The sequence below is a fragment of the Lithobates pipiens genome, unplaced genomic scaffold (assembly GCF_037356315.1).
Source record: "Lithobates pipiens isolate NorthernLeopardFrog02 unplaced genomic scaffold, aLitPip1_a1.2 Scaffold_10, whole genome shotgun sequence".
Lineage (NCBI taxonomy): Eukaryota > Metazoa > Chordata > Amphibia > Anura > Ranidae > Lithobates > Lithobates pipiens.
This window is the reverse complement of record NW_027507686.1, coordinates 35,122,892-35,266,087: the sequence shown is the minus strand read 5'-3', so window position 1 is coordinate 35,266,087 and position 143,196 is coordinate 35,122,892. Positions and strand designations below refer to the sequence as shown.

General features: G+C 46.6%; 7 protein-coding genes and 1 long non-coding RNA gene across 10 annotated transcripts; 3 read left to right on the top strand and 5 right to left on the bottom strand.

The window, feature by feature from the left end:
• The first annotated feature begins 1,458 nt into the window (after window positions 1-1,458).
• Window positions 1,459-17,261, top strand: MATCAP1 (microtubule associated tyrosine carboxypeptidase 1). The gene is made up of 7 exons (XM_077453947.1): window positions 1,459-1,618; window positions 6,864-7,408; window positions 10,499-10,642; window positions 11,022-11,154; window positions 12,016-12,321; window positions 12,638-12,735; window positions 13,754-17,261. Exons 2-7 carry the CDS (start codon window positions 6,887-6,889, stop codon window positions 13,916-13,918), a joined length of 1,368 nt encoding a protein of 455 aa, XP_077310073.1. The 5' UTR covers window positions 1,459-1,618; window positions 6,864-6,886; the 3' UTR covers window positions 13,919-17,261.
• On the bottom strand, window positions 17,243-23,993 carry LOC143930069 (uncharacterized). The gene is made up of 2 exons (XR_013262703.1): window positions 23,577-23,993; window positions 17,243-17,679 (listed from the first exon to the last, which is right to left on the bottom strand). It is a non-coding gene; the product is annotated as an uncharacterized LOC143930069 (long non-coding RNA).
• Window positions 23,994-24,210: 217 nt separating this feature from the next.
• Window positions 24,211-37,256, bottom strand: CIAPIN1 (cytokine induced apoptosis inhibitor 1). Its single transcript, XM_077453960.1, has 9 exons — window positions 37,151-37,256; window positions 34,777-34,940; window positions 34,525-34,677; window positions 33,975-34,051; window positions 32,755-32,914; window positions 31,949-32,022; window positions 31,148-31,269; window positions 30,740-30,818; window positions 24,211-24,381 (listed from the first exon to the last, which is right to left on the bottom strand). The coding sequence occupies exons 2-9, from the start codon at window positions 34,937-34,939 to the stop codon at window positions 24,268-24,270; spliced, it is 942 nt and encodes a 313-aa protein (XP_077310086.1). The 5' UTR covers window position 34,940; window positions 37,151-37,256; the 3' UTR covers window positions 24,211-24,267.
• On the top strand, window positions 37,234-46,554 carry COQ9 (coenzyme Q9). Its single transcript, XM_077453973.1, has 9 exons — window positions 37,234-37,363; window positions 38,179-38,311; window positions 38,410-38,545; window positions 38,627-38,769; window positions 42,226-42,310; window positions 43,912-44,016; window positions 44,097-44,252; window positions 44,472-44,525; window positions 46,349-46,554. Exons 1-9 carry the CDS (start codon window positions 37,291-37,293, stop codon window positions 46,382-46,384), a joined length of 921 nt encoding a protein of 306 aa, XP_077310099.1. The 5' UTR covers window positions 37,234-37,290; the 3' UTR covers window positions 46,385-46,554.
• Window positions 46,555-57,284: 10,730 nt separating this feature from the next.
• On the bottom strand, window positions 57,285-74,065 carry UTP6 (UTP6 small subunit processome component). The gene is made up of 19 exons (XM_077453934.1): window positions 73,905-74,065; window positions 73,398-73,482; window positions 73,261-73,302; window positions 72,875-72,967; window positions 72,730-72,777; window positions 72,586-72,649; window positions 72,387-72,505; window positions 72,142-72,219; window positions 71,533-71,614; window positions 71,186-71,267; window positions 69,697-69,878; window positions 69,531-69,610; window positions 69,117-69,194; window positions 68,323-68,502; window positions 68,134-68,214; window positions 67,931-68,034; window positions 65,456-65,522; window positions 65,294-65,366; window positions 57,285-57,556 (listed from the first exon to the last, which is right to left on the bottom strand). Exons 1-19 carry the CDS (start codon window positions 73,994-73,996, stop codon window positions 57,399-57,401), a joined length of 1,788 nt encoding a protein of 595 aa, XP_077310060.1. The 5' UTR covers window positions 73,997-74,065; the 3' UTR covers window positions 57,285-57,398.
• Window positions 74,066-74,117: 52 nt separating this feature from the next.
• POLR2C (RNA polymerase II subunit C) lies at window positions 74,118-81,196 on the top strand. The gene is made up of 9 exons (XM_077453940.1): window positions 74,118-74,284; window positions 74,684-74,733; window positions 75,505-75,573; window positions 77,830-77,882; window positions 78,215-78,343; window positions 78,893-78,944; window positions 79,970-80,138; window positions 80,688-80,762; window positions 80,983-81,196. Exons 1-9 carry the CDS (start codon window positions 74,199-74,201, stop codon window positions 81,125-81,127), a joined length of 828 nt encoding a protein of 275 aa, XP_077310066.1. The 5' UTR covers window positions 74,118-74,198; the 3' UTR covers window positions 81,128-81,196.
• A 6,207-nt stretch (window positions 81,197-87,403) lies between these two features.
• Window positions 87,404-110,831, bottom strand: DOK4 (docking protein 4). The gene is made up of 8 exons (XM_077453929.1): window positions 110,665-110,831; window positions 104,715-104,822; window positions 104,052-104,166; window positions 102,855-102,974; window positions 101,477-101,666; window positions 98,238-98,376; window positions 96,932-97,055; window positions 87,404-87,689 (listed from the first exon to the last, which is right to left on the bottom strand). The coding sequence occupies exons 1-8, from the start codon at window positions 110,728-110,730 to the stop codon at window positions 87,610-87,612; spliced, it is 942 nt and encodes a 313-aa protein (XP_077310055.1). The 5' UTR covers window positions 110,731-110,831; the 3' UTR covers window positions 87,404-87,609.
• Window positions 110,832-115,366: 4,535 nt separating this feature from the next.
• CCDC102A (coiled-coil domain containing 102A) lies at window positions 115,367-131,358 on the bottom strand. 3 transcript variants are annotated; one of them, XM_077453912.1, is made up of 9 exons: window positions 131,269-131,358; window positions 125,490-126,366; window positions 124,655-124,815; window positions 122,888-122,996; window positions 122,400-122,516; window positions 122,108-122,317; window positions 118,069-118,239; window positions 117,580-117,683; window positions 115,367-116,796 (listed from the first exon to the last, which is right to left on the bottom strand). In XM_077453912.1, the coding sequence occupies exons 2-9, from the start codon at window positions 126,036-126,038 to the stop codon at window positions 116,673-116,675; spliced, it is 1,545 nt and encodes a 514-aa protein (XP_077310038.1). In that variant the 5' UTR covers window positions 126,039-126,366; window positions 131,269-131,358; the 3' UTR covers window positions 115,367-116,672. The 3 variants fall into 3 exon arrangements, with proteins under 3 accessions (XP_077310038.1, XP_077310043.1, XP_077310048.1); XM_077453917.1 differs by having other exon boundaries at window positions 131,165-131,303; XM_077453922.1 differs by lacking the exon at window positions 131,269-131,358 and adding an exon at window positions 128,383-128,405.
• Between the last annotated feature and the right edge of the window lie 11,838 nt (window positions 131,359-143,196).

The window sequence follows — 143,196 nt, the reverse complement described above, 5'->3', positions numbered from 1 at the left end:
GCAGGGTGACACCTTAACCATTGGACGGAAAGTCCCAGACATTGCACCCGTCCCTAAATAACCCAGCATGATCCAAAATATTTCTTCTTTTATGGTTTTCTGTCTTATCCTGTAATTAAAGCTTGAGAGATTCCCTGACAGCTGGAAGATGTCTGCACCGCATAGGCTCAAAGATAATGACAGCTTGGCCCTTCTCTCAGAATGAAGCTGATATAAGAACAGAATTGATAGGGGTTACCTGCCCTAAAGAGAGCAGCCAGAGAGAGGAAGAGGATCATGGAGAGTAGCTGCTATAAGAGCAGAATATATACAGAATACATGCACTAAAAAGCATGGCCCACTAGGGGGAGGAAGATGCCCTCAAAATGGAGCAGATATCAGAATAGAATAGATACAGGATACCTACACTAAAGGGAGCAGCCACTAGGGGGAGGAAGAGGATCCCAGAATAATGGTCATGGATGAGTGGGGTTGGACTTAGAGTAGCACTACCCCCATTATAAAAGTAAGTATTTGTGCCCAGTGTTGGCTCACTCAATGGGAAATGCTACATTTAAACATTAACAATAATAAGTTTCAAACAGAAGACAGAACACTATTCATCAGTATACTCAATAAATAAGCATGAATATACAGCCAGATTTTATGTATATAGAAATAAGGCACATATTGGAGGGGGGTTTTGACAAATGAGATATTGCACAAAATACAAAATCTCGAGGACAAGACAGCTCGGGGAGAAGACATCTCGGAGAGAAGACATTTAGGGGAGAAGACATCTCGGAGAGAAGACATTTAGGGGAGAAGACATCTCGGAGAGAAGACATTTAGGGGAGAAGACAGCTCAGGGAAAAGACAGCTCGAGGAGAAGACCTCTCGGGGAGAAGACATTTAGGGGAGAAGACAGCTCGGGGAGAAGACACCTTGGGGCTTCTTTTTTAATAAAGGACTTTTTTTTTTACTGCTTTTTGGGGTGAAAGGGTAGGGGTACGATGTACCCGATATCCATTCCCATAGGGGCCCCCTTGTTAAAGTGAAATACTGTATTTTGAAATCTGTCAATTTTAAAAGCTTGCTGTTCTGTCAGATTAGCAAACCTGTCAGATCTGCAGGCTTAACGCTGCTTTTAAAATTCAACATCAAAACACGGACTTCTAAATACTGTTTTGCACTATATAAGCTTAGTTTACTGTTGAAAATAAGTGTGGAATGCAAGACTTGGGTGGGTGTAAAAAGATGTCCACTGTCGAAACACTGGCTGAGTGCGGGGTGCACCAAGATGGCCATGATGAAACGTCACTTCCGGTACAATCTGACAAAACACTTACAAAGGAAGAGAGCGGATAGGAAGGGCGGAAAAGGCTTTGCCGCCATCTTGGAAAAGGTGATTCGGCCACACCCCAGAGCCTAGACAAGATATACAGTGTCTGGATGTATATCCAGCCCTCATTATATCTGACATCACCGCCACGCCCCTCCGGGTGTCTCGTACTGTCAGTCACATGGTATGAGGGGCGGGGATATGATATGTTCCGCCCTTCTATTCTTTTCTCCTCAGAACTGGGCGAGTCACGTGATGTCACACCCCGGGGAGACCGAACCGGATAATCACCTCAGGGTGAGTGTCATCCACGTCCTCCGGTCACGTCTGTCCGTGTATTATATTCATCTGTCATCCCCGTCCTTCGGTCATGTCTGCTCGTGTATTATATTCATCGGTCATGTCTGTCCGTGTATTCTATCTAATCTCCATCAAGTGCCCCAGGCCTGTCATCTCTGTCCGGTGTCCACCCCCCTCCCTCGGGTCCTGTCATCTCCATCCTCCAGTGTCCCGGGTCCTGTCATCTCCGTCCTCTGTTATCCCGGGTCCTGTCATCTCCGTCCTCCGGTGTGTCCCAGGTCCTGTCATCTCCATCCTCTGGTGCCCCGGGTCCTGTCATCTCCGTCCTCTGTTATCCAGGGTCCTGTTATCTCCGTCCTCTGTTATCCCGGGTCCTGTCATCTCCGTCCTCTGTTATCCAGGGTCCTGTTATCTCCGTCCTCTGTTATCCCGGGTCCTGTCATCTCCGTCCTCTGGTGTCCCGGGTCCTGTCATCTCCATCCTCTGGTGTCCCGGGTCCTGTCATCTCCGTTATCCGGGGTCCTGTCATCTCCGTCCTCCGTTATCCCGGGTCCTGTCATCTCCGTCCTCCGTTATCCCGGGTCCTGTCATCTCCGTCCTCTGGTGTCCCGGGTCCTGTCATCTCCATCCTCTGGTGTCCCGGGTCCTGTCATCTCCGTCCTCCGTTATCCCGGGTCCTGTCATCTCCGTCCTCCGTTATCCCGGGTCCTGTCATCTCCGTCCTCCGTTATCCCGGGTCCTGTCATCTCCGTCCTCCGTTATCCCGGGTCCTGTCATCTCCGTCCTCCGTTATCCCGGGTCCTGTCATCTCCGTCCTCCGTTATCCCGGGTCCTGTCATCTCCGTGCTCCGGTGTGTCCCGGGTCCCGTCATCTCCGGTGTCCTGGGTCCTGTCATCTCCGTCCTCCGTTATCCGGGGTCCTGTCATCTCCGTCCTCCGTTATCCGGGGTCCTGTCATCTCCGTCCTCCGTTATCCCAGGTCCTGTCATCTCTGTGCTCCGGTGTGTCCCGGGTCCCGTCATCTCCGGTGTCCTGGGTCCTGTCATCTCCATCCTCTGGTGTCCCGGGTCCTGTCATCTCCATCTTCCGGTGTCTCTGGTCATCTCCATTCTATCATGTGCCTGGTCCTGTCATCCCCATCCTCTGGTGGGCATTAAAGCAGAGTTCTGCCTGGGAAAAATAAAAATTAAAAGTCAGCAGCTACAAATACTGCAGCTGCTGACTTTTATTATGAGGACACTTACCTGTCCAGGGCGCGGCCATGTCAGCACCCAAAGCCGTCCCGTCCCTCGGCTCCAGCCTGAGTGGTCCCCGCCGTCTCCCCGGACCTGGGTTTCTCCCAGAGGTGGGGGAGGGGGCAGACATTGCGTAGTTCGGCGCACAGAGTGTGGGAATCTTTCCCCGGAAGTGGGAGGAGATACTTGGATCTGACAGGGATCATCCGCTCCTCACTGGAAGGTGACACCGGAGGGGGGAGGAATCCGACCCGCGGAAGTTCCATTTCTGGGGGGAACTCCGCCTTAATATTGAAAATATGACTGACCATGCCAAAGATCTGTCTTTTATTTAGGGATGGTGATGATAAGAAGTCATTTATTATCTCATAGTTGTTTAGCTCATTTTTAAATCCTAATGATAACAGAAATACCCAAATGGCCCTGATCAAACGTTCCCATCCCCCGCAGTGTCTGGCCTTGGTACAGACACACAAGGTGGCACACACAGCTTACATGGGCAATTAAAGGTGAATCTCCCACAGCTGTGACTTTTTAAATCACAATTAGTGTCAGTGTATAAATTGTCAATTTAGTTTGTTAGCTCCCAGGTGGATGCACTAAGCAGGCTAGGCACTGAGCCATGGGGAGCAGAAAAGAACTGTCAAAAGACCTGCGGAACAAGGTAATGGAACTTTATTAAGGGGGGAAATTATAAAAAAAAAAAAAAAAAAAAAAAAGATATTCAAAGCCTTGAATGTGCCAGTCAGTACTGTTCAATCACTTAAAAAGAAGTGGAAAATTGGGATTTCTTGATACCAAGCCAAGGTCAGGTAGACCAAAAAAGGACTGCCAGAGGAAGTGTTCGGGATTCAAAGAAAAACCCACAGGTGTTGTCGGTCATATTGTAACCGGGCTTTTTTGTGACATTGGCGCAGTAAAGGCTTCTTTCTGGCAACTCGACCATGTAACTCACCTTTGTTCAAGTATCGCCACATTGTGCTTCTTAAAAACAACCACACCGTCTTTTTCCGGAGCAGTCTGTATTCTCCTGGAGTCACCTGGGGGCTTTTCTTTGTATCCCGAACAATTCTTCTGGCAGTTGTGGCTGAAATCTTTCTTGGTCTACCTGACCTTGGCTTGGGATCAAGAGATCCCTGAACTTCTCACTTCTTAATAAGTGATTAAAAGTGCTGACTGGCATATTCAAGGCTTTGGATATCTTTTTATATTCTTTTCCGTCTTTATAAAGTTTCCATTACCTTGTTACACAGGTCTTTTGACAGTTTTTCTTTTGCTCACCATGGCTCAGTGCATCTACATGAGAGCTAGCAAACTCCTATTTATACACAGATGCTAAGGTCCGGTTCTGACTTTGGAGCACTTGTTGCATCAGAAGTCGGACCCCATTCTGTGCAATAGAACCGTTCTAATTGGTGCGACTTGAGTCTCTCTGACTACTTTTGGTCCTCCTTGCATTGACTTCTGTTAAAGAAGTCACATGCAAGTCATGCTGAAGTCGCTCTGGGGGGGCGACTTCAAAGCGCAGCGTGAACCCAGGCTTATCGCAATTTAAAAAGCCACAGATGTGGGAAATTAATCTTTAACCGCTTCCCGACCAGCTGCAGCAGTTATACAGCGGCAGGTTGGCACCCCTGCACGAGCCGTCATAGCTATACGTCGGCTCGCGGGGGTTGGGATAGCGGGTGCACAGTGGGGGTGCCGATGCTCATGGCCGACGGTCATGATGACCTTGCTCACGATGACCTTGCTCACGAGCGATCGTGAGCAGGAGACACAGAACAGGGACGAGTGAGAGTAAACACACACTTCCCTTTTCTGAGAGGAGTGACAGATCATGCGTTCCTATTAGCTAGGAACCACGATCCGTCACTTCCTCTAGTCAGTCCCCTCCCCTTACAGTTAGAATCACTTCCCAGGGAACAGTTAACCCCTTGATCTCCCCCTAGTGTTAACCCCTTCACTGCCAGTGACATTTTTACAGTAATCAGTGCATTTTTATAGCACTGATCGCTGTAGAAATGGCAATGGTCCAAAAAATGTGTCAAAATTGTCCGATTATGTGTCCGCCATAATGGCGCAGTCAAGATAAAAATTGCAGATCGCCACCATTACTAGTAAAAAATAATAAAAATGCTATAAATCTATCCCCTATTTTGTAGATGCTATAACTTTTGCACAAACCAATCAATAACCGCTTATTGCGATTTTTTTTTTTTTTTTTTACCAAAAATATGTAGAAAAATATATATCGACCTAAACTAAGGAAAAAAATAGCTTTTTTAGAAAAAAATGGGGATATTTATTATAGTACAAAGTTCAAAATATTGTGTGGTTTGTTTTTCTTCAAAATTGTCACTTTTTTTGTTTATAGCGCAAAAAATAAAAAACGCAGAGGCGATCAAATACCACCAAAAAAAAGCACAATTTGTGGGAAAAAAAGGACGCCAATTCTGTTTGGGTACAACATCGCACGACCGCGCAATTGTCATTTAAAGCAACGCAGTGCCGAATCTCGAAAAGTGCTCTGGTCAGGAAGGGGGTAAAATCTTACGGGGCTGAAGTGGTTAATTGCTACTTTAACCCGTGTGTGTCACCTTGTGTGTCTGTATCAAGGCCAGGCGTTTCGGGGGTGGAAACTTTTCATCAGGGCCATTTGGGTGATTTCTATTATTAGGATTTAACCGCTTTCACCCCCTTCCTGCCCGGGCCAATTTTCAGCTTTCCGTGCTCTGACACTTTGAATGACAATTGCGTAGTCATACAACACTGTACTCATAGAACAATTTTATTTTGAGACAGATAGAGCTTTCTTTTGGTGATATGTAATCACTGTTTTTTTTTCTTTTTTGCTAAACAAATGAAAAAAAGACAGTACATTTTGAAAAAAAAAAGTTTGCTTTGATTCTGTTAAAAAAAAATTTGTAAGTAAGTTTTCTCTTTCACTAATGAGCACTAATAGGCTGTACTGACGGGCACTAATATGCAGCACTGATGTGCACTGATAGGCAGGGCTGATGTGCACTGATTGGCATCACTGGTGGGCATCGCTGATGGGTCTGCACCGATACTCACTGCACTTATTATCAGTGCAGACCCCCCCTGTCAGGAGAGCCGTTTATTGTCTCTTCTGACGCAAGGTTGGGCCCCCAAGCTGAGAATGATAACATGCAGTGTGCACAGCGTGCTGTGGCAACAATTGCCGTATTTCTATTTGCGCTGAATATTCGGTGTGGCTTAAAGAGATGTGGTCACACAGTGTCTACATTGACTTGCATAGTATTGAATGAGAGAGGGCTAAATAGGGCATGTGCAGCACACTATCCGTAGAGGTACTTTGGAGGGGCCAGGGCCCAACATAGCCGTTGGGGCATCTTTTCAGGGGTTATTAGTAGGCGACTTAATTGTGACCTCTGAACTCTATATCATTTAGTGTTTTATTGTGTACATGGAGTGTTGTGTATGTTATATTATGTACATGGGTTGTAGTGTATATTGGGTATTATATTATGTATAGGGGGTGTTGTGTATAGGAGGTGTCCTATTGGGTATTATATTGTGTACATGAGGTGTTCTGTATATTAGGTATTATATTGTGTAAATGGAGTGTTGTGTATAGGGGGTGTTATGTTGTGTACATGAGGTGTGTTGTGTGTAAGGGTGTTATGTTGTGTATATTGGTTGATATGTTGTATATATTGGGCATTATATTGTGTAAATGGAGTGTTGTGTATAGGGGGCGTTATATTGTGTACATGAGGTGTGTTGTGTAGGGGATGTTGTGAATAAGGGGTATTCTATTGTGTATACAAGATATTATATTGTGCACACAGGACATCAGACATCACATTCTGACACTCCGGTGCTACAGTGGCTGAAATACAAACTGTCTGTATTGTGCTCTGCTGGTCAGATTCTCAGTTTGGTGTGTTGTGGAGATTACCTCCAGTCTTTGTACCTCCCCTCTGTTTCGTTGTGTGTGACGTTCTCTCTCTGTCTTTCCTCAGGTTTGGTTCTCCCTGTAATCAGAATGGTTCTGGATTCCGGTCACCAGTCTTGTAGCAGAGGGATGTCATCTACCTCCGTACGCGGTTCTGCCGCCAAACCTAAGAGAACGTCTCCGCAGAGCAATGGCCTGTCCTCCCCGGCCTCTAATCCCAGCTTCTCACGTACCACTGTAAATCGGACTAGAACTCTGGTGGTGGAGCCCCCTGCCTCCAGGAGGTTGTCGGGATGCTCCTTGTACATGTCGACGTGTAGCTGGATGCGTCGAAGTGAGAGCACCTGCACCATTAACAGTAGTGGCAGTCCTCGTGGCAGATTACGAAGCTCGGGGTCTCTACCTTCTATCAGCAGAGCCACCACCGCAAATCGCACCCTAAAGAAGAGTTCGTGCCTCCTGGTCGCTCTTCGACCAACAAATGTGGAACAGGAAAAGGACAAATTCTTTCTCTCCAATTATACCCACAATCCCCAGTTCCAGTACGAGGAGCCAGTGCCGGTCACTGTGCTGGAGAAGTATAGCGAGGCATCTGACCAATTTCTTGTGCAGGTTGGAATGGAACGTCTCCCGGCTGTTTTACCAGATCACAGGCTGTAACCAAGACCTGTATATGTAGAACCGAATACAGAATGACCAGTCATTGCTACTAGGCTTGTAGATCTCTGATCGCAGAATGACAAACCATTGTTAGTGATCTTATAGATCCCGAGTTACAGACTGACCAATTATTTCTACCAGACTTGTAGATCGCTGACCACAGTATGACCAATCATTGTTACATGGTGTGGAGAAAGGGATTCCCTGCTGACCTTTTCTGTGTTTTTTCACTCAATTGCCAAAATCTCGAGGGGTTGGGAACTCATTAAGGGGCAAGGCTTGTTTCTCAGGACCTTGTTTTGGGGGCCTCTGGGAGGTCTAAGCTCTTGTACACACAGTCGGACATTCCGACCACAAAATCCGTAGGATTTTTTCCGATGGATTTTGTCCGAAACTGGTGTTGCATACACACGGTCGGACAAAGTTGTCGGAAAATCCGATCGTCCGGAACATGATGACGTTCATTCTTTACAACGGGACTACGTTCAGGCTAGTAGCCAATAGCTTTGGTCTCGTAATTTGATCTGAGCATGTGTGGCACTTTGTCCGATCGGAATTCTCTACAAACGATCGGACAAAGTTCTATCGGATCATGTTGTCGGAAAATTTTATATCCAGCTTTCAAACTTTGTTGGTCGGACATTCCGACGGAAAAAGTCAGATGGAGCCCACACATGGTTGGATTATCCGACAACACGGTCCGATCTGACATTTTCCGTCAGAATTTCTGACCATGTGTACAAGGGCTAAGAGGTATTCTTTACCCTGACTGACAGACCAGAGCCTGTCCTGAGGTAGGGCTCTCTCTCTACGCAGAGGCCGTGACTCCCATTACCCTGACAATTCAGGTCAGCCTTTGCTGCGAGTACTGCTGTCTATTCTGTCATGTAACGCTGGGAATTGCTGGGACTTGTAGTTCATCTATTACTAGATATTACTAAGAGCTGTGGGAGCTTTTACTCCTATTTTTTTGCTGTGAGTTACTACAAGATTGACTGGTCCCTGGTATTGCTGGGAGTCCTCATTCTCCTGGCGGGGGATCCCCCTGGAACCACAATTGTGTGATCCCTAAATGACCATTCATTCTTACTGGGTTTGTAGATCTGTAATCCCAGAATCAACAACCAGTCTCCCCAGTCTTGTAAATCCTTATTTCCAGAATGGCCAGCCAGTGTCATTAAACTTGTAGATCCCTAATCACAGATTGACCAATCAACGTCAGTGTCTTTATAGATCCTCTGTTCATAGAATGACCAACCAATGTCAGTGTCCTTGTAGAGCTCCAATTTTAGAAAGGCCAACCAATGTCATTAAGCTTGTAGACTCCTAATCACAGACTGGCCAACCAATGTCAGTATCCTTGTAGATCCCTAATCACAGAATAACTAATCAATACCAGTGGGCTGGTAGATCCCCAATTACAGATTGACCAACCAATGCCAGTGTCCTTGTAGATCCCTGATTATAGAATGACCAACTATTGACAGCTGTTTTGGGTGCCAAATCACAAAAATCAGGGAACTGGAGAAAGTGTAGAGAAGAGCAACCAAACTGATGAGAGGCATGGAGGAGCTCAGCTATGAGGAAAGATTAGAGGAACTGAATCTATTCTCTCTTGAGTATGGGAGATCGGGGGGATCAACATGTACAAATGCATAAGTGGTCCATACTTGGGGTTGAGTTTTTTTTTCACTTTAAGGTCATAACAGAGTACAAGCGGCCACTAAGTCTGGAGGAAAAGAGGTTTAATTTCCAAACATGGACAGGCTTCTTCACAGTAAGAGCAGTGAAAATTTGGAGTAGACTCCCTGCAGAGGTGGTTCTGGCCAGCTCAGTAGATTGCTTTAAAGTGGGGTACCCCCTAAAAAAAAATATTAAAAGTCAGCAGCTACAAATACTGCAGCTGCTGGCTTTTAATAATCGGACACTTACCTGCCCAAGGGTCCAGCGATGCGGGGGAACGAAGCCCCCCCCCCCTCGCTCCCCGCTCTGCTCGCGGCGCCGTCATGCATACTGTGGGCACCCGGCTGTGGCTTCACAGCCGGGCACCCACTGCGCATGCGCGACACATGACAGGCCCCAGGTGAATGTGCGGCGTGAGGGGAAGTGATGTCACCAGCCCGGGCAATGAAGAAGGCAGATTACGAGGGACCCCCTAGCAACCGGTATTTAGAGGTGAGTAAACATTTTTTTTTTGCCAATTTTTATTTTTTTATTTTTTTTACGAATTTTAAAGCGGAGGTCCACCCTAAAATGGACCTCCGCTCATCGGAATCCCCCCCCCCCCCTCCGGTGCCACAATTGGCACCTTTCAGGGGGGAGGGGGGTGCAGTTACCTGGATAATCCAGGTAACTGCACCCACTTCCGGGATAGCTGTCTGCGGAAAGGGGCGTAAATTACGCCCCTTTCCGCAACTGCCCGCCCCTTTGCGCAAGTGCCCCGCTGCCTGCTGGGAAACACACAATTCCCAGAGGCAGCGGGGACCGTCCGGATTGCGCCGCGCGGCTCGCGCATGCGCAGTAGGGAACCGGGAAATGAAGCCGAAAGGCTCCATTTCCTGATTCCCATACCCAAGATGGCGGCGGCAGGACCCGACAGACGACCTAGCGATTGGCTTCAGGTGCCGACATCGCGGGCGCGCTGGACAGGTAAGTGTCACTATTTTAAAAGTCAGCAGCTGCAGTATTTGTAGCTGCTGGCTTTTAAAAAAAAAAAAAAACGCGGAGTCCCGGTGGACTCCCGCTTTAAGCAGCTTTTATTTTTTTGGTGGCAACACCACTTTAAGAAAGGCCTAGATTAATTCCTAAATGTACATAATATAACTGGGTACTGAGTGACATTTATAGTCCTATGGAATAGTGTATATGGAGGTTTTGTGTGTTTGTTTTTCCTTCTGTTGATTTAACTGGATAGACTTGTGTCTTTTTTCAACCAGATTAACTATGTAGCTATAATCACAGGCTTGTAGATCCCTATATACATGACTATCTTATGAGGAAGAAAATGTCTTTCTGTTGACTGGTATGGCTCTGTCTGTGCAGGCTCTGCGGATCCTCAATGCCGTCATCAGTAAATATGGAAACTATGAGAACTTTGAGTCAATAACTGGAGGAAAATTACTCAGCAAGAGTCAGATCTGGTCCTGCTGTCGCCGTTACATGCAGAAAGAGGGCTGCAGCGGGGAGGTGAGACTGAGTGGGTTACACATGTACAGTATGGAGGGTGCAGAGTGACAGGAGGAGGGAAGTATATAGAAGGGGGAGGATGCTTTGGTAGAGGGATAGATTTAGGAAGAGAGTGCAATAATAGGGGGGTTGGGGTAGGAGGAGGGTGCCCTCAGGTGGGAGGATGTAGGAGTAGGGTTCAGTCTGGGAAAATTTGGTGTTGCCCATCTGTCTCTCTCCTCTCACATATTGCGTGCATTCTCTTTCGCTTTCCTCACACGTATGTTGTGCTGTCTGTCTTTCTCTTTCTCACACATATTGGGTGCTGTCTGTCTCTCTCTGGGGTTTCGGTGAAACATTGGAAGGTTTCCATGCTGTCTCTTTATCTGGTGCTCTCCAGGTGGTGGTCCAGCTTACAGAAGACCTCCTTTCTCAGGCAGTCATGACGACTGAGAATAGCCGACCCACATTAACCATCAACTTACTAGCTGCTCGGCAATATTGGCTGGAGGGAGTGCTCCGTCATGAGATAGGTGTGTGCAAATGGAACCATCCCAGTTGGCATGTTGGGGTGGTGTTCCCACTGTGCATCGTAATGGAGTTGGGTTGAAGTGTTCTCTCATGATAGAAGGAGGTGCCAGCCATGTATCAGGATGAGTGAAAATGTCAGTCTATATATGGGCTGGATATCACGGTGGAGTGGGGTGCTGGTCTGCACGTGGGATGGAGTGGGGTGCTGGTCTGCACGTGGGATGGAGTGGGGTGCTGGTCTGCACGTGGGATGGAGTGGGGTGCTGGTCTGCACGTGGGGTGGAGTGGGGTTCTGGTCTGCACATGGGATAAGATTGGGTGCTGACCTGCACATGGAATGGGATGGAGGGAGGTGCTGGTCTACACATGGCATGGGGTGGAGTTGGGTGCTGGCGTGAACATGGGGTGGAGTGGGGTGCTGGAGTGAACATGGGCTGGAGTGGGGTGCTGGCCTGCACATGGCATGGGGTGGAGTGGGGTGCTGGCCTGCACATGGCATGGGGTGCTGGCCTGCACATGGCATGGGGTGCTGGCCTGCACATGGCATGGTATGGGATGGAGTGGGGTTCTGGCCTGCACATGGCATGGCATGGAGTGGGGTGCCGGCCTGCACATGGCATGGGATGGAGTGAGATGCCGGCCTGCACATGGCATGGAGTGGGGTGCTGGTCTGCACATGGCATGGGGTGCTGGCCTGCACATGGCAATGGGTGGGGTGCTGGCCTGCACATGGCATGGAGTGGGGTGCTGGTCTGTGTATCGTGATTTTGGATTTTCATATCTGGGTGGAGTAAGGTAGCAATGTAATGTCCGATGATGACGGTCCATCTAATGATGCAGTTTTTCTCACCCTGGTACTGCAGGCACACATTACTTGCGTGGGGTGAATGATGCCCAGCAGCCCTGGCACGGTTCAGAAGGACGAAAACAGTTTGGACTGAAGCCCGCGAACCCTACGGAGGAAGGCTTAGCCAGTTTGCACAGTGTCCTCTTCCGAAAACACCCATATCTGTGGCGTGGCGCCTTGCTTTATTACACTGTCAGCCGTGCCGCCACCTGCAGCTTCTCCGAACTCTTCCAGGACTTACAGCAGTTTGTAGAAAATCCGGCTGTACGGTGGGAGTACTGTGTGCGAGCCAAACGAGGACAGAGAGACACCGCCCAACCAGGCAAGAGATCAGAGAACGGGAACCAGCTATTGGCTGACCACCAATACTGTTCTGCTAGTTGTATTGATCCACTAAGTTAATTAATCAGTTTGTGAGGTCCTGAATTCTATACTGTCATAAATATACTCATAGCAGCCAATCAGATGCCATATGAGTAGTGAATTTTTGATTGGTTGCCATGGGGAGAGTATATATGTATCATACAAGGTAGAGTGAAGTCAGATCTGTGAGCTTTTATATGGGGACTTTTTATAGACCTGTATGGAGATCCACAGCTTGGCACTAACTAACCATTGTGGCATTATTGTGTTTCCAGGCTGCTTCAGTAAGGACCAGGTCTATTTAGATGGGATTATCCGCATACTGCGGCACAGACGATCCATCGACTTCCGTCTGCTGACCTCCCTGGGGAAGGTAAGAGGGATCTGCAGTCCCAAGGTAGGGAAGACACATTTCACAATTTAGTTTCCTGTCAGGATTGGGACGTCTGTGGGCTAACATTACCCCCACTAATAGACTTGTCTTGGATGAAGGACCACAGTGGGTAAAAAGGACATGCATGTCTATTATCTAACATCTATAATCCATAAATGACCACCTGACATTATGACTGGAAAGCCCTGTGGGGAGCACAGTATAGATTGACCAATTTAAAATCTGAATTTCTAAGCCCTTTGCCTTGTCTTCCTACCTGCTCTTCCTTTTTCTGCTTCTCTACCACATGATCTTCCAAGGTACCTCTAGCTCCCAAGTTGATTAATTGATTGATTATTTCTATTTACAATCACAAATATCCAGGCTATGTACCAGTTAGGCCCCTTTCACACGGGTGGACCAATTGGGTCCGCCTGTTGGGTTTTTTAGGTGGACACTATCAGGTCATCCATTGCTCTCTATGGAGCAGCAAATACGGTGACACCCACCAACATCTGATCCTATCCAATAAAAACGGATGGGGGGCTCTGTTCCCCATCCATCTGGTGGATTGGACCAGGTGACAGTCAGATGAAAATAGACAGGTGGTCTGTTTTACGTCTGACCGCCCATAGAGCAAAGCGGACTCTGTCCATATCCTCTCTGCATCAGAGGAGCGGACATGGACCTATCATCCGCCTGCTCAGTGGGGATCAGCGGAAAGATTCCTCGCTGAGCAGGCAGATCCGCTGGCCAGAGCCAGTGTGAAAGAGCCCTTACACTTATTGGGTCAAGACATCTGTTCAGCATGTCTTTCTTTGCATGAACATAGGCAAGACATATCAAGGACCTCCTGCTATGTGTGAACTGTAATCCTTTGTGTTTGCATTTCCGTTTTATGTCTTTATTGTACCATCTGTTACAGGTTTCCCGGTTTTCCCTGTTTTTCTGCATAGACATGACCTGTTTGACATAAAGATTTAAAAAAAAATAATAATAACTGGGTTTTTATCTGCAGGTTTCTTTTGAAGATGCTGAGGGGCTGCAGAGATTCGCTGAGCTGGACAATGCTTGTCTGCCACACTTCATGCAGGACATGGAGAGGTATCACCAGCAGCTTCACCACATCATGGAAACCAACCAGTTCAGTGATGAAGAGCTGCAGATGCTGCTGCCAGAGTGACAGAGCCTGGCATTGGCTTGATTCGGCATAGTTCTGAGCTGTGTAGACCACTTGGGGCTCTATGAACTACTGCCAGATCTTTGTAGAACGTTTTATCAACTCTCACCAGTGTCTTAACACTTTTTTACCTTTTTATGCATGCATGGTTTTTTTATGAGTGATGAAATCAAGAAGACACACCAGTTATTATTATGTCTGCTTCATTTACTCTAATGCCGTGTACACACAATCAGATTTTCCGACAGGAAATGTCGGATGTGAGCTTGTTGGCGGTAAGGCGGTATGCTCCGTCGAACATGTGTTGTCAGACTTTCCCCCACCAAATGTTGGCTAGCATGTTCTCAAATTTTCCACCAACAAATGTGTGTTGTCGGACTTTCCGATAGTGTGGACACAAGTCCGTTGGACAAAAGTCCAAAGTACAAACACGCATGCTTGGAATCAAGGATGAGACGGAAGTGCTTGTAAAACTAGAATTCATAATGGAGATATCACGTAGGTCTTGTACGTGACTACGTTCGTAATTGTTGGCCAACATTTCTGTGACCGTATGTATGCAAGACAAGTTGGAGCCAACACCCTTCGAACAAAATTCCGTGCTTTTGTTGTCGGAAAGTCTGATTGTGTGTACAAGGCATTAGAATTATCTGGGCAGCAGATCAGCCCTGCCACAATGGACCTCAGTACTGGCGGCGGGCTCTGTCCCTAGTTAGGTTTATTTATTTCTTGTATTTATAGAGTACACAGATCTGTCTCACATGTCCGGCCTCCAAGAAGCTCACAAATCGATTACTCTACTAGGATGTCTCTGGCCTGGGAGGATACCACACACTGATATGGGGCCCATGCCTTCTAATGAACACAGCTTGGCCCACTGAGATGCTACAGATTATCATTATGGATCCCGCTGATAGTTTCCAGCTTTGATCGCTTGCCAATTGATTTAATCATCACTGTTGGCTGGTCTTTACCATGAGCTTTGTTCGCTGTCCAGAACAGGCTGACAGATGTCTAAACACGTGTGTGGTATAAACTGTATTGTGTGTATACCAGGCGAGAGAATGATCAGATCAGCAGACTGACAACCTGCCGCTGATCTGTTACAAGGAATGGAGAAGACCAGTGATTGTGTCTTACCTGTGAGTGACGCATGAGATGCGTTCTATTGTATTCAACTGACCTCTGTGAGCTACAGACTGAACCCCGACCTCATCCTTTATCCCTCATCACTGGTACTTTGTATGTCATCTGAACCCTGACCTTGTCCTTCATCACTGGTATATTATATGTCCTCTGACCTCTATGTCTAAGCGTTAGACTAAACCCTGACCTCGCCCTCATCACTAGTATATTGTATGTCGTCTGACCCCTATGTGTTACAGTCTGAACCCTAACCCTGGCCTTGATCACTGATATAATGTACGCCATCTGACCCCTGTGTCTTCCCCACTGAACCCTGACCTCAGCCTTCATCACTGGAATGTTGTATGTCAGCTGTTCTCTCTGTTACAAACTGAACAATGATCTTGGCCTTCATCACTGGTCAATGGTACGTCAACTGAACCCAATGTAATATAGCATACAGGTAGCGCTGCACACTGTATTCAACTCCAGTGTACAGTAAATCAAAGTCGGCTTCAGCTCAAACTCCTCCCATCAGTCACGCCCCCTAACATGAATACAGTATGCGGCGGTACCATGCTGTATTATTTTTTACTTGGAACGAGATGTGCTCTATCTCTGTCAGCACCTGAATACAGAGCGTGTAAACCTGGGAGACCGATACTGTAGGCTTGGAGTGACACCGATCTGTTATGGTATCTGACCTTTATGTGTTATAGACTAAACCCGGACTTCGCCCTTCATCACTAGTACATTGTACATCATCTGAACCCTATGTGTATATTTTACAGACTGAACCCTGACCTCTGCCTTCATGACTGCTACCTTGTACAGAGCCCTGACATTGACTTTCATCATTTATAATTGCTACCTTTTACCTCTTCTGACCCCTATGTGCATGTGTTACAGACTGAACCCTGACCTCGACCTTCATCACTGGTATATTGTATGTTATCTGGCCCCTGTGTGTTACAGACTGAACCTTGACCTTCATCACTGGTACATTGTACATTATTAGCCCCTTATATGTTATAGACTGAACCCTGACCTCACTCTCCATCACTCATAACTAGTACATTGTACATCTTCTGACCCCCTGAGTGTTGAAGACTAAACCCTGACCTCGTCCTCCATCACTGGTATATTGTACATCATCTGACCCCTATGGGTTACATGCTGAACCCTTACCTGTCTCCTGAGCTTGGCCTTCATCACTGGTAAATTGTATGTCATATGACCCCTATGTGCACATGTTACAGACTGAACCCTGACCTTGGCCTCCATCATTAGTATATTATACTTAATCTGACTCCTTTATGTTATATACTGAACCATGACCTGTTTCGTGACCTTGGTCTTCATCACCCATCACTGGTAAATTTTATGTCCTCTGACCCCTGTGTGCATGTGTTACAGACTGAACCCTGACCTCGATCTTCATCACTAGTATATTGTATGTCTTCTGACCCCTGTGTGTTAGACTGAACCCTGACCTTGGCCTTCATCACTCATCACTGGTACATTGTACATCATTAGACCCCTATATATTATAGACTGAACCCTGACCTCGGCCTTCATCACTAGTATATTGTATGTCTTCTGAACCCTGACCTCGGTCTTCATCACTAGTATATTTTATGTCTTCTGACCCCTGTGTGTTACAGACTGAACCCTGACCTTGGCCTTCATCACTGGTACATTGTACATCATTAAACCCCTATATATTATAGACTGAACCCTTATCTCAGCCTTCATCACTAGTTCATTGTACATCTTCTGACCCCTGTGTGTTACAGACTGAACCCTAACCTTGGCCTTCATCACTGGTACATTGTGCATCATTAGACCCTTATATGTTATAGACTGAACCCTTCTCTCAGCCTTCATCACTAGTACATTGTACATCTCCTGACCCCTGTGTGTTACAGACTGAACCCTGACCTTGTCCTCCATCACTGGTATATTGTACATCATCTGCCCCCTATGTGCAGGTTACAGACTGAACCCTGACCTCGTCCTCCATCACTGGTACACTGTACATCATCTGACCCCTGTGTGTTACATGCTGAACCCTGACCTCAGTTTTTATCACTCGTCATTGGTCTATTGTATGTCATGTGACAACTGAGTGTTATAGACTGAACCCTGAACTCAGCCTTCATCACTCATCCTGCTGACATTTCTTTGTCGGGTCAATAAAAGGATTTCTGAATAAACTTTATTTACATTGTCTTATCTTTAACTTTAGTTCAGGAGTCCTGCTTCTGTCTCTCTTGTTCATTGCCTTCTTCCTTTGTGTCATCACATGGTGTCATCTCTGCTTCACTCACTGTCTGCTGTGGGGGGATTTCTCTCACGGTAATCTCTGGTCGTAGCTTCAGCATGTGTTCAGCTCCTACACCCGTTACCAGTGCGAGATCTTCCACTCTGCGGAAGCTGCGAATTTTACGCCGATGTGCTGTGATGCTTTGCGCCAAGGCTCGTGTGACACCCGGTAGAGTCATTAGTTCCTCCTCTGTGGCTAGGTTGATGTCCAGGAGACTTTCTGGAGCTAAAGATGGTTTAGCTGAGGGCTGCCGTCTATGGTTTCCTGTTCTGCAGCTGACAGTGGCACCCATGCCTGGATGGTGACACGGAATCTATATGGGGGATTACCAGAGAGAAAATACTGTAGTGAGCACTGATATTTTCCCTTCCACACTCTATTGTCAGACATACAGTGCCTTGAAAAAGTATTCATACCCCTTGACATTTTCCACATTTTGTCATATTGCAACCAAAAAGGGAAATGTATTTTATGTGATAGACCAACACAAAGTGGCACATAATTGTGAAGCAGAAGGAAACCGATAAAATAATGGTTTTCAAAAAGTAAATATGTGAAAAGTGTGGTGTGCATTTGTATTCAGCAGCCCTAAATCAATACTTTGTAGAACCACCTTTCACTGCAATTACAACTGTAGGTCTTTTTGTCTCTACCATCTTTGCACATCTAGACAGTGACATGTTTACCCATTCTTCTTTGCAAAATAGCTCAAGCTCTGTCAGATTGGATGGAGAGCATCTGAACAGCAATTTTCAAGTCTTGCCACAGATTGTCAATTGGATTTAGGTCTATACTTTGACTGGGTCATTCTAATACATGAATATGCTTTGATCTAAACCATTCCATTGTAGCGCTGGCTGTATGTAGGGTCGTTGTCCTACTGGAGGGTGAACCTCCGCTCCAGTCTCAAGTCTTTTGGAGACTCTAACAGGTTTTCTTCTAAGATTGCCCTGTATTTAGCTCCATCCATCTTCCCATCAACTCTGACCAGCTTCCCTGCCCCTGCTGAAGAAAAGCATCCCCACAACATGATGCTGCCACCACCATGTTTCACAGTGGGGATGGTGTGTTCAGGGTGATGTGCATCTTTCGTTTTCCGGCACCCATAGTTTTTTGCTTTTGGGCTCAAAAGTTAAATTTTGGTCTCTCTGACCAGAGCACCTTCTTCCACATGTTTGCTGTGGCTTCTTGCAAACGGGTCTTTTTATGGCTTTCTTCTTGCCACTCTTCTGTAAAGGCCAGATTTGTGGAGTGCACGACTAATAGTTGTCCTGTGGACAGGTTCTCCCACATGAGCTGTGAATCTCTGCAGCTCCTCCAGAGTTGCCATGGACTTCTTGGCTGCATCTCTGATTAATGCTCTTTTTGCCAGGGCTGTCAGTTTAGATGGACGGCCATGTCTTGGTAGGTTTGCGGTTGTGCCATACTCTTTCCATTTTCAGATGATGGATTGAACAGAGCTCCGTGAGATCTTCAAAGCTTGGGAAATTTATTTTATAACCTAACCCTGCTTTACACTTCTCCACAACTTTATCCCTGACCTGTCTGGTGTGTTCCTTGGCTTTCATGATGCTGTTTGTTCTCTAACAAACCTCTAAGGGCTTCACAGATCAGCTGTATTTATACTGTGATAAAATTACACACGTGGACTCTATTTACTAATTAGGTGACTTCTGAAGGCAATTGGTTCAGATAGATTTTAGTTAGGAGTATCAGAGTAAAGGGGGCTGAATACAAATGCATGGCACAATTTTCACATATTTATTTGTAAAAATTTTGAAATCCATTTACCATTTTTCTTCCATTTCACAATTGTGTGCCACTTTGTGTTGGTCTATCACATAAAATCCCAATAAAATACATTTCTGTTTTTGGTTGTAACATGACAAAATGTGGAAAATTTCAAGGGGTTGAATACTTTTTCAATGCACTGTACATGTAACGACAAGAATGTTTGAAGGAATTGTTTTATCAAAAAAATCAACCATCATCCATCATCATTCAATCATTGAGCACTGAATAGATGTCAATTTAATTCAAAGGATTGAGCTTGATAATGAATCAGGACAGGAAACCCAGAGTCATTTCTCATCCATTGAGGAACACAGGAAGCCACTCGCCTTCAGGTAATACCGCAGCCTACAGGCAAGTAATGCACTGAGGTCAGCTCTGGATAACCTCTCCTACTACCAGCATGCCTCAGTTATTTGCTACTAGTGCCCTATGTAGATGAACATATTTTTTCTGCTTTTTTTTTTTTTTTTCTACAAAATTTTTTCCTTCAATCAAGATTTTTCTTTTCTTTGCCGCAATCCGAACCCGCCGCATTAAAGCTGGTCTCCTCAATTGCAGCTTGACTTTTGGAGGACTGGGTCCTGTGCCACTCCACTGGACATTGTGGGGCTTGAGCCATTGGCATTGGCCTCAGAGCTTGCCTGTATCTGAAGTTTTGCTCAGCGAGAAGCCTGATCAAGCAGAGAGCTAGGAGCTACCTAATTTACTTGATCACTGGGCACCTTAGAAAGCTTTGCTTTCCACTAAGGATGGGGATCACTGATGTCATCTGCTGGGTTGAGTGTCACGTTCCCATGCTCCTTTCTGCCATTCAGCGTTGAAGATGCATCTCCCCACTTCTGCTCCTGCTTTGCAAGAGCTCCAATCTTTGGACAGTCTTGCCGCAACAGGTGCTCTTGTTCTAATAAAGCACATGGAGAAGATGTCCCCCCCCCCCAAGCATTTATTATCCTTGCATCCAGCAACCACCATGCTGGGGGAGGATGCACCTATCTTTAAAAGACTCAACCAATAAGCAGTTAAAAACCCTCATTGGAGTTTTCTAATTTGCAGGCCTTGCTCTTTATTCCATAATAGCTGTGACCTTGCTTTGCCAAACCAGGGCTGACTCCGCAAAGAGCACTGCAGTTGATCCTGTTATAGAATGTTTAGAACAAGTGGTTGTAAAGGTAATTTTTTTTTTAACCTTAATGGATTCTCTGGACTAAGGTAAACATTTTTTTTCAAAAACTGCTCCCCGCACACTTACCCGAGCCCAATATTGATCCAGCATTGTCTGTCTGCAGTAGCTCTACTCCCCCTCCCTCTCTTCTCACAGGGGAGTCAGCAGCAGGAGAGCCATTGGTTCCTGCTGCTGTCTGTCAAAGCCTGTGAGGAGGGAGTGGGGGGCAGGGCTGAGCTATGCTGCATGTGTCAATGGATGCACATAGCCCAGCTCAGGATTGAGCCCACTCTAGTGCCCCCATAGCAAGCAGTTTGCTTCGGGGCACTGGTATAAGAGAAGGAGCCAAGAGCACTGGCGGGGACACTAGAAGAGAAAGTTCAAGGCTGCTCTGTGCAAAGCCATTGCACAGAGCATGCAAGTATAAGGTTTTTTTTTTTTTAAGCCTTTACTATCACTTTAAGCTATAGTTGTGATGGATTGCTGGACTTTTCCTGTAGGTGTCTCTAGTCTCATCTCCTACATAGATCTCATGCAAGGGACATTTTGCTGAAAGTGTTCGGACTATGGAACCCGAATTTAAACAATCATATGATCTTCATGGCCCTCAAAGGGATTACACCTCTTCGGATCTACTCTGGATGCTACTGGTGGCAAGATCCCCCATCCTTCTCGGCAGAAGCTGCCTAAGCCACAGCCTGGTAAAGTTCATTCATTACTGGTGTTTAAGAAAAGTCCCTTGGCTTCACCACTACCGCAACATCCACACCCAAACCCACCAAACTTGGCTCCCAGCCCACTCACATGGCCGGGGCTCCAGGTCCACCAAATCTTTCCCTTCATTAAGGTGCACCACAACTTTCCAAAGTAGGGTGACATTTTTTTAAACCTCTGTGGACTATTTACATCTCAGATGCTTGAGTGCAGAAAGAGGTTTTCACCTTATCAGTTCAGGAGCCATGAACCATTGTGTTGGAAGATCATTTGATCTGGATTTAATTGGACAATGCCACAGCAGTGGCGTATATCAAGATTCAGACTTGTTCTTTACATCCTAGGTAGGCAGACTTTCCCAGACAGCAGAGTTTGGACCCAGGTGGGAGTACACGATTCGTTTTGTACGAATCGAAAATTCTTACATTCAGAAGCATCCGAAATACGAATTTCTATGCTTCCTGAATTGTATACGAAATTTCGTTGACGAATTTCAGATCCAAATTCCGTTACGACGGAAATGTGACTGGTGTTTTGTTGACCAATCAGAGGTTTTCTTCTGCTGAGTGAAAGTTGGTAAAATTACCTTCTTTTAATATGGGAGTGGGAGACTGGTACTGGTAGTCGATGGGAGATTCAGAATCGGACAAAATAAGAATGTTCGTTAATATCGTTTTATTATTGTCATAATAATTACAATTATTCGTTATGATGAAGTTAAAAACCCAGGAAGTCAGCACAGCACAGGGATGGTGGGAGCCCCTCATAATGAGCACAGCACAGGGATGGTGGGAGCCCCTCATAATGAGCACAGCACAGGGATGGTGGGAGACCCTCATAATGAGTCGACTGCCATATGGAGACAGGTATTTTTTTGCTTTTTCAATTCATCATAACAAACGTTCGTAATTGTTACGAAAAGTTAACGAACCTAATGAAAATTTCGGATGAATCCAAATTGAATTTCGGACACGAATTACGAATTAACGGCTAATACGAAACAAAACAAATTTATTGACGGTGCACATGTCTACTGTATGTAGACCTACAGAGCTCCATATTCAACAAAAAAAAACTGGACAGGTGATGTTAGAAGCTAGGAAGTTGCTTCTTGTAAGACCTATCACCATGCAAGGAACAGAAGATTATTTGTGGGATGAATCCTTTCCTTCCTACAGCTGATTCTGGACAAACGTTTGGATGCCATCACCATCAAATGGTTGGGTTTCCATACTTTTTCAGAGACCACTGACCTTTCACTCCTTGATGAAGAACCTTGTCTCTCACGTTGCGGGCTTTTGGTGTTTCATGTAACTATCACCTTTGTAAAGCAAGTGTCTGAACTGGGGGCCACGTCCCAGAAGGAACCTTTCCTCGTCTTGCATAAGGGCAAGATGGTGTTGAGGCTCAGTTTCTCACTTCCTACCCAAGGTAGCGCCTGTCCCTCTGGTTGGCTCCAGTTCACCAAAAAGAAATTTACCGCCGGTAAATCGACTGGATGCGATTCTGGCTATGATGAGCAGCTGATCTATATATATTTTTTTATTTTGTCATTTCTGCAAGGGTGCTTCATAAATCCTCCAGGCAGCTGCAGGCAGTCTAGTTAGTTGGGCTGCTTTTGGCCACCCCAACAGTCTCTGTATCCTTCAGTGGATGAGAAAGAATATCATGTTTTTTGTATTTGTTGCAAGTTACTTTTCTTGGAGTTCATAGAGGGACACCCCCCCCATGTATGTGATCATGCTCTTGGTACTGCTTTGCTACAGAACTGATACATGTAGTAGTGGCGAGGGGGTTGTACTGGGGCTGGCCTACAGCTTTTTTTTTTTTTCTTTGGGGTTAGTCAACTCATGTCCGTTTCTCATGTTGGTGGCAAAATAACCCAAAAACCTCCTCTGTCTCTCCAGGAAAAAGATTTTACAATGAATGCACATGTCCTATTAATTCCAGCATCCCGCATAGCGCCTTAGCTTAAAGCATAAGTTTACCTTTTGAAACATGTTACATGTTCCACCCATATTTAGGATAGAAGATGTTCCAGCTGCTGCTGCCTCTCCACCCCCCCCCCCCCCTCCCTCCTAGTGACAGCAAGCAGGCACCTTCTCCAGATGCCCGCTGTCACAGTGGTGGGGCTCTGCCCACGTCATTCATTCGCAACGTTCTGTGAATGGTAAACCACAAGTACTGACAGACACAAAGGCTGTTTCAATGAACTACCAGGGCTCTGTCGAGCGCTTTGGTAGTTCATTCTCTCTTCCTGTCAGTGTGTATCTGCCTGCCTATAAATGGTACAAGCAGGCAGATACACAGACAAATCTGCAGGAGTCCTGAAATGGCACCTGCAAATCTGCTGATTTTATGCTTTATAGGGCATAATGCGACTTGTAGTTGCACAGCAGTGGAGAGCTACTGTTTGCCTGTTAGCAGATGACCTGTCAGCATCACCTGCAGTAAGAGGAACAATAAATAATGGGACATCTCATACAGGGTGTAATCCATCCCCTCATGCTAGGCAGAAATAGGAATGATCCAGAACTCACCTGGCCCAGATACTGGTCCCTCCATGTAAGATCTCCGTGTGTACTGGGACTGCCTGCTACCAGAGGACTCTGGTACTGAATGAAGGTGTGTCAGGGCCTAATGAGTAACTATATGACCTTTCCACTGCTAGATAACAGGCATGATTACTGCACTCAGGAAGACAGCAGTCCTCCGGATTCCGCTTCTGGGTGAGCGGCTTTGACACAGCTGATGAGAGATGATAAAGTATTTCTGGAGCGATAAGAGAAAGAGTGACTGGAGAAGAGATTAGAGTCCTCCTGGCTGCAGAAGATAAGGACTGATCTGTGGCGGCTGACGGTATGTACACAGAAGTAGCAGTGTTTTCAGCAGTGTGCTGAAAAAAGAAGAATATATGTCTTCCTGCACATAAACCCTCAGTCATGGAGAACCGCCATTGACCCCTGACACTGAATTTTGTAACCCTAACCAATCAGATGATCTCTCCCTGCATCCAATCAATACATTGCCCTGACATCACGTGACCTGCCCATTTCTCAGCATGAGGAGGAAATGACTGAAGGCACACCATTGTGCTATTCTCATCAGTGCTGTCACATAACAGGATCATGTCACACATCTGTCACTTTAAATGAAGGCCGGACACAGGAGAGGTGACATTGAATCTTTATTGAACATTATATACACATACACACACACAGAGATCGAAAGTTACAATGCGTCTTGGAGCTGGCTGGGATTCAAGAGAATCTTCTCACCCGGTTTGAATGCCGGCATTCCCAGATATGGGCAACTGGCGCAGCGGAATGCATCTCCGAGGTAACACTGGAAAAGGAAAAACCCTAAAGTGAGCTACCAATACCCGTCATCTCCCTACTATACACACACACACAGCCAGATCCACATAGTCTGTCATGTCCTACCCCCCACTATAAAAACACACCCACCCACACACACCCTTCCATATATAAGCAGCTGACAATCTCCTACCCCGAAAATATAAACCACTGAAATCTCCTCCCCCCCCCCCCCCAATATATAAACCACTGATATCCGCTGCCAGGTCTCCATCACGTCATCTCCTATCCCACTATTAATAACCCCCCCCATATTGTGTATAGATCCACATTATCTGTCATCTCCTGCTCCTAGCCTTCTATTAGCCACTTCAGCCCCAGAAGAACTCCCCCCCCCCTCCCCAGAGCACTTTTTGTGATTCGGCACTGCGTCGCTTTAACTGACAATTGCGTGGTCATGCGACGTGGCTCCCAAACAAAATTGACATCCTTTTTTCCCACAAATAGAACTTTCTTTTGGTGGTATTTGATCCCCCTGAGTTTATTTTTTGCGCTATGAACAATGACAATGATAATTTTGAAAAAAAAAAACAAACAAAAAAAAAAACGCATTATTTTTTTACATTTTGCTATAATAAATATCCCCCCCCAAAAAATATATCCAAAACTTTTTTTCCCCCTCAGTTTAGGCCGATACGTATTCTACATATTTATAGCGTTTACAAAATAGGGGATAGTTTATGGCATTTTTATTCATTTTATTAATTCCCTTTTTTTTTTTTTAATACTAGTAATGGCGACGATCAGCGATTTTTTTTCGTGACCGGGACATTATGGTGGACACATCGGACATTTTTGACACATTTTGGGACCATTGTCATTTATACAGCAATCAGTGCTATACAAATGCACTGATTCCTGTGTAAATGACACTACCAGTGAAGGGGTTAACCACTAGGCGGCAGTGTATGGGTTAAGTGTGCCCTGGGGAGTGTTTCTAACTGTGGGGGGGGGGCGTGGCTACGTGTCACAGGGAGATCACAGGGAGCAGAGATCAGTTACACTGTCACTAGGCAGAGCTGGGAGATGCTTGTTTACATTAGCATCTCCCTATTCTTCCTCTCCGTGAGGCAATTACGGGTATCCCCCGACTCATGGGGTTTCCGCGCGCGTGGCCGCCTCTTAAAAGGGCCGCGTACAGGTACATTCGTTTGCCTGAACAAGCCCTTCTGCAGACGTATATCTGCATAAGGCAGTCAGCAAGCGGTTAAATAAACTCCCCTCCCAAACCCTCTACCATATACTGTACTGTGCACAAGTTTTAAGCAGGTGTGAAGAAATGCTGTAAAGAATGCTTTCAGAAATAAACCTATTATTTAAAAAATAAAATAAAATACAAAATGCAAAGTGCGCAAACAGAAAAAAAAAATATATAAATCAAATCAATATTTGGTGCGACTACCCTTTTGCTTTAAAACCAGCATCAATTCCTTTCCTACACTAGCACAAAATGAGGGATTTTGTAGGATTAGTCTCAGGTGTGTGAGTAGCCAATTATATCAAGCAGGTGCTAATGATCAACAATTTCATATGTAGGTTGAAACAGAAACAGCTGTGTAGGAGGCTTACACCTGGGTGAGGAACAGCCATATTCTGCTACCAAAGTGAGGTTGTGGAAGACGGTTTCCTGTTACAGGTCATATACCATGGCAAGACTGAGCACAGCACCAAGACACAAGGTAGTTATGCTGCAAGGTCTCTCCTAGGCAAAGATTTAAAAAACAGACTCGGGTTTCATGATGTGCTGTTTGAGCTCTTTTGAAGAAGCACAAAGAAAAAGGTCAATGTGGAGGATCGTAGACGCAGTGGTCGGCCAAGGAAACAATGCAGCAGATGAGAGACATCGTGTTTACTTCCCTTCGACATTGGAAGATGTCCAGCAGTGCCATCAGCACAGAACTGGTGGAAACCAGTGGGACCCAGGTACAGCCATCTACTGTCCAGAGAAGTCTGGTCAAAGTGGTCTTCAGGGAAGAACTGCTGCCAAAAGGCCATACTCTGATGTCAAAACAAGAATAAGGGACTAAAATGTGCACAAAAACACAGGATCTGGGGTGCAGAAAAATGGCAGCAGATGCTCCGGACTGATGAATCAAAATGTGAAATATTTGGCTGTAGCGGGAGGCAGTTTGTTGGGGGAAGGGCTGGAGAGCAGTACAATAATGAGTGTCTGCTGGCAACCGTGAAGCATGGTGGAGGTTCCTTGCAAGTTTGGGACTGCATTTCTGCAAATGGAGTTGGTCAGGATCAATGGTGTCCTCGATGCTGAGAAATACAGGCTGACCCTTATCCATCATGTTATACCATCAGGGGAGGTGTGCGATTGGCCCCAAATTTATTCTGCAGCAGGACAATGACCGCAAAACATATAGCCAATGTCATTAAGAACCATCTTCAGCATAAAGAACATCATGGTGTCCTGGGAGTGATGGTTTGGCCCCCCACAAGGCCCTGATCTCAACATCGTGGAGTCTGTCTGGGATTACATGGAGAGACAGAAGGATTTGAGGCAGCCAACATCCACAGAAGATCTGTGGTTAGTTCTCCAAGATGTTTGGAACAAACTACTTGCGAAGTTCCTTCAAAAACTGTGGGCAAGTGTACCTAGAAGAATTCATATTTTAATACTACACAAAGTGGCGCTTAGGTTAACAATCACGGTTGCTGCCTCCCCTAAAACTAGGCCCTGGACAGTCCTGACGGAGGATAGAGACTCACAGGAGCTGTGTTATCAGGGGTAGCTTGGGAACGCATTGGCCAATGTTTTGATCTGTTCTTTTTCCACATAGAGACTCGAACATAACCGCATATATAAGTAAAAATATAATATAATAATAATTAAAAAATATATTATATATATATATATATATATATATATATATATATATATATATTAAATATATAAAATAAAATATAAAAAAAAAAAAAAAAAAAAAAAAAAAAAAAAAGAAGAAGAAGGTGGTGAGCAGAGTATAGATAGAAGCTGATGGAGCCGAGACGGTCCAGCTTGAAGGAGTGGAATTATACACACACTACCCCTGTAGGAGTGTGAGGATCCGGTGAGTAGAGACCCTTGAGGGGGAGCACTCAAGTCACTTGGAGACATTTCAAGCACAAAAGTCAATTTTTCACAGTTTTTGGACTCTTTGCACATTAAGTTGAAAAAAGAACATGCAGACAATTTTTCCATGTATACAGTTTATATATTTTTATAACTCAGTTTTTTCTGGTTATATCAAGGAGTCACAGATATCACTATCAACATTATTATTATTAATTTGGTTGTTTTTATTTACTTTTTTTTTTTTTTTTTACATTTATCTTTATTTATTTTTTACTACTGTGTTTGCACAATGAACATGGATTAGCCTGGTTGCGCTGTATAAGAGTTTGTCATGTATAGCACGCTTTTGATAGAGGGACGTGTTTTTCACGTTTTTTTTTTTAGGTGATGATTGACTGACCCATTGGTTAGTCCACTTCGATTTTATTGGAATTTACTATTTTATTATTTTTGATTATTAGGATACCTGGTTATCACACTTATGAATATAGATACTTATGAATATAGATTACAGTACTTACACATGTTTGTGTGCACAGGGTTACTATAACACGTCTGATACATTTTAGGTTCCCTTATGGTAGGTTATACTACTATAGGGTGTTTGTATATCTTCGCATATACAATTATTATATATACTCCTTGATAGGGGATACTGAGGGATGCGCTCTGTTTTTGGGGAACCTACTATACGGTAGTTACTCCTCCCCTTTTCTTCGGTTAGAGTACCTATAGGGGTGTTGTATTGCAACCCTCGTGGAGGTTTGTTAAGGTATGACTTAATATACATGTATACATTTTAGGTAGCGCCACTGACCCCAATTGTCACATAATACCTAGAAGAATTGATGCTGCTTTGAAGGCAAAAGCTGGTCACACTAAAATATTGATTTGATTTAGATTTCTCTTCTGTTTATGCACTTTAAATTTTGGTAATTGATGAACATAAACTATTAACACTTCTATTTCTGAAGGCATTCTTAAGCCGCGTACACACGGGGCGGACTGTCTGGCCAACTTAGTCCGTCAGACAATCCGACGGACAGTCCGTCATACTTTCGAATGAACGGACTTGACCACACACACCACTTTTTGAGCGGACTAATACGGCGTACTAAGTCCGCCATACTATCCGCCCTACTTTTGAAATGAACGGACTCGCCCACACACGCGGAGGAAAGTCCGCTCATTTCGAGCGCGTCTCCAGGTAGGCGGGGCCCGCGAAGGAGACGTCGCTGACCCCGCCGCCTAGAATGGACTTAAAGGGGAACCCCAACGCCGAAAAAAAAATCGGCGTGGGGGTCCCCCCCAAGTCCACAACAGACCCTTGTCCGAGCACGCTACCCGGCCGGCCAGGAAAGGGGGGCGAGCGAGTGCCCCCCCCTCCTGAGCCGTACCAGGCCGCGTGCCCTCAACATGGGGGGGTGCCTTGGGGAAGGGGGAGCCGCGCGGCCCCCCCACCCCAAAGCACCTTGTCCCCATGTTGATGAGGACAAGGGCCTCTTCCCGACAACCCTGGCCGTTGGTTGTCGGGGTCTGCGGGCGGGGGGCTTATCGGAATCCGGGAGCCCCCTTTAATAAGGGGGCCCCCGGATACCGCCCCCCCACCCTATGTGAATGAGTATGGGGTACAATGTACCCCTACCCATTCACCTGTAAAATAAAAGTACAAAAAAAAAAAACACAACACACGAGATAAAATACTTTATTGCACAGCTCCGGGGGTCTTCCCGCCGGACTCCTCCGCTATCTTCTTGTAGCTCTTTTGCTAGCGGAGGAGTCCGGCTTTCTTCCTCGCCGCCGGCCTCTTCTCCCGACTTCGGGGGTCTTGTCCCCCTCTTCGGTTCTTCTCCCGGGCCACCGCGCCTTCTTATAGCTCTTTTACAGGCGGTGGCCCGGTCTTCTGTCGCCGCTGTCGCCTTCCGTTCTTCTTCTTCTTCTTCTTCTTCTCCAGGAGATGTTGCCTCGACGATCTCTCCGGCCGGAATGCCAGGGACGCACTGCGCGGCCATTTATATAGGGACAATGGGGCGGTGTCACATGGCTTTATGTCACATGGGTTGATGTCACATGGGGACTATGACATCGTAAGGGGGCGGGGTCACCATGTGACACCAACCCATGTGACACCGCCCCATTGTCCCTATATAAGTGGCCGCGCAGTGCGTCCCTGGCATTCCGGCCGGAGAGATCGTCGAGGAAGAAGAAGCCGGACTCCTCCACTAGCAAAAGAGCTACAAGAAGATAGCGGAGGAGTCCGGCGAGAAGACCCCCGAAGACGGAAGACCCCCGGAGCTGTGCAATAAAGTATTTTATCTCGTGTGTTGTGTTTTTTTTGGTACTTTTATTTTACAGGTGAATGGGTAGGGGTACATTGTACCCCATACTCATTCACATAGGGTGGGGGGCCGGTATCCGGGGGCCCCCTTATTAAAGGGGGCTCCCGGATTCCGATAAGCCCCCCCGCCCGCAGACCCCGACAACCAACGGCCAGGGTTGTCGGGAAGAGGCCCTAGTCCTCATCAACATGGGGACAAGGTGCTTTGGGGTGGGGGGGCCGCGCGGCCCCCCCTTCCCCAAGGCACCCCCCATGTTGAGGGCACGCGGCCTGGTACGGCTCAGGGGAGGGGCGCTCGCCCCCCTTTCCTGGCCGGCCGGGTAGCGTGCTCGGACAAGGGTCTGTTGTGGACTTGGGGGGGACCCCCACGCCGATTTTTTTCGGCGTGGGGGTCTGGCGGCGGGGCCAGCGACGTCTCCTTCGCAGGCCCTGCCTACCTGGATACCCGCTCGAAATGAGCGGACTTTTCTCCGGGCGGGAAAAGTCTGCTCATTTCAAAAGTACGGCGGACTGGCACACACACGGGCGGATTGTCCGCCGAAATGCAAGTCCGACGGACAGTATTACGGAAATTCCGAAATACTTAGTCCGCCAGACTGCACGCTGAAAAAGTCAGCTGAAGCCCACACACGAGCGGACTGTCCGCTGAAATGTGTTTTGGCGGACTAAGTAGGCCAGACAGTCCGCCCGTGTGTACGCGGCTTTAGTTTACAGCATTTTTTCACACCTGCCTAAAACGTTTGCACATTATTGTATACATAAACCACTGAAGTGAGCTGCCAGAGCCACATAATCTGTCGTCTCTTATCCCTCTATCAATTACATGCGCCGCCACCCCCCAATATTATATATATTTACACACACATACACTCCATCCTCTTTAATAAGATCTCAATCATCTTTCAAGGACAACTTTATACTCACATTGCCACATGCTGATGGGGTAGGTGTGGGGGCAGAATTCTTCTTTTCGTCTTCCAGTTCATCTGCTAATCCACATGTGCTGCGTGAGATCAACATCAAATGTCACAAGCTGCGTTACCATCCAATAATCCTAACAATGACCCCCCCCAAAGACATCAGACCTGGGGGCGGGACCCCTCCTCAACAACCCACACCTGGAGGTGGGACCCCTCCTCAATTCATCAGACATGAGGGTGGGACCCCTCCTCAATTCATCAGACATGAGGGTGGGACCCCTCCTCAATTCATCAGACATGAGGGTGGGACCCCTCCTCAACACCTTAGACGTAAAGGCAGGATCTGTTATCTACAAATCAAGAGGGAAGATTGTGTCTGTGTGGGCCCCTGTGCAGAAGGCAGTGTACTTACCAGTTCTTGCAGGCTTTGCGTTTCTTCTCTGATCCTTCTCCACAGCCCTGGGCTTTCAGTGTGGAGGGGAGGGGCTTCTTCATGTCATCCGGATCCAGAAGATCATCTGAGTCCAAGAGATCCTAAGAGGAGAAGTACCATCATTGCTTGTGTGTCCCATTACAATCTAATCTATGTGTGTCAGTTACAGTTAGTACAGGAGCCTGGTGGGGCTGCATCTTATGCGTCACTTACAGTTAGTACTGCTGGGTTTGCATCTTATGTGCGTCAGTTAAAGTTAGTACCAGAGCCTGGTGGGAGTTGTAACCAATGCCCTGTACACACGATAGGATATTCCAACAACAAAATCCATGCATTTTTTCCAAAAGGACGTTGGCTTAAACTTGTCTTGCATACACGCGGTCACACAAATCTTGTTGGAAATTCCGAACGTCAAGAACGCGATGACGTACAACATGTACGACGAGCCGAGAAAATTGAAGTTCAATAGCCAGTGCGGCTGTTCTGCTTGATTGCGAGCATGCGTGGAACTTTGCGTGTCGGTCGGAATTGTGTACGCACGATCTGAATTTCCGACAACAGATTTTGTTGTTGGAAAATTTGAGATCCAAATCTCAAAGTTTGCGTGTCAGAAATTCTGATAGAAAATGTCCGATGGAGCCTACACACGGTCAGAATTTCGACAACAACCTCCCATCGAACATTTTCCGTCGGAAAATCCGATCGTGTGTACGGGGCATTATGTGTATTATACTTAGTAGCCGCGGGTTGTAGACAGGACACCCAGTGATAGATACTCGCCACTTCTTCATCATTCATATCATTTGCTGACAGCGTCCAGAGTTTCACTGCAGCTGGATCTACAGCCGGCTTCCCTGAGAGAGGAAAGAGAAGAGTCAGACCATCACCCAACATCCACACACAGTCCTCCATGCTGCCTTTATAACACAGAATGAACATGGTGCATGTAAACAGATCTGACTCTGTGGCTCATACATTATCTTCTATTGATGGAATTATGCAGTCCTCTGAAGCCTCCCCTTCTCTCCCCATAATTACAAAGCAGCATTGCCTGCAGCAAGCCTAGTATAATGCAATTTCATTGTCTGCAGCAAGCCCAGCATAACGTGATCTCATTGCTTGCATGCAAGACTAGCAATGATATGAGAAATCTGTGTGGTTTTCTGTGGCCCCCTCAGGTGTACCCTTTATAATTCCTCTGTGCAGCCTTTTGTTGTCCCCTCAGGCAAAGTCTTCAAGATAAGAGTACCCTGGGCACTACAGCTTTCGGAGTCCCCCTCTGACACACCATTCATGATACAATTTCCTTGAGCACTTTACCCCCACCCCTTGGATAGACTCTTCATAATAGGACTCCCCAGTGTGGTATGTGGCCCTCTCAGACAGACCCTTCATGATATGATTCCACAGTGGCCCCCTTGAATGGACCCTTCATGACATGATTCCTCTATGGCCCCCCTCGGACGGGCCTTTCATTATACGATTTCCCTGAGCACTGTGGGCCCCCTTGGACCGAACCTTCATGATATGATTCCTCTGTGGCCCCTTAGGATGGACCCTTCCATTTCTCCCATGTAGTCCCATACCTGTCACAGGGCGTCTGAGAAGTGCCAGTGGTCGGGAAGATCCAACTTCATAGTTGGGTTTTGTAGCTCGGATTCTGACGGAGGTCAGGTCAGTCCCAGAGTGGCCGAGCGTTTCCTTCACATGTTGCATCTGTCCACTTGTCAGGGCTACATTCAGAATCTGCAGAGGAAATTACATCACTATGGAGGCAGCCAAACACATTCCACGCTACAACAATCCCATACCTCATTGGCCCAGAGAGAGAGAAAAAAAAGGGGAATGACAAAATTAGTGATGCACCGAAATGAAAATTCTGGTGCTAAAACTAAAATGATATATCTCTTCTAATATTCAACTTTTTAATATCATGAATATGAATTTCCAGCCATTATCAGCACCTTATCGGCTTTCGCACTCAGCAGTTTTTGAAGTACTTTTGCATAAAAAAATAAAAAATAAAAAAAAGCACAACAAAAAGCTCAAGAAAAACGCATCCCTTTATATTTTTTGTAAGTCTTTACACTCGTCTGTTGCGCTTCCGTTGCGTTGATGAAAAACCTCACTTGCAGCATGGTAACTTTCTATCTGTAAAAGCTGGTAACTGTTTTCTGCCGATAATTCTTGGCGGCCGATAGATCGGTGCATCCCTACAACAAACCTCACAAAATGCATTATAAAGTGAACCTGCTCAGTCCACAGCATGACAGCCTAGCCCCCGCCCCCCCCCCCCCCCCATCTAATGTGAACACACAGCAGATGTTAAGAGCGCTCCCTCTATGATGTACCCAATCAGTGATCACTCCCTCTCTGACCCCTGAATATCAATGACTCGGGCAAAGAACAGCGGAATGTGAAATCTTCTATGCCGCTGACCATTTTTGCTCATCTGCATCTCCTTCACAGGACAAATTTCTTCCCTTCCAGGCATGTGACTGTCATATTCTCATCTCATTAAGGATTCTGGTGATATATACGAAGGATGGACCTTTCTTCGCCGGACAGAAATAACACTTCCTACAGCATAACGCAGGTGGTGAAAAGGGGGTGGAGCTTTGTTACATATAATGACATTCCACCGCATTGGGCAGCAGTGGAAGAATGATACATCATATGTGAGGTTTCAACGTCAGTTATAAAGTATGAGTGAGCAACGTACAAAGCCTACCATACAGCCAAGCTCTATACAATGCTAAGTCTCCTCCTGGACTACAGGAAAATTGCCAACCTCATCATGACCTACCTGTGTCACGCTGGTCATTCCAGAAAGGGTGATAGCAGAGGAGAGCTGGGCTGGTGACCGCAGACGAGCGCCATGATCTAATGAAGAGACAAAATCAGCAACACACATGTATATAGGGGTGAGTGACATCACCTGGCCAAAGGAGCAGACACTACTACATGGATGACTCCACTCTACAAATTACAGTGGAAGGAGGTGACGGTGACATCAGGTTTTAATTCTCTCATAAAATTTAAGTAAACTTTGTTGGCTCGAAAACATCTCCCTCATCCTGTCAGAAGCAAAGATGTGCGATGTCAGAGGAGGTGCGCAACGTCAGAGAGGAAGTGCGCAACGTCAGGCACAACGCCAGACAGTCAATGTACAATATGAGGTGAGATGTTAGGCAGGGAGTATGCAGATATTGGAGGGTACAATGTCTACACTATGCTTTCTGACATTATCAGGTAACCTGGAAAGTGCATATAACATGTCATTACATAATGGGAGCATCCAACACAACCAACCACAGAGGGAGTAATAATCCATATACCACAAACCCAAATCTCACCGGCTTGGAGATCCACTGGCTCCTGGATGATCATTGTACCCCCTGGCTTCAGAATTCGAGCTGCTTCCACCAGAATGTCAGAACCGTGAATAGTTGTACTTCCTGGAACTAAACCAAGGAGGACGCCATCAAAGCAGGAATCACGGTGAGCCGCTATAAGGAGAGGATGTGATCAGTACACCGGAGGAGAGGGGACACGTTTTATTGTATTCGAGAGGTGCCATCAGAAGAGAGGGTTATGGTAAAACTTACACATCAACAGGCGTTCCACATTCTCTACAGAAACCTTCCCATCTGGGGCCACTGCGGTCTGCACTTGTGCTACAAGCTCCTGAAGACTCTCTACGGAGGAGGAGCCGTCCCATGTTACTGCCACATGTTGACCAGGTGACACGGAGTCACCTAAACTGCCCATCCTACATCAGATGAGAGAGATGTACATTATTTACACACACATTGTACATTCCATATACATTATTGAGTACAGAGCCCGTGTGGCCAGTGATTCTGAACTGGGAAGTTGGGCTCTGGGAGGCGGGGTGGGCGGTCGGGCTCTGGACGACGGGGAGGTCCGTCGGGATCTGGGCTCGAAACGACGTGGAGGGCGGTCAGGCTCTGGGCTCGGGACAACGGTCGGGCTCTGGATGACGGGGAGGGCGGTCGGGCTCGGGGCGACGGGGAGGGCGGTCGGGCTCGGGGCGACGGGGAGGGCGGTCGGGCTCGGGGCGACGGGGTGTTTGGGCTCGGGGGGGGGGGCAGTCGCGCTCGGGGCTCGAGACGACATGAAGGGCGGTCGGGCTCGGTACGACATGGAGGGCGGTCGGGCTCGGTACGACAGGGGGAGGGCGGTCGGGCTCGGGACGACAGGGGGAGGGCGGTCGGGCTCGGGACGACAGGGGGAGGGCGGTCGGGCTCGGGACGACAGGGGGAGGGCGGTCGGGCTCGGGACGACATGGAGGGCGGTCGGGCTCGGGACGACATGGAGGGGGGGGGGGGGTCGGGCTCGGGACGACATGGAGGGGGGGGGGGGTCGGGCTCGGGACGACATGGAGGGGGGGGGGGGGTCGGGCTCGGGACGACATGGAGGGGGGGTCGGGCTCGGGACGACATGGAGGGGGGGGGGGGTCGGGCTCGGGACGACATGGAGGGGGGGGGGGTCGGGCTCGGGACGACATGGAGGGGGGGGGGGTCGGGCTCGGGACGACATGGAGGGGGGGGGGGTCGGGCTCGGGACGACATGGAGGGGGGGGGGGGGTTCGGGCTCGGGACGACATGGAGGGGGGGGGGGGGTCGGGCTCGGGACGACATGGAGGGGGGGGGGGTCGGGCTCGGGACGACATGGAGGGGGGGGGGGGGGGTCGGGCTCGGGACGACATGGAGGGGGGGGGTCGGGCTCGGGACAACATGGAGGGCGGTCGGGCTCGGGGCGACGGGTGGGCACTCGGGCTCGGGGCGACGGCGGTCGGGCTCGGGGCGACGTGGAGGGGGGGGGTCGGGCTCGGGACGACATGGAGGGGGGGGGGGGGTCGGGCTCGGGGCGACATGGAGGGGGGGGGTCGGGCTCGGGGCGACATGGAGGGGGGGGGGGGTCGGGCTCGGGGCGACATGGAGGGGGGGGGGGGGTCGGGCTCGGGACGACATGGAGGGGGGGGTCGGGCTCGGGGCGACGGGGAGGGCGGTCGGGCTCGGGGCGACGGGTGGGGGGGTGGTTGGGCTCGGGGGGGGGGGGGCAGTCGCGCTCGGGGCTCGAGACGACATGAAGGGCAGTCGGGCTCGGTACGACATGGAGGGCGGTCGGGCTCGGGACGACGGGTGGGAGGGGTGGGCCCTCGGGCTCGGGATGACATGGAGGGCGGTCGGGCTCGGGACGACATGGTGGAGGGGGGGGGGGGGTCGGGCTCGGGACTACATGGAGGGGGGGGGGGGGGTCGGGCTCGGGACGACATGGAGGGGGGGGGGGGGGGTCGGGCTCGGGACGACATGGAGGGCGGTCGGGCTCGTGACGACATGGAGGGCGGTCGGGCTCGGGGCGACGGGTGGGGGGGTTTGCACTCGGGCTCGGGGCGACGGGGGGAGGGCGGTCGGGCTCGGGGCGACGTGGAGGGTGGGCGGTCGGGCTCGGGGCGACGTGGAGGGTGGGCGGTCGGGCTCGGGGCGACGTGGAGGGCGGGCGGGCTCGGGGCGACGTGGAGGGCGGTCGGGGCTCGGGGCGACGTGGAGGGCGGTCGGGGCTCGGGGCGACGTGGAGGGCGGTCGGGGCTCGGGGCGACGTGGAGGGCGGTCGGGCTCTGGACGACGTGGAGGGCGGTCGGGCTCTGGGCTCGGGACAACGGTTGGCTCTGGATGACGGGGAGGGCGGTCGGGCTCTGGGCTTGGGACGGCCATTGGTCTTGAGGTGAGGGCGGTCAGTCGTTCTCAGAATAGAGAATTTCCCAGATATGGGAGATATGGATTAGCGCTGATACTAAGAATCCCCTCAGTGTGTACATACAGATGACTCGGTATATACCTCACAGCTGTGTATGGGGGAGAACGGGGTAGTTATGTGATTGGTTGCTATGGGAAACAACCCCTCTAGTGATCACATGACATACCTTACCCCTTAGTAAGAGGCTCAGCGACTCACCTGCAGCTCCCTTCCGAATACGTCCGGTTCCGATCTTTCTTTCTCTCTCTCTCTCTCTCTCTCTCTCTCTCTCTCTCCCGGAAACGACGTCTTCTTGCTGGATCCTTCAGAGGACACGCCCCCTCCCGGCTACTACCACTATGGCGGCTCTTCGGGCTCTGAGAGCAGCGAGCGGGGCGGGGCTTTTACTGCTGAGGTGCCGCCCAGGAGCGGGTGAGGATAGGGAGAAGGCACGGTGCCTCGGAGGACGCTCGCCCGGAAGTGTCTGCAATGAGTGACGTCACCACTCACCCCTAAATGACCCCCAACTTTACTGAGCCCCCCCCCACTGACCTCAGTTCTCCTACTGTATATACCCCCCCCCCCCCTCCACCAAATACACCTATCACCCCACCTCTACCAGATATACCCCACCCCTACCACATTTACCCCCCCCCCCCCCCCCCCCCTCCTCCACCAAACATAACCCTATTACCCCACCCACTCCGCCTCTACCAGATATACCCCCCACCAAACATACCCCCATTACACTCTCTGCCTCTACCAGATATACCCCCATTATACTCTACCCTCCTCCTCTACCAACTCTACCACCATTAACTGCCCTCCACCTATATGATGGGCACAGTGAGGCTGCAATTGTTGGGGGGGGGGCAGTATTTTTCAGTTTGTTTGTGAACCCCCCAAAAAAATGTAAGCACCAGCTGCCACTGCTCTGCATTACCCTCACCCACAAGTACCCCCACCCCTCCTCCTCTTCCAAATATACCCCCACTCCCTCCACCTCCCCACCCCCATTATACTCCATCCTCCTCCTGTACCAACTATACCCCCCACCCCCTCAACCAAATATACCCCGCATTAACCCCCCTCTACCAAAAATATACCCCATTGCCCTCCCTCCATTCAGCCTCTACCACATATACCCCTATTACCTCTCTGCACTTCTACCACATATACCTCCACCTCTTCCACCTTATTTTTCAGATTCTTTGATTGGCCGTCTTCTCCTTCCTTTTATCTTCCAGGCCTGGCAGTGCGCTCGGCGCGCCACTTGTGGGTTTCGCCCCTCAGATATGATGATCAGAAGACGCCTCCACCATCGTTTGATCACACGGACTCCGTTCACAAGGATGGAGAGGAGATCTCCCCGCCTCCCAGGTAAGGTCCAATCACCCCTTTCCTGTGTCCAGATAGAGTGCTATCTCTTCTGGCTTCTTCTCAGTCTGGTGACATGAGGTCCCCATTCTGTCCTTCAGGTATACAGACCAAGGAGGAGACGAGTCTGAAGGCTACGAGAGCGAGGAGCAGCTGCAGCAACGCATTCTATCTGCAGCTATGGCTTTTGTACCGCACTATGGGTGGAGCTCTGAGGCCATTGCTGAAGGCGCCAAGGTAATCCGTTGTTTTGTGCCCCGCTCACTTTACATGTTGTAGTGCCGGAGCTTTGTGTAACCCGAGTCCCCCTCTGCGCAGGCTCTGGACCTATCGGTGGCTGCAGCAGGAATATTCGAGAGTGGCGGGAGTGAGCTTGTCCTGCACTTCGTGTCCGATTGTAACGCCAGGCTGGTCCAACTGCTGCAGGAGGAGCACAAACTGGTGCAACTGAACAACGCCGAGTGAGTGCCCCCTACAGGACACTAATTATATACAGGTCACACCATGTACAGGACGCTCACTATATATACAGGTCACACCATGTACAGGACGCTCACTATATATACAGGTCACACCATGTACAGGACGCTCACTATATATACAGGTCACACCATGTACAGGACGCTCACTATATATACAGGTCACACCATGTACAGGACGCTCACTATATATACAGGTCACACCATGTACAGGACGCTCACTATATATACAGGTCACACCATGTACAGGACGCTCACTATATATACAGGTCACACCATGTACAGGACGCTCACTATATATACAGGTCACACCATGTACAGGACGCTCACTATATACACATGTCACACCATGTACAGGACGCTCACTATATACACATGTCACACCATGTACAGGACGCTCACTATATACACATGTCTCACCATGTACAGGACGCTCACTATATACACATGTCACACCATGTACAGGACGCTCACTATATACACATGTCACACCACGTACAGGACGCTCACTATATACACATGTCACACCACGTACAGGACGCTCACTATATACAGGTCACACCACGTACAGGACGCTCACTATATACACATGTCATACCACGTACAGGACGCTCACTATATACACATGTCACACCACGTACAGGACGCTCACTATATACACATGTCACACCACGTACAGGACGCTCACTATATACAGGTCACACCACGTACAGGACGCTCACTATATACAGGTCACACCACGTACAGGACGCTCACTATATACACATGTCATACCACGTACAGGACGCTCACTATATACAGGTCACACCACGTACAGGACGCTCACTATATATACAGGCCACACCACGTACAGGACGCTCACTATATATACAGGTCACACCATGTACAGGACGCTCACTATATATACAGGTCACACCATGTACAGGACGCTCACTATATATACAGGTCACACCATGTACAGGACGCTCACTATATATACAGGTCACACCACGTACAGGACGCTCACTATATATACAGGTCACACCACGTACAGGACGCTCACTATATACACATGTCACACCACGTACAGGACGCTCACTATATACACATGTCACACCACGTACAGGACGCTCACTATATACACATGTCACACCACGTACAGGACGCTCACTATATACACATGTCACACCACGTACAGGACGCTCACTATATACACATGTCACACCACGTACAGGACGCTTACTATATACACATGTCACACCACGTACAGGACGCTCACTATATACACATGTCACACCACGTACAGGACGCTCACTATATACACATGTCACACCACGTACAGGACGCTCACTATATACACATGTCACACCACGTACAGGACGCTCACTATATACACATGTCACACCACGTACAGGACGCTCACTATAGACACATGTCACACCACGTACAGGACGCTTACTATATACACATGTCACACCACGTACAGGACGCTCACTATATACACAGGTCACACCACGTACAGGATGCTCACTATATACACATGTCACACCACGTACAGGACGCTCACTATATATACAGGTCACACCACGTACAGGACGCTCACTATATATACAGGTCACACCACGTACAGGACGCTCACTATATATACAGGTCACACCACGTACAGGACGCTCACTATATACACAGGTCACACCATGTACAGGACGCTCACTATATACACAGGTCACACCATGTACAGGACGCTCACTATATACACAGGTCACACCATGTACAGGACGCTCACTATATACACAGGTCACACCATGTACAGGACGCTCGCTATATACACATGTCACACCATGTACAGGACGCTCACTATATACAGGTCACACCATGTACAGGACGCTCGCTATATACACATGTCACACCATGTACAGGACGCTCACTATATACAGGTCACACCACGTACAGTATGCTCACTAGATACAGGTCACACCATCTACAGGTCATACCATGTACAGAATGCTCACTATTAAGGATGAGCTCAGGCATGTTCGCATGGTCCACTGCTGAGCCCGCCAGGAAGTCGGCGCAGCGCTGCGCTAATCACAGGCAGTGAGACATTGCCCGATCTCTGCAGCCGCACGATGTCTCACTGCCTGTGATGAGCGCAGCGCTGCACGGGCTCTGCACGTGGAGCATGCAAACACACCGGAGCTCATCCGTACTCACTATATACAGGACATCACCATGCACAATGGGATGAAGGATGTCGCTGTCTGTGTGGAGGAAGGAAAATCTACCATTAATGTAGAGTGGGGGGTCGGATGTTTTGCCTCGTGGAGTTTGAGGGATTTTTACATCTTGGTAACTATGTGAGTAAAACGTGTAGTGCTAGGGGTGTGCCAGGGGATTAAACCTAGCAAGAAAATGTATATTTTAAATTATACAGAGACTAGTAATGTGAAAAAATATTATCTCATAATAGACAGCACAACATATGAGTGTCGCACAGTATTTATATAAGGCAGACCTAGTGCGATGATGAGTTACAAGAAGTCTCGAGCACAAAAAATTACTAACAAAAGTGAGGTGATAGAAGTGACTGGTTAGAATCGCAGTATAGTGTGCAAATATTCAAACAAAAAAACAAACATCAACAGGATCATGTGCAAATGTTCAAACAAATAAAACAAAAATCGGAAATCCAACGTGAATGTAATGCCCTGAATGATCCTGTGAAAATGTTTAGGAAAGACAGGCCCATGTGTAACCAAAAAACATATGAAACAACTAGTGTAATGCTAATTCCAATTGTAGTTGAGACTGCAAACGTGATAGTCCATACAGCGAGATACCCAAAGTGGGCTGTGGCATGTGAGGAACACACACTGCTGCTACAGATATCTAACAGTCTCTAAGCTAAATATAATGACCGGTGGATAGATGCACCCAGGAGTGCCTTCACCTTCCAGGAATGGGGGAGAGAAAGGTACTCTTACTCAAAGTAGTGGACCCAACTCACCATACAGCGGTGGATCTATCAACCATAATACCGGCAATGTAGGGTGAGGTTCTCAGGGTAGACCATTCAATCCCCTCCTCTATAAGCTGGTAAGAATGCCAGGAGACCAGTGGAAATGGTTATGATTCCAAACCATAAATGTTTCCGGGCATGGTACACGAAGATATATCCGCTCCAGATGGTAATATCATGTAAGGTTAAAAAAAAAAAGAAGAAAAAAAAAAAAAGCCTCCACATAGTGTAAAATCCAGATGATGGAATTTATTTATATATATATATGTGTGTGTAAAAATATCCAAACAAATGAATATTAGGTAAAAACAGTTCAATTGAACAATAAAAAGCGCATTTTAAGGTAGCTAGAGCCAGCTTATTAACCCTATACGTTTCGTCCGCAAAGACTTCAACTGGGGTGTGATATCTTGGTAACTGTCTTCTGATTTCCTTTGTTTCAGGAAGAAACCAAAAGCTGATTTCATTAGAGATGCTTTGGAAGCTCGCCTGAGGATGCTAATCCCCTATATTGGACAATGGCCTCAGGTACAGGGGACAAATTTGCCCCATTCGGTGGAGGGAGGTGTGTGTGTGTGTGTGTGGGGGGGTCACTTTTCAGATTATGTAGAGCGGGGGTCAACAACCCGTAGATCGCGGCCAGATGACTGGTAGATCGCGGTCTGGGCATGCTGACCCACTATTCCAGAGCATGAAAGTGCAGAGGGACTACTTGTAAAGTTGGAGCTGTAGTAGGGAGCCGCATAAGCTAATGCCTTCTCTGTAGTGCTGGCTCCTGTCCCTTGTGGAGTGATACCAAATGCACTCCACCTCTTGTTGCAGCTAGCGGTCTCCAGAGTGGTGCCAGCAGCAGGAAAGAGGAGATTTTCAGGTCAGTGTGAAGGAATACACTGGGCATAATGGTATCGTGCTGCTTTCACACTGATGCGCTGCAGTTTTTCCACACCTTCAGTGCAGTACAGTGTACCTGCATCTTTGCTGCAGGTTTGCTGCGCTTAGCCATAGATTTCTATTATATCCTGTGGGTTTGGTGCACTTTCTGAATGCAGGAGTTTTGGTGCGCTTTCAGAAAGTGCACGACACCTGCAGGATATAATAGAAGTCTATAGAATAGCGTAGGAAAGTTGCAGATGCACTGTGCTGCACCTGGGGTGCAGGTAAATCGCAGCACATCGGTGTGAAAGCGGCCTTATAGGGGGCTCAGAACAGTAAGGGGTTCATTTGCATTTTTAGTGTGGTAAAACCCCATAGATAAGATGTGTTTTTACCACCCCTGCCCTAACAGCACCCCCTTTAGCTACGGTGGCCAAGGGTGTACACATGCCCCTGCAAAAGTTATACACCCCATCGTGGTTGGTGGGTGTAGCACCTGCCAAGCATGACCCATTCAAATGAATGAGACCACTCAGCAAATGCTCTGCAACCTTGAGCAGTGTAGCAGACAAAGGGTTAAAGCAGGCAGCATTGTGTTGCTTTCTCACCACCTGTTTTAAACCCTTGGACCCAGCAGAAGCATGCAGTTGCAGAACGCTTGTAGTGTGGCCTTATTTACTTGAATGGGTCACTACTGGCAGGCAGTAGCACCAACCGTAAGCAACAGGGGGCTTAATTCCTGCTGTGCCATGTGTACACCTTTTTGGATGCTGCCTCAGCAGCTAAAGGGGGTATGGATTGGGGGTGGTAAAACTGTGACTCAACCACAGGGTTTGGATAGCGGGTGAGAGGTCGCCTTTGGATAGCGGGTGAGAGGTCGCCTTTGGATAGAGGGTGAGCAGTCACATTTGGATAGCGGATGAGAGGGTGTCTTTTGGATAGCGGATGAAAGGTTGCCTTTTGGATAACATACAAGAGGTTGTTTTTGGATTAACGGGTAAGAAGGCATCTTTAGATAACGGGGCAGAGGATGTCCTTGGATAATGGGTTCAGAGGGTGGCTTTCGATAGCGAATGAGAGGGCATCTCTTGATAACGGGTAAGAGAGTGTCTTTCATTAATGGGTGAGAGGGTGGCTTTGGATAACAGATGAGCAGGTGTCTTTTCATAACAGGTCAGAGGGTGGCTTTGGAAGGGTGTCCTGCTCAGTTGGAGTGACGTTACATGTGGTAATGGCTGAATCTCTCTCTCTTCCAGGCATTGGGAATTCTTCTCTTACCACAAAATATTCCTACCAGCTTAAATCTACTGACCACCATGTTGGATGACATCTGGCATTATGCTGGCGACCAGTCTACAGATGTGAGTGCACCATTGAGTAGTAAAGGGGGAGTTCGGAGATACGATATTGTTATTTGACTGGCTGGGTGTTTGTTCCATAGGTCAGCTGGTACACACGCAGGGCAGTTCTTGCAGGCATTTATAGCACCACACAGCTGGTCATGATGCAAGACAATTCTCCAGACTTCGAGGATACCTGGAACTTCCTGCAAAACCGCATATCTGATGCCATGACTGCTGGAAATTCTATGAAACAGGTACAGAGAAATCATCTGCTTTCACAGGCTTTCCATAGATTTGTCCTATAGGCGGTGAGCTAACATAGCCCTCCCACCAACGCCCACAGATACCTCGTCCACGTACTGGATGATGCATGTCCTGCTTTACGCATCAGATATTAGCTATATGGAGGATACATCCTATAGAAAGAGAACCCATTTCAGAGGAGAACTGTCATATTTGTAATGTCTTTGTAGGTGTCCTCCACGGGGGAAGCTGTCATTCAGGGGCTGATGGGAGCTGCTGTTACGGTGAGTACTGTCGGCTTAGAGCTAATACTGGTGAATAATTTGTATTTGGTGAATAAATAACTAAAAATACGAGGGGTTTTCAAAACGTTTCTGCACTTTTTTTTTTTTTATATATATTTAACCATTTCCAGCCCACCGTATAGTAAAATGACCGGAGCAGTGCGGCTTTTGTGCTGGGACAACGTCCAATGAAGGCGTTAGCCACGATCTTGGGACATTGCACAACTCTGATCTCGGGAAAGAGCTGTGCCTCTTTACCCATATGATTGGCTGTGTCCAATCATAGCTGATCATATGTAAACAAGAGAGTGTCGTTTATCGGCTCCCCTCCCTTTACACTGACAGATTGTGAAGTGAGGAGAGCTGATCAGCGGTCTTTTTTCCCTTAAAAAAAAAAAAAAAAAAGCCCAGTGGTGATTAAATGCCACTAAAAGGAAGCTCTATTTGTTTGAAGAAAATGATAAAAATCATTTGGGTACAGCGTTGCATGACCACGCAATTGTCATTCAAATTGTGACAGCGCTGAAAGATAAAAATTGGCCTCGGCAGGAAGGGCCCGGTACTGAGGTGGTTTATAGAGTTTACATAAGTGCAGGAACTTTTTGAAGAAGCCACGTATATATTTTTCTTTATTGTACATCATGGGACACAGAGCATCTTCATATCCATGAAGATGAGGTTGATAGGGTGATTGGACACTGGAAACGAAATCCCATCCTGGACATAGCCCCTCCCCTAGGTCAAAGTTTCAGGCTTGTTTTTTTTTTTATTCTCTTAGGTGATGGTCATGTCTGTGCCATCTCTGCATGAAAAGTAGCTAGCTTCATAATGGTTCTATCTGGGATTAGGAGACTAGCTTTTTCTGGATCCATTTTCTAATGCTACTGTTCAGCACTCAAAGGAATGATACCTGGACCTGCAGGGACAGCCTTTAGCGTTCGCAGTTGGAACTGGACCCTGTACAATGATATATTGCCTTGAGGACCAGTAGGATTTTATACAGATCTATAGCATAGACGCCAGCTGGAGAGTTGTGCCCCTGAAAGACATTTATTGGTAGAACTCACCATGATAGATGAAGTTAGGACCCTTTAGCGTTCCTTTGACATGGACTGAGGAGTGCCCTGGGGTAGTTCCTGCTGATGATTCATCCTTTCAAAAAAATTTTTTTGCAGGGGTCTCCAACCACCTGGGTCATGGACAAGTGCTGGTCAGTGGCCGGCTGAAAATCGGGCCGCGTGCCAGGCAGAGCGATCTAACACAACCTGCACTGCCACCCTCTGACCATCACCTCTCTTCTATTCCTGTGTTGCTCTGCATTGCTTGGTACCTTGCAGAGGTTGGTAGGGTTAAGAAGGAAGGGAGAGGAGGGGGGTGTATAATGTTCTTAAATGCTTGACAGTGTTCAATCACCTGGAGCAGGGATATGCAATTACCGGACCTCCAGCTGTTGCAAAACTACAAGTCCCATGAGGCACAGCAAGACTCTGACAGCCACAAACATGACACCCAGAGGCAGAGGCATGATGGGACTTGTAGTTTTGCAACAGCTGGAGGTCCGCTAATTGCAGATTCCGGACCTGGAGGTATATGCCTATAACCCAGGGTGTATGAATATTCTGCCTGTGTCCTGTACTCCAACATAGAAAATTTACAGGCAAGTCAGAATTCCTGTGTTCTTTCTCCTTTGGCCATTGATATTAAAACAACTTCTCTTAGTAAGAACTGCCAGATATCCAATGTAATCGTTATTTATAGGAAATATCTTTCACATCTGAACCGGTGCCAGCTCTCATTACTTTTTTTTTTTTTTTCTTTTCCAGTTGAAGAATCTGACGGGACTCAACCAGCGGCGGTGAATTCTGCGCTCCGCTTACATTAGAATCTGATGGGACTGAACCAGCAGCGGTGAATTCTGCACTCTGCTCACATTAGATCCTGATGGGACTGAACCAGCAGTGTTGTTTTCTGCGCTCTGCTCACCTTTAGCAATGTTTGCACCTTACTATTAAATCTTTGTATGCTGCTATCTGGCCAGTGACTGTTTGTTTTACTTCTTGGGTGAAGATTATCTGTCCTCATATGATGGTGTTTCTTGTTAATAGAACACAATTCAAGAAAGAAATGCTGGTAACATACTTCCTGCCTCCCAGGTGGGGCACTCTCTCGTCCTACAGTATTCATGGTGGTCACCCAGGAAGGTCTGCCTTTCCATTCATTTCAATAGTAAGGGGGTTTATGGGATCAGTAGTTTACAGAAGCGATAAGATTGCATTTTCAGTCTGCTTGGCTCACAGACGCATTTCTGGCAGGAACAACAAGTATTTTCTGTAGTTGCTTATAATATTCATAGACTGAAAAAAGAAAACGAATGCAGCCACATTTTAAGGAGTGGCAATCTGCAATATGTGACACATTGTTTTGGAGTTTAGTTCTGCTTTAATATGTGAAGACTGTACAATAATGGAAAAAAATCTTTCTCAAAGCAAAATTGCTTCTAGGGTTGTGAACACGTGTGCTGGGTATTAGAGTGTCAGCTTTCTTGGCAAGGGTGATATTAGTGTGTCAGTTTTTTGGGGGAGGGGTTCTGGGGTCATTAGAGTGTGAACTTGCTTGGGGACATTAGAGGCCCAGTTCCTAATGGGAAGACTCATGGACACATCTGTGGGGGCACTATCCCTAGAGACAAAGAAATGTGTACATGTAGGTGGGCTTATTTCTGACAAAGATGCCTTTTAAGGCAAAACTCCAATCTACAAATGGTTACACACATACCATTCTGTAAATTAAGTTTAATACGTTTTGTTGGTTCACTGCACCTCTGATTTGATAAATTGTGAATAAAAATTATTTATTTCTTGTAACAACACCTCAGCATTCTCATCCTCCTGCTTTTCCTCAGAGTCTGCAAGGAAGTCTACAAATCATTTGAGGTTCATGAGAGCGGCTGCTTAGATCCATAGCTTTGGCTCTATCTTCTCATGCAGGCATCCTGAGTCCAAAATTCTCCTAAGTGGCACGAACCCTTCCTAAGGACGGTGGGCACCGGTTCCAGGTATAATGGTGAATAAATACGGGCCACCTGCATCCTAGTCCACGGCAGAACACCTGGCTCGGTTCAGGAGGCAAGATGGCGCCGATCCGTCAGCCATGCCGCAGCCCTCTCTCACCTTCAGCACAAGGGGTGAAGGACTCTGTCCACAACCTTCCACACCCAAGCTGACCACCTAACACCCCTAGATTCCCCTACATACTCAGCGGATTTCAATTCACCAGGACCCTCTCTAGATGAGCCTACACTGGCAGAAATCATGCTGGCTATAAAAAGACTGTAAGCCCTTGTACACACGGTCGGAGATTCCGTCGGAGTGTGTCCGATCGGAGCATTTTGTTGGATATTCCGACTGTGTGTGGTCTGCATCGGACTGTTTCCGTCGGAATATCCGTCAGACCAACTTTTCCAACTTGCCGGAAATATTTTCCGACAAAATGCTCCGATCGGACATACTCCGATCATGTGTAGAGAATTCCGATTGGACAAAGTGCCACACATGCTCAGATAAAATTCCTACACCAAAGCTATTGGCTACTAGCGTGAACATAGTCCCATCGTAACGAAATAACGCCATCACGTCGGATTTTCCGACAACTTTGTCCGACCGTGTGTGTACAACAGTTTCGGACAAAATCCGACGGATTTGGTTGTCGGAATCTCCGACCGTGTGTACAAGGGCTTAGGCCTCCCTCACTGTTCAAATGGAAAGCATCCATATTGATTTTTTCCCTACTGAACCAGGATGTACAAAACCTGCGGGAAAGGACAGGGGAGGCGGAAGAATGTATCAGCTCCCTAGAGGACACAGTGCACCCTTAGTTGCTACAGTACGCACGACTGCAGATGAGCCGGTGACCCTCAGAGCCAAGTTGGATGATTTAGAGAACTGCTCTTGAAGGAACAATCTACGTTTTGTGAAGTTCCTGGAATGCTCTAAAGGATCGCGTCCTGAACAATTCCTCCATACATGGCGGTGGGATGTTCTTGTGGTAGAGGTGCTCTCCCATGCCTTTTGAGATTGAGACTGTGCACTGTGTCCCCCTCCCTTGCAAAAATACTCAATTTTCGGGACGAAGTTGCTATCCTCCATCTTGTCAGCGAAAAGGGCCGCTTAAGTTTAACGGCAATAATATCTCCATTTACCCTGATTTCTCAGCAGAAGTCCAACGCCAGCGCATATCCTTTGTGGCGGGAAAGACCGCACTGAAGGACTCCCTTACGCAATGCTTTTTCCTGCTAAACTGAGGATCATTGATGAAGGTAAAGCTCACGTCTGCTCTAAAGAAGCCATGGTCTGGCTAGACGCTCGCTTTTGAAAAAAACCCAGACAATGCCGCAATTGAGGCCACTTGCTGCTGTCCTTATAGTTCCCCCTATCTCTCTTCTTATCCTACCTGATGTCTGCTGGAACACCTACAGGATTTCGCAATCCTTTGATTAATACCTACATCTCTGATGCTGGACAGTACCTTTACTGCCCCTTTTCACTAGCTACCCTGTATTACCCCTACAGAAGGCCTGGTGGATGCCTTAGGCCAGTTCTGTCGCTTGATATTCCTAACGCTTGCACATGTGCCTTACATGACTGCTACTGTTTGTGCTTTATATTACAGGTGAATCCTAAATCCTGCAAGATGGATGCATGCACCTTATTAGAGAGCCTCCTTAGACCTACTACCTCCCCTGTACCAGTAGGTGGTGAGGCCACAGGTTTTTCTGTTCTCTCATGACAGTTGCTGAAGGTTTTTTCTGTTCAGGGAACCAAAGCTCACTGTGTTTGCGATAGTGGAGTCGGGTGTGGGGATGGAGGGGTTGTTTTCTCAACAACCAGAGCATGAGACGCATGCTCTGGTTGTTGAGAAATACAGTTTTTTTTTTTTCCTGTTTTTTATGCTCCTATGGATGCTTATTATTTGATGCTATTACACTTTTACGCCAGTTTATACTATAGGCAACCTCCTATGTGTCATGTTACATTGTCTTACGACTCTCCTTATGCTAGATATAGTTTCCTATGGCTAATGTGTTAAAACTGCTTTCTTGGAATGTTAGGGGGCTGAATTTACCTCACAAGCGGTCCCTGGTATTCTCCTATTTAAAAAATAAATAAATATATATATATATATAAACCCCGTATCTGCCTTCAAGAAACCCACCTTATCAATACCACACTGTGGGCCCTTAAATGTCCCTGGTTGGCTACACAATACCAGCAATGCCCCTCCCACCTGAAATCCTGCTGTTAAAGACAGACCCTGAAGGGAGATTCATTATAATCACTCTCAGTATTGTTTTTACATTAGTAAATGTATATGCCCCAACTCCATTCTCCCCAGATTTACTCTCTCACTTGTCCCTCTTATTACTGTCTAGATTCCCTGGTCCCCTTTTGCTTGTAGGAGACTTTAATGCTGTGCTTGACCCTGCCATGGTCCACTTAGGGCCTGCCCCCATCCCTTATCCCTCATTTGTTGACTGGATTCAAGTGTATAGCCTTACTGAGATATGGTGGTGGAATCACCCAGAGTGTCACTTCTCCTGCCACTCTGACCCTTCCTCACCATGTCTCGTATAGATCTGGCATTTACCCCTGCTGATGTGCTCTCTATGGTCCACTCAGTCTCCTATCTACCCAGGGGAATTTCTGACCATGCCCTTCTTTCTGTGGATCTCCTCCTGCCGAGTGCAGGCCCGTACATTTGGCGACTACACCCTCATTGGTTGGAGGATGAGATTGAACAGAATGATTGCCAGTAGGACATCGCCGGCTACTACGTGCAAATCAGGGCACTACTGGGCCTTCTGCTACCTGGGAGGCCTCCAAAGCTGTGAGGTGGGGCACCTTTATGTCCATTACTGGTATTTTGCGCAAAAATGCCCAACACCGCAATGCAGAACTAGAAAATGCAATGACAGTCGCAGAGATAGCCTATGCTCAGAACCGTTTACAGCTACGCTAACCCTGTGGTTGCACAGCCGTAGGCAGTATGAGATCCGCTTGCTGGACCTTACTAAAAAAAACATATGTCACCCAAAAAAACATTTGAACATGGCAATAAGGCGGTTGCTTACTCGCCTACCTAGCTAGATCTGACCGTACTCAATCTCATTTCCTAGGATCCTGATCTCCCAGGATAAGATTAGCGACATCCATCAGGATATAACAGAAGCTTTCCTATCTTTCTACTGCAAACCTTTACACTACTAGGGCCCACTACTTAACCCAATCAACACTTCTCCAATTGTCGGACCAAGACCATGATGATCTAGATGAGCCTCTCACTATAGAGGAGCTCTCCCTTGCAATTTCACAGCTACCTACCCATAAGATGCCAAGATTGGATGGCTTTCCAGCTGAATGGTATACACACTTTTAGCACCTCCTTGGCCCTATCCTACTCAATACATATAATGAGGCCTTGAACGACGGGGTACTACCTCCCTCAATGAGAGAGGCATTAATTATTTTGATACTAAAACCTTGGAAAGATCTTCTTAAATGTGACTCCTATCAGCCGATATCCCTTATTAAAGTAGATGTCAACATTTTGGCCAATCGTCTGAACAAAGTGGTAGCGAAATTGTTTGGGAGCGACCACGGGGGCTTCATACCAGGCCACTCAACCAGAATGAACATTTGTAGACTATTTAACAATCTGACTTACCCACATGACTGCTCGCCTACCCATGTTGTGTGACTGGACACCTGCAAAGCTTTCAACGGTGTGGATGGCCTTATTTGTTTTGGATGTTACAACTATATGGGTTGGCCCCCGACTCATAGCGTCTCTTTTATACTTTACCTCTAGCCCGCATACAAATTCACATGTCACCGAGACATTCCCAATCACCAAGCAAGGATTATTTGCTCTGTCTATGGAGCCCCTTGCTGTTCGGATCCGTAACTCTCCAGCAATTAAAAGCCTCTCTATAACAAAATCAATGCGGCCAAATCGGAGGCACTCCCAATTAATATCCCGAACGCGGAGATCCAACACCTCCAGAGCTGCTTCCCGTATCATTGGAAGTCTGAAGCCTTAAAATATCTGGGGGTCCAAATTACACCTTCCTATCCGTCCCTGTACCAGGCCAATTTTCCTACCCTTTTCTGCCACATAAGAGACCTCCTACAGAAATGGAGGGTGCATCACATCTCCCTTTTGGGTAGAATAGCGACAATAAAAACTACTATCCTCCCCAAACTCTTGTGCCTGTTTCAGACGTTGCCTATCCCAGTCCCTTTTGGCCAACTGCACAACCTCCAGGCGGATCTGTTGCGATTCGTCTGGAATTATAAGAAACACAGAGTGCCTCGCTCGGTGATGATAGCCTCCCGGTCAGAGTGGGGACTGGCGTTCCCGGACCTGGTAAAATACTATCAGGCAACCCAACTAAGATCAATTACCTCTTGGTTTCCCCAGAGAGCGTACGACAAATGGACAGAAATAGAGAAGATATGGCTAGCCCCCATACATCCAAATAACTTGCTCTGGAGTGCGGGAGCGGAGGTGGAACCAGCGGGACTTCTGAGTTCAATGATATTACTTAGGTCAGTTTGGCGTAGACTCTCGAACTCACGGGCTTAGCTCAGAGAGATCGCCTCTAAACTCTTTCCTATACAACCCGAAGGTGCCTGTGAGTCTTACACGCCAGATGTCTCTTCCCTGGGCAACGCGGGCCCTCTTTCATTTCGGTCACCTGATAGACCCGAGGTTCCGCAGATTGCTCTCCTTTACCCAACTATGTGACAACTATGTGACTTGCCTCGCCAGGTATTTTATGGGTATTTGCAAATCCGTCACTTCGCACAATCCATCGCTCAGGGCCTTCAGTTCTCGGTGCCACCCCCCTTAGAGAGCACAATTTTAGAAGGAAAAGCACGCCGGGGCCTGATATCTGATATATACCAGCTGCTGAACTCTTACTCTATGGAAGCATGCTCCGATAGGAGAAGGCGCTGGGGGAGGAACTCCCAGGAGCGACGTGGCAGGGGATCTGGAACCAGGCGGCGAAGAGTTCCTACTGCACTCTGTACAAGAACGCATATAAAATACTGTACTTTTGGTACTTAACACCGGACAGACACCATGCCATATACCCCACTTGCTCAGATAGGTGTTGGCGGTGCCATAGAGATAGGGGCACCCTCCTTCATGTATATTGAAGCTGTCCTAGGATTACACCTTTTTGGATAGAGGTGCAGAGTCTGGTGGTCCGCCTCCTAGGTATTCAGATCCCTCTGTCTCCAGAACTCTTTTTACTGGGGGCTTCGCCCCCCAGGATCTCCAAACCCGCCAGAAAGTTGCTCAGGCACATACTTACAGCCGCCCGGTGTCTAGTGGCCTTACACTGGAAGAGACAGGCCCCTCCCTCCCAAGCGGATCTACACTCCAGAATAAAGGATGTGGAGGTCATGGAAAAAATGACGGCGGGATTGCAGGACAGGTTGGAAAAACATGATTTGGTCTGGGATGCTTGGCATCGCTATGAGGATCCACCATGAGCCGGGGGAGGTCTTCCACCCCTACACCCTACCCACCCTCTCCCTCTACCCTCCACCTTCTCTCTCTCTCTCATTTACCTATTCTGATTGTCAGTATATTTGTTGCTCCTACTGCTCTAATCTCTCTTGATCTGGAGAGGGTCGCCTATAGTTTGCCCTTGCAATTGGCTGCATTGTACAGTAATACGATTTCATGTACTCACCAGTTACTATACCGTAAGCTGTTTTTGAGCTTGCACTGGTTAAACAACTGCTTTATTCACGTATGTATGTCATACTGTCCGGATGATTTATTACTGCCACATGATAACTTCAATAAAATGTTATTTGAAAAAAAAAAAAAAAAAAAAAGCCTCTCCATAAATGCTATAGAAGAGCGGATATCCCTAAATGCGGATGATACCCTAGTTTACCTAGCAGACCCTGGGCGACTCCCTCACCGCCATTTTAGCTGAAATTAATACATTTCTCTGGATTCCGAGTGAATTGGGACAAATCAATTCTTTTTCCCCAAACCAAGCTACTAGGTCGGAGATTCGATCAGACACTAGACTACAAGTCGCCACCTCCTTCAAGTACTTAAAGTGGTTGTATACTCATTTTTGGTACTTTTACCTACAGGAAAGCCTATAAGGCTTACCTGTAGGTAAAAAAAATATCTCCTAAACCTGTACGGTTTAGGAGCTATTCCCCTCGGTATGCGCCGCTGACTGCAGCGGCGCATGCGCACAAGGGGATTCTCGGCCTGAAAATCCGGCAGTGTCCGGCCGGCCGGAATGAAATCTCCCGTGCGCATGCGCGGGAGTGACGATATCGCGGCTCCGGCCACTCACAGCGCCGGAGCCGCGATACCCGGAAGAAACGCCGAGGGAGCATGTCGGAGCGTGGATCGAGCCAGATGTCGGGGCCTCGTTCTAAGGTATTTCATAATGAGCTAGTATGCGGTGCATACTAGCTCATTATGCCTTTTGCTTTGCAGGTGTAAAAAAAAAAAAAAAAAAAATAGCGGGTTTACTACCGCTTTAAGGGGTTACAATTCAATTGCCATTATCCCTTGTACGTAACCAATAAATAACCTGTGCCCCTTACTGCTCCAATTACAAACACAAACCAAACAGTGGAAGGATTTACCCCTAGACCTCATGGGAAGAGCCAATATCCTTAAGATGATTTACTTGCCTAAATTACTGTATGTCATGGCTAATTCCCATTGTAAAATTCCCAAATCTATTTTTAAAAGTATTGACTCTATTTGTACTTGGCCTTCTCCAACTTCTACCTTTACTATCTGGCACCCCAGATAATCATGATTGGCTTCACCCCAACTCTAATAATGCCTATACCACTACTGAAGGAACTATAGTCCCTCCTTTGAAACACTCCATAACATTGTATATAGAGGATGCACACCACCTGGACCAGGTGTGTCTATTATATGTACCTCCCTATCCCTGTTCCAGACTGTGGTAGCGACGCTTTCCAACCCTACTCTTAATGAGTTCTATTCCCTGCTGGACGTCCCAGGGAATTAAGTATTTATGCCACATATACACCCCTCAGGTCAAAAAAGGATTTGAAACCCTATCCATTTTATTATTGCCAGCTTAGGCATGCAGTACGGACACAGTTTGGTTCCCCGGACAGCCCTATTAGGACGCCTGACTTGGAAAAACTCCTGCGATCCCCAGATCAGACAAAACTCATTTCCACCTATTACTCATACACTCATACATCACAAAGAAAATAATGAATTGAACCAGCAATTAGAAGTAACCACCACCACATCCCATTTATATAGAATCAGAATAAAAAGAAAAAGGGATGCCCCTAGGGACTTTTGTAGGTGGGTTTAATAAACGTAGTCGAGTACAAAAATTTACTCGACTACGTTTATTAAATCCAGCAGGACAATGCTAAACAGCATACTGCATCTATGACAACAGCATGGCTTCATAGTACAAGAGTCTGGGAGCTTAATCCGCCTGCCGTCCAGAACTTTCACCAACTTAAAATATTTGGTGCATCTTTAAAAATGGAAAATACAACAAAGACCCAGGACTATTGAGCAGTTAGAATCCTATATCAGAGAAGAACGGAACAGCATGCGTCGCCTTAGTTCTCAGCTGTTAACAGTGTTGTTAAAAGAAGGGGGGGGGGGGATGCTACTAAGTGCTAAACATAGCCCTGTCCCAACTTTGAGACATGGTGCCGTGCCATCAATTTCAAAATTACCATATTTTATTTTTCTTGAAATGGCATATTTTCTCCGTTTAAACATTGAATATATCTTTAATTTCCTATTGTGAATAAAATACTTGTTCTGAGTCAGAGGGTATCCCTAACCCTTTATATCTCCTGAACACTGTAGTTGTAGTGACAGAGGGTAACCCTAACCATTAAATGTCCTGAGTGCCAAGTACTTGTTATAGATCAGAGGATGATCCTACCCTTATTCCTGCTAAGTACCGTGTACTTGCTAGTGGTCAGAGGGTAACCTTAAAGCGATTGTAAAGTCTGTTTTTTTTTTTTGTTTTAAATAAAAATAACACATAAATTACATTTACCTGCTCTGTTGTAGTGGATTTGCACAGAGCAGCCCAGATCCTCCTCTTCTCAGGTCCCTCTACTGTGCGCCTGGCCGTCCCTACTGCCAAGTGCCCCTACAACAAGAAGCTTGCTACGGGGGCACCGGGAGCAGAGTCACAGCTCCCTGTGTCCATTCAGACACAGAGCTGCAGCCTGGCCCTACCCCCTCTATCTCTCCTGATTGGCTGACTGACAGCAGAACGAGCCAATGGCTCCACTGCTGTGTCTCAGACGGCTGAGACACTCGTGGACGGAGATGGGGCTCAGGTAAGTATTAGGGGGGTGCTGGGGTGGCTGCTGCACACAGAAGGCTTTTTATCTTAATGAATTAAGATTTTTTTTTTTTTTTAAAACCTTCTGACTTTACAACCCCTTTAACCACTTTCAGACCAGACCATTTTGCTGGCTTGAGACCAGACCACTTTTTGCGATTCGGCACTGCGTTGCTTTAACTGACAATTGCGCGGTCGTGCAATGTGGCTTCCAAACAAAATTGACGTCCTTTTTTTCCCCACAAATAGAGCTTTCTTTTGGTGGTATTTGGTCACCCCTGCAGTTTTTATTTTTTGCGCTATAAACAAAAATAGAGCTACAATTTTGAAAAAAAAAAACGCATTTTTTACTTTTTGTTATAATAAATATCCCCCAAAAATAAACAAATTTTTTTCCCTCAGTTTAGGCCGATACGTATTCTTCTACATATTTTTGGTAAAGAAAAAATAAAAAAATAAAATAAAAAATTTGCAATAAGCGAATATTGGTTTGCGCAAAAGTTATAGCGTTTACAAACCAGGGGGTGGCAGTGTAGGGGTTAAGTGCTCCTAGGGGCATGTTACTAACTGTAGGGGGCTGGGCTTTGTTCTAGTGAACACTGATCTCTGCTCCATCACTTGGAGCAGAGATCAGCATCACTTGTTGCTAGGCAGAATGGGGAGATGCTGTTTACAATGGCATCGCCTCGTTCAGCCGCCCCGTGAGACGATTGCGGGTATGCCAGTGGCAATCGAGTCCGCGGAACCCGCGACTAAACTCACGGGGGTCCCGACCGGCACACGAGCCAGAATGTACCCCTGGGGTTCTAAGTACTTGTTCAGGGACAGTTGACAACATTAACCCCTTATTCCTCTTGGGTGGCGAGTACTTGTTCTAGGTCTGAGCGTAACCCTTAATCCTGGGTACTGTCTATTTGTTTGGGGTCAAAGGGTAATGCTAACCCGTATTCCCCGAGCACTTGTTCAGGATCAGAGAGCAACCCTAACCCTGTGTGTAAACGGACAGAGAGTAACCCTAACCTTTTATTTCTCCTGCACCAGAGAGTAATTCTAACTCTTCTTCCTCCTGAGTGCTGTGTACTTGTCTGGAGTCAAAGGGTAGCCCTAACTCTCATTCTTGCCAAGTGCTTTTTACTTGCTCTGGGTCAGAGAGTAACCCTTATTCATCATGAGCACAGCTGCATTACTGAAGCAGCTAAAGATGTGCAGTGGGGTTACAAACTCCGGCCACGTGTCGGACGCAGCACACTGGTCCTGCATTTTCCATCACTGCAGTCTGCCACCCAGGCTGGCCAGGGCAAGGTGTCCAAATTCTGGAAGACGATTATGCTCTCACACATTGCTGTGACATTTCTTGATGAAGAGCCATCAGGATAATTTTTATTATAAAATATTGATCAGATCGAACAAGACTCAAAACCACCCAGAAAGACAACATCCAACATGGAAATGTTCAGCTATAAGTGTCCAGTCTGTAGCAGGGTGTATTTATTTATAAATTGTTCAACGTTCTCCCCCTGCAGCACTTTCATGGCTCTCCAGTGGATGGTACTGCAGTTCTCTGGTTTTCCATCTGAATGGCTTAATTCTTCTTTGATATAAGAAAGCCACAAATCTGGGGGGGGAGAGAGAAACAAGAAAAAAAAAAAAACTGATTAATTTGACTGCTATGCAAATACAGTGTGATATAAAATATTGCAACCACCATTTTATTCTCTAGGGTCTCTACTAAAAAAAAATGTATGTGTATATATATAGATATATAGATATAGTGGCAGAGCGTCCCAGAGAGAGCCAGGAAAAGTCCTGTTCGGGGGTTTATACATCTCCCAGGCTCCCCTCGTACACATTCAGAAATCTCTGATCCATGATCCAGTTCGGGTCTTGGTCCTCTTCCCCAGGCTAATTTAAGCTCACCTGAGCAGACATCCTCTCTCTGCCTGGGACATAAAGACAAAGTTGGTCTGTGAAGAGAGTAAGGTTGGTAAAAGCAGTTTATGTAGAGACTGACAAGCGGTAGGCTTGTTCAGCCTGGTAGTGAGGGCCTGCAGATTGTATAGTTAGAGCCGAGCCACGGCTAGGATTTGGGTTTTGTTATTTTTTTTGTCCTTTATTTGTTTTCTGGAAGACTGTACAGCACCTGTATATGGACTTGTATTTAACACAAATAAACACATCACTGTTTGTCACGTCATCACTGGATTTGGTATCTGTGCCTGAGAAACTGCTCATCCCAGGGAGCTTTGTACCCGCTACCTGTCCCCCAGGTTACATATGGTGGAGGCTGCGACCAGCTGTAGTAAGTTACTACTTAAAAGGCCAGTTACCTAGAGTGACTAAACATGGAGGTAATCATAAAACAAAACAATTCACGATATCTAACGCTGAACTACGGCAAGCCAATGCTGCACAACAGCAAACAAACGCTGCACTGCACGCTGCACAAAAGCAAGTAAACGCTGAACAGCGGCAAGCCAATGCTGCACAACAGCAAGCTAATGCTATCGCACAGGAGCAATCGCAGAGGCTGTTTGAAGAGCTAGCCACTGATGCAAAAGCGGATAGGAAAATCTTGGCTGAGGTTGTGGAGATGCTAGCACAGCGGTCACCTGCTAAAGTTGATGATGTTGGAGATAAGCCCCCAATCATCCATGTGAGGCGCTTTCTTTCCAAGATGACTGCAGATGATGATCCAGAGGCCTTTCTGCTAACGTTTGAATGGACCGCTGAGAGGGAAGCTTGGCCTAAAACCCAGTGGGCAGGACTGGTTGCTCCCTTGCTTTCTGGAGAATCGCAGAAGGCCTACTATGATTTGGAATCATCAGAAGCGGGTGACTATGAAAAGGTCAAACGGGAAATCCTGGCACGACTTGGTGTCACTCTGGCAGTTCGGGCACAGCGGGTCCACAGCTGGTTCTTTCAAGGCGAGAAGCCCCCAAGATCGCAGATGTTCGATCCAATTCACCTGGTGAGGAAATGGCTACAGCCGGAGTCCCTGTCTGGGCCACAAATAGTGGAGCGTGTGCTCACTACCAATTCCCCTGCAGAAGTGGGTGAGTCAAGGAGACCCCAAATCGGCGGACAACCTGGTGGAACTCGTTAAAAGGTACTTTGCTACCGAAAACCTGGTCACCAGCCCTACAACGGCACGGACTTTCCACCCAAAGCCACGGTCTCCCCAGGCAACCGGTAAGAATGTCCCAGGGGAAGTGGATGGTAAATATGGCAAGGAAATAGGGGGGGGGGGGGGGGGGAGGAGGAATTTTGGTGCCAGGACTGAAGTTTGGCATCCCAAACAAGGGAAGCCACTGCCTGTCAGCAAACCAAACTGGGGAAATGTCAGGTGTTTTCGTTGCCAAGAACTGGGACATGTTGCAGCAAATTGTCCATTGACAGATGAACCAATGCAGTGTGATTTATCTATTAGAAGGCAGTCTATGTTTGCAGCTGTTTCATGTGCTGCAGCACCAAATATGCGAAAACCAATGTGCCAAATGTCTGTTAAGGATAAGCCTATTACAGCCTTGCTGGACTCTGGAAGTCTAGTGACTTTAGTTACAGCTGAAATGATTGAATCTGTGAATTGTCATGCTAAAAAAAAATTGCTGTGATCTGTATACATGGGGATACCCGGGAGTATCCTATAACCACTGTTCGGTTTAAAACTGGCTTAGGTATGGTGACCCATCAGGTTGGACTTGTCCCCCACTTGGTGCATGAGGCCATCATTGGTAGAGACTTCCCTAAGTTTTGGGAACTGTGGGATCATCCCGACCCGGTCACAGTACCTGACTTAGTGGCGGAGCCAGAACTCCTGGCCACTACTGACAATGTGGGTACAGGGGGATTCCCCTCAGCGTTCCCCCAGGTTTTCCTCTATCGGTTATGGCAGAACTGGAGGAGTCTGAGGAAGTCCCCACCACCAGTAGAGCTGGACAGCCCCCTGTTGAATCCGAGCCTACGTTGGAGTTTGCTGACCTTAATGTGCACAAAGAAAATTTTGGTACTGAGCAGAGAAAAGACCAGACCCTTGCCAGGGCCTGGGAAAATGTAATAGTGATCAATAAGGTACGTGTCGAACCAGGGGACAGGCCCTGTTTTCCTTATTTTAGCAGCAATGAGGATTTACTGTATCGTGTATGTAAAATGAATGATGAAGTGGTTGAACAGTTGGTGGTCCCTAAGCCATACAGAAGGGTGGTGTTGGAACTTGCCCATGGGCACTTGCTAGGAGGCCATTTAGGGGTAGAAAAAACAACCGAAAGGGTGTTGCGCAGGTTTTATTGGCTCAGGGTGCAGAAAGATATTGAGAATTATTGTCAATCCTGTCCTGTGCATCAGATTTCAGCCCCACTACCCCACTTCCGAAGTCCTTTAGTGCCCTTGCCTATTATTGAAGTGCCCTTTGAGAGGATTGCCATGGACCTTGTGGGTCCACTCCCCAAGTCTGCCCGGGGTCATCAGCATATCCTCGTAATCATGGATTATGCTACCTGTTACCCTGAGGCAGTTCCCTTATGCACTACATCTGCTAAAAACATTGCCAAAGAGCCATTTATGGTGTTCAGTCGGGTGGGCATCCCTAAAGAAGTCCTTACAGACCAGGGTACCCCATTTATGTTGCAAATAACTAGGGAGCTGTGCAAGTTGTTTAAGGTGACACAGTTGCGAACCTCAGTGTACCATCCTCAAACAGATGGCTTGGTGGAATGCTTCAATAAGACGTTAAAGAACATGTTAAAAAAAAAGGTAGTTGACAAGGATGGGAAAAACTGGGACTTCCTGATACCATACTTGATGTTTGCCATCAGGGAGGTTCCCCCAGTCCTCTACGGCAGGGCTTGACAAATTTGCTTGGAATCTAGGAGCCAGCTCGGTAACGGCGATCCGGACCTGTCCCTGGCCTGACATGGAGACGAGTGAGGGGAAGATAGCGCTGCCGCCCCCCCTGTCTCCAAGTCATTGCCCATAGCTCTTAGCGGGACATGTTATTTATTTATTTTTTTCAAATGACAATTTTTTTTTTAATTGCATTTTAGTGTAAATATGAGATCGGAGGTCTCTCTGACACCAGATCTCATATTTAAGAGGACCTGTCATGCAAAAAGCTTGACAGGTCCTCTTAAATATGAGATTTTTACATTCCTTGTAATAAGAATAAAAGTGACAATTTTTTTTTTAAAACAGTGAAAAAATAAAAAATATTTTTTTTTTTAAACGTGCCCTGTCCTGCCCGCATATGAAAGCGGTGTTCAAACCACACATAGGAGGTATCGCCGTGATCGGTAGAGCGAGAGCAATAAATTCTAGCCCTAGACCTCCTCTAACTCAAAACACGCAACCTGTAGAATTTTTTTAAACGTCGCCTATGGAGGAGATTTTAAAGGGTAAAAGTTTGTCGCCATTCCATGAGCGGGTGCAATTTTGAAGCGACATGTTGGGTATCAATTTACTCGGCGTAACATTATCTTTAACAATATAAAAAAAAAATTGGGCTAACTTTAACGTTTTATTTTTTTATTAAATAAATTATTTTTCCCAAAAAAAGTGCTCTTGTAAGTCCGCTGTGCAAATACGGTGTGACAGACAGTATTGCAACAACCACCATTTTATTCTCTAGGGCAGTGATGGCGAACCTTGGCACCCCAGATGTTTTGGAACTACATTTCCCATGATGCTCGTACACTCTGCAGTGTAGTGGAGCATCATGGGAAATGTAGTTTCAAAACATCAGGAGTGCCAAGGTTCGCCATCACTGCTCTAGGGTGTTAGAATAAAAAATATATATAATGTTTAGGGAGTTCTAAATAAAGGGAAGGAGATAGGCAGGCAATAAAAAAAACAGACAGAGGAAGCTCCATTAGCATTGCTGGTTGTCATACCAACGGCTACCACAAGAGGGTGCCAGATTCCAGAAGGAATCATAGGACCGCAGAAGGCCTCAATTACCGGCCGCCGGCGGAACGGCCCGACGCGATCACGTCGGGGGGGGGGGGGGGGGTCCACGGAGAAAGGATACCCCCAGCTGTGCTGCCCCAGGCACCAGTTTGCTAATTCTAGTCGCAAATGCGACCTGGCGCCCAGGTTTTGTCGAGCCCTGCTCTACGGGGTACTCTCCGTTTGAGTTGCTTTATGGGAGACACCCTCTGGGACTTTTAGACATAGCCAAAAAAAACTTGGGAGGGGGGAGCAGACACCCCATAAAAGTGTCATTGAGCACATCGCTCAAATGCAGGAGAGGATTGCAGCAATCATGCCGATGGTAAAAGAACACTTACTGCAGGCCCAGGCAGCCCAACAGAGAATATACAACAGGGGGGCCAAACTCCGGGTTTTCTCACCTGGTGACAGGGTTCTGGTGCTAGTTCCTACTGTTGAAAGCAAGTTCCTGGCTAAGTGGCAGGGTCCCTTTGAAGTAATTGAAAGGGTTGGGGGAAGTCAACTACAAAGGTGTACCAACCAGGAAAAAGGAAGCCTGAGCAGGTTTACCATGTAAACCTGTTAAAGTCCTGGAAGGATAGACTGGCGTTAACTGCGAGGTCCTTCCCGGTAACGCCTAAGGGTACTGAGTCCCCTATAATCCCTGAGGTCACAATTCCAGATACCTTGTCCTGTTCCCAAAAACAGGAAGCTAGAGTTCCTGATAAGGAATAGAGAGAAATTTTCAGAGTTACCTGGCATGACTTCAGCAGTTCAGCATGATATGGTTACTGAACCTGGGGTACGTGCAAGCTCAAACCGTACAGAATTCCTGAGGCGGGGAGAAAAGACATCAGCAATGAAGTTTAAAAGAATGTTGGAGCTAGATGTTATTGAGGAATCCAATAGTGACTGGTCTAGCCCCATCGTGTTAGTCCCAAAACCGGATGGCACTTGGAGGTTCTGTAACGACTTCAGGAAGCTTAATGCAGTGACAAAGTTTGACACATACCAAATGCTCAGAGTAGACGAACTTATAGACCGACTTGGCAAAGCTCGCTATATTACCACTTTGGACTTGACAAAAGGGTATTGGCAAATACCCCTGACTGGTAGCGCCAAAGAGAAGACTGCATTTGTGACCCCAGAGGGTTCATTTCAATATAAAAAAAATGCCTTTTGGGTTGCAAAATGCCCCCGCAACCTTTCAGAGGGCCATGGACATGACCCTAAGACCCCACTGACGATATGAATCAGCCCATTTAGATGACAGTGGTATATAGCACTGACTGGGAGTCTCACTTGCCTCATGTCCAGGCTGTCCTTGATTCCCTCTTTAAAGAAGGTTTTACGGCAAATCCAAAAAAAGTGCCATTGGTCTAGAGCAGTGGTGGCGAACCTTGGCACTCCAGATGTTTTGGAACTACATTTCCCATGATGCTCCTGCACTCCTCAGTTTGGTTGAGCATCATGGGAAATGTAGTTCCAAAACATCTGGAGTGCCAAGGTTCGCCATCACTGGTCTAGAGGAAGCCAAGTATTTGGGCTACACTATTGGCCGTGGTGTCATAAAACCTCAAGTGAGTAAAATAGAAGCCATTCAGGAGTGGCCACGTCCTGCAAACAAGAAGCAGGTCAGGGCCTTTCTTGGCATTGAGGGGTATTATAGAAGATTTGTTCCAAATTTTGCAACTATAGCTGCCCCTCTGACAGACCTGACGAAAGGTAAAGACTCTGTAATGGTGAAACGGTCCTCAGTAGCAGAGGAGTCTTTCCAAGTCCTGAAGAAGGCGCTTTGTGCACAGCCAGTACTGTACTCCCCCCCAATTTCTCCAAAGATTTTTTGGTTCAGACGGATGCGTCTGATGTGGGTATCGGGGCAGTACTATCGCAGGTACACAATGGGGAAGAACACCCTGTGGTGTACCTAAGCAGAAAGCTCAATGACCATGAGAAAAAGTATGCAGTCATTGAAAAGGAATGTTTAGCCATAAAGTGGGCCGTGGATTCGCTCAGGTACTATTTGTTAGGGCATCAGTTTGAGTTAGTAACTGACCATGCTCCCCTGAAATGGATGGCCCAAAAGAAGGAGACTAATAGACGGGTGAACCGGTGGGTTTTGGCTCTACAGGATTACTCCTTCACTGTAAAACACAGGCCAGGTGTTGAGATGGGGAATGTAGATGCCCTGTCCTGTGTTCACTCCTGTGGGGCCACAGATGTTCCAACCCTAGGGTTGAAACAAGGGGGGAGGATATGTGGTAGAGCGTCCCAGAGAGCCAGGAAAAGTCCTGTTCGGGGTTTATACGTCTCCCAGGCTCCTCTCGTACACATTCAGAAATCTCTGATCCATGATCCAGTTCGGGTCTTGGTCCTCTTCCCCAGGCTAATTTAAGCTCACCTGAGCAGACAGCCTCTCTCTCTGCCTGGGACATACAGACAAAGTTGGTCTGTGAAGAGAGTAACGTTGGTAAAAGCTGTTTATGTAGAGACAGACAAGCGGTAGGCTTGTTCAGCCTGGTAGTGAGGGCCTGCAGATTGTATAGTTTAGAGCCGAGCCACGGCTAGGATTTGTGTTTTGCTATTTTTTTGTCCTTTATTTGTTTTCTGGAAGACTGTACAGCACCTGTATATGGACTTGTATTTAACACAAATAAACACATCACTGTTTGTCACGTCATCACTGGATTTGGTATCTGTGCCTGAGAAACTGCTCATCCCAGGGAGCTTTGTACCCGCTACCTGTCCCCCAGGTTACAATATATATTTAAAAAAAAAATCTATAATAATAATAATAATAAATGTTTGGGGATTCTAAGTAGTTTTCTAGCAAAAAAAAAAAAAAATAAGAAGATTTTAAGTTGAAACCAACAAATATCAGAAAAGGATTTAGGTGGTTAAAAACGTCCCTCATTTACACACCGTGTATTCCTTTTATTCTTTGATCTAAAAGGACAAATCGTTACAATGTTTATACTTAAGTTCTACTGCTAAAGAATGTTGTGATTCTTGGCAGACCTCCCGTTTCCTCCCCCTTCTTTTGACGGCTGTCGCAGAGCGAATTCTTTGCATAGATAAATACTTTGTCAAGATCGCAAGGGGAAAAAACAGCCACTTCCTTTGCGTATATTAAAAAGGTCAGTGACAGCGTTCCTCACCAGACCTGACAACCATTTCACAGACCTAGTCTCGGGAGAAATGGTTTAGTTGTTTTTGATAAATAGGCCCATCCAAGATATGTCTGCACCCTGCAGTCAGTTCAGAATTCCAGCAGCTACAGTCTAGTGTCCTTCCCTCTGGTCTGCCATGTTTTGGGTGGAGCTGGATAAATTCATTCATTGTCTGCCAGAATCCTGTCTACACTACAATGGAGTGTCACCAAAGCAGGAAAATTGGGTAATATTTCTGAAAACAATTTTCACAGAGAACTCACCAGGGTTTGTAGAGCCAAATTCCCGCAATGCCCGTTCATAACACTCCCGTAAATTTGCCATCTTGCTTTGTTCCTAAGAGGGAAGAAAAAAGGCTGATTAGTGATTGGCTGGGTAAGAACAGACCTGAGTAGCTGCACCAATTTCCAGATCATAACACACACCTGCTCTTTCTCAATGTCAATCATCTTCTGGAAAAACTCCTCGGAGAATGGGCGATTCTCATGTAAGCTAGACAGAGAGAGACGGGAGTGAGACACTTCATTGTGATCAGTCAGAATATTATCCAATAACACACTCCTAGTTCTAGTTACCAATCCTGCTTAAACATGGTCTCTTACAAATAAAGCGTACAAGAAAAAAAAAAAAAAAAAAAAAAAAAAAAAAAAAAACATGAGCTGCCAAAAAATGTGATAAGAATGGAAACCCCCCATAAAAAATAAAAAAAAATCTGTTAATTGGACATCTGCCACAATCACTAAACATGTGTTCTTCACATATGATAACAATTAAGTATAAGAAAGTATTCCTGCGCCTAATCAAGGTAAAGGAAAGAAACCGTACTGCTGCACACACTGAAGTGGGGTACCTGAACCCCTGTGGAGAAAACTAATAAAACAGAAGTAGTGGTGCGCTGTATTAGGACAGGAGGTCCAGCCTTAAAAAGGTAAAGCCACTAAAATTGTGCACATATTTTTTAAGCACTAGCACCTTATGCAATTTTTTTTCTGATATAATCGCCACTTTTTGCACAAGTGTAACGGACATTTTCTGATAATTTTTTTTTTTTCTTTCGCCGTTGCATTTGCATAGTTTTAACATTGTTTTAGAGGGATTTTGCACTTACATTTTATTCCCTCAGCACTGGCACTTTATGCGATATTTTGGATGCAATTGCCACAGTTTGTACAGTAGAACGGATATTCTGTTCATTGTTTTATCTGCATTGTTTCAGCATTCTTTATGGTGTAGATGAATTTTGCACTTATTATTTTAGTATTGATCTTTTTCTGGCACTGGCACTTTATGCGATTTTTGGCAGCTATAACAAATCGCATTGGGAAACACTGGTTCTAAATACTTTGATTGTGTTTTTTCTGGATTTTTCACTTATATTTGAATATACCTTTGATGTTATAAAGGAATGTTACAGTGCTCGAGGGTTCTCTACCCCCATAAAAGCGCACACTGATCTATATATACGTTCTGTCTTATGTGACGACAAACTAGCTTCTTAATAACCTTATATCATTCAAGTGCCTATACAGCCCACCAGCCTTTAAGGCTGGACCTCCTGTCCTAGTACAGTGCACCACTACTTCCGTTTATTAATGATAATAATTAAGACCCCCTAATGAAGTCACGTGGTCAGTGATGATACATGTGGGGAGGAGCAACGGCAAGTTGTATTCAGTTTATGCCGGATCTATTTTAGTTAATTCGATTGCGGTTTTAGAAGTATTTAAACGTGTGAGTGTAAGGTTTGTTTCTTAATAAATTAATTGGGAGTTCTTACATACTACATTATGGCAGTCTTTATGATCTTGGGCTCTGGCTAGAGATTACTACTGGGATATTGATGCGGCTAATTGCATATAGAAAGAGGAGAAACTGAAGGAGCCGAGTGGTGACCATTCCCTAGTCTATACATCTGATTGCCCGACATTGGGAAGCAGGCATTTGTAGACCTATGCTATAGGTCTAGGGAACAGGTATGGGGCCACCCTTATTTATTCTTGCATAGATTGGTGGAGCACTGGAGAAGATACAGCAGCACTTGGATTTGGATCTTAAAACTAAATCGATAGTGTCTTTCTTTCTTACAATTTAAAATATCACTTGGTGAAGGACATACCTGTACTGGTTTTCACAATCAAGAAGCCAAAGCGAGTGGATTATTTCACACATTAGAAATATACGATTATTGAATAGCGATTTGGATGTTCCTGCACTGGATTAGATTGTATTTATTTATGAGCACCAGTTATTAAAGCAGAATTCTACCAAACAGTGGAACTTCCGCTTATTTGCTCCCTCCTCCCCCTCCAATTATAAAGTGCAGCGTGTTTTGCGTATGCACAGTAGGGAACCACCTGTGAAGCCGAAAGGCTTCACTGACAGTTTACCTTAGTGGAGATGGCTACGGCAGCACCCGATAGCCGATCTGAAGATCAGCCGGGGTTTCCGAGATTGCAGGAACCCTGGACAGGTAAGCGTCCATATATTAAAAGTCAGCAGCTACAGTAGTTATAGCTGCTGACTTAATTTTTTGTTCCCCCCAGACTGGAACACCTAACTTTTATTCATTGTATGGTCTCACATAGTATCCATTTATTGTGTATATTGATACATATTAGCAATATCACAGCAGCGCAACACTTTCCATTCTTAAATGGTCTTTTACAAAATGCAGAGAGAATGAGAATCTATATTTACTTAGGTCTCCATTCCATATGGCCCATTGCTCTGCTCACCACCTGGCCATGCTGTCTACTGTGGCCCATTGCTCCACTCACATGGCCATATGATCTATTGGGACCCCGGAGTCTGCTCACCGCCAGGCCACGTCATCTAATGTGACCCAATGCTCTGTGCAATGCCTGGTCATTCCATCTAATGTGGCCTAATGTTCCTCTCACCTGCTGAACACTTTCTTGGCTTTCTTGTATCCCTGAGTCCGGTAGGTCCAATCCAAATATTTCACCTTCATGGTCTTGGTTACTACTGGGTTTAAGACAAGTTTCTGCAGGAAACAGAATTATTAGGCCCCTAAAACTTGACCCCCCCCCCTCCCCATACAACTTAACAAATAACCTCTGAACTCAAGGGCAGCACATTTTACCTGGTACAAGGCCTCCGTGTCTCCTGCACTCCTCTCTTTCTCACTCCATTCCACCATTATTGTCCAGAGAGGTGGACTGTCCTGTGGAGAACCAAGACACATACTGAGGTTACAAACACTGAGCCATTCCATGTGTCTGCTGAACAATTCCTTCCAAAGACACCAACCCCATGAACAGAGAGCTCATACCTTGGGCTTCACTTCTGTAAATGCCTTCTTAAACACTTGCTCCACATCCCCAACCTTTACAGCGATAAGAACCTCCAATCTTATCCTCCATATGTCCACAGATGAGCCAAACCTGTCAGTGGCCGCAGAGGATACATCTATTGCCAATTCCATCTGCCCAAGCTCCACTAGGAGTGAAATCTAAAATAAATCAAGACATAAAAATTACAACTCAAAAGTAAAACATCACAGAGTGCCAATCTATATTAAAAAAGGTAATACCCCTCCCCACTGGCCTCTTTACATTTAAACCACTCGCCACCCCAGTACATCTACTGCGGCAGCTGCAGATACATTGCTGAGAACATACGCACTAGCATGGCCCCTGGGGGCACACATTGGTTGCGATCCCCTGACCGCTGTGTCTGGTGGACACAGAGGATTGCAGCGGCAAGGGTATCATGTAAATCTCTATGGGCATAGCAAGTCAAGAATGGCTTCCATTCATTACTTTTTTTTTCCTTACTATTGCAATTTTACAATTTTTGCATACTGTCACCAGTCAGCATCCCTGATCATCGCCACACCAGTCAGTCATTCTGATGGCGCTGTACTGCACAGGTGACTGTATGAAAAAAAAAAAAAAAAAAAAAAAAAATACTTTAAATTGAATTTATTTATTTTTTTAAAAAGGACAGAAAGAATAGTCATAATCTATGGGTAAAGGGAGGGGAATTCCCTTTTAATACAAACCTACTTACATATAAAGAATGATACTCAGTTCTTATAAAAAGGGATTCAGTCCTTGCACTCACCCACTCCTTGTATCTCGCTGGTGATAATAAGGCTGCTTCATGTGCTTTGCCGTAAGCAGACAGTAGTCTCTCCATCCTCTGAAACCAGTAGATAAATTTATTAAACCAAAAGCTGAAGAGCTGATCTTGGATTTGGGTGTAAAAGGTTCACTTGCCATGACAGCACATCTCTACTTAAGACCCAGAACCATGAGAACATTCTCAGACAATATCACTGGTACAACAAATGTGATCCAACCATGAAATACATATATAGAGAAGAGAAGACCAACAACACAACAAGGGATATGACAGATGGAGGGACAGAGATCTAGAATGGGGGGTGATGGATGGAGGAGCAGCCATCTAGCACATGAGATGGCCTGGGGATTGGCATAGAGCTAAAATGTGAGACATGTTCAAGTCTTTACTTACCTGTTGTTTCAATTGTTTGCTGTTGGTTTTACGTTTGTATCTCTCTAAACAGAAGGTGATGTACAGATCCCACATGGATTCTACAGGAAGAGAAGAAGGACATATCTATACACACCAGCCTACTATACACTCTACAGATCATATCATTACAGAAGAGATTTCAGACCTGTGTGGAGAGAACTTAGAGCCGTCTCATACACTTGGCTGCATCGTTCCTCTTGTCGCGCAGCTTCCTGGACTTTTGCCTGTTTGGGCGTGGACTCTGCTGGTAGTGGAGCTTTGATTAACAGTTCCTGACGTGCCAAGAAGTCCCAGGTGACAGGATCATCCGCGTGGAGTGTCTGCAGGCTGAAGAATAAGAATTTCATTCATTACAAAGAGCTGACCAACTGTTGTAGATGCGATCAATGTTGTAGACTCCATTCTGACCCAAATGGATCCTACATCCCCAATAACACCTACAACTTGACCAACTGGAACATCATCCTGATCATCATCAACATAAACCAACTGACCACTATAGTAACAAATAACAGTACAAAGCTTAACCCAACCGGATGGCAAACCTAGAACAGCCTGATCAGGATACCCACAATAGCCTGACCAAACTGAACCCTATACCCACCATCATAACAACCTAAGCCAACTGGATGGTACACACCTACAACAGCCTTACCCAACTGTATGGCAAGCCTGAACATACCACACACACACACACACACACACACACACACACACACACACACACACACACACAGCAGGCTGACCCAACTGGACCTTGCACCCCCAACCACACTTAAAACAACCTGACAAGATTGAAACCTGCACCCTCAATCACACCTACTACAGCATGACCCAACTAGATCATACAACCCCAATCACACATACAACAACCTGACCATACTGGACCTTGCACCCACCATAAGAACCTGAACAGGACGATACTAATGAACAACCCAAAACCTATTGGTCCCTATAACCCCAATCGCACCTACAGCAGCCTGACCCAACTGGACCTTGCACCCCCAATCACACCTTAACAACCTGACCCGACTGGAACCTACACACCCAATCATGCCTACTACAGGCTGATCCAACTGGATCCTACACCTCCAATAACACCTACTACAGCCTGACCCAAATGGATTCTACACCCTCAATCTCACCTATTACAGACTGACACAATGCACAATGGGATCCTACAACCCCAATCACACCTACTACAGGCTGAATCAACTGCACACCCCCAAACTACATAACCACAATTCTGTCCAAGATTACATTTTTACTTTATTTCCGACAGACCTCTATAGTAAACCTTTTCAGACAGGTATATGGAGGCTACCACTGCAGACCCCTCTGAAAATGCCAGCTGTATGACTGTCAAACTGATCTTGTGACATCAACACTACTTAAATCACTGACCAAGTGCAAACATGCAGTTCAGAAGTTCAAGGCTTGTTCTGGATAAGTGAAGTACTGAACCCATAAAAGGTCAGGTGGTTAGCATTTTCAGAAGGTAGTCAGCGCATTTCTGTGAATGCCTCACCCATGGGGTCTATAAAGCTTTCATAAGATGGCAGCCCGGACTGTGCTGGGATCATTTGCTCCGATCAGAACATACAACTAGCAAATAGTACCTGAATCAGACTTACTCAGATAGGATCTCCTTCTGCAGCTCTTCTAAGAACTGAAACTTCTTCGCAATCGTCAGCAGTGACAGGTGGAACTCGGCCCCTGAGAACACAATGATATATTAGTCACATGACAACGATCTCTTGTCAAGTTCATCCAATAACCCAGTGTTTCTCAACACCAGTCTTCAAGGCGCCCCAACAGGTCGTGTTTTCAGGCTTTCCATTATTTTGTACAGGTCATTTGATCAGTTTCCGTGCCTTAGTAATTACCACAGCTGTTTCATCTGAGGGAAATCCAGAAAACATGACTTGTTGGGGGGCCTTGAGGACTGGAGTTGAGAAACACTGCAATAAGCTATGCTTACCTTTTATCTTTTCCACTGCAGCTTTATAAACCACCCGGGCCAATTCTCCATTTAAGATGGCGTCTGAGTATCCAGCTTCACCCTGTGACATGATAACACAAATAATAGTTCAGACACTCTGCCCACACAGTGAAATCGCACTCTATGACCCCTCATGACAACAGGGTCCTCCCTGCATCCTATAGCTACATGAAAAGTTGGTCATCCCTGTACTCCCCGCACTCCTCCTACAGCTTCGCGCCAGCGAAGCCCCTCCCCGCACTCCTCCTACAGCTTCGCGCCAGCGAAGCCCCTCCCCGCACTCCTCCTACAGCTTCGCGCCAGCGAAGCCCCTCCCCGCACTCCTCCTACAGCTTCGCGCCAGCGAAGCCCCTCCCCGCACTTCCTAGATGATATGACGTCGCTATGAACAAATCTCAAAATTGGCTGTCACCACCCACCTCCCCAAATAATGTCAGTTCAAATAGTCCCTCTTTCTTTTATACCAGCAGGACTGCTGCGTGAGAAAGGGAAGAGGGGTCAGTCAGTAACCACTGCTGGGTATTAATAAGGGTAACCAAACACAACTCCCCAATATGTAGAAAAAAACATGGCACTGCTCAGCCTTACAACATCCATCTTGGCTTTGTCCAGCATTTCCTTCTCATTCCTCTGTTTTTCAGCGTTCATCAGCTCCATCCGGAAATACTAAAAGGAAGACAAGGTATGTACCATTTATTGGAAATTGTGGCCATCTTCAAACATATATTAACAAAACCACACACACTTTTATATGACACACACACAGAGCAAAGCTGGTGGGAAAACCACTACAGTAAAAAGGGTTCCCTGTCCAGAACATGGGTTGTACTAACCTCTTGGTACACCTTGGAGGAGTCCGGGTGAAATCGGAGTGCTCGCAGGAAAAGGTGTCGGGCGCTCTCGGTTGAAAGCTGATCCTCGAACTCCCACTTTGCCGCCATTATCCACAGCGCTGGAGAGAAGGAAAAGATGGGGTTAGCATGTACGGTCAGACAATTATAGCAATCCTCCATCTCCAATCTCTGCTCCTACCTGGTTTATCTGAGTGGACAGCCAGCAGGGAGGAGAAGATTTTACTCAGCTGAGATCGGCAGTTCTGAAAACACCAAAAACAGGAAATTCTGAGACATGAGATCACACCGGGAGTAGACATGACTTGAGGACAAGACAACCCACCCATTTCTTGCAGAATGCAACATGTGACATCCAGAGTTGGAGGTCCTCCTGGAACACAAGAAACACAGAACTGACATGGCAGCACTGAAAGAGAGAACTGGAGACCAGCATGACTGCACAGGGGACCCAAACACCCAACACCTACCTTCCATTTGTTGGTGGCCCGGCCAAACAACTGGTGGATCCTCTGTACAATGACATATTCAATCTCATCCTTCTTAAAGGAGTAACCAATCCGCTGAGGAGAAGAGGACACGATTCACCATGGATATAGTGACACTGCTCCCTAAACAAACAATCTCCACTGCCCGTCCACACCCTGTATATAGTGACACACCAGGCCCCGAATATACAAGGCCCCATACAAAGCTCTACTGCATAGCCACACCCTGTATGTCTTGACACATGGGGCCTCATACAATCTCTCTTGATATGTACACCCTCACATGGGTCAGCTGACGTGTGGGCAGTTCTCATGCGATCACCGACCCCCCCCAATCACATCTATGGAGGTGAGGTACTGTGGCTCACCTGACGCCTCTTCCTTAGGAGCTCCAGGAAGTTGATCTCATACTGCAGAGAGAGAAATGATCATTAGATTCCTCATACCTCACTCTGATATACTCTTACAGTAGAAGCCTCATTCAGATTACTATACCGAGCAGTACCTGTACATAGCCAATGAAATCCTCCTTTTCCACAACCCTCCTCTTCAGTTTGTACTCCAGAGAAGTCCTCTTCTTAATGACAGATCTGCAACATCAAGAATAATGAGGTAATCGCAGGAGATCCAGAAGAAGGACATTTACCTGGTGAAGGGGAGTCCTAGAGAGAGGTCACTCTGCCCCGGGTGACTGGGAGGTCTTCCGGAGGGGACACGCTCTGCCCCCCCCAATGACAGGGAGGTCCTCCAGGTGGGACGCACTCTGCCCCCCAAGTGACAGGGAGGTCCTCTGAGGGGAGACGCTCGTCTACCCCCAATGACTGGGAAGTCCTCCGGATGGGATGCACTCTGCCCCCCAGTGACAGGAAGGTCCTCTGAGGGGGACACGCTCTTTCCCCTCCCCCCACGACAGGGAGGTCCTCCAGGGGAGTAAATAGAGGGTGTAGAGTTACAAACAGATATATAGTTGTGGTAGGTTACGAAAAGGTAGGGGTGGGCTGGCCTCTCTCACCTGACCTCCCCCCGGGTGAGCAGGCCCACTCTCTCCAGCTGTTCTAGCTCGGGGATTAAGTCCTCTACCCGGCGCTGTACGAACTCCGCCATGCTGCTTCTCTATGGGGGAACATGTGACTCCCCTGGTCAACGCCCCCTTTGCGCTCTATCACCCTTACTTCCGGTAATTTCTATCTATGACATGCACTCTATCACCTCAATTTCCTGTTTTCTCTAGCCATGACAAGCACTCTATCACCATAACTTCCGGTACTCTGGAGCTGTCTCATGCTGGTTGCCGGTCGGAGGGAAGATGCCGTATGCCAACCAGCCGACCGTCCGCATCACTGAACTGACCGATGAAAATGTCAAATTTATCGTCGAGAACACCGACCTGGCGTAAGAGTAGGAGCTGTCTGTACATTCCCCTCCTCCATGTGCAGACGTCTTCTTAGGGTCTAGTAGTAGTGTCTGCCTTCTTCCCCCTGCTTCCCCTCCATCTCCTCTTTTTTTTTTTCCCTCTGCCCCCCCCCCCCCACAATCTCTTATTTTTCTCTGCCCCCCCCCCCCCCATCCCTTCTTTTTCTCTGGCGTGCCTTGTTTTTCTGTCTCTCCCCCATCCCCCCCCCCCAAATCTCTCCTCTGTGTCTGCCCCCATGTTATTATTATCATACAGGATTTATAGAGCGCCAACAGTTTACAACATGAGGGCAGACAGTACACTTTCAATACAGGAGGAAGCAGAGCCCTGCTCAGTAAAGCTTCCAATCTAAGAGATAATCTCTTTGTATATTGCAGGATTGCTAACTCCATCCGGCGTGTGTTTATAGCGGAGGTCCCAACGATTGGTGAGTGTCCGCTGTGGGCGGTCTTCCCTTTTTTCTGACTTTCTTGAAGGCTGCATTGTATATTAGAGAATGGAGATGTGGGGGCAGGGCTCCTCCACCACCCCACCTTCCCCCCCCCTCTGGTCTCCATGTCATGGCTTCAGCCATAATAATCTCTAGAAGGAGCCCTGTACTCAGTACAATGTCTGGGCTGCCCAATCTGTGCTGCTTGCCTCGTACTCCTCCCCTGCAGGTAGAGTTGTCTCCATATTGAGGTGGGTGGCCAGGTAGCGAATGTTTTTCAAAGGAATTTAGTAATGAAGATCTGCCAGGATTCCGGTCATAACTGCAGTTAGTGTAAGTACCTCAACGGGACCTGGTATCGGCCCTCTGAATTTCTGTACAGCAGAGCTCAGAGTGGGAGAAGGGGAAGAAGTCAAAGGAACCATTCAGCTGTACCGACATGCTCATCTGCGAGCAAGGAACATGCTGATAGGAGAGAGCAGAGTGTCAGAGAGATTAACTGATCACTGTGCTGCTTCTCTTTTCCCTGTCCAATCACAGGCTGTGCAAGGAACAAGACCTGTAAGTGTTATGAACTGCTGCAGAGAAAAATCGGGGCTGTGCTGTGTGACAGAGTTGTGTAAATCTCAGGACTGGATGGACAAATAGAACCATTCCTGTATTTGTTTGCTCCGATCTAAGGAGGATCTCCACCCTATCCCTTCTGCTTATGAGGGAAGACGAGAACCTATATGTCCCCCTAATGACTTGATATCTTTTCTATTCCAGCCATTGACTGGGTGCAGATAGACGCCAATTCCTCCGTCCTCCATGATGAGTTCATAGCGCACAGAGTGGGTGAGTATCAGGTGATATATATATATATATATATATATATATATATATATATATCAGGACTCCATTAGAGCTGCACGATTATTCATTAAAGAATCAAGATCACAATTCTACCCCCCCCCCCCCCCCCCCCGATTCCCAATTCAGTGCAGAGAGTTCTCTGCTGAGAGCTGTGACAAAAATAAATAAATGAGAAAACAAACCAGGCAGCCTACCAAGTTTATCACAACATCCTTAGATGGAGATGAAGAGAAACATTGTATCTTTTGTTCTATTTAGATCAAAGGAATGAACTTCTCTGTGCAAATGAGGTCAGTTTAACCACTTAACTGCTTGCCGACCAGCCGCCATCATTATACTTTGGCAGGATGGCACGGCTGCGCGAATTGCTGTAGGTGTGCCTTCGACCGCTTTAAGAGCTGTAGGAGGTGCACGCCCACAACGCCGATTCGCATTACTGCAATGTCCGCTGGCCATTTGCAGTCGCTCCACAGAGAGCCAGAATGGGGCTCTATCAATGTAAACAAACAGATTGCCGTTCTGTCAGAGGAGTAGAGAGAGATCTGCTGTTCCTAGTGATCAGGAACAGCTCTCGCTCTTCTCCCAGTCAGTACAACCCCCCTAAGACATGCTAATGCCGCGTACACACGATCAGACTTTCCGACAACAAAACCATGGAATTTCCTGTTCGAAGGATGTTGGCTCCAACTTGTCTTACATACACACGGTCACACAAATGTTGGCCAACAATTACGAACGTAGTGACGTACGTGATATCTCCATTATGAACGCTAGTTTTACAAGACCGGGCGCTTCCGGCTTGTCTATGATTTCAAGCATGCATGTTTGTACTTTGGACTTTTGTCTGACGGACTTGTGTACACACTATTGGTAAGTCCGACAACACACATTGTTTGGCGGAAAATTTGAGAACATGCTAGCCAACATTTGTTGGCGAAAAGTCCGACAACAAATGTCTGATGGAGCGTACACACGGTCGGACTTTCCACCAACAGCCTGACATCCATTTCCCATTGAAAAATCTGATTGTGTGTATAGGGCTTTAGGCTTCATGTACACGGGATGATGTTTAACCTCTCCTGAAAGATTTAACTTGACAGCTAGAAACTAACTGCAAATGAAATGCTGCTAAAAGCAAGTTACCGCGTTTAGCAGTGTTTACAAGCTGTTACAGGCATTTGACGCCTCTGAACATCCGCCCTGAACTTATTTTTTTGCGTTCCAAAAAATGCTTCTAAACTCAACTGCCTATAAACGACCCTATGTACAGTACTGATAAGATAACATAGAGGAGAGTTCAGAGGCAGCTGAAAAAAAAAAAGCCCAACTGCTCCTAAACATCCGTTTACCAGCAGCAGTGTACATGAAGCCTTAACCCCTTGATCGCCACTAGCGTTAACCCCTTCCCTGCTAGTGATATTTATACAGTAACCTGGCTATTTTTTTAGCACTGATTGCTGTATAAATGTTACTGGTCCCAAAAAAGTGTCCGCTCTGTCCGCCGCAATGTCGCAGTCCCACTAAAGACCATTGTTTACCACTATTACTAGTAAAGAAAAAAAGAATAATAAAAATGCCATAAATATATCCCCTAACTTTGGCGCAAACCAATCAAATGCTTATTGCGATATTTTTGGTAAAAAATAAATGTAGAAGAATACATATCGGCCTAAGCTGATTAAGACATTTTTTTTGTTAAAATTTTGTGATTTTTTTTGGATGTTAATTATAGCAAAAAGTAAAAAATATAATAATGTTTTTTCAAAAGTGTCTTTTTTTTTTTTGTTTTTGTTTATAGCGCAAAAAATAAAACTGCAGAGGTAATCAAATACCACCAAAAGAAAGCTCTATTTGTGGGGAAAAAAAGGATATCCAATTTCTTTGTGTACATCATCGCATTACCGTGCAAATGTCAGTTAAAGTGATGCAGTGCCGTATCGCAAAGAATGGCTTTTAGCGGAGACCCTAGAGACTTAATTGGCGGTTGTTGCGATATCCTGTCACACTGTATTTGCAAAGCAGTCTTTCAAATGCAATTTAAACACTTTCATGAATTAATGAAAATGAAACCGCAATGTTGGCCCAATTTTTTTTTAAGTATGTCGTTAAAGATGTTGCGTCGTGAGAATCGTGATCTTTATTCTAAGCAAAAAAAATTGTGATTCTCATTTTGGCCAGAATCGTGCAGCTCTAGACTCCACCCATTGCACCTTACTAACTATCTGTTCCCCTCTGCAGGGCTCGTCCCCCTCACCAGCGATGACATTGTGGACAAGCTGCAGTATTCCCGGGTATGTCTCCTCTTCCTTATTGGCCCAGCCTGGGGTACATGGGTTTCATCAGCGGGGCAATATTGCCTATTCCTTATAGCATTGCCCCAACCTGGGATGCATGGGTGTCCTAATGTCTCCCATTTCATATCACTATCCCAGCAAAGGGTACATGGGTGTCCTTAGTGCATAAGGTTTCATATATCATTGCCCCAGTTGGGGTACCTAGGCGTCCTCACGCGTAATGTGTTTTTTTTTGTTTTGTTTTTTTATATCGATGGCCCAGCCCAGGATTCATGGGTTTCTTTAGGGGCCTGGAACAGGTAAGACCTGACCTTTGTCCCCTTGCACAGGATTGCACATGTGAGGAGTTCTGCGCAGAGTGCTCAGTGGAGTTCACGCTGGACGTTCGCTGTACCGAAGACCAGACGCGTCATGTGACCTCCCGGGATCTCATTTCAAACAATGCTCGCGTCATTCCGGTAAATGTCACGGCGGTCCATACTAATGGTAACATGATGGGCGGAACTAGGCGTTCAATGCACTGGTGTCGTTTCTCCACCCCCCATCTCTCATCACTGACTTACTTCTGTAACCAGCACAGCAGAGAGGGGTAGGGGAGCTGCTGTATGATTGGTGTACGTGCTGCTTGTTTAGTCTGAGTTTCAGAATATTATAGGAAACCATGTAATTCATAAAGACAGGAGAAAGGCGATTGTTACAGCTAGGCTTCACCTACACCCAAATCACTGCTACTTTCACCCACCATAACATGGTAGAATTGGCCATTATTCTGTCTAATAATGAAGAATGTGGTGGAGACCTGGAGGTGAGCCCACTGACAGAATGGGGGAAGAGGTGACATCATATGTCTGGCATTGCTGTAGAAAGTCAGGGTTAGTGTCAACCTGGGTGCCATGTGGTTGTAGAGATAGCCAGGGTGAGTGTTGGCTTGGGTGCTATGTGTCTATGGAGAGTTGGGGTGAGTGCCAGCCCACGTGCTTTGTTTTATCTGTAATTTTGTCTTCCAGGTTACATCACGTAGTAGAGACAGTGATCCCAATGACTACGTAGAACAAGATGGTGAGCATGGTTCCTGGGAGTGAGTGCTCTTCATTTGTATAGTAATCTGTGGCAGCCAGTTAGACTCTGCCAATAGGCTACAAGAATATGGTGTGGATGGGGTAGGGTGAATGGTGGTATATGGTCTGAATGAGGTGAGAGCAAACATTGAGGTAGGTGGTGTAAATTAGGGGCTGGATGGCGGTAGGTGGTGTGGATATATTGGTGGGCCTGAATGTCAGGGTGCATAGTTGAGTGTTGTGGTGCAGGCATAGGGGAGTGTGCTGGGAATTGGGGGTCAAGGTGGGCAGCGGAGTGTTGTGTTGACGGATTGGGTGGGTCTGTTTGTTGGTGGTCAGGGTGAACATAGGATGTGGATGGGTGGTCAGAGATCAGGACAGACAGTGGAATGTGTTGTGGACACAAGGTGATGAATTGGTGGACCCTAGGCTCAGTAATAGCATGGGTTGGGGATCAGACATCAGGATGGACAGTGACTTGGGCACAGCAAGGCAGATTGGGTAGGCCCATAGATCAAAGTGGACAGTCGACTTTGAGGTGGAAGTGGGATGATGGATTGGTACGCCTTAGGCTCAGGTATCAGGGTGGACAGTGGATTGTGGTATGGACACTCTAAGGAGGATTGGGTGAGCCTAATGGTCTGGGTGGATAGTGACGTATGGCATGAACATAGGGTTGTGGATCTCTAGGCCCTAGGGATAAAGATCATGATGGATAATGAAGTGTGGTGTGGACATGTTGAGATGGATCGAGTTGGCCCTCGGCTCAGCATGGACACAGGATGATGGATTGGGAGGGCCCTAGGCTCTGGATGGAAAGTGGAGTATGGTGTTGACAGAGGGGTGGATTGGTGGCTCCCAAGCTCAGGGTGGACAGGATTTGTGGGCCTTGGGCTCAAGGTGAACTGGATTGGGTGACCAATGGCTCAGGGTGGAGAGTGGTGTGCTCAGTGTACAGCAGACTATAGGGAAGGTTTCAGACAGTCTGGAGCTGTGGTGTGATCCATATCTATCCTCTTGCTGTAGACATCCTCCTGGTGAAACTGCGGAAAGGGCAGGAACTGCGTCTCCGAGCTTATGCAAAGAAAGGTTTTGGAAAGGAACACGCTAAGTGGAACCCAACAGCTGGGGTAGCTTTTGAATATGACCCAGACAATGCACTGCGGCACACAGTCTACCCCAAGCCAGAAGAATGGTATGTTCATGTTCAGTCCCTGCCCGCTTCCAGGTCTTGTAAGGGTGTGGATAGGTCTGGTATCTGCTGTGAGGGCGGACTCTCTAGGTAAACTATCCAATATTGTACCAACACACAGCCAGAGTATCTTCATTGTCCTGGGTTGTCCTCCGGCAGCCGACCAGATCCCTCCAGCTGCCATTTTGGACTTTGAATCTGATTGAGAATAATTTCTCCAAAGGGAGCATGAAAGCAATAAGAGTTTCCATTACTGGCCCCTCTTGAATTTACAAGTTTCCCAGGTCTAATGCCATCTTGGCTTCTTTGGGGCACTGATCAGGAACAATTATAAACATGAATTCTATCTCCCCATGTCAAGAGCCGTGACACCCAAGCAGTTGGTATTTTCAGGAGTCTGCAATGGCAGCCCTGGATTCCTGTCAAGTTGGATGCGCTTTAGTACAATGAAATGGCTGATAGACAGGATGGGTCTGTTAGGTGCCTGAGAGCCCCCCCCCCCATACCTATATGTGATTGGTCTCTTCACTTGACGTCTGTGTCTCCACCCAGGCCCAAGAGTGACTATTCTGAAATTGATGACGATGAGGTGGAGGCCCCTTATGATCCCAATGGGAAGCCAGAGAGGTGAGTGACTGCCAAGCTGTATATGACTGCAGAAAATTTGTGTTGTCATTCTAAATGGGTGCGGTCTGACCTTCCTGTGTCGTTCAGTTTTCCTGCCTGTTCACTTCCCCCCTCCCTTTTAAGTTCTTTGGTCCATCCCCTTCAATATAAATGATATGGGCTAGTCTTTCTTGTGAAAGTCCTCTGTCGGTTGTATTAACGAAATGATTCTGTCTTACAGATTTTACTATAACGTGGAGTCCTGCGGCTCTATGAGGCCAGAAAATATTGTCCTGTCTGCACTGTCTGGTCTGAAGAGGAAGCTGAGTGACCTGCAGACACAGTTGAGTCATGAAATTCAGAGTGATGTCCTCACTATAAACTGAATAAACTGGCACCATCACCCCCTCCACATTCCACACCCCTGTCTTTTTTGTAATAAAATGTTTTCTGTATATGGTGGTGAGGTGTGTAGTGTGATGATGATGAGATGTGGGTGAGAGAAAACAAAGCAGGGCAAAAAAGTGCTTTCAGTTTAGTTGCACCTAGTGTCCTGCACCTGTAGGTGGCAACATCAAACCCATCTATCATGAATAAAATATGTATGTGTCCACTAGTGAATGAAGGCCGGGGGAAAAAAAAAAAATTGTACTTGCTCTGAAATCCTTTTTCTTGGAATCTTTTGAGGGACACAGGCGATGCAGGTGGGTTATACTGCTGCCTACAGGCAGACTGAAAGATGTGTAAACAAAAGGAAAGTAGGCCAACCCCCCCCCCACTATCTTCCCTCCTCTACTCAGCATGCATCAGTTTTGTAGCAAGGAGTTCAAAGCACATGATCAGAAACATGGGGGGGGGGGGGGGGCCCTCTATGGACTCCAAGGAAAGGATTTTTATTTATTTTTTTCCCCTCTCTCTTTTGCTCATTGAAGGACAAAAGAGTTTAGATACTGTTGGGACATCTAAAAAGCAGTTTGACTGAGGGGTGGGCAACATTAACCTGGAAAATGGGAGAAGAAAGCACTAATATTGCCACATCTGTGAATTAAGGGACACAGGAGAGGGTACTTCTAGAGTAACCAAAAGTCAGACTTTTTAAGGCATAGAAACAATGGAGAAAAGGCAAAAATTAATATTAACATTTATTGAAAAAAAGTGCATAGTGTTCAAAATGAGATAAAAAAAAAAACACATGAGAATGATACAGTTTGTACAGTGAGCCCTTGAGCGCCTATGCGTTTCGCCGTAAGGCATCTTCAGGACAATATCAAGGTTCAGAAAACAGCGAATTTCACTGTCTGAAATGAGATGCATTCAAATTAAAAACAGAAATATTGCACAAACGTATTACAACATGTTAGATTAAAAAACGTATGCTGAACTATCCAAGAGAAACCATAAGGAACAAAAAGATACCTTCAATTTGGTTAGGCCTCATGTACAAAATCCCAGTAGCTGTAAAATTTCCAAAAATATGGAATGTTTGTAGCAAACTGTGGAGAAGTAAAAAGATGCAATAGGTTCTAACAAGCAGAGTATTTCAGACAGTAAGATTCGCTCTCTTTTCTCTTTTGTTACGTCTCTGAACCTTGATAGTTTTGCCGAAGAAGCCTTGCGGCGAAACGCGTATATGCACAAGGGCTCACTGTACAAACTATCAGTCTCATGTTTGTTTTTTATATTTTTTTGAACACTGTATACTATAAACTTTTTTCAATAAATGTTAAGAATATTATTTTTGCTTTTTCTCCATTGTTTCTATGCCTTAAAAAGTCTGACTTTTGGTTACTCTAGAAGTACCCTCTCCTGGACAACATTAACCCCTTGGTGTATGGGGTAAAACAAATCTAAATGCCAATGCACGATTTTGCGACTTTGACATGTGTTAGTAAAACTACATACAGTAGCATCACAACCGTGTGCATCCACATAGATTATCCCTTAGTTTTCCAGGACAAATTGGGCTTGGTTGTAAATGGTATTTTTATTATTGTAAAAGGAAAACTGACCCAAAATTATATATTTGTTTTAAAATTAGCTGTATATCTCTTGGTACTACCCTAACCTTCCACCAAAGAACAACCCAAATTGAGTTCTCCTGGCGATCGCAGTGATACCATATATGTTAGTTTTTGTATTTACCCGTAGTACACCCCAAAAACAATAGTGTGCATTTGTTTTATGCCATCTAAATCACACTGGTACTAATTTAAAAAATTCTTTTTTTTTATTTTTATTTTTTATGACCCTGTCCAAAAAAAATACTGATATTGACCTTGACCCAGACACACTGGCACTGACCTACAGTAGATCAAAGCTTTTTTTTTTTTACTCAGCAAGGAGAGAGAAATACGATGCCCCTCTCTCCTCCTTTCACGGAGAAATGAAAACAACGGGACAGCTTCACAGCAATGAGGGGACCTGAAATCTGGAGGGTTAGGTCCCAATTGTTAGTACGGGGCTCATGGTCCAGCACAAACGGAGGTACGGAAATATGCAGCCCCACAGAAAAAAAAGCCCAGAAGCCACCTAAAAGACCAGTACCTCAAGCTGATACCTGAGGAGGTGGAGCCTCTGCCTGATAGGTGAATTTCCTATATAGCGAGAGGGAAGACAAAGAAAATCATCCTGACATTCAAGACCCAAATAGAAAGGTCCCCACCAGAGGAGAGTTACTCTAAATGTTGGGGAACACCAAAACCTTGCACCAAGTAAAAGGCTGATAAAGCAGAACTCACCACCACAGGTGGAATGACTGAAAATCTCATGTAGGGAAGAAAAGACCCACAACCTGATGGGGGGATCAAACCCTTAGAAGGAAACCAAGAGCAAACAGGTTCAGGCGAGAAGACCAGCTGGTCTAAGCAGGAAGACCCTAAGCCTAGAATGAAGGGATGAGAGCTCCATGTCTATACAGCTTGTCTGGACAGACAACTAATCCTGCTAAGCAGGACTTGTCTTCTGAATCGGGTTGCCCTGAACACTCCCTACAAGGAGTGTGAAGCAATGCTTGAAAACTCAATGTCAATCTGATGAAGTCGGCATGCCTGCAAGGTAGGGTACATGGAAATCATCCTCATAATGATAGGCGGAATAAGTTTTCCCTCATGATGGAGCCAATGCCTCTTCGATGGAACACAAGAAGTTCCTCTGAGCTAAATCCACAGACATCCATCTAAAGAACAATCGTGCTATGTCTGACCTTGAGCCATAGGTCTAGGAATGCTCCTGATCTGATAAATCCAGAGAAGCATCAACATTCATGGAGCAAAGAACAGGAATTTTAGTACAGCGAAGAGCATCTGCACGATTGAGAGCACAACAGGAAAAACGTCCTTCAAGAGGCTGCAAACTAGCCAAGGAAAGAACACCTAACCCCAGGTTGACAGAGCCCAAAATGCTGGTTCATTCCTGTCGAAGGATGCCAGCCGGGGTGTTTTGCCTGCTGACTGTTCAGTGAGAGACCGGGTCCTCCAGTTTTTCAAGGTCAGAGATGCACTGAAATGTGTGAGCCTCTCCTACATGATCAGAGGTTACTAATAGAGAAGAACTGAATGTTAGGGAATAGCTATTAGGGAGAGCAGTGTGGGTGAGACTGAGACTCACAGTATTGTCCAGCCACTGAGCCAGGTACTCCTGGTGCAGGAAGAGCTTCATTTACTTCTAAGTGGTGAGGACCCAGCAATACTTAGATGATGTCCAACACCATTTGAACCAGGAGACCTACACATAGAGCGATTAAATTATGGTTAATGAACACCTTGTTGTGTAAGGCCAGACTGCAGCCCTTGAGATAATGATTCTCCAAAGAAAGAAACCCTCTGGGTGCAAAAATAATCTGTACCAGTCCCATGAAGAAAAGGCTGAGTAATCGCACCAGGGACTACCAGGTCCACAGAGGCAGACATTCGATGCGCAATAGTGGAGAAAGGGGCTAGACTGAAGTGAAAGTGGATGACTCCCAGAGGAAGGTCCTCCAACATCTTCGATGGAGGAGAGAGGGGTAACTAAACTTACTTTAAACAAAATCAATCAGCGCTGAACAAAATAAATTAAATGCTAAAATACTGCAGCTAGAATACTATAGGTCAAAATACCAAATCCCACATAGAAAATAAAAAGTAACAGTACAGCGCAGATAAAAACTAACAAAATAAATATAAATATAGCACGTATAGAAAAGTCTATAAATGAAATATAAGATAAGATAAATAGATTTTCAAGAAGAATCCGCACTGAAGACACACTGCACATGCGGATTCTTCTTGAAAATCTATTTATCTTATATTTCATTTATATACTTTTTTATACGTGCTATATTTATATTTATTTTGTTAGTTTTTATCTGCGCTGTATTGTAACTAAACTTACTGTCTGATAACAAAAGGCCTGAAGGAAAGCATGTTATTGCAATTTGCTGTGAGGAACTGTGTTGGATATCTTTGTCTACATGTGACTGTTTCCAATGCTGAAACCTGATAAACCCAGATTTGGTCATATTGTGCAGGTGTTAGACCTTTTGGGGGACATTGTCATTTAGGGTCCATTAAACAAGCTTCTGTGAGGAAAGTAGGTATACATATCCCACTTTGGGGATGCCAGGAAAAGGCATTAGACTGATAACACAGGAGTCAACAGTTAACAAATTCCAGTGTGGACCAGGACCTTTCAGGGTGCTTCCAGTTTGCATAGGGTAAGATCCCAAAAAGTGGGTGTAGTAGAAAGATCTTTGCAGCTGTAGAACCCCTTAAGGACCCAAGGCTGGAGATTGGCTATTGCGTATTGCATAAATAAGGGCCACAATAATCTCTTGCAATTCTTAGGTGAAGGCAGGATATTGTGCCTCAAAAAGAGTATTTTCAGACTGTAGTGAACCGATGTCTAAATTAGAGGTGGTTACTGCAATGGGTGAGATTTGTGCCAGGGCCACAAAGTGTTGAGTGACTGCAGTAGAGGCTCCTAACGGTAGGGTAGAGGACTCGGCCTCACTCAATGGAGAAAGATAAGACTCCAAAGAGGTACAGCCCTTAACTATAAGGTCACTGGTTTCTAGGTTACAGATGTCAGTGCCCTCATAGTGTACAAGGTAAACGTCCCCAGACGTTAGGAGAGTGTTGAGCTGTAGACTGTCTCCCCAGTGTCTGGGTACATAGTGAAATCTTGTGGCAGTGATGCAAAGAGACCCAAAGTGTGAGATAAGGGAACTTCTGAACCCAGGCAGCTGGAGGTAAATAGGGTCACTAAGTGGGTAGTAGGAACAGATCAGAATACCATGTGGTGCTCAGAATGATGCTTCCTTTACACTGAATGGCAGGAAGGAGAGCATGTTACATTCCACCCAGAAGATCCCCTATCCCTCAGCATTAACCCTTTTTGAGTTAAAACCAGCAGTAACAAAATTTGGGCGCCCAGCCGTGCAAACAAGGAAGTAACTCTCAGTGTTCAGCCCAAACAGACTACCCAACATAGGTCTTCAGAGACAGAGCAAGTGCGGAGGCAATGCCACAGCTCTGGAAGACCCTCCATGGTTAACATTTACCAGTATTTGAAGTTTGGAAAGGGCCACAAGTGGAACCCAATGCCTGAAGGTCACAGTTCAGGCTAGCACTGTTAGTCCAGTGGGGTTATGGCCCAGCACTCCAATGTCTGACTTAGGAAATACTGAACCAGAGACCAGCTCAACAGCTAAATAGTGAGTAATCTGGATTGAAGTGGAAAGAAGAATCCAAAAATGAAATCAAATAAAGTAGCAAAGAGTCAGACTTTTCTCAGCAGAGATGGAAAAAAGATGTTTACCCTCTTAGGACAGCCTATCTCGACCAGGGTTCCATTAAAAATTCCAGAAAATGTGGAAAAAAAATCTGGCTTCAATAACATCATTGGCTACCAGGTTGCAGGTGGTTTAATATTGTAAACAAGCTGATGGGGAGGCACTCAGGGAGATGTCATCAACCAAACATGATTGTGATATCCCTGGCCTCTTTGCTTACATTGAGCTAATGCAGGGGAAATGTCCATTGTGGTGAGCGCCAATCGGGAATGGATCATCTTAGCAGGTCAACGTGTTTTGTTTTTGCTGGGCGCCATTCATCATGATTGATCTACATTGCTGGATGATGTGATTGATGATGGATTCACACCATAAGATTTTTTTTAAAGGACTTTATCACAGTGCCTGTATGTTTAATCTGTATTTTTTATTTTGTGAATGAGTATACAGGGGATTTTGCATACTTTTAATGTGTGTCGTGACAAAAGAAAGGTTGAGAAATGCCATCCTGTACGGGCTTGCTGGGTAGAAGAGTTATACTGGTCTGGCCTACAAGTTTTTCATTTGCTTGTGTCCAATCTCCTTGTAGGCAGTAGTATAACCCGCCAGTATCTTAAATCCCATGTCCCTGAATGGATGAGATTGAAAATAGTCTGCTTTGAGTAAAGTGCCTTCTCCATCACAAATGATTGTTGGCTTTATTTATGACAGAGTAAATGTATCGGTTGAAAGAGATTCCAGCGGAAACTTCTGTGTGTGCATAGGGATAATTAAGGACAAACTGCCTGCGGCAGCTTTATAAATGGCAACTATTATTGGGTCCCTCTATACTTGGGGTCCCTGTGCCCGAGCGAGGTTAAGAAACATAAGAAATATAAATGAAGAGACGTGATAGGTCAGAACTTGGTTCTTTTTTTATAGTGCAAAATTGGCTTTATACAGGGTTGTCCCTCCACAAGCTACTCGTCCAATAAGATCCCCTCAGTGCGGAGAGGGCGGTGCCTTAGTGACGGAGTTCTTCATGTTTCCAGAATCCAGATGAGCCAAATCTAGTTCACAGACCATGGTGTCCTTCATCCCGGAATCATGATGACGGGGTCACTGAGAGGCCGATGTGGGCAGTTTCCTCTCAATCATCCGTCTAGTTATAGGGTCTGAGTCTCGGCCGCTGTATGATCCTGGAAGACAAGACAGAACATGGAATCATTTCACCCAACTGAGGAAAATATTCTAATGTACACAATTCAATCACTACAGCAGAAAAATATCCCTCAGAGCTCACCAATCACAGGTGACCCTCTGCTCAGGTTCTGGAGGAGTAGCACAGACATCTGCCCCTCTGATCTGATTCTGGAGGAGTAGTACTGACAGGTGTCCCTCTGATCTAGTTTGGTTGGAGATAGGGGTGGGTGTAGGACAGACAGATGCCCTTCTAATCTGGTTTGGGTGGAAATAAGAGTGGGTGTTGGACAGACAGGTGCCCCATTAATCTGGTGTGAGGCAGAGAGGAAGGCAGGTGTAGTATGGACAGTTGCCCCTCTGATCTGGTTTATGTGGCGTAGTAATGACAGATGCCCCTCTAAACTGGTTTGGGTGGAGTAGTATTGACAGGTGCCTCTCTGATCTGTGGGGAGCAATGACTGTGATGGCTGAAGATTGGATAGGGAGGACCCCCTAGAAAGTTTTCCCTGTAATGGCTCTGTCCTTATCTGGACAATCTTCCATTTTCTTTGTGTCAAGGGAGAAATGTTCTGAGCTGCATGATCAGCTCTCACTGATACAAACATGAGCACTCTCCTTTCCCTTCTCTCCTTTGCGAGAGGATGAGGTGCCAGAGGAAGTTCCTCTGCATGAGAAAGGTGTTTGCGGTTGAGGAATAGGAATCCCCTGTAGGGTGGAGAGAAGGGCTGGTGTAGGACAGACAGGTGCCCCTCTAATTTGGTTTGGGTGGAAATGATGGAGAGCATAGGACAGAGAGGTGTCCTTCTGATCTGGTTTGGGTGGAGATGAGAGTGAGTGTAGGACAGAGAAGTGTCCCTCTGATCTGGTTTAGGAGTAATACTACTGACAGGTGCCTCTCTGATGTAGCGTGGGGTGGAGAAAAGGGTGGGACAGACAAGTGCCCCTCTGACCTGGTTTGGGTGGAGATCAGGGAGGGTGTAGGACAGACAGGTGACCCTCTGACTTGGTTTGGGTGGAGGAGAAAGTGGGAATAGTATTGACTGGTGCCCCTTTGATCTGTTTTAGGTAGAGTGGAGGGCAGAAACAGTACTGACAGGTGCACCTCTGTTCTGGTTTGAGAGGAGGGCAAGTGTTTGTGTCTGTATGAGGGATCTGTTATCTTTTTACCAACCTGGCTAGTCTCTCATTTTTGTTAATAATCATTATCTCTATCCAATGAGGAGAGAGGTGATCATGGGCAGTTTAAGAGTGAACTTTCTCGTTTTGCAGCGTGATTATCACCAGATTGCCTTAAAAGAATTATTAAATCCTTAGATAGGTCAATGAAATTTCAGACATGTTTGTGGCCGTTTGGAATTCCACTTTAAATGCATCTCTAGCAATATAAATGTATTTCTTAATTTTACAGCACAGGACACATAGAACATCAGCATGGGCGTAGCATAAGGGGTTGCAGGGGTCACAATCGCAACCTTAGTTCCAGGGAGCCCCTGCAGCCTCGCTGCCATATTATCATATCCTCCAAAAAATCCAGCTCCGATCTGCCCTAGAGCCCCACAGCCACGCTCCAGTACTGGGCTTCCACTTTGCCTTGCACAGTCCACAGAGAGGAGCCTGGGGTGAGAACAGCCCAGGATGGGGAAGTGTCTGTGCTGTGTGCTGGCAACATAGAATGGTAACCGAGCTCTTCGAGTTAAGGAGGAGAGTGCCGTCCTGTAGCCACGAAGGGGCCGATGTCACTGGTGAGGTAAGACACTGCTCAGTGTCTTCTAGTCACTAGCTGGGATTCTTTGTACCCTCCACCCGGGGATGTCCGCTTACCTCACTTCCCTGACAACTGGGGAAAAAAAAAGCACCTCCAAAAGGTGACCTTCCCTCAACACTGACTGACAAACCTTCAGAAATTGCTAAAAAAATCCCTTCTAACACCTCCTGAGGGGCTGCAGGCTCAAGATTGTGCCCCCCCAGATCTAAATTGCACCCCCCTAAGCCCCTTGACCACCCCTCTGCCCTGGATGCTATGCCCACTGCTGAGCTTCTTTCCCAGTACAGCACTCTACACTGCTGCTCCTCCACAGGGCTGAAATCACATTCCTTTACAACACAGCCAGTCAGCCATGATCTGCACAGGGTGTATCTGCCTACTGTGACTACACTGCCGTTCCGACCAGAGAATTTCACAGGTCAGAACGGCAACATAAAAGCCAGATACACCCTGTGGAGGCTGATAGACTGTGTGTAAAGGAATGTGATTTCAGCCCTGTGTATTGTGGGGGGGGGGGGGGGGAGCTGTATACAGTGCTGGAATAGCAAAGGAGCTCTGCCAAATGATTTGCCAGGGGTCCCTGTCCTCTAATTCTCCAGCAGTGAGCCCTGTCCTCTGATTCTCTAGGGTTGATCCCTGTGCTCTAATGTAAGGAGGAACTCTGGGAACTCTAAACTCTTAAGCCACTTTGAGTATCTTGGTGTGTGGTGGGTGTATCTGTGGTGGGTGGTAGTGGGGGGGCCCAGGTCAACTTTTGCACCAGAGCCCACAAACTTCAAGCTACGTCTCTGGATGTCAGATTCATGACTACCTGGTTATGGTACCGCCTTCAGATAACTGGACACTGGCCAAAAAATATCATGAATCCCCACCCGGGGATAACCCCTCCCAGCTCAACTAAGCCTCAGTTTTTGTCTAGTATCCTTAAGGCTGGGTTCACACTAGTGCAAATTGCATCCTGGTTTCACCGCATCCATTTCGTATGACAGGAGAGTGCCCCCGGCTCTCAATGGAGCCGGTTCACACATCTCTGTGATGTCCACGGAGCGGATTGCACAGGAGTCCTGTGCATCTTTGGCTCGGTTTCAGGTCCGGCTTCAGGCAAAATTTCAGGCCTGATTCATCCCTGAATTGGAGAACAAGCACACCAGACCCCTGCTGTGAGCTGCGTGCATACTAAGTGTGAACCCAACCTTAGTGATGGATGCCTTTCTATGTCTCTGAAGATTTCCTGTAGTTGGCTTTGTTTTCTCTAATTCCTGGCCTGTTCCTAACACTCCTGATGGGGTAGAGGTGGACTCCATCCAGATCAGTTGCTACAGCCTGATAGTCAAGCGGGACTGTACTGGACCCCACATGCAAGAGCAGAGGCAGCCTGTAATGTCTGCCTGTAGGTGCTGGACCCTGTGAGTGGTGATCCCAGGGGTACAGAGGATCTGGTGACCTCACTGGCAAGGTGCTATACAGGTCCAGGCTAGTAATCCCTCTAGAGGTGAGTCAAGCCCCTTAAGGCCCTGCGGGGAGCAACCACTGTGATGGCTGAAGATTGGATAGGGAGGACGCCCTACAAAGTTTGCCCTGCAGTGGCTTTGTGCTTATTTGGACAATCTTCCATTTTATTTATGTCAAGGGAGAAATTTTCTGAGCTGCTTGATCAGCTCTTACTGATACAAATATGAGCACACTCCTTTCCCTTCTCCCCTTTGCTAGAGGATGAGGTGTCAGAGGAAGTTCCTCTGTATGAGAAAGAGGTGGATGTGGTTGGGGAGTAGGAATCCTCTGTGGAGGAGTCCTTCCACAAGGAATCTCAGGGTCCAAAGTTGTCTCAGCCATAGAAGACCATGGTAGGCTTCCTGGCAGATGTGGTGCTCAGGAGGAAGGGGACCTGCTCTTGTCTTGGGCAGAATTTCACATTCTAGTCTTCTGTGCTTTGCAGAATAAGGATGGAGGGTATTCCAGTGACTCTGATCGCATCTGCCTGGCTAAAAACAATGTAGCTCTCTTGGCATCATAGCTCTCTTGGCAGACAAGTTGAGGGCTCTTCCATATCAGCCAGATTTAGGCTTCTTTAGCCATGTAATTAAGGGACACAACTGGGTACAGCGTTAACCCTCCCATTGGTTTCAGACATACAGTGTCTGGCAAGGGGGATCTCGGATCATTCTCCAGTTTTGTTGACCATAAGAAAGATTAAACCATATAATAAAAGTTATGGGCATATGGATGCCTCGTGGCTACAGGTGTTAGGCCAGGGTGAATCCATTCGACAATCGCTTACTGATTTTTTTCCTAATAATACAGAATCAACGACTCCACAAATGGTATGGAATACTATGAAGGCTTTTTTAAGAGGGTTGGTGATACAAGTTTTATGCAGATTTAAAAAGACAAGTAAGGAATGGGAAACTCTTTTGGCAGTAGAAGTAGGACGAAAAGAATATCAATATGCTCAGAACCCTACACCTGGGAATCAAGCTATACGGAAGGATGTACAACTTCTATATAAAAAGAACAGCTATGGAAAAAGCTGAAAGGCATCAATCTCTTGTAAGGAGTATTTTGAGGAGGGAGAGAAAAATGGGAAATTAGCAGTAACTGTTAAATCCCAGACTAAGTCTAACTTTATTTCCTATATTCGTATACCAAATGGGAATATTTCTCATAGTCAAGAGGATATATTATCCTCATTTACTACTTTTTACAAGGATTTATGCCAGAGTAAGGCCAATTATCATCAGAATGAACTTGGGAGATTTTTTGTACCATTTAAAAATACCATCTATTTATAAAGAGGAAAGAGAATACCTTGACACACCTCTAACATTAGATGAACTAACCAGAGCAGTCTAATGCCCCATACACACGATCGGACATTCCAACAACAAAATCCATGGGATTTTTTCCGATGGATGTTGGCTCAAACTTGTCTTGCACACACATGGTCACACAATGTTGTCGGAAATTCCGAACGTCAAGAATGCGGTGATGTACGACAAGCCAAGAAAATTGAAGTTCAATAGCCAATGCGGCTCTTCTGCTTGATTCCGAGCATGCATAGAACTTTGTGCATCGGAATTGTGTACACACAATCAGAATTTCCGACAACGGATTTTGTTGTCGTAAAATTTGAGATCCAGATCTCAAATTTTGTGTGTCGGAAATTCCGATGGAAAATGTCCGATGGAGCCTACACACGGTCGGAATTTACGAAAAGAGGCTCCCATCGAACATTTTCCGTCTGAAAATCCGACCGTCTGTACGAGGCATTAGACTCCCCTAATGGGAAAGCTCCTGGTTTAGATGGTTTACCATCGGAAATGTATAAGAGTTACGGAAATATTATGCTGCCAGAATTGCTAAAAGTATTGAACCATGCACATACATCATTTCAGCTTCCCGAATCTATGAATGATGCTTGTAGTATAGTATTACCTAAGCCAGATAAGGATCATCTATTGCCAGAATCTTATCGTCCAAACTCATTATTAAATTCTGATGCTGAAGATTCTGGCAAGAGTCTTGGCATGTAGACTAAATAAAATTATACATAAACTGGTGCACATGGACCAATCAGGTTTTATACCTGGAAGGGCCACAACAACGAATTTGAGAAGACTATTTCTAAATTTACAGATACCATCAGACAATGTAGGAAAGAGAGCTATATTATCATTATTAAAGCATTTCACTGCGTCGAGTGGATATTTTTATGGGAGGTCCTTAAGAAATCTGGGTTGGGTAGAGGATTTGCAAAGTGGATTAAATTATTATACACAACTCCATGAGCATGTATACAGATGAATGAATGAATGAATGAAATACTTGTATAGCGCACAATGCGAACTGAATCGCCTCTAGGCGCTGTGGCAGATAAATGATGCACTATCAGAGCATTTTTCTCTGCTTAGAGGTAGGGGTGCCCATCGTCACCATTATTATTTGCACTGGCTATAGAACCACTGGCAATAGAAATTAGACAAACAACTATTATTAAGGGATTTGAGAGAGGAGGAAGTGTGGATAAAATCTCCTTATACGCTGACGATGCTTTATTATTCTTGGGATATACAGATCAATCTCTAACATAGGTGATAAAGTTGATTGAGACCTTTGGCAGATTTTCGGGGGTTTGTTATAAATTGGGAAAAATCTGTATTACTTCCAGTTGACGATTTAACACTAGCTTTAGCACAGACCATAAATACAATTTGTTACAACCTTTAAATATCTAGGTATACGGGTTTCTTCTAATATAAAGGAATATATTAATTATAACTTGGTCCCCACATTAGATACATTTAAGATGAAGAGTAAAGTATGAACCAAATTAACTTTATCACTGGTAGGGCGTACACATTTAATAAAAATTATCTGGGCCCCACGGCTACTTTATGTTTTACACAATTCACTGATTTGGATACCACTTAAATGGTTTAAAAAAAATAGACCCTGTTTCGAACATTGCTATGGAAAGGACAAAATGCTAGAATTATACTCAATATATTACAACTCCCCAAAAGTAAGGGGGAGACTAGCTGTTCCAAATACTAAAATGTATTTCCTAGCAGCACAACTCCAGCAGGTTGCAGGGTGGGGAGTGATAAATTCCACAGATCCTATCCAATCGATCATTTTGAGTAGATCCTCACAATATCATTTGATGGCTCAATTTCAATCAGGTAACTTTGGTGATGCGTCACAGGGTCTGACCCTTGGACTCATACATAAACTCTGGCAGGAAATGAGATGCATTATGCAATATAATTATATCTCAGGTTTACTCCCCCGTATGGAGAAATAAAAATTACAAGGAAATAGGTAAATTAAATACCTAAATGTGAGGCACTTACACCCCCTTCCTGCCCAAGCCATTTTTCAGCTTTCAGCGCTGTCACACTTTGAATGACAATTGCGCAGTCATGCTACAATGTAACCAATTTTTATAATTCTCTTCACACAAATAGAGCTTTCTTTTGGTGGTATTTAATCACTTCTGAGTTTATTTTTTTCTAAAAAAAAAAAAAAAAAAAGACTGAAATTTTTTTGTATTTTCTGTCAGTAAATTTTGTAAATAAGTAATTTTTCTCCTTCACTAATGGGCACTGATGAGGTGGCACTGATGAGGTGGCACTGATAAGGTGGCACTTATGGGCGCTGATTAGATGGCACAAAAATGGTGCACTTTTGGGCACTGATAGGTGGCACTGATATGTGGTGACACAGGTGGGAACTGATGGGTGGCACTGATGGGCACAGATAGGCCGCACTGATGGGCAGCAGTGGTAGGTATTGATGGGCAGCAATGGTGGACAGCAGTGATAGCCAACACTGACTGGCATCACTAATCGGTACTGATTGCTGCCACTTGCTGGCACTATTCTTTATGGTCACCTGACTAACCAGTCACAAAAAACTAATAGTTGTTTAAATAGAAAAGGATGAGAAAAAGGAAAAATGACTTGTACAGTCCGTATCAGTATCTCCACGGCAATGCCTAACCCAATTATACATAATATATAGAGCGTATGGGACACCAGCTAAACTATACCAATGGGGGAGGCGGGATACGTCGTAATGTCCGAGATGTTCAAGAGTATCTGATGCATATGCTTTGGAACTGCCCTAAATTGTTTCGATATTGGCAGAATGTGGTAGAAACCATAAATCAGGCGTATCAAACCCAGTTACAGGTAGACCCAGGAATATGCCTGCTAGGACAATTAGAAAAAGAACTATATACCCCGGTAGCTAGGATACCCATTAACAGGATGCTATTTATTGCACAAAAATTGAGAGCAATGAAATGGATACCCTTGAGAAGCCCAACATATGAGGAATAGCAGATACAGGTAAATGATGCAGTGCTAAAGGAATGGCAGGTATACAAAAATAGGGGTTCAGTAAATACATTTAGTGAAATGTGGGAACCATGGCTGATGTCACCAGGTTTGACACCATTTATTTTGGGATCAGACAGAAGTATAGGGGTTAACAGACTGTTTATTAGTTATAGAATAGTTAAAGGGGTTGTAAAGGTTCGTTTTTTATTTTCTAAATAGGTTCCTTTAAGCTAGTGCATTGTTGGTTCACTTATCTTTTCCTTAGATTTCCCTTCTAAATATTTTTTTTCTTTGTTTTCTTTGTCTGAATTTCTCACTTCCGGTTCCTCCTCAGTAAGCTGTTCAGTAAGCTGTTCTGGCTGACTAACCACCACTCGGATGATGGTGTGAAGTTTACTGAGGAGAAACAGGAAGTGAGATATTCAGACAAAGAAAAAAACATTTAGAAGGGAAATCGAAGGAAAAGGTAAGTGAACCAACAATGCAATAGCTTAAAGGAACCTATGTAGAAAATAAAAAATTTACCTTTACAACCCCTTTAAGGTATGATAACTCAAGAAGGTAGGATGGGTGTGGGGGACTTTCTGAATGGGAAGAGTTGGTGGTGAGGGAGAGAGAACGTATATACATTAGGGGAGGGGTGTGATGTTTTTTTTTGTTGCTGTATAGAATGTAATATGTTATTGTCGTATATATTTTGTATTTTCTTTTTTCACGTTGGTTTTATGATGTGTTTGTGATGGAGAAAAATATGAATAAACAGATATTTAAATAAAAAGGAGCACAACTGCATATTTTTGCAGGCCCTGCTCCCCTTAATGCTTTGCTTTGTCCCCTTAATAAGCCTGCCGAATTCTACACTTTCAAGTAAATGGGGAAATGCCACAAATGCTCAAAGCTCATGTTCAGTGCTTTGGGATATTTCAAGCAGTCATGAATATGAAGTCCTCCGTGTCCTGTGATGTATGATTTAGAAATGAAGATTTTTGGTTTACCTGTAAAATTTCTTTCTTGAGTCTATTACAGGACACAGAAATCTTTCCCCGTTTGTGTTCCTCACTACTTGCTACAAAATTTAGGCTTAGCTAAGATAGGTGAGGTTATGCCTGGGACAGGATTCCTGTGTTTTTTTGGGTCAATGTCCAACACCTGAAAGTGGCAGCATAACCCAAGTAGCCATGAATATGAAGTCGTTCAGAGTCCTGTGATGTATTCTTAAAAGAAAGCACACGACAGACATCTGTGTGGTGGCTCTCCAGGGACTTGGAAAATATGAGGATATCATCGAGATAAATCACCACACATAACTGCAACAAATCTTGGAGGACATTGTTAAGAAATTCCTGGAAAACTGCCAGGGCGTTACAAAGGCCACAAGGCATTGCGAGGTACTCATAAAGGCCTGTTCTGGTATTAAACGCAGTTTTCCACTTGTTGCCCTCCTTAATCCTCACGAGATTGTATGCCCCTCTCAAATCAAGCTTCGTGAAAACCGTTGCTCCCTTGAGGCAGCCAAATAACTCCGTAATCAACGTAATCGGATAGGAATTCTTAATTGTGAAACAATTGAGACCCCTATAATCAATACAAGGTCTCAGTTCACCACTCTTCTGGGCCACATTCAGGAACTTACTGTTACTGCAGGAAGACTCGCCGCTGGTTTGGCCACTAGTAATATGATGCCAGTATGCACTGCGGGGCAGCATGGAAGTGCTGGGGCAAGGCTGCGACAGGCTCTCGTTCTCCTTGTTGAGTCGCTAGAAAGAGATAAATAATCAGGTAAGATGAGGGATTAGTGAAAGGGTAAGATTGATCATCTTTTGATAGGACATATATCATTGGGGATCGGTGGAAGGGTAGGATTTTCATCTTTCAGGAGATATATAATAAGGGATCCGTGGAGGGGTAAAATCGTCATCTTCTAGAAGGAGATATATAATGGGTAGAGGGATAGGACTATCATCTTCTAAGATCAGATATACTATCGGGGATTGGGGAGGGGTAGGACCGTCATTTCCTAGGAGGAGATATGTATTTGGGGATCAGTGGAGGGGTAGGATTATCATCTTCTAGAAGGAGATATATAATCGGTAGAGGTATATCACTGTCATCTTCTAGGAGGAGATATACAGTATTATTGGAGATTGAGGAAGGATAGGACCATCATTTCCTAGGAGGAGATATGTATTTTGGGATCAGTTGAGGGGTACGATCATCATCTTCTAGGAGAAGATACATAATTGGAGTTAGGGCAGGACATGTTCCAGGAGGAGTTATGTAATGAAGGATGATGAGGCACGAGCCTTGTTACTTGTTGAAGATATGTGTGTTGTTGATGGGCAATAGGATGCTCTTTTCTCCTCACTGTCTACTAGGAGGTGACACTCCATCTCTAAGAGGAGATATATAAATCGGGAGAGGGGTAGGAATGAGTCATGATGATGAGGTTAAAAAGGAGTTCCGACCCCCACGCCCTTCCCCAGCAAAAAATTAAAAGTCAGCAGCTACACATAATGTAGCTGCTGACTTTTAATACTAGAACACTTACCTGTCCTGGAATCCAGCGATGTCGGCACCACAGCCGATGTTTCCATCGGCTCTCGGGTGTTACCACCGCCATTGGTGGTAAGGGAAACCAGCAGTGAAGCCTTTCAGTTTCACAGCCAGTTCCCTACTGTACATGCGCAAAGCGTGCTGTGCTTTCTGAATGGCACGGTGGCAGGGTAAGGAGGAGGAGGGGGGGGGTCGAACTTCCGAGTGATCTCGCCGTGGTGAGATCTATCGGAAGTGGGAATGGGTACCTGTCAAAAACAGGTACCCGCTTCCCCCCCCCCCCCCGAAAGGAGGCAAATGTGGCACCAAAGGGGGGAGGGGGAGCAAATAAGCAGAGCTTCCACTTTTGGGTGGAACTGCGCTTTAATAATGCCGAATAGACTCACCCGGGAGTTCTTCTCCATCTCTAGGAGGAGACTCTTGTGTTGCTCAGCCAATGCCAGCACAGAGCTGTGAACACGCTCGTAGATCTGCTGCCCCTCTGCAGTCTGGAAGGTGTAGAGCCCTTCATTAATACCGCACACCCTGAAACACAAAGGTCCACATTGTATGGACATAATACTGCACCAACAAGATTGCCACATTGTGCAGTATCCACATGAAGGCTCATCCACTAATGCAAGGCATATTATCTGTTATTTGTCCATTTTTAGAATCTAACATTCATGTTTAGTTATCTGGCAATTTGTAGACATTGAGGAGGTTACTGTACGGTCACCCTCCCCCCCAACCCACTACTGCAGTTGTACAATCAGAGCCTGCATCTCCCTAAATTGCAGTGCTCACAGCCAGAGATTTTTCAGCTACTTTGGTAACTTTCCTGCATAAAGGTGCACCCCTACTTCCTAAAGTTGGAGCTGCTTGTTCTTTCCACTGGGACCCTGGGCAATATACAGTACCTTCCTAATGTCTGGGGGCTCCGGCCACCCTATGTAGCTATCAGGCCAAACCCCTGAGTCTAGCATCTTGTTTGGCTACCCCTCATCAATCCTCTGATATGACTGCTCCCAATGGTATGACTAACTAGATCTGTTTTTAGTTTCCCACACTCTGAGATCTCAGATTCCTACCTTAAAGCGCAGTTCCAGTCATATTTTTATTTATTGAAAGTCAGCAGCTACAAAAAGTGTAGCTGTTGACTTTTAATAAACACACATTCACCTGTCCCATGGTCCAGTGGTGCACTCACCCGTGCAGTGTTCTCCCCGTGTCCTCCCTTGGCAGCGCTGAGAGACCTCCTGTGAGGGGTCCCCTGACCTAGAAGGTTGATGAGGGTCAGCTCTGGCTATTCTTTTTTTATGGTGAGTTTTTCCATTGAGCGTCAAGCAGAAGTACCTGCTATAGGCATTAGACCTTAGTCCCACCCTTGTATCTTCTCCTGGCATCCGTAACGCTCATGAGACCCTCATTAAGAAGGGTCTGTTTTCTGAACTCTTGCAGTCCAGTTCCTTCTGAGGGACCTACAGGCCTTGTTTGGAGATGGACTCTCTAGGGATGATGCTGGTAATGTGTTCACCAACATGCAAAGTGGCTTGACCTAAGCCCTCACTAAAGAGGTTCCCTTCTTCCTGTGGACCTTTGCCTTCCTCCTTACCTGTCAAGGAAATTCTCACCGTTTACCCCTTTGGGGCTGGTAGGGAGTATCCTCCTAACTTCTCTTGTGGGCTCTCAGTCACTATTAGCCTCCCCTTCAGTACAGGGGTGTCTGGGCCCAGGTAGAGCCATCCAGAAAGTCCCTTTGGACCAAGAATTCCCTGGAATTACTTTTTATTGTCTTGTTGAGGATGGGGGGGGGGGGGGGGTAACTTCTCTTCGCTTCTTTTTTCTGGTGTGTCTCCACAACTGGGTTCTTTATCTGGCACACTAAAACAGATATTTCCTGCTTCATCAGGCAGAAGAATCGTTGCAGGGTTGGAACTCTCCCTGTGATGAATTAAGACAGTGACCTGGTCCCTATGCCGGGCAGCGATAATTGTGTCCCTATTGACCACACTGAGTCTGCTGGTGACAAGGCTTTGCCTTCTGGATCTCCTCAGATGGAGCCACCACATCGAGGTGTGAGGGTTCAGCACCTCTGTGTTCTTCTTTTCCAGCTTGATAGGATGTATCCATCACTGAATCGCCCATCACTGCCCTGGACTGTCAGCAGGAAGAACATGTTAGGATCAAGCTGCAATATACCCTGATGAAGGATACTATGAGTCCAGAGGCCTCCTTAGGACCTGTGGCTGTTTTGAAGCCTCCTGAGGAAGTTCCTTCTGATACTTTGCTTGTTCCTATTCCCAATATGACACATGCTTCTTATAGTGGATCTGAGTTTCCTGACCCTTGCTCTTTGGCAGAGAATGCGGCATAGATACGAAACAAGCTGATTCCTAGAATATGGCTGCAGAACCAGTCAAGCAGGTATGCAGAATTATCTGTACACTTCTAGACGGTGGGTGGAAAGATACGCTCATCCTTCAGGTATGGTATTTCTGCACTGGTTGGGTTGTGAGGTACGCTCAAGTTTTGCCTATCCCCCTTTTTTCTTTATAATGGTCCTGCTTGTTCGCTCCTCTTCTCCTCCAAGATGGCTTCAGGGCTGGTTCCTTACGAGGAAAGGGGGGTTAGTGGTCTATCTATCAGGATTTCATATTGTGAGGGCTATTCTAACTTTGCTTCGTGCCACATAATTGGGTGCCTGACAGCCCCTTCCTTATCATGGAACTTTTCCTGCTCCTAGGGATTAGTGTACAAGGCTTGGCCATTTCCATCAATTTGACCAGCCGGTCTTTTCTTTTGAAATTATTTGATCTTCAAATATTCCCTATACAGATTTGTTAATTCCTTGGTCTGGGCCCAGCAATTGTTTTCATCCCTTGACCTTATCAATTGTTGTTCTATTTTACTTCTGTTTTTGGTAGTGTGTTTTTTATCACTCTTTTTGGAAAATTTCTCACTGGCAGGGGTCCCTTGGCAGTGGTTTGCTTTTGTCTTGCTCTGGAAGATCAGGATGATCCTCTGTCCTCCCTTTGTTCATAGCAGTTCCTCCACCTTGAATTGGGCTTCTCATTTGATCCTAATTTGGAAGTTGGTTCCTCTAGATACCTCTGCCATGCAGTTGGTCCCCAGATTCTAACTGGACCTATCAGTGGCTGCTGCCCACCCTTTACCTTGACTGTGTTTTGGATTTAACGACTATGAAAATTCTGATGTCCCTCAATGGATGATACATAAGGAAAATTTGATTGAGTTGAAAACTTTTTCGTGAAGTCCATTGAGGGGCACAGATCCCATCCTATGTTTACCTTCTCAAGTACCCGAGGCACTCTGGGCAGATGAGGGGTTAAATTAGGTCTGGCTCACAACATATTCAATTTGCCAGTGCCCCAACTTCCTGTAGGCAACAATATAACCCAACATTACTGAACTCTGCTGAGGCAAACAGAAATTCCAGTACAAAGTTTTCATGGAAAGCACAAAAATCGTATTCTATTCCTGGCTGCTCTGAGCACGTTGTCACTTCCTACTGACCTCTGCTGGTGTGATGACCAATATATTGACACTATCTCGCCTGTATCCCACATTACCAGATCTATGAGACCACTTGAGGACAGATTAAACCTCATTATGGCTTTCTTACCGTTCTGCCTCAAAAGTAAAGCGTGTGGAGTCATTGCCATATCGTCGCAGGGCGCAGAGTGGCCATGACAGCAGCTTAGTGTGTGGGTTGTGTGCGTCCCAGAGGTAGAGGTTTTCTTCTGTGATTTGCAGCTTGCACTCTCCGTACACGTCCAAATTAGAGGAAGGCAGAAGGAAGACACTGAAACACTCTGTAAGAAAAATGGGAATTTGTTTTACCTGTTAAATCCTTTTCTTTGGACTATATCCCAGGTCACAGGGTATCTTCATATCTATGATAGGGATGTCCCCTGAATATGAGGGGAGGACAACACAGCAACAACCCAACAGACCCCAAACAACTAAACTGGAACAGAATAGAACCTCACGCAGCAGCCTGCAAGGCTCACTGACCAAAGGTATCAACCTCAGAAGGACATCACCTAAGATACTAACAAAAAACTGAAGTCTTGCCTGGGGTTATGCCTGGGAGGGGATTCCTGTCTTCTTTTTTTTTTTGCCAGTGTTCATTCACCTGAAAGTGGCAGCCTAACCTGATTGTAATTGATTTCTATGGGAATGCTTCTGAATCACACAGGATTTTGGATAAGGATTGCTCTCCTACTACAGGAGTTGACTCCCTTTAACTACTATGTATTGGTCAGCCCTGAAATCGCAGCTGTGGCATCTCTCTCGCCATCTCAAAGGCTCAGCTTTATATTATACATAGGGCTCATTATACTCCACAAAAACGTTATGCCTGGGGAAAATATATATCACCATTATGTCTGTGATGCTATTAAATGGTTACGCTCTGGCGATGTCCAAAGCTTCATCATTATTGGGGAAAAGTATTTATAACTCTTAAACTTAGTATTCTCAACTGAGATCATAGGCGTAGCATAAGGGGTTGAAGGGGTCACAATCGCAACCCCGCCCCTAGCTCCAGGGGGGCCCTGCAGCCTCCTTGTCATATTATCATATCCTCCACAAAATCCATCTCTGATCTGCCCTAGGGCCCCACAGCTACACTCCAGTACTGGGCTTCTACTTTGCCTTCCACAGTCCACAACCCTCTGCTCCCATTGGCTGGGGAGAATCCGTGAGCCATTTCCTGAATGGAGAGGAGCAGGAGGTGAGAAGGGGAAGGATGGGGTGGATGGAGAAGTGTCTGTGCTGTGTGCTGGTAACATGGAATGGTAACCGAGCTCAGCGAAGCAAGAGGAGGAGAGTCCTGCCCTGTAGCCACGATGGGACAGATGTCACTGGTGAGGTATGACACTGCTCAGTGTCTCCTAGTCACCAACTGGGATTCTCTGTACTGCCCCCCCCCCCCCCCAACCATGGATGTCTACTTACCCCACATGTGGTCTATGGCCAGGCCTTTATCAGTCCCATACCTGTCTGTTCACTCTGCACTCCTGGGGTGAGGAGGTCTGGTTCTCCCAGGTTGTACTCATTGGCTCTTGACCCCAGACATTCCGTGGACAGAACTTTGTACCACTCCTCTGCCTCCAGTTCTGGCAAATGAAAAAAGCAGAGTAAATCCAATAATGCATTGCATAGACTCCAAAACTGTCCTCCCCAAAATCCCCAATCAACTACTGCATCCTCAACAGCTGCACCGCATCATCATCATTACTGATAGTTCTACTGCACCATCACTGCTATTAGCTCTACTGCACCATCATCACTGATACCTTTAGTACAACATCATCCTCAACAGGTCTACCGCACCATCATTCCACAAGCCATGCTGTACCAATATCACCAACAGGTCTGCCATAACATCGCCATTTTCACTAACGTACCATTAACTTTATTCGATCATGTAAGATAGCTCTATCACACCGTCACCCTCAATAATGCTACTACACCATGACCATGACAGCTCTATTACACCATCATCCTGGATAGCTCTACCACATTGTCACCCACAATAGCTCATCTACAGCATCATCCCAGATGGCACAACTGAGAGGCACCATTGATAACCCCACTGCATTGTTAACCCCAATAACTCTCCAGCACTGTCACCCCCATAACTACCCTGCCATAATCCCCAATTGTTCAAGCAAACCATCTTCCCTGATAAGGCTATCTCAACGTTAACCCCAACTCCTCATCCAAAATAGCTCTACCACACCGTTCCACATAACTCCACTGCACTGTCAGCCCAATAAAGCTACCAGACTAACAGCCCTGATAGTTCTTTTACACCAGCATCCCCGATAGCTCCACCAGCACCATCTCAACGCTACCGCACTGTCATCCCTGTAAATTCTACCACACTTTTATACCCAATAATGCTCCCTCACCATCATCCTTTATAGCACTATCAGCACCATCACGCCTCATAACTACACACCACCACCATCCCAAGATAACCCTAATGCACCATCACCCCTGACAACGCTACTGTACAGTCATCCTTGATGTAAGTACAGCACCACCATCCTTGATAACTCTACCACACTGTCACTTCCCCCAAATAATGCACTGTGTCACCTCAGTTACCTACCACACTACTGCAGCCCAGTGACATCGTCATTGACTGACACCGGTGGTTGGGTGTCTCCAGTGGATCTCCAGCTCACCTGAGTCGCAGGTAAAGGTTCGGGCTAAGTCATCGCAGAATATAATGGCCACTGCTTGCCTCTTAGTCTCCTTTGGGAGCCGCATAATACACTTCACATTACTGATCTCCGTCACCTGCAGAGAGAGACATGGGGTAGAGGGGACATCATGTTACATAGAATATACAGGTATAATGAGTGTCTCCACTTCTTAGACCTTGCTCTTCTCTGTCCTGTGATCAGAGGCTAGCACGGTCTCAGCCAGCCATGGAAGCTCCTTGTGAAACATTTGAACCCAGTGGAAACGGAAAGCTTGTATACTAATTCACAACCAACTACACCAGTGGCGTGCCCCCAGAGGCGAAACTTAGGCGAAACCCTAGGAGAAACTTCATTTTTCCACCCCCCCCCCCGGCTCCACCCTGATTCCACCCCCTTTGCCCTGCTCATGTATACCCCACCTTTTTAATGAAGTGCCCATAAAATGCAGCCCACCAGTGCCCATAAAATGCAGCCTCACCAGCGCCCATCAATTCAGCCTACAAGCCCCTCAAAGGCAGCTTCACCAGCGCCCATCAATGCAGCTATCATCACAGTGCCTATACCAGGGATTATACAATCAGATGTACAGAGAGATGTGATAGGCTGGATTGAATATTGCGCCCCTATAATCACATTCCTCACCTTCGGTGATGTACGCAAGATGAGCGACCGCTCGTCTGGATACTTCTCCAGTCTCCAGGGCCCCTTACTGGAAGATTTCCTTAACACCAACCAACAGCGGCGGTATATCTGCAGAGGAAAGGTCAGAGGTGAATGAATAACTACAGCCTGGGGAGAGGGTATAAACGGCGATGCTCAGTAATTGGGGAATGGGTGCATTTGGGGTGCCCAGTATAGGTGGGGGGTATGGCCAGTATGGACGGGGGAGGGGGCAGGTATGGGTGTAGTGGAGATGCTCAGTAATGGGGAGATGGGTGGACTGGGGGTGCTCAGTATAGAAGGGGGAAGGTCAAGAGTAAACAGGGGGAGGGAATTTCTGAAGACCTACAGCCTAGGGGAGGTATAAAGGGTGACAAGCTGAAGGTTCACAACATAGGTGGTTAGGAGGGTGTTCAACTGCTCAATAATGAGGGAGGAGGTGGAGGTGTGAGGGTGATCAGTGTGAGGGGGGAATGGGTGGAGTGGGGGTGCTCAGAATGGATGGGGGGGGGGAATGAGTAGAGTGGGGTGCTCAGTATAAAGGGGAATGGGTGAGTGGTGGTGGGGGAGGGGAGGAAGGGTGGAGTGGCGGTGCTCAATATTGGGGTTGGATAATGGGTGGAGTGGAGGTGCTCAGTAATAGGTGTATGGTTGGAGTGTGGGTGCTCAGTATAGAGGGGAATGGGTGCAGTGGAGGTGCTCAGTAATGAGCAAATAGGTACATTGGGGTGCACAGTATAGGGTGGAAAATTGGTGGTGCTCATTATGAGGGGGCTATAGATGGGTGGAGTGGCGATACTTAATATGATGGGCGGAGTGGTGGTGCTTAATTTGAAGGGTGGATAATGGGTGCTCAGAAATAGGTGTATGGTTGGAGTGGGGGTGTTCAGTATAGGGGGGAAGGTCAGAAATTATTTCTGAAGACCTTTAGCCTAGGAGTAGGGTGTGAGGGGCAGAGAGCTGAGGGTTCCCTGCATAGGGACTTTGAAGTGCCCCATACTGAGGTGATGGGGCTCAGTAATGATGGTGATGGGGGGGGGTAGAGTGGGAGTGCTCAGTAAGGGGGGGGGTAGGTAGAGTGGGGGTACTCAGTATAGGGAGGGATGGGTGGAGAGGCGGTCCTCAGACTAAGAAAGGTGGGGGTGAATGAGTGGAGTGGGGAAGTTTAGTAAAGGTGGGGGTATGGGTGGAGTGGGGGTGCTCAGTATAGGGAGGAGGAAATGGGTAAAATTGGGGTGCTCAGTATGGGGGGGGCAGAGTGAGTGGAGTAGGGGTGCTCAGTCATGGTGGGATAGGTGGAGTGGGGTGCTCAGTATAGAAAGGGAAATGGGTGCAGCGGAGGTGCTCAGTAATGGGTGGAGTGTGGTGCTCAGTATGGGGGCGAAAATGGGTGGCATGGGGTGCTCAGTATGGGGGCAGATGGGTGCAGTGGGGGTGCTCAGTATAGAGGGGGAAAAGTAGCATGGGGGTGCCAAGTATGGGGGCAAATGGGTGGAGTGGGGGTGCTCAGTATAGGGAGGGGGGAATGGGTGGAGTGGGGGTGATAAGTAATGGATGAAGTGAGGTGCTCAGTATGGGGGGGGGATGGGTGGAGTGTGGATGCTCAATATGGCGGCAGATGAGTAGAGTGGGGGTGCTCCGTATAGAGCGGGGGAAGAATGAGTGGAGTGGGGGTGCTCAGTAATGGGAGGGGGGGTTAGGAATGAGGGTGCTCAGTAATGGGGGATGGGTTGAGTGGAGTTGCCCTGTATGGGTGGACTGGATGGTGTGGGGATGCTCAGTATAGGGGGGAATGGGTGAAGTGGAGATACTTAGTAACAGGGGGATGGGTGGAGTGGAGGTGATTCAGTATGGGGGGGGAGGGCGAATGGGTGGAGTGGAAATGCTCAGTAAAAGAAGGGATGGTTGGAGTGGGGGTGTATAGTATATGGGGGATGGGTGGGGTAGGGCTTCTCAGTAATGTCAGGATGGGTGCATTGGGGGTGTACAGTATAGGAAGGGGGTACTCAGAAATGGAGGGGTGGTCAGAGTGGGAGTGCTTAGTAAATGGGGGAAGAATGGGTGGAGTGTGGAGTGCTAAGTAATGGTGGGTGAGGGTGAAGTGGTGGTGCTCAAACTCAATATGGGACGTGAAGCATGGTGAGAGGAAATGTGTGGCGTGTAGGTGCTCACTATGTGGGGGGGGGGGATGTGTGGAATAGCAGTGCTCAGTATAGGAAAGGGGATAGAGTAGGTGGAATGGGGGTGCTCAGTAATGGAAAGGATGTGTGGAGTGGTGGTGCTTGATATGGGTGGGGGGGGGGGTATAGTGGGGGGGGGGGCTCAGAATGGTAGGTGCTCAATATAAGGAAGGGGTGGAATGGAGATGCTTAGTATGGGGGATGGAGTGGGGGCGCTTAGTATGGGGGGTTGAATGGATGAAGTGGGGTTGCTCAGTATAGGGGTGGGTGAATGAAGTGGGGGTTCTCCGTAGTAGGGGGATAGGTGGAGTGGGGGTGCTAGGTAATGGAGGGATGGGTGGAGTGCAGGTGATTCAGTAATAAAGGGATGGGTGGAGTGGCGGTGCTCAGGGGTGGGGGGGTTCAATAAATTGGGGGGTGCTCAGTAGTAGGGGGATAGGTGAAGTGAGGGTGCTCAGTAATGGAGGGATGGGTGGAGTAGGAGTGCTTAATATAGGAGGGGTTTGAATGAAGTGGGGGTGCTGAGCGGAGTAGTAGGAGGATAGGTGGAGTGGAGGTGCGCAGTAATGGAGGGATGGGTGGAGTGGCAGTGCAAAGTAGTAGGGGGATAGCTGGAGTGGGGTGCTCAGTAATGGAGGCATAGGTGGAGTGGGGGTGTTCAGCATGGGGGGGTTGAATGAAGTGGGGCTGCTCAGTAGTAGGGGTAGAGGTGGAGCGGGGGGTGCTCCGTAATGGAGGGATGGGTCGAGTGGGGGTGATTCAGTATTGGGGGGAATTTGTGGTGTTGGGGTGCTCAGTAATGCAGGGATGGGTGGAATAGGGATGCTCAGCATGGAGGGGGGAGGGTTGAATAAAGTGGGTGTTCACACTAGTAGGGGGATAGTGGGGTTGCTCAGTAATGGAGGGATGGGTGGAGGGGAAGTGCTCGAGGAGGGGGGGTTTGAATGAAGTGGGGGTGCTCAGTAGTAGGGGGATAGATGGAGTGGAGTTGCTCAGTAATGGAGAGATGGTGGAGTGGGGGTGCTCAGTAGTAGAGGGATGGGTGGAGTGGGGTGCTCAGTATTGGGGGGAGAAGTGGGGGTGCTCAGTAGTAGGGGGGTGGGTGGAGTGGGGGTGATTCAGTATGGGGGGTGAATGAAGTGGGGGTGCTCAGTAATGGAGGGATGGGGTGGAGTGGGGGTGCTCAGTATTGGTGGGTGGATGGAGTGGGGTGCTCAGTATTAGGGGGGTGGGTGGAGTGGGGGTGCTCAGTAATGCAGGGATGGGTGGAATAGGGGTGCTCAGCATGGAGGGATGGGTGGATTGGGGGTGCTCAGTAATGGAGGGATGGGTGGAGTGGGGGAGCTCTGTATGGGGGGGTTGAATGAAGTTGGGTGCTCAATAGTAGGGGGATGGTTGGAGTGGGGGGTTCTCCGTATGGGGGGGGGTTTGGATAAAATGGGGGTGCTCAGTAATGGAGGGATGGGTGGAGTGGGGGTGCTCAGTATGGGGGGGGGTTGAATGAAGTTGGGTGCTCAATAGTAGGGGGATGGTTGGAGTGGGGGGTTCTCCGTATGGGGGGGTTTGGATAAAATGGGGGTGCTCAGTAATGGAGGGATGAGTGGAGTGGGGGTGCTCAGTATGGGGGGGGTGAAGTGGGGGTGCTCAGTAGTAGGGGGATGGGTGGAGTGGGGGTGCTCAGTATTGGGGGGTGAACTGGGGTGCTCAGTAGTAGGGGGATGGGTGGAGTGGGGGGTGATTCAGTATGGGGGATTAGTGGTGTTGGGGTGTTCCGTAATAGATGGATGGGTGGAGTGGGGGTTCTCAGTATTGGGGGGAGGGGTGCTCAGTAGTAGGGGGATGGGTGGAGTGGGGTGATTCAGTATGGGGGATTAGTGATTTTGTATTGGGGGTGAAGTGGTGGTGCTCAGTATGGGGGGGGTGGAGTGGGGGTGTTCAATAGTGGGGGGATGGGTGGAGTGGGGGTGCTCAGTATTGGGGGGAAGTGGGGGTTCAGTAGTGGGGGGATGGGTGAAGTGGGGGTGCCCAGTAAGGGAGTAAATGGTTGTAGTGGGGGTGCTCAGTATTGGGGGGTGCTCAGTATGGGGGAGGGTGTGAAGTGGGGGTGCTCAGTAGTAGGGGGATGGGTGGAGTGGGGTGCTCAGTATTGGGGGGTGCTCAGTGGGGGGTTGGGTGCTCAGTATTGGGGGGTGCTCAGTAGTAGGGGGATAGGTGGAGTGGGGGTGCTCAGTATGGTGGTTGAATAACATGGGGATGCTCAGTAATGGAGGGATGGGTGGAGTGGGGGTGCTCAGTATGGGGGGGTGAAGTGGTGGTGCTCAGTAGTAGGGGGGGTGGGTGGAGTGGGGTGCTCAGTATTGGGGGGATGGGTGAAGTGGGGGTGTTCAGTATGGGGGAATGGGTGGAATGGGGTGCTCGGTGTATGGGGGGATTAGTGGTGTTGGGGTGCTCAGTATTGAGGGGGGGTGAAGTTGGGGTACTCAGTAGTAGGGGGATGGGTGAAGTGGGGTGCTTAGTATTGGAGGGTGGGTGAAGTGGGGGTGCTCAGTATTGGGGGGTGGTTGTAGAGGGGGTGCTCTGTATTGGGGGGATGGTTGTAGTAGGGGTGCTCAGTATTGGGGGATGGTTGTAGTAGGGGTGCTCTGTATTGGGTGGGTTGTAGTGGGGGTGCTCAGTATTGGGGGGGTGGTTGTAGTGGGGGTGCTCAGTATTGGGGGTGGTCAGTAATAGAGTGGGTGGTTGTAGTGGGGGTGCTCTGTATTGGGGGGTGGTTGTAGTGGGGGTGCTCTGTATTGGGGGGTGGTTGTAGTGGGGGTGCCCTGTATTGGGGGTGCCCTGTATTGGGGGTGGTTGTAGTGGGGGTGCTCAGTATTGGGGGTGGTTGTAGTGGGGGTGCTCAGTATTGAGGGGTTGTTGTAGTGGGGGTGCTCAGTATTGAGGGGTGGTTGTAGTGGGGGTGCTCAGTATTGAGGGGTGGTTGTAGTGGGGGTGCTAAGTATTGGGGGGGTGGTTGTAGTGGGGGTGCTCAGTATTGAGGGGTGGTTGTAGTGGGGGTGCTCAGTATTGGGGGGATGGTTGTAGTGGGGGTGCTCAGTATTGGGGGAATGGTTGTAGTGGGGGTGCTCAGTATTGGGGGATGGTTGTAGTGGGGGTGCTCAGTAATGGAGTGGATGGTTGTAGTGGGGGTGCTCAGTATTGGGGGGATGGTTGTAGTGGGGGTGCTCATTATTGGGGGGATGTTTGTAGTGGGGTGCTCAGTATTGGGGCATGGTTTTAGTGGGGGTGCTCAGTAATGGAGTGGATGGTTGTAGTAAGGGTGCTCAGTATTGGGGGGTGGTTGTAGTGGGGGTGCTCAGTATTGGGGGGTGGTTGTAGTGGGGGTGCTCAGTATTGGGGGGGTGGTTGTAGTGGGGGTGCTCAGTATTGGGGGGATGGTTGTAGTGGGGGTGCTCAGTATTGAGGGGGTGGTTGTAGTGTGGGTGCTCAGTATTGGGGGGGTGGTTGTAGTGGGGGTGCTCAGTATTGGAGGGATGGTTATAGTGGGGATGCTCAGTATTGGGGGGGTGGTTGTAGTGGGGGTGCTCAGTATTGGGGGGATGGTTGTAGTGGGGGTGCTCAGTATTGGGGGGGTGCTCTGTAATGGAGTGGATGGTTGTAGTGGAGGTGCTCAGTGTGTGGGGGTTGGGATGGGAGGTGTTGGGGTGATGAGGAGACGTTCGGTGGGTGCACTCCTCCCCCGGTACTCCCCTCACCCCCAGTTTCCGGCTCTTCATCCTCACGTATCCTTGGCGGACGATGTCGGTGGTATTGGAGGCCATGACTCCTCATCTCCGCCCGGCTCCGGTCTGTCACTACCTGCCCCCCCTCTGACAGACGGTGGGCTCTTCCACCGAGAGCGGAGACAGGGGGAGGGAGGAGCGAACCAATCCGGGGAGAGGGGGAAAAGGAGGGGGAGCCTGTCAGCGGACTGCCGCAACTCCACTGATACATGTGGATCGTTTATATGCATCCCGTCATTTTCATAGATTTTTATATGCCTCGTATAATACATACAGATCATTACATACATCATATAAGGCATAAAGACCATTATATACATAATATACATAGAGATCAATATACCTCATGTATTATACATATAGAAGAATATCGTTATATATCATCTAATAATATACATAGAGATTGTTATCACATATTATACACAGAGATCATCGTATAAATCATATAATAGTCATAGTTGATGACGTTGAATGAAGACATCGATTGATTGTTCACCTGTGAGTGTCATTATTACCATTTCCCATATTTATTATATTTTTCCTATTAATCCCCTTTATACTGATAATCTGCTGGTCTGGTTTGCTGCAGCTTGTTATGCATGTTATTGCTGAGACTGTTATGTAGGACCCCCAGATCCTTTACCATCTTTGACCCAGGGTTGCCACCTGTCCAGGATTCACCCAGACAGTCCGGGTTTTTAATCATGTGTCCGGGTTTCAGTCCACCTAATACCCAGACACATACCTCCCAAATGTCCTTCAGATCTGGACTGGGTCTTGGAGCCGGTGCGGAAGCAAATTCTGAGAATGAGCTCCACTCAGTAAGGTATCCCCAATGAGTGCAACATGTGCCCTCACACTGTGCTCTGGCTTCTCCCCCTCCCCCCGCCTTATTCACCTTTGCAGTCATTGGTTGCTAGGACTGCCGGCGATCTAGCAACCAATGACGCGCTTTGCCACTGTGCACAGGTGGAGGATAATAGCACTTTGTAGAGCTGCTCCACCTCCCAGCTCCGTCCCTTAACTCCGGCTCCCTCTTCCTGGCTTGCAGTGGCTGCCATGGGGGGGTCTTTAAGGGGTAGGGGCACTGATATAATGGGGTCTCTGATCTAAAGGGTGGTTTCTAAGGGGGGGGGGGGGTGCTGATCTAACAGTATGTCTCTATGGGGGGGGGAGGGGGTTCTAATATAAGGAACCTTCAATCTAATTGGGGTCTGTAAGGGGGTGGGGTGCTTATATAAGGCGACTCTGATATAATGGGGGTCTCTAAGGCTACATTCACACCAGCAATTAGGGCCAGTGTGAATAGTAGCTAGCTAGGTGCTGTTGCCAGCCCCGTTCACTATGAAGGTAATCATTGGCTGTGCAGTGAATAGTGGCGGGCCGCGGGTGACCTGTTATAATGAATAGGGCCACATCTAGATACTATTCTCACTGGCCCTAATCTGTGGTGTAAATGTAGCCTTGGGGAGTGCTGATATAAGGAGACTCTGATCTAAGGGGGGGTCTCTAGGTGGGGGTGCCTGTATAAAGGGACTCTGATGTAATGGGGGTACTCTAATAGGGGGGGGGGGCACAACTTTTTTTTGCCATGTGTTGATAAAGTGTTCAGGTTTAGCTTAAAGAAAAGGTGGCAACCCCACTATGACCCCCCTCCCAGGAGGTTCTCCCCCTAACAACTAACTTGCATTCATATTTTTATCTCCCAAGTGCATTACTTTACATTTTCCTACATTGAACCTCATCTGCTATATAATAACTACCCACCCTTCTCATGCATCCTGCTGTGAAGTTATTGCCCTGCTTATCCTGGTATCATCAGCAAACACTGAGATCGAGCTTTTTACAATCCAAACCTGAACACTTTAGTGGCGCACAGCAATTTATTTTAAGGGGGAACGTGGTGGACTCTGGTGGCCACCTACCAGTGGCTACCGGCGCCACCTACCAGTGACCACAGTACCACCCATCAGTGCCCACAGTGTCACCTTACAGTGCCACCTATCAGTGCCCACAGTGCCTCCTATAATCAGTGCGTCATTACCAGTGCTGCCCATCAATACCACCTACCAGTGCCCATCAGTGCGACCTATCATTGCCCATCAGTGCCATCTTATCTGTGCCTATCAGTGTCGCCTCATCTGTGCCTACGAGTGTTGCCTTATCTGTGCCCATCAGTGCAGCCTCATCAGCGAATATCAATGAAGGAGAAAAATTGCTCGTTTGCAAAATGTTATAACTATGAAATTTTTTTTTTCCACGAGTTCTGTCTTTTTTTGTTTGTTTAGCAAAAAATAAAAACCCAAATGGTGATTAAATACCACCAAAAGAAAGCCCTATTTGTGTGAAACAAGTGATAAACATTTCATTTGGATACAGTGTTGTATGACTGTGCAGTTGTCATTCAAAATACATCAGCGCTGAAAGCTGAAAATTGGTCTGGGCAGGAGGGGGGTTTAAGTGCCCAGTAAGCAAGTGATTAATAACTGCTGGGTTTTTAATATTCTGATAAACAAACAAAAAAAGAACAAAATTCTGGAAAAAAAAATGTAGTTTCTGTAATTTTTCTCCTTTACTGATGTGCACTGATGATGCTGCACTGATAGGCAGCACTTATGGGCACTGATGAGGCTGCACTGATATGTGGCACTAATGGGCACTGACAGGCAGCACTGAAGGTCACTGATGGACACTGATAGACTGCACTGACTGAAAGCACCGATGGGCACTGGTTGGCACTGATGGGGCTGCAGTGATAATCAGGACACTGATGATCAGTGCCCTGATTATTAGTGCGGATGTCCCCTTTCACACTAGCTAGTTACTGACTCTCACCTCTCCTCACCCTGTGAATACCGATAACCCGTAAGTGAGTGTACATAGTGATCAGCTGTGATTGGACATAGCCAATCACGTGGTAAAGAGCTACTATCATTGGCTCTTTACCCCAATCGTTGATGCTCTGGGTCCTAGGGACACAGCTCACCACTGATCACAACGCTGCATGCCCTTGAGAGCGTGCATGCATGGCAAGAATGGTAGTATATCCTATGATATCCACCCAGAATTAGAGAGAATTAGAGTGGTCCCGCCAGGCTATCATTTCACTATTTGGCAGGTGGAACCAGTTAAAAAAGGTAAACCAAAACTTTTTTTTTTTTGAATGGTCTGGAGTTGTAATCGCTGTGTCCAGGGCTCTGTCCTGGAGCCATATCTGTTTAACTTGTTTATAAATTATATTGAGGTACAACAAATAGCTGAGTTGCCACCTGTCCGGGATTCAGCCCAGACAGTCTGGGTTTGGAATCGTGTGTCCGGGCTTCAGACCTCCTGAAACCCAGACACATTGAGAATGGACTGCGGTTCCCCAAGTACATAGGTCCCATACCCATACATAGACAGGAAAGGGTTTGATTTCCTCCTGCCCTTACTCCTCTGTCTGCCCACCCACACTCCAATCCCCGGTGTTCTGTACTTGGGAAAGTAATGCGTGGGCTGGAAATTTGAAGCTCAGCAGCAGGCAGATACATCATGGATGAAAGGTGTCAATGCTCTTACCTTGAGATCAGTGTACTTGCTCACCCTCTGCCTCCTGCACAGCTGTTCACCAGGAAGATCAGTGTACTGCTCTCCCTCAGCCTCCTGCTGACACATTTCTGCACAGCTCTTCATCAGGAAGATCAGTGTACTGCTCTCGCTCTGCCTCCTGCAGACACCTTACTGCACAGCTCTTCACCAGGAAGATCAGTGTACTGCTCTCCCTCTGCCTCCTGCCAACACCTTCCTGCACAGCTGTTCACCAGGAAGATCAGTGTACTGCTCTCCCTCAGCCTCCTGCTGACACATTTCTGCACAGCTCTTCATCAGGAAGATCAGTGTACTGCTCTCGCTCTGCCTCCTGCAGACACCTTACTGCACAGCTCTTCACCAGGAAGATCAGTGTACTGCTCTCCCTCTGCCTCCTGCCGACACCTTCCTGCACAGCTGTTCACCAGGAAGATCAGTGTACTGCTCTCCCTCAGTCTCCTGCTGACACATTTCTGTACAGCTCTTCATCAGGAAGATCAGTGTACTGCTCTCCCTCTTCCTCCTGCTGACACCTTCCTGCACAGCTCTTCACCAAAGAGAGCAGTGTACTGCTCTCCCTCCTGCTGATACCCCCCTGCACAGCTCTTCACCAAAAAGATCAGTGTACTGCTCTCCCTCTGCCTCCTGTTGACACCTTCCTGCACAGTTCTTCACCAGGAAGATCAGTGTACTGCTCTCCCTCTGCCTCCTGCTGACACTTTCCTGCACAGCTCTTCAATAGGAAGATCAGTGTACTGCTCTCCCTCCTGCTGATACTCCCCTGCACAGCTCTCTAGGGGGGGGGGGATCAGTGTACTGCTCTCCCTCTGCCTCCTGCTGATAATCCCCTGTACAGCTCTTTACTGGGAAGATCAGTGTACTGCTCTCCCTCTGCCTCCTGCTGATAATCCCCTGTACAGCTCTTTACTGGGAAGATCAATGTACTGCTCTTGCTCTGCCTCCTGCCAACATGGACCCCCTGCCCAGCACATACACAGACATTTTGCATTTCTATTTCAGACGGAAATGTTTTACAAGCTAAGGGATCACATATACTTATATGTACTATATACCCCATGCATGCTGGATTGACATGAAAGGAGAGCAATTGTATAAAATCGGTTATTTATTTGTACAGTGCGGTAACTGATATGCACATTTATTATATTTACAAACAATAATAATACAATATATATAAATTACACATAGAATACGATGGCGGCAGTATGGATTGTCCACAGTATCCCTGTATATACCTCCTAACAAAGTCTTGGTCTACCCTGATCAATAGGTGGCACTATACTTTGATGTTTCAGTGAATACATCTTATACCACATAGAATTATTTAAAATGGGATTTTTGTACTTAAAGTCCCTTTCTTGGAGCCCTCTGAAAGACACAGAAGTCCTCAAAGCAGAACTTCACCCAAAAGTGGGAAGCCGGCTGAGATGCCGTAAGGAGTCATAGCTGGCTTCCCAAATTAAACATGCCAATGCTGGGGACACAAAGACCAAGGAAGAACCAGCCCGGGTGAGTATGGCGCTGGGTGAGCTCATTGCCTCAGGGCAAAGGCCCGGGATTTTATACTCATTGCCTCAGGATACAGGCTGGCATTATATACCCGTTGATCCAGGATATAGGATGGGATTCTGCACCCATTGCTTTAAGATAATGACAGGAGTTCTATACCCATTGTCCCACGATACAGGCTGTGATTATACTATATACATACTCATTGCCCCAGGGCAAAGGCCGGAATTCTATACCCATTGCTTCAGTATGCAAGCTGGGATTCTATACTTATTGCTTCTGATCAAAAAGCTGGGAATCTATACCCATTGTCTCAGGGCACAGACTGGAGTTCTATATTCCTTGTCCCAGGATACAGACTGGAGTACTATACTCATTGCCACAATTCACAGGCTGTAATTTATGGGATCTGAATGGATTTCTCATGGGGGGGTGGGGATATACACCAGAACCATGTCTAGTTCGATAAATTATAAAAAGGGCAATAATATATGTCAGGGAGTGTGAAATGCATGCAATATCATCCTACAGAAGATCTACTCAGAGTAATGTTGGAAGTCACACTATCAGACGGAACGTCTCCTGTTTAAACACAGGAGAAGCCACAGCTGGGTGTACTCTGCCCAGAGAACACAGTTTGGGGTCTCAGAAGAGTTATTATGCCACCCCAGGGTAGTGTCAAGACAGAGGTAGTGTGGCCGGCTAACTATAAATATGTAAAGTATATAATAAATGATATAACATATATCATAACATCACATGATATTTAGTGTAAGGCACACAGGAAGGAGCAGCCTGGTTGGAACTCCAGCGGGAAGCTCCTTCCGTATGGTACAAGTCCATGATTGGTAATACAGTCCTGCAGCATCCACAGACACCTCCGACTACGGAACTTGAATCTGCAGCTCGTCCTCATCGGGGTCACTTCCCATTTCTCCAGTATCATCGTTCCCGAATCGAGATGTGTGGAGCTTCCCAAACAGTGGTGTGTTCTGCTGACGGCGCAGCCTACAGACAAAGAATTAGAAATGTAAAGAGAGGCCTCCATATCTGTAACAGTTCCAGCAGTCTATATGTCTACTGGAGTAGGTGTCCCCTGAACCCCCCAATACACATACAAAAAGGTAGGTAGGTTCCCCTGACCCACACAGTCTGTGCCGAGCACCAGTCCAAGTACAGATAGGTAGTTTCCCCATTAAACCCCAATATACGTATAAAGAGGTGGTTGCCCCCTGACCCCCAATACATGTACAGAGAGGTAGGTGCCCTCTAACCCCCACCGTCTGTGCCCATTACCAGTCCAAGTACAGAGAGGTAGCTGCTCCATGACCATCAATCCATGTACAGAGAGTTAAGTGCCCCCAACCCCACAGACTGTGCCTAGCACTAGTCCACATATAGAGAGGTAGGTGCTCCCCGACCCTCAATGCACATACAGAGAGGAGGTCACCCCCTCAACACAGTGGGGGCGGTTTACTAAAACTGGAGCACACAGAATCTGGTGCAGCTGTGCATGTTAGCCAATCAGCTTCTAAAATTAAGCTTTGACAATAAAACCTGGGAGTTGATTGGTTTCTGTGCTGAGCTGCACCAGTTTTTGCACGCTCCAGTTTTAACAAGTCTCCCCCAATGTGTCTGACCCCAGTCCACATACTGAAAGGTAGGTGTCTTGTCTTCCTCGACCACCAAAATTTGGACAGATAGGTAGGTGCCCCCTGACCGCCACAATCTGTGCCTAATACCAATCCATGTACAGAGGGGTAGGTCATCCCTAACCCCTACACTACTTACCTTGACTGTAAATGCTCAAGTTGAACTTGCAGGTTCTCGTTCAGCTCTGTCTGCTCATCCAGAGATCTCTGCAGCTTGCGTGTTTGGTTCTGGGACTCATCTAGCTGCAAGAAGAGCACCATTGGCTGTTACTGGGAGGACATACCCCCACCACCTCCCCTCGCCCCTCCACCCTCCCCTCCCCCACTCATGAGCTTCCTTGAAGTATGACAAGATTATCTGTCATGAGAATAACATGGGGCTCCAATGTTTACATCTGCTGAAAATGCTAGTTACCAGATCCTCATACTGATCCCCAGGCTTCCATACTTTCAGCCACTGACTCAGAACAAGCATGCCGATCAGAAAATAAGTTATCTGTATCCTTGTTCCAGGTCACTGACCCCCCTGGATCAGCAGGATGGTCAGGCACATAGCTCCAGAAGAAGTCACCAATGACAGCATTTAACAGGACATGATTCCAGCTGTTCCAACCTTCCTTGTAGCTACCTGGTCCTCTGCCTGGCCCAGCTCCTTCTTCAGTTCCTCCACCCTGAGGCGCAGTTTCTTCACCTCCACCTCAAGTTGCTCCACCCTGCGGTTGGCATGAGTGAGCTCCGCGGTCTTCTCGTGATGTTGTTTCTTCAGTTTGGTGTGGCTGTGCCGCAGATCTGATAGTTCCTACCACACACAGAAAATCTAGTTATAAACCATTCCCTACACTTTCTGTACCCACTCAGTATTGGGGATTACACTGTTGGGTGTGTCCAGAGGACACAATGTGCCAGACAGACATTGTATAAGCTGGGCAGATACTCAGGGCTTCGGATTCACGTACAAACATCTGGTAAATTTCTGAAGTAATGAACATCTCATTGGAAGAAGGAATGCAAAAGATAATACTAAATGATTTCCCATTTAAATGGAAACAAGACGCGATTAAGTATCTTGGAATATATATTCCAAGTGACTTAAAACTTCTACAGGACATGAACTATAATAAAGCAATTTATAAGGTAAAAAAACTTTTAGGAAAATATGATAAAATAACTTATTCCTGGTTAGGGAAAATAAATATTCTAAAGATGGTGATACTACCAATTATGCTATATATTTTTCAAACTGTCCCTATTATACCATCAGGAAAGATTATGAAGGATTTAAGAGAAGCTGCAGAAAGTTTTATATGGTCGCATAAGGTTCCTAGAATAGGAAGAGAAGTATTAATAAGAACAAAAAAAAAAAAATGGAGGAATGCCAATGCCTGACTTCTCCAAATACCTCCAAGCAGCGTCAATAATGAGAATTATAGATTGGCAGCATAATGCAAAAAATAAACAATGGGTAAAGTTAGAAGAAGATATAATAGGGGCTAGAATAAAACATCAACCATGGATAAAATCTAATTTAAGACCAGAAGAAAAGGAGTTACCCATTTTTGTAAAAACAACATTAAAAATTTGGGATGATATAATAAAAAAAGGAAATCTCTCCTCAATGAGTGGCCCTATGACCCCATTATTTGCCAACCCCGAATTTAGACCAGCACTAAAAAGCAAAACATTTTTTAAATGGAATATGGAGGAGCATGAGCGAATAATACAAACCCTGATAGATAGGAGAATGACAACGTTTCAGGAAATGAGACATGAATATAATAATAAATGGCTGCAATACTCTCAGTTGAAAGCATATATAGATCCATTAATGATAAGTATTAACCACTTCCCGACCAGCGCACGACGATGTACGTCGACAGAATGGCACGGGCAGGCATATTGGCGTACAGGTACGTCCAATATTCAATGCCGCCCTGCCATCGGGAGCGCGCCGGCGGCGGCGCGCTCCCGCGCTGGTCGGGACCCCCGTGAGTCCGGTCGCGGGACCCGCGGACTCGATCGCTGCGGCCATCCCCGCGATCGTCTCACGGAGCGGCCGAATGGAGGAAATGCTGTGTAAACAACATTTCTCCATTCTGCCTAGCAACTAGTGATGCTGATCTCTGCTCCATGTGATTGGAGCAGAGATCAGTGTTTACTAAATGAAAGCCCAACCCCCCACAGTTAGTAACACACCCCTAGGAACACTTAACCCCTACACTGCCACCCACTGGTTAACCCTTTCACTGCCAGTGTCATTTACACAGGAATCACTGCATTTATATAGCAGTGATTACTGTATAAATGACAATGGTCCCAAAAATGTGTCAAAAATGTCCGATGGGTCCCCCACAATGTCGCAGTCACAATAAAAATCGCTGATCGCCGCCATTACTAGTAAAAAAAAAAAAATAATAAAAAATTATTAATAAAAATGCTATAAAACTATCCCTATTTTGTAAACGCTATAACTTTGCGCAAACCAATCAATAATTGCTTATTGCGATTTTTTTTTACCAAAAATATGTAGAAGAATACGTATCGGCCTAAACTGAGGGAAAAAAATGTTTTTTTATATATTTTTGGGGGATATTTATTATAACAAAAAGTAAAAAATAATGCGTTTTTTTCAAAATTGTCGCTCTATTTTTGTTTATAGCGCAAAAAATAAAAACCGCAGGGGTGATCAAATACCACCAAAAGAAAGCTCTATTTGTGGGAAAAAAAAGACGTCAATTTTGTTTGGGAGCCACGTCGCACGACCGCGCAATTGTCAGTTAAAGCGACGCAGTGCCGAATCGCAAAAAGTGGTCTGGTCTTTGACCAGCAAAATGGTCCGGTCTGCAAGTGGTTAATAGACAATTAACTGTATTCAAGCAAATAGTATTAAATAAGGATAAAAGCGAATAAAAAACTTTCTAAGATATACAATCTATTACTCCCTTATGGTGATATTAAAAAAATAGCAGCAGTGAAAAAAATGGGAGGAGGAAATAGGGAATGTGTTGACAGAGAAGGAATGGGAAGGGATATATGGAAGAATACATAAACTATCGGTAGCAATCAAAGACCAAGAAAAAAACTATAAAGTTGCAATAAGATGGTATAGAAGCCCAGTAGTAATGAATAGAATAAATAAAAGGAACCCTGAAACCTGTTGGAGATGCAAAATTGAAAAGGGTACTTTAGAACACATATGGTATAGCTGTTACAAGTTAAGAGATTTTTGGGGTAAGATAACAGAAATATATCAGCGAGTGACAGGTATTAGGATAAAGATAGATATAATGATAGTACTATTCTCTCTCACACCTAAATCATTAACACAGAAAGAGATAGAGTTTTTGCACTGTATGACTACAGCTGCAAAAGTTGTAATAGAGCGAAAATGGAAAAAGGAAAATGCTCCATTAATAATAGAGTGGAAATGTGAAATGAGTGAAACACACTATATGGAGAAGCAAATAAGAGAAGAAGGATATGTGGAGAATCCGATTTCAAAGCATTGGAAAAAGTGGGAGGAGTTTTGCACCTCAGGGAACCTTAAGGAATATTTGTAAGTGAGGAAGTGAGGAGCGATGGGGTAGGTGGGAGGGATGAGGGCTGATTTATATATATATATATATATATATATTTTTTTTTTTTTTTTTTTTTTGAGAAATATGTAGTAGTTGATGGATGTTAGGTATGTTGATGGATGTTTTGTATGTTTTATAATAATAAAGAAATAATAAAGAAAGATTTGAAACAAACATCTGGTAAATTTAAGGCCCACTGTGTCTGGTGTGAAGGGTGAATTATACAATGAAATAGATGAATGTAAAGAGGGAGGGTCTGGGGTGCTTAGGCGCCCTCCGTGTATGGTATGATGAGTAATGATATAATGGCATGCTTTAAATGTAGGGCACTTTTCAGGGACTCTTTAGACGGCACCGTGTTATTGATCTGTCTCTGGAATGCTTCTTCTCATCGGAGAGGAAATTATTTCACGGGTGTCTGCATGGGAGATGGGAGAATAGTGTCGATTGGACAGTAAAGAACTTCCATTCTGCCAGTCCCAGCAGTGACCGGATCTCACCTTGTTCATTCCCTAATTCCCAGCAGTGACCAGATCTCACCTTGTTCATTCCCCCAGTCCCAGCAGTGACCGAATCTCACCTTGTTCATTCCCTAATTCCCAGCAGTGACCAGATCTCACCTTGTTCATTCCCCCAGTCCAGGCAGCGAGTGGATATCCCCTTGTTCATTCCCCAAGTCCCGGCAGTGACCGGATCTTGCCTTGTTCATTCCCCAATTCCAGGCAGTGACTGGATCTCACCGTGTTCATTCCCCAAGTCCCGGGAGTGATGGATCTCACCTTGTTTATTCCCCCAGTTCCGGCAGTGACCGGATCTCACCTTGTTCATTCCCCAAGTCCCGGCAGTGATTGTATCTCACCTTATTCATCCCCCCAGTCCTGGTTTCACCTTTTTTGTTTCCTTAATCCTGGCAATGATCAGATCTCACCTTGTTCATTCACCCTACCCCTGGCAGTGATCAGATCTCACCTTGTTCATTCACCCTACCCCTGGCAGTGATCAGATCTCACCTTGTTCATTCACCCTACCCCTGGCAGTGATCAGATCTCACCTTGTTCATTCACCCTACCCCTGACAGTGAACGGATCCTACCTTGTTCTTCTCGAAGAGCTCAGACTGGATGGACTTTAGGTCAGTGTCCAGGGCGCTGGCGGTCTGCCTCCTCTTGCGGGTGAGCACCTCTTCCAAGTCTTGGATCTGAAGCCTCAGCTTCTTGTTTTCCCGTTCTAGATTGAGTTTCTCTGTTTCCAGTCTCTCCCGGCGGCCCCACTCCTCTGCATTCTCTGCCTGGAGACCCTCCATCTGGGTAAGAAGACACAAAGATAAAGATCCAGGACAATGCCACCATGGCCCATCTATCACCATAACCACTCCAGACACTTACCTCAGCTCGGAGCTCTGCCAGCTTCTTATCCATGCTGGAGCGAACACCCAATTCATCCTGCAGGTCCTCCGAGATCCGACCAAGCTCATCCTGGTGGCGCTCCTGAAGGAGAGAGAGCTGTGGAGAGATAGTGGAGATTAGATTTGTGCACTTAACTGACTTCATTCATTCATATTCTTGTATAAAGCATAACTAGCTCTCTCCAACGTAAACATATTGCACCTTGGTGCAGATGGAGGCAGCCATACCACACAACACATATACAGCCTCTTCTTCCTGCTCAGTGACTACTGCTCTTCTCAGGATAAGCCAATGGGCCATGATCTGATCATAAATCATCCCATTGTGACTTACTGATGCTGGTTGTTCAGCAAGGATATTGACTGCAATGACATTCTACTACTAGGGGGAGCACCTTCAACTGGGAGAATGTTAAAGGATAGATGAGAGTCCCTCTGGAGTGACAATAACTGTGACCCGAGTCTCACCTGTGTCATCACGTCCTGGCGAGACTTGTTCAGCTCCTCACATTTCATCTTCCAGTGGCTGATCTCTCCCTCCATCTTCTCTATGGTCTTACTGAGAAGCATCTTGTCTCTAATGAAGAGAAACCATTCATTAGAAGCAACCAATCAGATTTCATCTTCCTGATCTGAAGCAAGTCTTCCTTACCATGTCTGTCGCCAATCATGCCATTACAGGGAGCCATAATAATGGCGCACATCAACAGCACTCTCTGCAGTCACAGCAAAGTGCAAATGAAGAATAATGCCATCCATGCATCATAACACACAAAAACAGATGCAGCACAGACGCACAGGTACCTGCAGACACAGAGCTGAGAGGGCGAAGCAGCAGGAAGAGGAGCCGGTCAGTAGGCGGATGAAGAGAGGAAGAAGAGGAGGCGTGGTTAGTGGACAATCTTCCTATAACACGACAATCTGATTGGACAGATGGATGATGTTACATACAGTGGGAGGGGAGTCAACTCGTGAAATGTCAGGTATACCATCACAGTTCTATTAAGGTGGATGTAAGCCTTTTAAAAATGACTTTTGCAATGACAATAAAATGTTGCACTTTATATAATTTTTAAATTGTAATAATTCCTGGTGATCCTGCGATGGAAGTCTTTTTCCAAGTACTTCCTGTTATAGGGGGACAATGCTCTGCTCCTGTCTCTCAGCTGTCCTTCTGCGCGATCACCCTGATGTCCTGGATGGTGCTCGCCTCCCCCATCTCTTGGACGGTGCTCGCCTCCCCCCTGTGCTGGATGGGGCTCAATCCCCTCTCCTGGATTATAATCCTCCTCTCCTGGATAATATTCACTCCCTTCCTCCTGCCATGAAATTCCTTTTCCAGGCACTTCCTGTTCTATGGGAACAACACTCTGCTACCGCCTCTCAGCTGTTCTTCTGTACTATCACAATGTCACCCAGGCTTCCAATGGAGACTACAAGTGGGTGTACCAACACACATTACACAGACATGGTTCACTGTTGTCACCATCAGGAAACCCGACCTTAGAAATGCTATTCAGCTATAGCGGTGCATGTAGACAGAAAGTGGCTGCAGAAGTTCAGCAGCATAGAGATGGAACAAAAGAGGGGAAAAAAGGTGAAAACAAGATTTTAGAAAAAATAATGATAATATAACACAGTCTTTAAAAAATCCCCACATCACTTCAATGGATGAGAATGGCAAAGATTCACTACAGCCCTATGATGCTCACTTCCCCTATCTCCTGGATGGTGCTTACCTCACTACAGCCCTATGATGCTTACCTCCCCCATCTCCTGGGTGGTGCCCACCTCCCCCATCTCAAGGATGGCGCTCAATTCCCTCATCTCCTGGATGGCGCTCACCCCCCCCCCCCCCATCTCCTGGATGGCGCTCACCCCCCCCCCATCTCCTGGATGGCGCTCACCCCCCCCCCATCTCCTGGATGGCGCTCACCCCCCCCCCCCCCATCTCCTGGATGGCGCTCACCCCCCATCTCCTGGATGGTGCTGCCAGCCCCCCCCCCCCCATCTCCTGGATGGCGCTCACCTCCCCCCATCTCCTGGATGCTGCTCACCCCCCCCCTCCATCTCCTGGATGGTGCCCACCTCCTCGATCTCCTGGATGGCGCCCACCTCCCCCATCCCCTGGATGTTGCTCACTTCTCTCTCTTGGATTGGAACCCCCCTCTCCTGGATGATATTCACTCCCCTCTCCTGGATCATACTCACTTTCCTTTCACGGATTATACTCACTCTCTCTCCTTCAATAGAACCTTCTGACCTTCATCCAGCCTCAGCTTCAGTGCAGTGATCTTAGACACATCTTCATCGCTGGGCCCCACGTCATCCCAGGGCCTGGACCTTGGGCTACGGGATGGGCCTCCACTCTCTGGGAAAACTCCGTTCTCCATCTCCTAACAGGTAACAACAGAAGGTCATGTGACAACCCAACTCCTGACAAACTTTTCTTCAATCTGGATGGCGAAGGACATGGTCAGAACCACTGTGGGGAACAGTCTTTTACTTCTGTCCCCTCCTACAGCAGGACCAGCTAAAAGGGAGTGTCGAGTTCACTGGGGCAGGAAGTCAAATCTCTCCTAAGGCAGTGCACCCCACAGAGGTTCCTTCCTCATCCCATATAAAGCAAAGGTTTTGGCTGGTGGTGTGCTTTAAAACACAGCAAAGGGTTAGGTTGCAGTCCCCTAGCAGACTACAGAAGAGGCTTGAGGTAGCTGAGCACCAACTATAATAACTGAATTGCACCAGCTACTTCCTTCTCCAGATCCTCAATGCTTTCCAAACCTCTTCATTACCACATGCCATATATGGAGTTTTGGAGCTCAGGGACAGCTGCATCTCTGCACCCCCTGGGTCACTGTGTGAACTGTTCACTAAAGCAAAGAGTGCTGTAACCTACAGCAACCGCATTCCCATTCTTTGACTTCAGATGATGGAAAGGCGGTTTCTGATTGGTTTGGATTACTGCACTTTGCCTTAGGGAAAAACAAACAAAAAAACAGCTCACCAGCATAGCCCAATGTACCCCCAGTGTCCAAGCACTATCCTCTGTACATCAGACTAGCCTTACCTTAGATCGGTGCGGTTTCTCAGCATCCACGTCTCGCACAGGTTCCTCAGTATCCTGGTCATTGGCTCCTTTTTTTCCTTGAAGTCTTTCTAGTTCCCTGCGGAGTTGCTCCGTCTCAGCAGTGGCCTCTTGGCGCTCCCTCTTCAAAGCACTTAACTCTTTGCTGAGAACCTCAAGCCGACCACGGAGCTGGACACCTTCCTCTCTGGCTTTGTTGCGTTCGGCTCTCACTTTGCTCCACTTTTCTCTCCAGTTGGCTGTACAGTCCGACCACCAGCGCATGGTCTTCTCCATCTGAGCCGCCCGCGCCCTGGCCTCCTCCAGCTCTCGCAGTCGAAGCTCCTCGCGGCTCTCCCAGTCCCCAGGCGGCATAGGAATCGGAGTCTGAGGGATGGGAGATGGCGTCAGGCTCTTTGGTGAAGGTGTAAGGGAGTCAGGATGATGCATACGTTCAGGCTGGGCATTCCCCAAGCTGCAGAGAAGCTCTGAGCTTTGTAGCAGCAGAGGAGAGTCAAGGAGCCGGGGGCTTGGACCACTACTCTGACTCATCCTGGCCAATGATGGGTGCAATTCCTCTGTGCAGAGTGATCTGTTGGGGGTTGTAATTGTGCCGCTAATGAACGTTGTGTGAAGCGGTGGCGTAGATAAAGGAACGTTCCTACAGAGTATTAATTGCCAGGCGGTAATTAATCAGAGATGTCTGAGGGGGACAGGCTCCTGGGCCCGGAGGCGCTGCACCCCCTCAGACGGCAGAAGAGTCCCAGTGACTAATCCTGAGCCACATCTGGTGGCGGCCTTTTGTATCCAACGTCAGCTGTACAATGCCCTCCTGGAATGCGCTTGACACGCCATCAACACCACAGATGACTTCCACACCCTGAAGACCAAACACAAAGATCAATTAAAGAAGGACACAGAGGTAAGTTTATACAACAATCTCACTGACATAACCAACCAGATTTAATGTGTATGGGCAGGATGGACTACATATATAACTATTTCCCTTCCAGTACCCCCAGAGCAGATGGCACCAATCAGATCTAATGTGAATAGAAAGGGTGAGCTGAATGTCATCATCACCCCCTCTGCTTCCCCAGAGCAGACACCACCAATCAGATCTAATGTGCATGGGTGAGGCGGGCTACTTATGAGCATCTCCCCTCCCCCAAGAAGAGATGGAACCGATCAGATCCCGTATGTATGGGAAAGGTGAGCTACATACAATCTCCTCTCCTCCTACTCCCCAACAGGAGCCACCAGGTGTGTACCCTCATCCGACAACTTTCCGTCATCCCCTACTTCAGGTGTGTACCCTCACCTGACCCCCCTCTCCAGGTGTGTACCCTCACCTGACAATCACCCATCACCCCCCTCTCCAGATGTGTACCCTCACCTGACAATCTCCCATCACCCCCCTCTACAGGTGTGTACCCTCACCTGACAATCTCCCATCACCCCCCTCTACAGGTGTGTACCCTCACCTGACAATCTCCCATCACCCCCCTCTCCAGGTGTGTACCCTCACCTGACAGTCTCCCATCACCCCCTCTCCAGGTGTGTACCCTCACCTGACAATCTCCCATCACCCCCCTCTCCAGGTGTGTACCCTCACCTGACAGTCTCCCATCACCCCCTCTCCAGGTGTGTACCCTCACCTGACAATCTCCCATCACCCCTCTCTCCAGGTTTGTTTCCTCACCTGACAATCTCCCATCACTCCTCTCTCCAGGTTTGTACCCTCACCTGACAATCTCCCATCACCCCTCTCTCCAGGTGTGTACCCTCACCTGACAATCACCCATCACCCCCTCTACAGGTGTGTACCCTCATCTGACAATCTCCCATCACCCCCCTCTACAGGTGTGTACCCTCATCTGACAATCTCCCATCACCCCCCTCTACAGGTGTGTACCCTCATCTGACAATCTCCCATCACCTCCCTCTCCAGGTGTGTACCCTCATCTGCCAAATCTCCCATCATTCTCCTCTTCAGGTGTGTACCATCCCATGACAATCTCCCATTGTCCCCCTCTCCAGGTGTGTACCCTCACCTGACAATCTCTCATCATCCCCCCTCCTGGTTTATACCATCACCTGACAATCTCCCATCACCCCCCTCTGGGTGTGTACAGTCACCTGACAATCTCCCATCATCCCTCTCTCCATCTGTATACCATCCCCTGACAATCTCCCATCATCCCCCCCTCCAGGTGTGTACAGTCACCTGACAATCTCCCATCATCCCCCCCTCCAGGTGTGTACAGTCACCTGACATTCTCCCATCACCCCCCTCTCCAGGTGTGTACCCTCACTTTACAATCTCCTATCACCCCCCCCTCCTGGTTTATACCATCACCTGACAATCTCCCATCACCCCCCTCTGGGTGTGTACAGTCACCTGAAAATCTCCCATAATCCCTCTCTCCATGTGTATACCATCACCTGACAATTTCCCATCATCCCCCCCTCCAGGTGTGTACAGTCACCTGACAATCTCCCATCATCCCCCCCTCCAGGTGTGTACAGTCACCCGACAATCTCCCATCACCCCCCTCCCCTCCAGGTGTATACCATCACCTGACAATCTCCCATCATCCCCCTCTCCATGTGAAGTCACATCTCTCCAGGGCAATCTGGAAATCTGAGAAAAGGTGATTTTGGTGTCAGCAGTCAGGAGGAATCCACAGTGTATAAAAGACTCCAGACAGACACTGTGCTGGGCCCTACAGATCCCGAGCTGAGGGGGCTGGGCTCCTATAGGCTCCATGCTGCGGGGTGAGCTCCCACAGAACTCTTTTGGGCCTCTATAGATTCTATTTGGGGGGGGGAGGGCCCCTACAGACGCTGTGCCCCTATAGATTCCATTGTGGGGGGGGGGGCTCTTCATTCTCACCCGCAGGCTAAAAATTGCACTGCTGCAAATACTCCTTCAAGAATAATGAGAACCATCTGCAGAAAACGTTCCCACAATGCCTTGCAGCAACGCTTGGGGCTCCCAGATGTCCCGTCATTCCTCCCCTTCATGTGGCTTGGCGTTCTTCCTGCCTCATAGCGAGCAATATGACGTCAGTATACACTGCGCTGTGCAAGGACCTGTATCCGGCACGTTCCCTGGATAACAGCTGAATTCTCACTCTGGGGAGATTATGTGGCACTGTCACCCATAACAGCCAATCAGGTGCATTCCCTAAAGAAGGTCCAATGGGATTCATCGGTTTGGTTTTCATAAGTCACCCGACACCAGATAATCACCATCAGTAGATCTGGCCTCACTGTCACAATGACAATGTGCATCGGTGCTCCAATCTGATTGGACTTTGTTTCAGGGGCAAACGCGATATTCTCCACGCCCACGTCCCTGAAAACGGCTATTCGCTAATCTTGGATGCTGGAATGACCAGGCTGGGAACCTTAGGAGACGTCACCGGCACACCGAGTCCCCAAAAAGGGTTTACAGCTTTATTTTCACGGTGCACATATTGGTACTATAACCTACACCCCCGGTACTATAACCTACATCTTGTACTATACACCCCCTGGTACTATAACCTACAGCTTCTACTATACACCCCCCGGTACTATAACCTACATCCTGTACTATACACCCCCTGGTACTATAACCTATATCTTGTACTATACACGCCCCGGTACTATAACCTACGTCCTGTACTATACACCCCCCAGTACTATAACCTAAAGCTTGTACTATACCCCCCCCTTGTACTATAACCTACAGCTTCTACTATCCACCCCCCGGTACTATACACCCCCCGGGTACTATAACCTGTAGCTTCTACTATCCATCCCCGGTACTATAACCTACATCCTGTACTATACACCTCCGGTACTATAACCTACAGCTTCTACTATCCACCCCTCTGGTACTATAACCCACATCTTGTACTATACACCCCCGGTACTATAACCTACATCCTGTACTATACACCCCCTGGTACTATAACCTACATCCTGTACTATATACCCCCTGGTACTATAACCTACATCCTGTACTATATACCCCCTGGTACTATAACCTACATCCTGAACTATACACCCCCCCGGTACCATAACCTACATCCTGAACTATACACCCCCCGGTAATATAACCTACAGCTTCTACTATCCACCCCCCCCCCCCAGTACTATAACCTACATCCTGTACTATCCACCCCTCCTGTACTATAACCTACATCCTGTACTATACACCCCCTGGTACTATAACCTACATGCTGTACTATACACCCCCTGGTACAATAACCTACATCCTGTATTATAACCTACAACTTGTACTATACACCCCCCCGGTACTATAACCTACAGCTTGTACTATACATGCCCCCGGTACTATAACCTACATCCTGTACTATACACCCCCCCGATACTATAACCTACATCCTGTACTATATACCCTCCGGTACTATAACCTAAAGCTTGTACTATACACCCCTCCGGTACTATAACCTACATCCTGTACTATAACCCCCCCCGGTACTATAACCTACAACTTGTACTATACTCCCCCACCGGTACTATAACCTACAGCTTGTACTATACACCCCCTGGTACTATAACCTACAGCTTGTACTATACACCCCCCGGTACTACAACCTACAGCTTGTACTATACACCCCCCCCCCCAGTAATATAACCTACAGCTTGTACTATACACCCCCCAGTACTATAACCTACAGCTTGTACTATACACCCCACAGTACTATAACCTACATCTTGTACTATACACCCCCCCAGAACTATAACCTACATCTTGTACTATACACCCCTCCGGTACTATAACCTACAGCTTGTACTATACATCCCCCAGTACTATAACCTACAGCTTGTACTATACACCCCCCCCAATACTATAACCTACATCCTGTACTATAAACCTGTCCCGACCTCCGCCCATAAAATACACCTCCATGTACTACACACCACCCTTGTATAACACACCTTCCCCCTGTACTATACCCCTTCCCCCCTGTCAACTATACACCTCATTCCTCCCCCTCCCCCATACTATACACATCATTCCTGTACTATACCCCTCCATACTAAACAGCCTTCTGTACTATACGTTGTCATCCCCCCATAATACTATACATCTCCATATACCCCTCAATTACATACCACCAACCCATACTTTACACCTTCCCCTTGTACTATAACCTCCCCGTTCTACTATACACCTCGATGTACCCCCGTACTACTACTATACACCTCCTCATGTTCTATACATCCCCGTACTACTCTACACCTCCCATGTACTATACATCCCCTGTACTACTATACACCTCCCTATTCTACTATACACCCCCCTTACTACTATACACCTCCCCCTGTACTATACACCTCCCTTACTACTATACACCCCCTGTGCTACTATACACCCCCTTACTACTATACACCTCTCTTACCACTATACACCCCCCCCCCCCCCCATGTACTATACTACCCCTGTACTACTATACACCTCCATGTACCCATTAACTACACACCTTCCCCACAATACTATTTATACATTTCATAACCCCCCTCCCGACTCCTCCCCCTGTACTATACACCCCCCCATACTACTATACACCCCCCATACTACTATACACCTCCCCTGTACTATACACCCCCTGTACTACTATACACCTCCCTGTACTACATATCTCCCACTATACACACACCTCCTCCCTGTACTACAGTTGGAGTTCCCCTTTATTCCGGAGTTCGGTTCCTTTTATGTGAAGGGTGATCACAGCGCTCCCTGCTGGTCATAGCATCCACCTACCCGATCCGGGTCACCTCCGTCCGGTACCTCAACGACCCGCCCGGATCCGGAAACTTAACGCTCCACCCACTTCCGAAACTTCCCACCCACAGCCCAATATCCGAGACCCCGCCCATAATACAGACACGGAGAGGAGGGAAGGAGGACTTCTATACACCGCCGCTGTATAGAAGGACTGGAAAAGCCCGCCCCTTTTACAGGATTACTTCTACACTCCGCCCCCTGACCACTGAGATCCGCCCCTCATTGTATATATAAATACACATATCTCCCCCCCAGATCAGCCATCATATGATGACCCCTCTCCATATATCTATCCCTGTATACCCCCATATACACAGATCAGCCATCACATGATGACCCCCCCCTCCATACATATATCCCTTTATACCCCCGTATGCACAGATCAGCCATCACATGATGACCCCCCCCCCCCTCCATACATATATCCCTGTATACCCCCGTATACACAGATCAGCCATCATATGATGACCCCTCTCCATATATCTATCCCTGTATACCCCCATATACACAGATCAGCCATCACATGATGACCCCCCCCCTCCATACATATATCCCTTTATACCCCCGTATACACAGATCAGCCATCACATGATGACCCCCCCCCTCCATACATATATCCCTGTATACCCCCGTATACACAGATCAGCCATCATATGATGACCCCTCTCCATATATCTATCCCTGTATACCCCCATATACACAGATCAGCCATCACATGATGACCCCCCCCTCCATACATATATCCCTTTATACCCCCGTATACACAGATCAGCCATCACATGGTGACCCCCCTCCATACATATATCCCTGTATACCCCCATATACACAGATCAGCCATCACATGATGACCCCCCCTCCATATATATATCCCTGTATACCCCCCATATACACAGGTCAGTCATCACATGATGACCCCCCTCCATGTATATATCCCTGTATACCCCCATATACACAGATCAGACACCACATGATGACCCCCCTAAATGTATATATCCCTGTATACCCCATATACACAGGTCAGTCATCACATGATGACCCCCCCTCCATACATATATCCCTGTATACCACCCATATACACAGATCAGCCATCACATGACTAAACCCCCTCCGTGTATATATCCCTGTATACCCCCCATATACACAGATCAGCCATCACATAATGACCCCCCTCCATGTATATATCCCTGTATACCCCCCCATATACACAGATCAGTCATCACATGAGGACTCCCCCTCCATACATATATCCCTGTATACACAGATCAGCCATCACATAATGACCCCCCCTCCATACCTACATTTACCGGACACTTTATTAGGTACACCTGTTCAATTGCTTGGTAACACAAATTGCTAATCCGCCAATCACATGGCAGCAGCTCAATGCATTTGGGCATCTAGACGTAGTGAAGACGACTTGCTGAAGTTCAAGCATCAGAATGGGGAAGAAAGGGGATTTAAGTGACTTTTAAAGTGGCATGGTTGTTTGTGCCAGATGGGCTGGTCTGAGTATTTAAAAAAACTGCTGATCTACTGAGATATCCACACATAACCATCTCTCAGGTTTACAGAGAATGGTCTGAAAGAGAGAAAATATCCAGTGAGCAGCAGTTGTGTTGACAGAAATGCCTTGTTGATATCAGAGGAGAATGGGCAGACTGGTTGGAGATGATAGAAAGGCAACAAGTAACTCAAATAACCACTCGTTACACCCAAAGTAAGCCGAATACCATCTCTGAATGCACAACACATCGAACCTCAAAGCAGATGGGCTACAGCAGCAGAAGACCACACCAGGTGCCACTCCTGTCAACTAAGAACAGGAAACTGAGAACTACATTTCGGACAGACTCACCAAAATTGGACAATAGAAGATTGGAAAAACGTTGCCTGGACTGATGAGTCTCGATTTCAGCTGCGACATTCAGATGGTGGGGTCAGAATTTGGTGTAAACAACATGAAGGCATGGATCCATCCTGCCTTGTATCACCGGTTCAGGCTGGTGGTGTAATGGTGTGGGGGATATTTTCTTGGCACACTTTGGGCCTCTTAGTACCAATTGAGCATCATTGAAACACCACGGCCTCCCTGAGTATTGTTGCTGATCATGTCCATCCCTTTATGACTACAGTGTCCCCATCTTCTGATGGCTCCTTCCAGCAGGATAATGTACCATGTCACAAAGCTCCAATCATCTCACCACTGGACAATGAGGTCTCTGTACTCCAATGGCCTCCACACTCACCAGATCTCATCCAATAGAGCACCTTTGGGATGTGGAGGAACATGAGATTTGCATCATGGTTGTGCAGCCGACAAATCTGCAGCAACTGTGTGAAGCTTTCATGTCACTATGGACCAAAATCTGAGGAATGTTTCCAACACCTTGTTGAATTTTAGCCACAAATAATTAAATCAGTTCTGAAGGCAAAAGGGGGTCCATCCCGGGACTAACAATTTGTACCTAAGTGACCGCTGAGTGTATAGACCAGTGATAGCGAACCTTGGCACCCCAGATGTTTTGGAACTACATTTCCCATGATGCTCCTGCACTGTACAGCGTAGTGGAGCATCATGGGAAATGTAGTTCCAAAACATCTGGGGTGCCAAGGTTCACCATCACTGGTCTATACTTACCTATTCTCAGGCAGCTCCGCTCCAGTCCCCACAGTTCAGGATGGGGGGTGGCGGTGGCCAGTAACAGAGGGTTCCAGTTGGGAGGGTGGCTTAGTATCTATGTAAGAATTCCCTTTTCAGCAGTGGGTCCCTATGCTAGGGCCAATGCAGTACAGAACTTTCCTAGGGATGGGGCCTGGACCATGGAAGAAGCAAGGCCTTGAGAGTGTGTGGATTCCCTTCTAAACCTATGGGTTGGAGCAAGACAAGTGTGCAGTGCTAAAGAACTGGTGGATAGTTAGTGTTATGCACTGTTAGTCTGGCCATACATTATACAATTTTCTTTAGATTACTTGACGCGTTTTGCACCGTGATCAGTGCTTAATCATAGCTAAGCGTAAGCACTGATCACGGTGCGAAACGCGTCAACATTTTTTGTACCCTGTTATCTTTTTGCTGTGGATTATTTGATGTGACCTATGTTATTTCAATAAAAGACCGGATTTCAAGTCTTTCTCCAGTGTGCGGCTATCCAGAGTTATGTAGTGTAAGGGTCTGCCTAATTGGATACAATTGAGTGTTGTTTAGTTTTGACCTCACATTATATGTTTTTTTTGGTAAATCTAAAAGAAAATTGAACAAGAGAATTGAACATGTATGGCTGGCCTTAGCCTCAAAATGCTCTGTCATCTGGTGCCGTGATGGGTAGGAAAAGACCATTATAACCATTATAACCGAATGGTGTGGTGACATAGTCCTTTCCTGTTGTGGGGCTGAGTGAAGTAATATGTCCTTTGGCCACAAGATGGTGCTAACTCCCACAAGAGCAACATAAAATATGGTCATGTTGGCCGCATGCAGTTTCCGTATGTGGTCACCTGTTTACTGCTAACATCATGCACAGGTCCTCACTCTACTCTCTCTCTCTCTCTATATATATATATATATATATATATATATATAGCAGGGAAAATAATTTTTTAATCCCCTGCAGATTTTGTAGGTTTGCCCACTTACAAAGAAACAAAGGGTCTATCATTTTTATCATAGGTGTATTTTAAATGATAGAGACAGAATATCAACCAAAAATCCAGAAAATAACACATGCTACAAATGTTATAAATTGAGTTTCAGTTCAGTGAGTAAAAAAAGTATTTGATCCCCAAGCAAAACCTGACTTAGTTCTTGGTGGAGAATCCCCTATTGGCAATCAGAGGTGAGAGGTTTCTTGTAGTTGGTTGCCAGGTTTTCACACATCTCAGGAGGGATTTTGGCATAGCTCCCAACTGTACCTGATTTCGAGGGACTGTCCCTGATTTGGAGCAATGTCCCTCTGTCCCTCTTTCTTCTTCATTTGTCCCTCATTTTGGTCTGATCTCTATAATTGTATATTTTATCTTTCAAAAAGGGTTTCCCAATGCTAAACCTTTCATCCAATTATTAAATTGCTGCAGTTGTAAAATTATATAAATAATAATATAAATAATAATATAATATAAAAGAATAGCAGTGGTAAAAAAAAAAAGCACTTGTGGATTCAATTAACCTTTTTTTTTTTAAAGTTAATTCTCCTTTAACCACTTCCCGCCCGGCCTATAGTAGAATGACGGCCGGGTGGTGGTTCAGTTATTATGACTGGGCGTCATATGACGTCCTTCAGGATAACAGCCGCCATGCACCCATGGGGGCACGCATTGTGGCGATCTGTGGTGCGGTGTGTCAGTCTGACACACCGCTTCACCGATCTTGGTAAAGAGCCTCCAATGTGAGTACACCGCTCACATTTTTGTAAATATTTTATTCTGTCTTTTCATGTGACAACACTGAAGAAATGACACTTTGGTACAATGTAAAGTAGTGAGTGTACAGCTTGTAAATTTGCTGTTCCCTCAAAATAACTCAACACACAGCTATTAATGTCTAAACCACTGGCAACAAAAGTGAGTACACCCCCAAGTAAAAATGGCCAAACTGGGCACAATTAACCATTTTCCCTCCACGGTGTCATGTGACTCGTTAGTGTTACAAGGTCTCCGGTGTGAATGAGGAGCAGGTGTGTTAAATTTGGTGTTATCACTCTCACTCTCTCATACTGGTCACTGGAAGTTCAACATGGCACCTCATGGCAAAGACCTCTCTGAGGATCTGAAAAAAAGAATTGTTGCTCTACATAATGATGACCTAGGCTATAAGAAGATTGCCAAGGCCCTGAAACTGAGCTGCAGCATAGTGGCTAAGACCATACAGTGGATTAACAGGACAGGTTCCAATCAGAACAGGCCTCGCCATGGTCGACCAAAGAAGTTGAGTGCACGTGCTCAGCGTCATATCCAGATGATGTCTTTGGGAAATAGACTTATGAGTGCTGCCAGCATTGCTGCAGAGGTTGAAGGGGTTGAGGGTCAGCCTGTCAGTGCTCAGACCATACGCTGCACACAGCATCAAATTGGTCTGCATGGCTCTCGTCCCAGAAGGAAACCTCTTCTAAAGATGATGCACAAGAAAGCCCGCAAACAGTTTGCTGAAGACAAGCAGACTAAGGACATGGATTACTGGAACCATGTCTTGTGGTCTGATGAGACCAAGATAAACTTATTTGGTTCAGATGATGCCAAGTGTGTGTGGTGACAACCAGGTGAGGAGTACAAAGACAAGTGTGTCTGGCCTACAGTCAAGCATGGGGGTGGGAGTGTCATCGTCTGGGGCTGCATGAGTGCTGCCGGCACTGGGGAGCTACAGTTCATTGAGGGAACCATGAATGCCAACATGTACTGTGACATACTGAAGCAGAGCATGATCCTCTCCCTTCAGAGACTGGGCCGCAGGACAGTATTCCAACATGATAACGACCCCAAACACACCTCCAAGACGACCACTGCCTTGCTAGAGAAGCTGAGGGTAAAGGTGATTGACTGACCATGCATGTCTCCAGACCTAAACTCTATTGAGCATCTGTTGGGCATTCTCACACAGAAGGTGGAGGAGCGCAAAATCTACAAAAATCCACCAGCTCTGTGATGTCGTCATGGAGGAGTGGAAGAGGACTGCAGTGGCAACCTGTGAAGCTCTGGTGAACTCCATGCCCAAGAGGGTTAAGGCAGTGCTGGAAAATAATGGTGGCCACACAACACAGTGACACTTTGGGCCCAATTTGGACATTTTCATTTAGGGGTGTACTCACTTTTGTTGCCAGTGGTTTAGACATTATTGGCTGTGTGTTGAGTTATTTTGTGCGGACAGCAAATTTACACTGTTATACAAGCTGTACATTCACTACTTTACATTGTAGCAAAGTGTAATTTCTTCAGTGCTGTAACATGAAAAGACAAAAAAATATTTACAGAAATGTGAGGGGTGTACTTAATTTTGTGAGATACTGTCAATCCCCTTTGCGCCGAGCATACGCATATATGCAGCCTCAGCTTTCAGGGGTTATACCGGGATGATGCCCGCAGCTGCAGTCATCATCCCGGTACCGTTTAGAGCTGGCAATCAGCTTTCCAGGGATAACAACCGATGTGGCTAAAAGCCACTCAATTGTTATACCGGAGAAGCGGGAGGGGACACCCCCCCCTCCCACCGCTCTTACCGGGAGTCCCATCCCACTGGGAGACCTGATCTATGATGCGCCACTTCCCGGGGCCTAGAGATAGACTGGCTGAATGTAAACACGGAGGCGAAGTCATAACGTCACTTCCTGTTTACGCGGCTGCCAATGGTGCCGGAATTTAAAAAAATATACAGTATTCAGAATCGGCGATCTGAATACTTTGAAGTGCAAAGGAGGGGTTGGAGGTCTTTTAGACCCCTGATTCCTCCATAAAGAGTACCTGTCACCACCTATTACTGTCACAAGGGATGTTTACATTCCTTGTAACAGCAATAAAAGTGATCAAAAAAATTTTTTTAAACACAATTTATTAATATAAAAATAAATAAGAAAACATTTTTTTTTTAAAGTGCCCCCGTCCCAGCGAGCTCATACAGCAAAGAAAACACATACGGAAGTCGTGCCCGCATATATAAACGGTGTTCAAATCACACGTGATGTATCATCAGGTCAGAGCGAGAGCAATAATTCTAATTAGACCTCCTCTGTAACTTTAACCTGGTAACCGTAAAAAAAAAAAAAAAAGAAAAGTCGCCTATGGAGATTTTTAGGTACCGTAGTTTGTCGCCATTCCGCGAGTGCGTGCAATTATAAAGCATGACATGTTTGCCATCTATTTACTCGGCGTAACATCATCTTTCACATTATACAAAAAAAAAATTGGGCTAACTTTAATGTTTCGTCTTTTTTAAATTTATAATTTCCCAAAAAGTTGTGTTTAAAACACCTCAGCGCAAATACCGTGCAACATAAAATATTGCAACAATCGCCATTTTATTCTCTAGATTCTCTGCTAAAAAAATATATACATATAATGTTTGGAGGTCATTTTCTAGCAAAAAATACAGATTTTAACTTGTAAACACCAAACGTCAGAAATAGGCAAATGCACACGATTGGAATTCTTGTCGGAAAAAGCTCTGATGTTTTCCCGTCGGAATTCCGACGGAATTCCACTCAAACTGTCTTGCCTACACACGGCCACACCAAATTCCGACCGCCAAGAACGTGGTGATGCACAACACGTACGACGGGACTAGAAAAAGGAAGTTCAATACCTAGTAGCCAATAGCTTCCATCTCGTAGTTGAATCTGAGCATGCGTGAGTTTTTGCGCGTCGGAATTGCATACACACAATCGGAATTCCCGATAGAAAGTTTTTCCATCGGGGAAAATTGAGAACATGCTATCAAATTCGGGAATTCGGCCAGCTAAATGCTGATGGAGCATACACACAGTCGCATTTTCCGATGAAAAGCTCTCATCGGTCTTTTGCTGGCCGAAATTCCGATCGTGTGTACGTGGCATTAGTCATGAAAGGGATATACTGTAAATACACACAGACACACACACACTCTTAGCCCTTGTACACACGGTCGGACATTCCGTCGGAAAATGTCCGATCGGACCGTGTTGTCGGATAATCCGACCGTATGTGGGCTCCATCGGACTGTTTCCGTCGGAATATCCGACGGACAAAGTTTTAGAGCTGGGCTATAAAACTTTCCGACAACATGATCCGATTGTACTTTGTCCGATTTTGTGTAGAGAAATCCGATCGGACAAAGTGCCACTCATGCTCAGATCAAATTCCTAGACCAAAGCTATTGGCTACTAGCCTGAATGTAGTCCCGTCGTAACGAAATAACGTCATCACGTTACGTCCGTCGGATTTTGTTGTCGGAATGTCCGACCGTGTGTACAAGGGCTAATAAATAAATGTAAACAAACATTTTAAAATGTATTAAAACATGGACAGTGTCAGTAGGGCAGTGAATGGTGTCAGTCAGTAGAGCAGTGGGTGTGTCAGAAAGCAGAGGACGGTATCAGTAAAGCAGTGGATGGTGTCACTAGGGCAGAGATTGGTGTCAGTAGGGCAGAGGAAGGTGTCAGTATGGTTTTATTTCTATGAATTTTTTTGTATTACTTTTTCCAATATTATTTTTTTATTATGTTTTACAATATTTTTTGAAGCACCGTTGGGGGGCTTTGGTAAAATATCAGGGGTCTAAAGAGACCCCAAATGTCTCACTTTTGAGACATAGAAAGGGACAAAGGACAGATATTCCCCAGTTCATTTTCTCTGCAGCCTCAGCTTCACTAGACAGTGAATGAAAGTGAAATGCTCTGTGCTGAGCGGCTTCCTGTTCATTGAAACCGAAGCATAGTAAACATAGTCATGAATGAACACACTCTGTGATCAATACTGCTGCACTGTGGGTGGGGGTGGGGGGGGGATAGAGCCTCTCCTCCCATCAGAACTGGCTGGTCCATATAACCTCCAGCCACTCCAGAGGGTAGAGCCTCTCTTCCTAACAGAACCATTCATTGTGTGTCTGGTGTGCTGGTCTGTGTGTGGGCAATGGAAAAAGTGATAACACAAGGATTCTAGCTTCTTAACCCAACCCTTAAAGAACACCAGATTGTATGTAAGATTTGTATCTGCCCATGTGTATTCAGCCAGCTAGATTTAAGTGATGCCTCTCTAATGGTAGCCAGAGGTATGGCAGGCTGTGACAAAAGTATCGCAATTGTTTTTTCTTGCTCAAAATGAGCTCTCCTCATTCCCTCCTACACCAAACAAGACCCTTGCCTCAGGGGGCCAGACACCATTGGTTTGCATTCTTGTCAATACAGTATATAAACAGAGGGTATGTACTGTATACATTGTGTATGGATCTGTGCTTATATAAAGATATATATACTGACAGGAATGTATATGTTGTGTAAGAAACTGTATATATAGACTTACACTGACAGAGGGGAAATGTAAATACAGTATCTATACTATCTATATTGATAGAGGAGAGTACACATATATATAGTATATGGATCTGCACTGACCTGTCGTGGCAATGAACATATAATACTTTTTTTCTTATTCTGTTTTTTCAAGAGTTAATTTCGACGACATTCCAGGAATTCCCCCTCAGGGTGGATCTGTCCTTCACCTTACCTCTCAGGATGGAGCTAAAGCTGCAGGAAATAACGTCCCCGTCTAATACCAATCAAATCTCCCCCCATGGCTTTACCTCTTTGGGTGAATGTACTCCATACATAGAGCCCAATCATCAACTCCCCCCCGGTGGGTTTACACCATACATAGTGCCAATACTTCATCTGCCCGGGTGACTGGACAGTACACCATACATGGCACTCAATCTTCACCTCCCCCAGTGAGTGTACACCTTACATACAGCTCAATCTTCACCTCCCCAGGTGAGCATACACTATACATGGCACCAAATCTTCACCTCCCCGGGTGAGCGTACACCATACATGACACCCAATATTCACCTCCTTGGTTGAGTGTACACACCATACATGGCACCCAATCTTCATCTTCCTTGCTGAGCATACACAAGCCATAGAGCGCAATCTTCACCCCCCTCCCCCCCCCCAGGTGAGTGTATACCATGAATATAGCCCAATCTTCACCTCCTCGGGTGAATGTACACCATACATGGCACCCAAACTTCAACTCCCCAGGTGATGGTACACTATCTTCTCGGGTAAGTGTACACCATCTATAGAACCCAATCTTCACCTCCCTGGGTGAATGTACACCTTACATGGCACCCAAACTTCAACTCCCCAGGTGATGGTACACTATCTTCTCTGCTAAGTGTACACCATCTATAGAGCCCAATCTTCACCTCCCTGGATGAATGTATACCTTACATGGCACCTAAACTTCAACTCCCTAGGTTAAGGTACACTATATATAGAGCCCAAACTTCAGCTCATCTGGTGAGTGTATACCATACATGGATCCCAATCTTCACCTACCTGGGTGAGTGTACACCATATATGGCACCAAATCTTCATCTTCTCTGCTAAGTGTACACCATCTATAGAGCCCAATCTTCACCTCCCTGGGTGAATGTACACCTTACATGGCACCCAAACTTCAATTCCCCAGGTGAAGGTACACTATATATAGAGCCCAAACTTCAGCTCATCTGGTGAGTGTACACCATACATGGAGCCCACTTTTCACCTACCTGGGTGAGTGTACACCATACATGGCACCAAATCTTCATCTTTCCTACTGCGTGTACACCATAGATAGCACCCAATCTTCACCTCCCTGGGTGAGTGTACACCATACATGGCACCCAACTTTCACCTCCCTAGGTGAGTGTATATCATCCATAAACAGTAAAAATCAAGCAGCGTAATTAAAATCTAACGACAGCAGCTGAACACTGAGGATCAAAATATCAAGTCCCAAATCACAATAAATTAAAAAAGCTGTGCAGTGCAAAAAACACAGAACCATAAAAAAAAATCGCATATGAATCATAAAGTCCATAAAGTAAATAATAAAACACACGAGCACCACGGAGTGTCCAAAGTAGTGCTTCTTTAGACAAGACACAAGGTGATCATGTGACAACCTTCACCTGTGATATTCCTAGCAGCTCACCTCAATGACTGGACCCCGATAAATCAGACAGGTCACACAGACATCTCCCTCTGAAGGGTAGAACGGCCAGATCACAGGATATGCTGAACGCTGGAAAGGAGTGTACTCTGCTAGTAAAAAGATCATTGCGCTCTGAACATGAACTCTGGTTCACAGGTACATGTAATAGAAGCAATAAAATATAGTGCTCTCCATTTTGATAAGAACATTTAGGTAAAAAGTTTGCACTTACAACAAGTATAGCACTGTTTCCCATACAGACAACACCATTTACGCCAAAAACTACATAAAACCCTCAGCAGGAAATTCATACACTATAAAAGTTGCCACCACCCCAGATGGAAATCCAATATCCCTAAAATTCAGTTTCATTGCTTAAAGCAAACCTGCACTCACGATTCAGATTACATCACACAGGGAAATTTGTTTAAAACTAAATTTAAGGACAAAGGGTACCCTTGGATCCTGGTAGTGGAAGCGTTGGCTAATTACTTACATGGTACAACATCCCCCACCCACTCCAAATTTTCCTCAACTATTGAAACACATACGGACTCAATACCTCCCACGCTACCTCATGCTACCAGGTTCATTACCCAATTCCATTTACAACACAAGAAGATGGAAGGAATCTTCAGAAAACATTGGGGAATACTACTAGAAGACCCCCTCCCCACTCAATACATGCCTCTCTAGTACCCAAGATTATATATCGGAAGGCCAGAAATGTTAAAAGCCATATTGCTCCAAGCAAATTAAAATCCACAAAAAATAAACCTGTACCACCCCTGACCTTCCTCTCAATCAAGGGCATGTACCCATGCAAAAAGTCATTATGTCTAACTTGAAAATTTGTTACCCATCGCCAAAAATAATTTACCACAAAAGGTCAAATATATCTCCTAAATAAATTTTACAATTGCTCCTCTGACTTTGTAATATATATCTCCTGTCCTTGCAGCCTACTCTACATTGGTTGCATCATCTGGACCTTGAGGAAAAGGTTCTGTGAACACAGATCAGTGGAAGAAGACAGCCACTTAACTATCCCCAGACATTTTAAAGAATTTCACCAGAGTTCCACTGATGGACTCCACGTCTGGGTAATAGAACAGATGCCCAGGACTCTCCCTCTTGCAGAGCATTTCAAACGTCTCTGCGAGAGGGAAACTTTCTGGATATACACCCTTGATGTCCTTGCGCCTGGGGGCCTAAATGAAGACTTAGAAATTAACTCTGTTCTATAAA

Excerpts from the sequence above, each read along its gene's own strand:
- MATCAP1 (XM_077453947.1), top strand. The coding sequence starts at position 6,887 with ATGGTTCTGGATTCCGGTCACCAGTCTTGTAGCAGAGGGATGTCATCT. Across the intron at positions 10,643-11,021 it reads AAGAGGGCTGCAGCGGGGAG|GTGGTGGTCCAGCTTACAGA; the intron begins GTGAGACTGAGT and ends GGTGCTCTCCAG. Across the intron at positions 12,322-12,637 it reads GAGAGACACCGCCCAACCAG|GCTGCTTCAGTAAGGACCAG; the intron begins GCAAGAGATCAG and ends TTGTGTTTCCAG.
- POLR2C (XM_077453940.1), top strand. The coding sequence starts at position 74,199 with ATGCCGTATGCCAACCAGCCGACCGTCCGCATCACTGAACTGACCGAT. Across the intron at positions 78,344-78,892 it reads ACAATGCTCGCGTCATTCCG|GTTACATCACGTAGTAGAGA; the intron begins GTAAATGTCACG and ends TTTGTCTTCCAG. Across the intron at positions 80,763-80,982 it reads CCCAATGGGAAGCCAGAGAG|ATTTTACTATAACGTGGAGT; the intron begins GTGAGTGACTGC and ends TCTGTCTTACAG.
- COQ9 (XM_077453973.1), top strand. The coding sequence starts at position 37,291 with ATGGCGGCTCTTCGGGCTCTGAGAGCAGCGAGCGGGGCGGGGCTTTTA. Across the intron at positions 44,017-44,096 it reads CTGGCGACCAGTCTACAGAT|GTCAGCTGGTACACACGCAG; the intron begins GTGAGTGCACCA and ends TTTGTTCCATAG. Across the intron at positions 44,526-46,348 it reads TGATGGGAGCTGCTGTTACG|TTGAAGAATCTGACGGGACT; the intron begins GTGAGTACTGTC and ends TTTCTTTTCCAG.
- DOK4 (XM_077453929.1), bottom strand. The coding sequence starts at position 110,730 with ATGGCCTCCAATACCACCGACATCGTCCGCCAAGGATACGTGAGGATG. Across the intron at positions 97,056-98,237 it reads AGATGGAGAAGAACTCCCGG|CGACTCAACAAGGAGAACGA; the intron begins GTGAGTCTATTC and ends ATCTCTTTCTAG. Across the intron at positions 87,690-96,931 it reads CGAGTCTTCCTGCAGTAACA|GATCATACAGCGGCCGAGAC; the intron begins GTAAGTTCCTGA and ends CTTGTCTTCCAG.
- UTP6 (XM_077453934.1), bottom strand. The coding sequence starts at position 73,996 with ATGGCGGAGTTCGTACAGCGCCGGGTAGAGGACTTAATCCCCGAGCTA. Across the intron at positions 73,483-73,904 it reads CTCACCCGGGGGGAGGTCAG|ATCTGTCATTAAGAAGAGGA; the intron begins GTGAGAGAGGCC and ends TTGATGTTGCAG. Across the intron at positions 69,611-69,696 it reads TCTAAGTTCTCTCCACACAG|AATCCATGTGGGATCTGTAC; the intron begins GTCTGAAATCTC and ends CTCTTCCTGTAG.
- CCDC102A (XM_077453912.1), bottom strand. The coding sequence starts at position 126,038 with ATGAGTCAGAGTAGTGGTCCAAGCCCCCGGCTCCTTGACTCTCCTCTG. Across the intron at positions 122,318-122,399 it reads TGGCAGAGCTCCGAGCTGAG|ATGGAGGGTCTCCAGGCAGA; the intron begins GTAAGTGTCTGG and ends CTTCTTACCCAG. Across the intron at positions 117,684-118,068 it reads TGGGCCAGGCAGAGGACCAG|CTAGATGAGTCCCAGAACCA; the intron begins GTAGCTACAAGG and ends CTCTTCTTGCAG.
- CIAPIN1 (XM_077453960.1), bottom strand. The coding sequence starts at position 34,939 with ATGGGCAGTTTAGGTGACTCCGTGTCACCTGGTCAACATGTGGCAGTA. Across the intron at positions 34,052-34,524 it reads GCCAGTGGATCTCCAAGCCG|ATCATGGCGCTCGTCTGCGG; the intron begins GTGAGATTTGGG and ends TCTCTTCATTAG. Across the intron at positions 31,270-31,948 it reads ATATGAATGATGAAGAAGTG|GATCTCTTGGACTCAGATGA; the intron begins GCGAGTATCTAT and ends TTCTCCTCTTAG.